General features: G+C 38.9%; 2 protein-coding genes across 4 annotated transcripts; one reads left to right on the forward strand and one right to left on the reverse strand.

The window, feature by feature from the left end:
• Positions 1-49,693: 49,693 nt before the first annotated feature.
• Positions 49,694-113,989, forward strand: TCERG1 (transcription elongation regulator 1). 3 transcript variants are annotated; one of them, XM_025387992.1, is made up of 23 exons: positions 49,694-49,983; positions 57,504-57,729; positions 59,611-59,763; positions 61,333-61,780; positions 66,016-66,258; positions 70,808-70,870; positions 71,999-72,199; positions 73,076-73,188; positions 74,250-74,338; positions 80,900-81,060; positions 82,250-82,306; positions 82,423-82,489; positions 83,547-83,597; positions 85,010-85,145; positions 85,958-86,047; positions 95,140-95,258; positions 101,106-101,256; positions 105,872-106,036; positions 106,329-106,511; positions 109,546-109,725; positions 110,394-110,477; positions 111,650-111,750; positions 112,920-113,989. In XM_025387992.1, exons 1-23 carry the CDS (start codon positions 49,925-49,927, stop codon positions 113,119-113,121), a joined length of 3,342 nt encoding a protein of 1,113 aa, XP_025243777.1. In that variant the 5' UTR covers positions 49,694-49,924; the 3' UTR covers positions 113,122-113,989. The 3 variants fall into 3 exon arrangements, with proteins under 3 accessions (XP_025243777.1, XP_025243778.1, XP_025243779.1); XM_025387993.1 differs by lacking the exon at positions 83,547-83,597 and having other exon boundaries at positions 49,886-49,983; positions 112,920-113,987; XM_025387994.1 differs by lacking the exons at positions 70,808-70,870; positions 83,547-83,597 and having other exon boundaries at positions 49,886-49,983; positions 112,920-113,987.
• A 3,336-nt stretch (positions 113,990-117,325) lies between these two features.
• GPR151 (G protein-coupled receptor 151) lies at positions 117,326-118,658 on the reverse strand. Its single transcript, XM_025387995.1, has one exon. The coding sequence runs from the start codon at positions 118,583-118,585 to the stop codon at positions 117,326-117,328; it is 1,260 nt and encodes a 419-aa protein (XP_025243780.1). The 5' UTR covers positions 118,586-118,658.
• Positions 118,659-144,179: the final 25,521 nt, after the last annotated feature.

Below are 144,179 nucleotides of genomic sequence, written 5' to 3' on the forward strand. Positions count from 1 at the left end.
TGTTGTTTGTTATTCATACACATAAAGCCTCATTTCCAATCAGATCCAGGGCTTCATAATGGCACGGGTCAGCTCTTAGCCTCTATACAAGCGTTAGCCAGGCAGTGCTGGATGGATGCTAGCCACTGGTTGACATTATCTTTGTCATGGAAGACTGCATGGTCTGGACTCTCTCCTGTGGATGTAAAAAGTATACCGTCAGGGGGAAGTACATTATAGGGAAGTAAAGTAAGGGCACATGGCTAATATCAGTGCTTAATTAAATTGTTTGATGATAAAAAATATGTTATGAGCCAGTGCATACTTTAAGTGGTTTATGTATCATCTCATTGAGTCGTCATACAACCCTATAAAGTGGACTTTATTATTTCAATTTTTTTTTTTTTTTTTTTTTTTGCTTGAGGAAATTGAGGCTTAGAGACGCTAAGTAACTTACCCACAGTCACACAAGCGTTACAGGGATGGTGATATTGAAATCCACTAACTATCACTGGACCTAAGAAGTCTACCCTTGGTGATTCCCACTTCTTATCTCCTTTATACACAATTCTAGCTACAGCTAACTTAGTGTTATACTCTTTTCTTTCCTATCATTTCGTAGGCATTTTTAGTGCAGGGACCATGCCCTCATCTTTGTGTCTTTCCAGGGCCTTGATCAGAGTGTGCACTCAATGAATCCCTGTTAAATACACTGTTGGTCAGATCTACTCCCAAAATATGTATCAAGTCTGGTCACTTCTCTCTAGCTCCACTACAGCTCCGGTGCAAACTGCTAACACCTTTTCCCTGGAGAGCTGCAGACCAGCTTCCAACTGGTATCTTTGCTTTATCCTCTTCCATTTTTGCAGTGCAATAGGAGTGATAGTTTTATACTATTTATAACAGCAATAATAATTTTAAAATATTAAACCAGTGTATCATTCTTTTCCCCATAAAGGAGGGTCTCAAACAGCCAATCTGCCCCTGTAACCTCTGTTAAGAGTGAATGGTGATGTTACTTCTGGAGGAGGGATAAAGTGAGGCAGAGAGTCCATACCAGAGGCTGAAGAAAAGGGAAAGCAACTTGTTTCACTCCAGGGGACTGGGGTTAAAATTAGGGGACATAGACGGTGAAGCATATGTGCCCCATCTCCCCTGTTAGGTAGATTAGTCAGTCTTCTGATTTGGACTCTGAAAGGAGATTGCCTTGCGATGTATCATCCAGATAAATGTGGAACAGCCACATTAGGGTAAAAGTGGTGGCATGGCAAGAGTAGGTAGAGTTAAATCACAAAACGTCTACCCTTGTTTCCCTTACAGCATGGAAAGTGTCCAGAAGTTCCCATGTGCTCTGTGGAGGGATATAATGTAGCTATTTGGAAAACTTACTGATCATGGAAAGCTGTGGGCTGCAATGCTGACCCTCAAGTCAAGAGTTGAATGAGAGCCAAGGGCAGACTGCAGAGAGCTTTGCAGCACTAGCAAGACCAAGGTTGGGGCAAGTTCATGGGGCTGGGGTGCTGGAGGTTGGGGAACACTACCAGGGCTAAAAGAGGCAGGAGAAGCATCCCTGTTTTCCTGCTCGAATGTTGCCTTTCCCAAAACCACTGATGGCTCACCCCACCTCCAATCCTGTGCCCATTAAAACCCCAGGATCAGCCAGAAGCAGAGGGAGAAGAAGCAGCCAGTAGCAGAAGGAGGAGAAGCAGAGACGATGGTAGGACATTGGAGAGAAGTGGTCTGATTTCAGAGGGACAGCCTGATGGCGTAGCTTTGGAGAGGAGTCCGGCCCGACTTCAGGGGAAGATGACTTTCTTGCTCCATCCCCTTTTCAACTCGCCTTCCCCTGAGAGCCAGTTTCATGGGCAATAAAATCCCCTGCATTTACCATCTTCAATTCATTTGTGTGACCTCATTCCTCCTGGACACCGGACAAGAACTCGGGTGGCATGAGCACAGTGCAAAAGGCTGTCACACTGACACTCCACTGAGCTGTTAACACTTAAACCATCTGCAGACAGCAAAGCTAAAAGACCACTGACTGTAACACTCCCTCTGGGTCTTCAGGGTTCACAGGCAGCCCCCTAGACACTGCTGCAGGGCCCCACACAAAGTTCACTCTGGCCGGTGCCCAAAAGTGCTCACCCAGGCTCCTGCACCTGCTCACCTGTGTGCGCCCTCCCATGAGGGGTTGAACACAGCAGTTCAAGCATGGAGTTCATGCCTGTCGGTGCCGAAGCAGCTGGCTAGTTCCAGTGTCCACACTCTAGTTCTCACCTGTGAAGGGATCAGGGAAAATCCTACTTCAGGAGGGCAAGGGCAGAGGCTAGAGGGAACTCTGAGACCCTCACAAGGACCTACACATAGGTCTAAGGCCCTTCCCTGGCCACCACAAGGACTTGTGTGTAACCTCCGCATATCCCAGGGGCCATCTTGGGGAGGAGATAGACCAAATCCTGGCATGTTCTGGAAAGGTGACTGTTTAGACCAGTAAAGACTGAGATATGAATCTTGAAAAGTCAAGTTTCTGTTTAAGTTAGGAAATGTCTAAGACTGGATCCATGTGAGGAAGTCAAGAAACCACATTTTTTTTTGCACGTATGAATGTGGTTGAGTAAAATTTCAATCCAACTGTATAATATCCAGCTGACATCACTGCCCTGCTTAAAAGTCTTCGAAAGTTTCCAGTTGCAAGTGAATTAAATCTAAGCGTCTTCCCACAGCCTATAAGGCTCAGCATTATCTGGGCCCAGCCAAATGCCCTCAACTCATCTCTGATCTTGCATCAGTCCTCAGAACACACAAACCTCTTTCCTAGGACCTGAATTTGCTGCCTGTCCTCCCTGGAATCCTCTTCACCCTAGATTCTCACCACTGAATTTTCCTCTCTCTTCACTTCAGGTCCTAGCTTGAAAGTCACCTACTCAGAGAAGCCTTCCTTGATGTCCTAAAATAAGTCTCTTTCCCCATCATCTGTTATCCTCCCCGTGGTACTCTATTTCCTTCACAATGGTCACAATTTGGAATTATTTTGTGCTCATTCATTTACATGTTCACTGCCTGCCCCCTTACTTAGACTCTAAACTCCAAGACGATTGGTTTACTAATAAATATCTGTCGAAGGAAAGAATGGGGAAGAGAGGGAGGGAGGTAGGGGAGCTCATTAAGGGATGTCACTAGCATGAATGGAACTGCTTAATCATTCCAGCACAGAGCATCCATCCCCCAGATGTTGGCTGCTAGCGGCTCACATGCTTGTTCATTTATTGAAAGCACTATCCTTGGTTACGAAGGCCTCTTGGTGGGAGGTGCCTGGGACATTTTACCCCACCCTGGGGCAGCGCGTGACATTTGGTTGACTGATGGGAGAGTGTAACAGCCCAGCCCCTTTAGCTGGGCAGGGCAGCCTCTGAGATGCAGCGGATGCCGCAGACCTCCCATTGGGACCAGGTCTAGGCTAGACTTTTCCTAAACCCCATCTTTGCCCAGCCCCTTCTCCTGCCCCATACTGCTTTTCTCCTCATCCCCACCCCCTCACTATAGGTTTCTTCTCAGGACTTTCCCTCAATTAATCATTTACACAAGAATTCCGTCTCAGCCTCTGAGTCTAGAGAACCTAAGACAAGCCCCTTTCATGGACAGTGTGCTGGGCATGGGAGATGGAGGAGGGCATCCAGAAAAGAAGAGAACAGGGCTGAAGCTAGGACAGGGACCACAGCCGTGTCGCCTTACTCTGCCCCGTCCTTCCCACCCTGATTCTACTGTGCAGATGCCATGGATGTGCCACTCAGAATGCCATCAATTATTGAAGAAGCTCCAAAAGAAGGGAATGTAAGGGAAGATGAAAGATTCCAATGGAAGACAGACAGGTCCCACTGCTTGGGGAGGACCTAAGCTATCATGTCTGGGAAAAAAGCATTTTAGTTTCCTGCTGTGAGAAAGCTCCAAATGCTTTGGAGGCTGAAGAAACAGCTCTGATGAAGACAGGAAACTGCGGGCGGGGCTGATGGGTCTTTTTCATCTCCCCTCTTTTGCTGATCAAGAGGCAGTGCTGTAAAATGACGGCAAGGCCTGAGATGGTAGCAACCGTCTTATCTCCCCTGTTGTTTTATTTTGGGGATGGGGAGGAGAGGGAAGCCAGTCTAGAAGGTGACAGCCTCCAGAGTGGGAGGGGCCAGGGCCCTGGTCCTTGACTACCGCAGGGAAGGATGGAAATGTGTGGGAGGCGGTCTATGAGATGGCAGTCCCTTCTGAACCATCCTGTGTTATGTCAGGCACTTGCAAGTGCAGGGAGAAGAAGAGCAAATGCAGATCAAGAGGAAAACCAAAGCTGAAACGCCATTAAAGGGCTATTTAAAGAAAGTGTTTTCTTCGGAAGCAACTTTTCCCCCTTTCTTTTTTGAAGGCTTAACTGTCAAACAACAACTCCAAATACCAATACCTTTAAGGGATTTACAATGATTCAGTCACCACACTAGGCATTGAAATAAATCCCAGCCCTCAACTCAGAAATGCTCAGCACTGGTTTCGAACCAGTCGAGGAATCCGGTTATATCCAAGACGTGGCCCTCCCACCACATCTGTGGGTGAAAGTCCAGGTTTGCCGTTCAGGTTCGATAGGGGTGCTGGGTAGGTAATAAGCTCTGTGAGATCCGGGAGCTTGGTCTATCTTGTTCCCCATAGTACTTCCACTGTGGGGAGCAGCAGCTGGCACCTTGAGGGGTTCAGTAGATGTTGGTGGAATGAAGGAATATTTCAGCCAAGATTAAGTGCATGACTTTGGGCTCAGTTTATAACCCAAATGACCCAACTCCTTTTCTCACTAGCAAGGTTTCTTGGGTAAGATTTTTTTTTTTTTTTTTTTGTGGTGGGGACAGAGTCTCACTCTGTCACCCAGGCTGGAGTATAATGGCATGATCATCTCAGCTCACTGCAACCTCCGCCTCCTGGATTCAAGTGATTCTCATGCCTCATCCTCCCAAGTAGCTGGGATTACAGGTGTGTGCCACCACGCCCAGCTAATTTTTGTATTTTCAGTAGAGACTGGGTTTCACCATATTGGTCAGGCTGGTCTCGAACCCCTGACCTCAGGTGATCTGCCTGCCTCGGCCTCCCAACGATTTCTTGATCTTTCTGAGTTTCAGTTTCCTCATCTTTAAAGTGAGGGGAAAAAACAATATCAGCCCTCTAGGTTTGTGATGAGTCTTGAACAAGCTGTGATGTCCATAGCACAGAGTAAGCACTGCCAAATGGCAGTTGCTCTTATGATTAAGCCTTGTATATTTCTTATGACAAATGAACAATAAAAAACAGAATTCTACAGGAATAAAAACTGAGTTCCAGGAACTGAAACAGGGCAGTGAAATCCCAATTTTCCTGACCAATCATTGAAAAAGTGCCCCCCCCCCACAAAAAATCATTCTCAGTTGTCAAGAAACTTAAAATAGCAATTTTGAAATAAAGGAAGCAGTAATGTGTTACAAAATCCACTGTGTCTATTCACATCTATTTCAAAAGATGAAAATTAAATGATCATAAAAAGGTCTTCAAGAAATACCATTAAGGGAAGAAAGCAAGTTATCTAATTATATATTGTGTGAATTACATCTAATTCAAATCCAAATTTAATATAAGTATATTCATTTATAATAAAAACCTAATGCTGATTTAAAAGCATCCCACTCAGCTTTGATTTTGAAGTGAAATTCTAATTCCCTCACACAGATTTGATATGATATGTCTAAGAGAGCCTATGAATATTCATAGCCAGCATATGAACTACATGTCCACATCCATATAGTAATACACTTCTTCCCCAAGCTGAAAGATGCACCCTGTTTCCTCTGGAAAGAAAATAATTACAGTATAGTCGAAAATAGAAAAGCCAACAGTCCTTTAAATAAAAGTTGCAGCATCCAGAGGGGCTGCCAGTCTAATAAATTGTTTGTTTAACGGATTTGGGATGATGAGGTTGACAAGCCAACATGAAGCTTAAAAAGGAAATCTGCCAAGGTGGCCGGTATGCCTGGGGCTCAGGCTGCCTCCGGTGCCCCCATCAGGCACGTTGAGATCCTCAGAAGCCCCACATGCTCTGCTGGAAGCAAAGGCACAATTCGCTGACCGGTGTCAGTCAGAGATCTCGCCTAGCCCTATTCAACCGCAGGCAATCCTGATCTTGGGGCCCAGGAGGTTCTTCTCCACTTAATGCTGCATCTGGCTGCTCCATCTCTCAGAGGATCGCCAGGTGAAGACGTCTGAGATAACAGTTCGGGGTCCTGAGCAAGGGCGTGCCCATACACAGGTACACTACCTTGTACTCACTAGCTGTGGTCTTCAAAATAACTTGTGTGTCAAAAAAGATTTTTCTAAGTTGCCTATTGTTTTCCACACACACGGGAATATAATGTTAACAGAATCCAATAGCAAATTCTGTTGTACAAGAAGGAGTGATTTTGGTCATCCTGGGCAACAATGAGAGACCCTGTCTCTATACATAATTTAAAAAATTAGCTGGGCATGGTGGTGCACACCTGTAGTTCCAGCTACTGCGAAGGGTTATTTGAGCCCAGGAGTTCAAGCTGCAGCAAGCCATGATTGTGCCACTGCACTCCTGCTGGGTGGCACAGTAAGAACCATCCGAAAAAACATTTTCTTTCTTTTTTTTTTTTAAGGAATGCTGCTGGGTACGGTGGCTCATGTCTGCAATCCCAGCACTTTGGGAGGCTGAGGTGGGCAGATCACCTGATGTCAGGAGTTCGAGACCAGCCTGGCCAACATGGTGAAACCCTGTCTCTACTAAAAATACAAAAATTAGCCAGGCATGTTAGCAGTTGCCTGTAATCCCAGCTACTTGGGAGTCTGAGAGAGGAGAATCACTTGAACCTGGGAGGGGGAGGTTGCACAGAGCTGAGACCACACCATTGCACTCCAGCCTGGCAAGAAAAGCGAAACTCCGTCTCAAAATAAATAAATACTTCTGCAATGCTACTTTCTCTTTTATAATTTTGGAGTGGGGTCTGGAGTTGGAGTCTGGCACACAGTGAGCACTCAGCAAACACTGGGGAGTGGCATAGCAGTGCAGTGCATGGGCTCTGGAGTCATACAGCCTTCATTTGAGTTCAGGTTCTACCACTGAGCTGGGTGGGGTTGTTTGTCCCTGCTAAGCCTCTGAATAGAGGAATGAGGGGGTAATTCTTCTAGTTCTCTATAAAGGAACTGAAAGAACGAAATGAGCATGGGCCTAGTGGCACAAGCAGCACGCACTCAATGTTTCGGTTGATCCTCCTTAAAGTGGGAGACACACTCATAGGAACCTCCTGAGCCAAGGCTGGGACTAAGATAGGATTGAAGAAGAGGAGGACCTCCAGGCAGATCTGACTACTCCTTTGCTAACTCCACTGCCTTTGCTTGAACCTCTATGCTCTTATTGCACTCTCCCCTTGTTTGCATGGCTGTTTTCCCATTCAAACTGCAGTTCTTTAAGGGTCTTATTAGATGCTGTATCCCTAGGATCCTGCACAGTGCCTGGCGTACACTAAGTATGGAACTGACTTAGTTCAAAGTACAGTTTTAAATATCTCCATGTGTGGCTTTGGGCATCATGAAAAGAGAAAAAGAAGACCCCATAAGTTAGGATTCTTTCTTTCTTTCTTTCTTTCTTTCTTTCTTTCTTTCTTTCTTTCTTTCTTTCTTTCTTTCTTTCTTTCTTTCTTTCTTTCTTTCTTTCTTTCTTTCTTTCTTTTTTCTTTCTTTCTTTCTTTTTTTTTCTTTCTTTCTTTCTTTTTTCTTTCTTTCTTTCTTTCTTTCTTTCTTTCTTTCTTTCTTTCTTTCTCTTTCTCTCTTTCTCTCTTTTTCTTTCTTTCTTTTCCTCTTTCTTTCTTTCTTTTCCTCCTTCCTTCCTTCCTTCCTTCCTTCCTTCCTTTCTTTCTCTCTCTTTCATTTTATTTTATTTTTTTTGAGGCAGAGTCTTGCTCTGTCGCCCAGGCTAGAGTGCAATGGCATGATCTCAGCTCACTGCAACTTTCACCTCCTGGGTTCAAGCAATTCTCCTGCCTCAGCCTCCCAAGTAGCTGGGATTACAGGCGCCCACCACTGCACCTGGCTAATTTTTTTATTTTTTAGTAAAGACGGGGTTTCACCATGTGGCCAGGCTGGTCTCGAACTCCTGACCTTGTGATCCACCTGCCTCGGCCTCCCAAAGTGCTAGGATTATAGGCATGAGTCACCGCACCCAGCCAGGAATCTTTTACATGTAAGTACAATAAACCCAATATAAATGGGCTTCAACACAGATAACTGAAAAGTCCAGGAGTAGGGTTGACTCAGATGATACCATCAGAACTTGATTTCTCTCCCTCTGTCTCTTGGCATTGCTTTTACTGGTTGGCTCCATTTCAAACAGGCTTTTTGCCTCTAGCTAGCAAAATTACTGCATAGGTGTAGACCTAACAGCTTTCCCGTTTCCAATCTAAGAGGGGGAAAAAAACACATATGAGATTTTGTCCCAGAAAAAGATTCATTGCAACTTTAGTGTGGTCACGTGTCAATTTCTGAGACAATCATGATGTCATGTGTTGATTGAGTTGTATACTTTTCCATTAAATGGAGGTGAGAGCCACTCCCTTTTAATAATAAATTGAGATTAGAGTTGGGGTGAGCCCTCAAGGTTAGTACTTATTTTAAAATGTACTAGGGATTTTGTTTTTACCCCGTTACGGTGTGGCCAACAGATCGGGGGCGATTGCCATTGACAAGAGTTTGTTATTCATAGTTCCCAAGAGGAGGAACCATGTTGCTTACCATGCCATGCAGGACCACATGGGGAGGCACCAGGGTTGGGCAGGAGGTAGGAGGGAGGGGAAAGCTCATGTGAAACCTTTATCCTTGGTTTTTAAGAGAAAGAATGGGTAAGGTAGTGTAAGCAGTTGGGCGGAATTAGGATTGCATGGTTTGAATAATTTGGGTGGTCTCTGGGTGAAAGGGTAGTCCCTTGTCTAGTACCTGACCCTTGGGTGATTTAGGGCAGAGGGATAGTATCCTGGACCGCAATAGCCTAATGAAAGGAGGTGGGTGGGGATATGGACCAGGGATTGGTTGGTTTGCATATCACAGGGGTGCTCCAAGGCAAGTTTGCTATCTCTAGGAATTAGCTACCCCCCAGCATGGGCAGTCCCTCCCCAGGTCCACCAGACCCCAAGATGTTGAAGCATCATAAAACACAGAAAATAAAAAATATGATTAATACAGTGCTGGGTGGCAAAAAACAACAGATATCTATTACGAAGACCAAGGTCTAATATTAGTATAAGAAGCAATCTCATTCATTTAGCCATTCACTAATTCATTCACTCATTCATTTTTTCATTCAACATTATTTTAGGAGTGTATCATTCACCATTTATTAAAAATTTCCCATGTGCTAGACACTGAAGTAGGTGCAAGGAACATAGAAGTGAACAAGCCAGACCTGGTTCCTGCTAATTAGAGCCATTGATCAAATAATTATATATACATATATCTATATCTATCTATTATCGATCTATCTATTGATCTATCTATCTATCTATCTATATTTTTTTTCTGTTGCCCCAGCTGGAGCACGGTGGCATGAACATGGCTCACTGCAGCCTCAACCTCCGAGATTCAAGTGATCCTCCCACCTCAGCCTTCTGAATAGATGGGACCACAAGTGCTTGCGACCACACCCAATTAACTTTTAAATTTTTTGTAGAGACTGGGTCTTGCTATGTTGCCCAGGCTAGTCTCCAACTCCTGGGCTCAAGTTGTCCTCCCACCTTGGCCTCCCAAAGTGTTGGGATTACAGGAGTGAGCCACTGCACCTAATAACTATAATTCTCAAGGACCTATTCCAAATGATACGGGATCCAGTAATTCATTTTTAAAGGCTTTATTTCATCTACTTATTTTAGGCTATAGTGATTGTTGGGCCTGTCAGTATATTCTGGGCCTTCGGAGAAAAGAGCTGATGCTCATAAATAAAAATGCTCCACAAGTAAGGATGATGTTTTCATGACTTGTATGGCATTTTAGAGATTACGAGATGCTTTCAGTATTCTCATTTATTCTTCACAATTCTTGTTAGATATAGATAATTATCATCTCATTTTACAGCTGGAGAAACTTAAGAAGTGAAGTGACTTGCCCAAAGATTTGCTATCAGCAGTGGCCAAGCAGGGCTCAAAACCAAATCCAGCTCTTTTTCCACTTTGTTGGTATTTTCAATTGCGGGACACCTACCAGTGGCTCACAGAGCATCAAAATAGTGACCTCAATTAGTGAGAAATGTATTTCCATTTCATATCTGCCTTAATCATTTCAGCTCTGTCAAGGGCAAAGTCTCATATTCGTGCTAATATATCTTTAACACTTTTCACTTGCTAACCTCTCTCTCTTTCTCTCCTTAGAAATCAAGAAAGCACAGGACTCTGGCTCAGAGCTGTTGGCAGGCACAACTGAGAAGCTAGAATCTAATATCAGTGTTTTGCTTTATTTATGACAAGCAATATTGGTTTTCCATTTATGGTTGAGATATTAAGTTTCCCTTTGAAATAAATGTATTTTTGAAGTTAAAACAGTGTTGATTGAAAACAAATACTAAATAAATAATAAGTAGCTTGTGGGTATGTGCAAGTCATGAAAACGGTACCCAAATTACTGCAATCTGGGAACACCTCATAGACCAAGCAAGCAGGAAGAGGCTCCTGGAAGGGAAAATGCGGATTCCTCTCCTTTCCTGTCTAAGGAGGAAAAGGACTGGTTTAGACCCTGCTCCAAATAAAAGACATGGTCACAATCCTCTAAGATGGTGGCTTTCAGGCCAAGGCCTAGAGACTGATGCCAATCCAAAGTGATATTTTCAAATCATTTGCGAGAAGAAAAAATAAGGACAGTGTATATGTCAGTGCAAGAAGTCCAATTGTTCTTTCTTAGGTAAGAAGGTAGTTTATTCTGAAACTTTCTTATTATTCATTTATTTTTGTATGAGCACGAGTGTGTTATAATGCCCATTCTTTAGTAATTGGTTAATGATAATAGATGGCCATTGCTGATTATGATTGTTCCGATAGCTTTCCTTGGAAAAACAAAAAGCTAGTGACCTTATCCTACCAAACCCCCCTCCTCCCTATTTTTTTCTATCAGCGAACTTCTGTTCTAGGAGACTTCAATTGCAGGAAACAGCTTGCCTTCTATTGCTAGAGGAAAAAGATATTGATAGGCCCAGCATTATAATTGTGGTTACTAGCAATGCAAAACAGCAAGCCATAAATCCTTATTGAACCCAGGCGCTGCTGTTTACCATTGAAGAGATCCTTCTTTCTCTCCAGTGTAACTAAATAAAGATGGGAGACCAGAGAAATAAGATAGCTGTTAAATTAAAGAGGAAAAACGTTCAAGTTTCAAGGAGGCTGTTACAAAAACAAACAAGCATACAAACCAACCAACCCCCAAACTCCTAGACCAATATCTACCTCTCAGTGACCTTAGACCATCTTAGTTGAGATGGACAAGCTGACAGCCCATTAAGAATGGCAGCCCTACCCCTCTTATCCTCTGATGACGGAAATATAAACTGGTATATCAGGCTAACTCTTTGACCTGGCAATTCCTTTTTCATTAATATGTCAGAGAAAATATCATAGTTGGGCACAAATAATTATTTGGTTATAAGGATCTCCATTAAAATAATCACTTACTGCATAGAAAAGCTAGACACGAATATCGAATGGCAAGGGGTTGGCCAGGTAAATCATAGCATATTTATACACTGGAATACTGTGCAAATATATGAAAATATATTGGAGAAAAATACTCAATATTATGCAAAATGGTAAGATTGTGTTGTTAAATGAGACAAGTATGGAAAAGCAAAATAATAAAATACATACAGAATATTGGATACAATATGATTTAATTTTTATTTAAAAGATGTCAGATGGAGAATGGGAGGAGGGAGATGATCAGGAAAAATAACTAATGGATACTAGGTTTAATACCTGGGTGATGGAATAATCTGTACAGCAAACCTCCATGACACAAGTTTACCTCTGTAACAAAGCTGCACCTGTACCCCTGAACTTAAAAGTTAAAAAAAGTGAGTCTTTTATAAACAGCAAAAAATAAAAAAATAAAATAAAAGATGTATAATACACAATAGGTCTGGGTGGTAAAATTATAAGTGAATTCCATTTCCCTCTTTTTGTGTGAGAGATTTTTTTTTTAATGTCTACAATGAAAACATGCTGCTTTTACTTTAAGAAAAGAGATTCCCTTTAAATTGGCCCCATTTAACCTGTTTAAAATGGATCAGCAACCCTATGCATAAGCTTAAAAGTGTGTATTTGTGGACTTGCATTTTGCAGTGCTGACGTGCTTCCCCTAGAACCGAAGGGAGACACGAAACCTCTCTGCAAACTCTTTGTAGATTCCCATCTGTGACTTGATAAATATTTGATGCAGTGGCCAGTCAACATCCCTACATTAGTGAAACTTCTGCCCAGGAGCAACTGCACAGCTCTCAGCAATGAGATCGGAGTAAGTTAAAAAGAGTGTATTCATTAGCCACTTCAAAGGGTTTGGTTTTTTTTTTTTTCAGCTGGAAATTTTGCAGGCTGTGTTATTGGCCCTGCTGTCTACCTCATGACGACCGAAAAACATACTACTGCAAGGAGGAGCCTGCTTCTTCCCTTAACAACATTTCCTTTCCTTTGTGTTCACAGCCCAGGAGGCAAACGCACCATGAATCACCCTCCTCTCTTCCCTTTGGTTAAACAGCTGCGAATATCTTAAGTGAGTTTAGGATCTGCCTGGTAACTTTAATGCCAAAAACCTGGCGTCTGGTCCCCATCGCTTGTGTAGTTTTGTACAGTGGGGATGGGCCACTTGTCCTCTCTGCATCTTCAATGACTACAATTGGTAATTAAAAGTCAGTCTTTTGTCCCTCAATATCCTGAACTGACAAGTAGAATGAATGAATAACATGTAGCAGGGCAGAGAAGGGATCTGGTGAAACCACCTGAAATTAATCCTGAAGCTAGCTGCAGTGGTTTTCAGGAGGACCTGAGTAAATTCCTCCTCATTTTTCAAATCTTGATTTAAATGTCACCTCTTCCTGGAAGGCTACCAGGATCCAAGCCTGGTGCCCCTCCACTGAGCTTCCATAACTTCTGTACTTCTGTGAGAGCCTGTAACCTGTACTTGAACTACCTGCTTGTTTATGTCTCTCCCCAGCAAACTATGAGTTTTGGGAAGACTGTCCTGCCCACCACCGCCCAGCATCTGGCACTTAGAAAAGTGCTGAATACATATTTATTGAATTGAGTATATTTTTCTTGAAACTCATGCTTCAGAGAAGTAACAAAATATCAGGATTATAGGGCATCAAATTTGAAAGTTTCCTCTATTCATTGATTGAAGCCCACTGTCCCCGCTCTCAACCCATAGATGTCAAAGCAAGCAGCTGTCTAGTCTTCTTGCACATTTCTAATGACAGACAGTTTACCTCCCTTTAAAGCAGTCAAAGGTAGGCTTTGAAATGACTAAGAAAGTTGAGTAAAATCAAAGACCAACAGGACAGGTCTTCAACCAAATTGGGAAGCAGGTAACCCCAGGCGCCTTGTCACTTCTAGTTCCTCCCCTCTCGTCATTATTGCCACTTCTTGAGGCCTTTATTCTCTTCTCCATTTTCTGCTGGGTCTTCCTCTCAGCTGAGGGTTAAGGAAACTCCACAGTGGTGGCCACTGACAGTAGTTTAAGGCTCTGCTTCACAAACCAGGAGTGTGTACGCCATGGAGTCCTTGAACTCCAAGACGAACATGGAGTCTATTGTGAAGCATCATTTTTATTTGAAGAGCTGACATTTTTATGTTAAAAATATATGTAGTATGGAAAAGCATATAGGCATGATTTTAAATAGACAGCATAAGACTTAAAAGAAATTGATCAAAATCCTTTGGGCTGAGTCCTCAGACTCCTGGGGGTTAAGAATTCACTCTTGGTTTGATGGGTTACTTTGGTGGAAAATACAGGAGAAGTAATACTGGCTTAATATGCTGTCCTCTTATATCCCCTGGGGGCATTTGCATTTCCACTGGTTTCTTTTGGAGACTGAAAAGGCTTTAAAGTCAAGAGGAATCAATGCATAATGGTGGAGTTTCAGGCTGCATGAATTGGGGTAGAGGGACAGATATTATCCAGCAGAGGCCTTGCATTTATAAAGAATATTTCCTAGTGATCTGTCAGCCTTTAACAGGCAGTCCCATCTCAGAGTAGGTATAGTAAATGTCCACTTGATTCTCATTGATGATGTTTGGGGAAGTAACTTGACCCTTCTGTGACTCAGTTTCCTTAGCTACAACATGAAATTAACTCATAGAGGTGCTGTGAGCTACTGTATAAAAAGTACTTTGCTCAGTGCCCAACATATAATAAACATTTAATAAACAGCAGTTCTTACTAGCACTAATTATAAAAATAACATATGCTCAGTCAGACCTACCCCTAAATTTGTGGGCCTAGAGTTTGTTAACTTTTTTGTTAACAAACAAACTAACAGTTTGTTAAAAAAAAATATGATGTATCCTTCTACTTTTGAAACAAAGTTGAGAACTATTTTTCATATGACTGAATATCAGCACATTTTAAAGTTGACTGATCTTTAGTTTTCTGCACATAACTGGCAGTTCTGTTGTTTGGCTGATGTTTGGATGCATAATAACAAAGGCATACATAATTCATACATGAATATATATTTGCTCTGTAAAAATTATTTTTTCTTGTCTTCATTTTAGCAAAATTACAGTTACGTTCTTACAATCAGGATTTTTACATAATTTATGTTCAAAGATAATAATGCCAAATTCAGCACCCTTTCTTAGCCATGGTATTCTTATTTTTAAATTAATTTCATCATGGAGAAAACTTGCTGTTAAGTCAATAGCAACTGAAATTGTCAAAGTTATTGTAACATTTACATTCAGAAATTAGCAATGGATTTTACATATAAAGTTCAAATACTATGATGGGGTCTTATAATAAATTATTGCTATAATAGAAAATACTATAAAAATTTTAATTTCATAATATAAATCTATCACTTACATTGCAATTTTTACCTTCTCTACAAACAATATCCAGATCCACAAAATATTTTGGTAAGTTCTTTTTTTTACTTTTAATAACCTTAAAGTGGTCTCAACAGATATTAGTTTGGGGATTATTTGTATGTGCATATTCTCTTTTATAGTGATGCAAACATTTTTGTTTACTTGTTCTGATTTTCTTATATTTTATAGAAATGTCACATTTGTTACATATTTCATATGCAGTTTATTTCAATTTAGAGTAACTATTTTCTCTAAATAAAAAAATTTAATTATAGAAAGGCGAAAGAGCCAAACTCATTATTTGGTTCAAGTTTTTGGAATTTCTGCAAGCTTTTGCTAACATCATTAAAAACAAGAGTTTCTACCAAATAGCTGTTGATAGTGCAGATTCAAAAATAATTTTCTGCCAAAGATCATGATTCCTTCCTTAGCAAACTAATGCAGGAATGGAAAACCAAATGCCACATGTTCTCACTTGTAAGTAGGAACTAACTGATGAGAACTCACAAACACAAAGAAGGAAACAATAGGCACTGGGGTCTATTTGAGGGTGGAGGCTGGGAGGAGAGGAAGTGGCAGAAGAGATAACTATTGGATACTGAGCTTAATATCTGGGTAATATAATAGTACGTACAACAAACCCCTGTGACACTTTATCTATGTAACAAACCTTCACATGTATGTCCAAACCTAAAATTAAAAATCTAAAAAACGATCATGATTTTTTTTTTTTTTTTTTTTTTTGAGAAGGAGTCTTGCTGTGTTACTCAGGTTGGAGTGCAGTGGCGCAATCTTGGCTCACTGCAACCTCTGCCTCCCAGGTTTGAGCAAGTCTCCTGCCTCAGCCTCCCGAGTAGCTGGAACTACAGGCGCCCACCACCACACCCAGCTAATTTTTGTCTTTTTAGTAGAGACGGGGTGTCACCATATTGGCCAGGCTGGTCTCAAACTCCTGACCTCGTGATCCACTCACCTCGGTCTCCCAAAGTGTTGGGATTACAGGCGTGAGCCACCGCGCCCGACCATGATTCTTTTTATTTAAGGATTATGTTTTATTTCTCATACTCTTCCAGTACATCTTGTTATCTGGTGTAAATTAAATTTTGTTGTTTTAATAGCTTTTAGTCAGCATTACCTTTGTGTGTCCAAAAGTGTTTTAGTGACAAATATAACAGCTTTTTCAAGTTGTTTCCTCTTTGGACAGATACAGAAAACATCCTATGTGATTGTTTAATTGTTCCGAAGATGCAATCACCTATTTGACACAGCTGAGAACATGTCCCTTTATAAGAAATTCAAACTATGTATCATACACGGCTCATAACAAATGCTTGCTCCTTACCAACTGCCATTATCATTAGCTTGCCATCATTATTCTTTGAAATCAATGTCTAAAATTCAGAATTGTATTTTCAATTCTACTTTTTACAATAGGTATAAAATCAACAACACACACAATTTTCACTTCAATTTTTATCATCTGATGAACTACCAGATGCAAATGTGCCTGCCCATCATCAGATGATGGTACATCAGAAGATAAATAGTAGTTGCTCAGTGTGATTTTGTCCTAACATAATTTACTTAAATTAATTTAAAAATTGTACCGATAATATCTTTTGTCACATTTAATAGTATTTTGAATTGTCCATTTAAAGAAACATGATCTTTTAAAATTCAAAAAATTTTTTTTTGAGACAGGATCTTGCTCTGTTGCCCAGGCTGGAGTGCAGTGGTGCAGTCTCAGCTCACTGCAACCTCTGCCTCCCAGGTTCAAGCGATCCTCCCTCCTCAGCCTCCGTAGTAGCTGGGACTACAGGCACATGCCACCATGCCCAGATAATTTTTCGTATTTTTGGTAGAGATGGGGTTTTGCCACGTTGGCCAGGCTGGTCTCGAACTCCTGACCTCAGGTCATCAGCTCGCCATGGCCTCCCAAAGTGCTGGGATTGCAGGCATGAGCCACTGCACCTGGCCTAAAACTCATTTTTATTTATGTTATATGTGTGGCTATTTTGGCATCAAATTTGAAAGTTATTTTTTCTCCTAGACTAGAACATTTCCATTGTTTTCTATGAATATCGCACTGTTGCTGTTCCACACAAGCTTGCCTAAGTATGGCACATCTAATACTGTTTTCTTAAGAATATCACAGCAATATTGTGTATTAGGTTTTTTTTGTTTATTTGTTGAATACTGTTGATCATTTTTGTTGTTTCAGGCTTTTTCCATTCTAGTATTTGCATGTGCATTTTTTTGGGTCGGGGTCAAATAACATTTTGTATTCTTTTTATTGAGAACCTAAATATTTCCAGTCACAGATTCTTTCACTGGACAAAGCTGTCTGTGAAGACAGACTGAAATATGTAATAATAGTATCAAAATATTTTGTCTTTAAGAATATAAAAAAAGTTTCTACAGTTTCTTTCTCCATTGGGAAAAAAAGTTTACAATAATACAAAATATTAACTTTTCTGCCAACTTTATTCAATGAAAAATTTATAACCAATAATTTAAATCAACTTATGTTTTTCTGGAAATGTTCTCAGATTTCAGAAAGCTCTGACATACTTTTCTAGGATCACCTTCCAATAAACAGTAAAGAAGCAAAAAGTTTTTAATCTTTCTCGTCAAATTTGCCAATTTCTCTGTAATTTCTTTATCATCTAATGGGCAGACCACACTTGCACTTGTTTCCTTTGAGTTGTGAATTTGACATAAAAATATCTTTTTCATTGTCTTGTTTTAATCATGAAAGAAACTTCATGTAAAGAACATGAAGTTACAGGTGTTTGATCTGATCTGTTCAAATTGTGGATTTGCTCAGAAGACTTTTATTTTCATTGTTTTGCTCAGTGACTAAATCTTCACTGAACAAGGAATTTGTAATGTTTGTGAATTGTATGTGGGTCATGCTCAGGAGTTCACAATTTAAAAAAATTACAGCTGACCACCTTGGTGAATATGTTCATTTTTCTTTTCCATCCTTATTTTTCTGAGCTTCACTTTCACATTTTGTAGGTCTAGCACAATCTTAACTTGTTCTTATTCTTGGTGAGATAAAGAATTAAGATAAAATGTAACCATATTCAAAGGGTTCCAAATTCGAATATATTTCATCAAAAATGTCATTAAAGTAAATGTTAAAATACTAAAAAATTAAAAACATTTCCTATTTAGTCAAAAAAGTTACTTTTTTCTGCTAAAATATCTAAAATCATTGATTAAAGTTTAAGGGTAAAATACAACTAGTAATTAATGAGTACTAATATTTAAATAAAATTTCAAATGAAGCTTAATTTTTACTTAGTTTTAAATTTAGTTTACTCATTACATATTTTCATAAACATTATCTGCAATTTTTGCATTCAATGTTTCATGCTTCAAGCATGCTATGTCTAGACAATGTATAAAAAATTAAAAGTAGTATTTTTTAAATTACAAAAGGTTCTTTAGCTGCTATGTGTAACTGCTGCAAACACTGCAGTAATTTGTGAGTACTTACACACCCACAAACTGGAACTTGAAGAAAGCAAGAAAATGGATGCTCGTTACCCCTGGGAAATGCTGTGTTATTTTCTAAGAATCTATAGCATTCATGACACCTGAGAAGAAAGATTTGAGGAGTATATTAATTTGTCTTTTACCTAAATGCTTCCACAGCTTAAATTCTCCTTGGACTCACATTCCTCAGCAGTGTCCTTTTGTGATGCTGGCAGCAGCACAACCTGTGATTCTTCATGACATTTGGGCGGTCGTCTTGTGTTTCCAGGACTGAGGAGCATTTTCTATGGCCTGAATGGTGCTAGTCACCAGAGTGGTTGTTTAGGGTATCTGCAATGGTCACCTGATTTCATATATTCTTTAATACATTTGCCTTTTTATGTGTCTTTTCTAAACATAAGGTCTAAGGTAGGGGTTCCTCCTTATCAGATCTAGGGCTGTCCTGAGTTCAGTAAAAAAAAAATCCAACAGTACTTATATGTACAACCCACATGTATAAAATAGAAATAGTACTTGAATAAATTACCTACAAGTACTTGAATAAATTACCATGTAACCAGTTTGTTGTTTATTTTTCTAGACTTTAAAAAGTACTAACACACACACACACACACACACACACACACGTATTTTTTTTTTTTTTTTTTGAGGCAGAGTCTCACTCTGTCACCCAGGCTGGAGTGGTGCAATCTTGGCTCACTGCAACCTCCCCATCCCGGATTCAAGCGATTCTTGTGGCTCAGCCTCCCGACTAGCTGGGATTACAGGTGTGTGTCACCACACCTGGCTAGTTTTAGTAGAGATGGGGATTCACCATATTGGCCAGGCTGGACACACACATATTTTACATAAAATTTAAAAAAATATATAAATGAGATTATAATATGAAAACTTTGGGAAGCTTCTTTCTCCATTTAACAATATGTTATGCACTGTTTTCTGTGTTGTTACATATGATTTATTAACTTTATCTCATTCATAACTATTATTCATAACTTATTCATAACTATTTTTTTTTCTGAGACAGAGTCTCACTCTGTTGCCCACGCTGGAGTGCAGTGGCACGATCTCAGCTCACTGCAACCTCTGCCTCCAGGGTTCAAGCAATTTTCCCACCTCAGCCTCCCAAGTAGCTGGGATTATAGGCACGTGCCACCATGCCTGGCTAATTTTTGTATTTTTAGTAGAGACGGGGTTTTGCCATGTTGGCAAGACTGGTCTCAAATTCCTGACCTCGGGTGATCTGCCCACCTCGGCCTCCCAAAGTGCTGGGGTTATAGGCATGAGCCATTGCTCCAGGCCTGATTACAGTATTTTTAAAAGCCAATTCCTTTCTGATTGGCATTTGGTTTTTTTTTTGTCATCATAAAAATCCTACAGCAAATATCCTTGGATAGGTTACTTGGTTTTCACTATGTTTAAATTCATGACTGCATTTGGTCAATACAGCCAAATTATTTATTTATTTATTTAATATAGCTAATTTATAAGTGTTAGAAATTAACTACACACATCTTCTATAGGATCACTTAGTCCCTGCTCCTATTTTTCATATTCTGAAAGCTTTCTTAAAGACTTTTCCGGACAATCTAGAAAAAGTTCTAGATGAAAATTTTATACTAATGTGTCTCGTCTGCAATCCAAGGCAGTTTGATACATTAGTGTGTTAAGCTTTCCTGCTCACAAATGGCAGAAAAATTAGAAACCTATATTAATTAGGAATGGCAAATGGAAACTCAAGTATATATATTTATATATTTAATTATTTTTATTTTAAAACAAATATAAAATACCTTCTTTTATATTTATTTTAATGTATTATGAGACATAAATCCCTCCTATTGTCATATATATGATCTACATGTACAGTTAAGATGGATACATACACATCTTTGTATCCTTGTGTGTGTGTGTGTGTGTGTATATACAAGCTTTGTTTGGAGCTGGAAAGTAGCAGATCCAGGATTCAAATTTGGGTGTGGGTGATAGTCTTGCCACCATATTATGCTTTGCAGTAGGTATTAGAACTTGGTGGTGGAGGGTAGGGGTGAATTCAAAGAGCATCTAGTTCTTTTCAATATAAGCAAGAATGTTTATAAACACCAAACTTATCACAGTAGTCACATTTAAGGAGTGGAGAGGGATTAAGGAGAAAAGAGAATTTTGCATTTGTGTATCGCTTGACTTTTTAAAATAATGAGAATTGGTTCGTGTTGTATTGTCAAATTTTAATAATTAATGAAAAATAGTCTTGTACATAGTTGGTGTCAATGGCAAATGATCCAGCCATGTTTGAAAACAGTTTGGAAGTTCTTTATAAAGTTAAAGAACCCATATGACGCAGCATAAGTTACCATATGACCCAGCAATTAATTTCTTAGATATTTACCCAAGAAAAATGAAAGCATAGCTTGCAAAAAGATGTGTACGCAAATATTTAAAAGTTTTATTCATAATCACTAAAAACTGGAAACAATCCATATGACCATCAATAGATGATTTGATAAATAAGTCTGGGGTACTTCTGTACAATGGAGTATGACTCAGCAATAATATGTAACTAACTGCTGATATGTGCAACAACATGGCTGAATCACAACAGCATTATGCTGAGTCTAACACAAAATATTACATGTATGATTCTATGTATATGATATTCACTAAAAGAGAAAGCTGAAGGGACAGAAATCAGATCAGTGATTGCTGGGGTTAGAAGAGGGTTGGAAGAGAGCATTGACTATAAAATGGCACTAGAGATCTTTTTGGAGTGATAGAAATAGTCTATATCTTTATTATAGTTACACAACTGTAGACAATTTTTTTTTTTTTTTTTTTTTTGAGATGGAGTCTTACTTTGTCACCCAGGTTGGAGTGCAGTGGCACAATCTCGGCTCACTGCAACCTCCACCTCCTGGGTTCAAGTGATTCTCGTGCCTCAGTCTTCTGAGTAGCTGGGATTACAGGCACTTGCCACCACACCCAGCTAATTTTTGTATTTTTAGTAGAGACGGGTTTCGTCATGTTGGCGAGGCTGGTTTCAAACTCCTGATCTCAGGTGATTCACCCACCTCAGCCTCCCAAAGTGCTGAGATTACAGGCGTGAGCCACAGCGCCAGGCCAACTGTAGACATTTGTTAAAACTCATTAAACTCTATATCTAAAAGGGATTGATTATAGCTTGTCATAAATTATAGCTTGTATTATTACTATTATATAACTTTATAATATATAGTTTTTTCTACCTAATTTTATTATATATGTATATTGTTATTATATTACATAATTATCGGTTAAATGCAGGGCATGTAGCTATTCAGTATGGCTGCACAGAGGTAGTTGAGAGGAGGGTTCTTCAACCCCACCCCCCTAAACATTGAATGATCAGCTCTAGATGGTAGAATCATACAGGTATAAATGGAATCAGTTAATTACAGTGGCAGTTGAGGCAGAATAATCAGCTGGGTTCTCAAAGTTAGTGGCGACAAGAGAATCTGAAGAGGCATATGATGTTCCAATTCAGGACTCAAAAGTATTTGTTAAATAGATGAATGAGCAAATGAATCAATGGAGGAAATTATGAAAAGATGACAGCAGCGGCAGCAAGGTTTTAAAATCTTCCCCAATCCCCCTGTCGCCATAAAAAAGAACAGATCAACTCTAATAGCAAAACCCAAGGCCCAAAGTCAACATCTTAATAAAATCTAGATGAACAAGATATTCTCATGAACCTCAAAATATAAGCAGGTGGAGAAAAACCACCAACAATAACTAAAGATCCACATTGTCTATGCAGGAGAGAGGAATGAGGCATCTGACAGACCTGAGACAGAATTCTAAAACTGGTAGTAGGTACTCACTCAAAAGCAGAGTTAGACCAATTTAGGAACAGTTACTGAAATTGGGAAGGGTCTTTGCACACTCCAATGAAGATGTGGGTGTATGGGGCCCAAGGTAAGGTCTGAAGGTGCTGACGCTTGACTTTGTGGACCTTTATAATTACAAAGCTCTACTGGAGAAGAAAGCCTCAAACCAAGAGTAGACTTCTGAGAGCAGAATCCACATGGGGAAGCACGGGGTGACAGAGATAAAGAGAAAAGAAGGCTTAGATAAAAGAGCAGAGGAACCATATGTCAAAATACATAAGGACATAAAAATACATTTTTTGACTGGGTGTAGTGGCTCATGGTTGTAATTCCAGCACTTTGGGAGGCGGAGACAGGCAGATCACTTGAGGCCAGGAGTTTGACACCAGCCTGGCCAACAAGGCAAAACCCCATCTCTACAAAAAAATAGAAAAATTAGCTGGGAATGGTGGCATGCAACTGTAGTCCCAGCTACTCGGGAGGCTGAGAGGGGAGGATCACTTGAGCCTGGGAGGTTGAGGCTGCAGTGAGCCATGACCACACTGCTCTACTCCAACCTGGTGACCAAGCCCAGGAGATTGAGGCTGCAGTGAGCCATGACTGCACCACTGCATTCCAGCCTGGGCAACAGAGTGAGACTCTGTCTCAAAAAAATAAATTTTTTATATATATATATATATGATATTAGATATTTTATATATAATATATTACATATATTATATTTATATATAATTTATAGATATTATATATAATATATATTAGATATATTTTATATATATGTAAGATTGTGTTCAAAATCAACACTAAGTTCTAAGAAAAAAAGGCAGAATAACAATAAAAGCATATCAGAAAGACATGTTTTTGAAACTGTTGAAAAGTATGACTTACTGTTTCAAAATGTGCTAAAAGGCTAACGAAACAACATTAGGTAGAAAAGAACTATACAAGTCAGAATTAGACAATCTTAGAAAGGATGTAGGAGAATTCAGAATTAGGATTATTTCAGAAATAGAAACTAAAATAGAAGGTACAGAACAGTGAATAAATTCAACAGATAATTCCTTATATAGAAGGTAAAATTAAAGTTTCAATACATTAAAGAGAAATGAAGGATTCCAAAGGAAGTGGTCGATACAGAAAATAAGCAAAGAATATTCAACATATGTATAAGAGCCACAGAGAAAAAATGAAGATGGAAATTTAAAAGTAATTTAAATTCAAAAAGCTAACACTCAAGAAAACTTTCCTAAGATCATAAAGAGATTGGGGCTAGGTGCTATGGCTCATACCTATAATCCCAGCACTTTGGGAGGCCAAGGTGGGAGGACTGCTTGAGCCCAGGAATTTGAGACCAGCCTGGGCAACATGGCAAAATGCCATCTCTACAAAAAAGAAAAAAGAAAAAAAAAATATCTGAGCATGATTGCACACGCCTGTAGTCCCAGCTACTTGGGAGGTTGAGGTGGGAGGATCGCTTGAGCTGGGAAGGTGGAGGCTGCAGTGAGCTGAGATTGAGCTGCTGCACTCCAACCTGGGTGACAGAGTGAGACCCCATCTCAAAAAAAAAAAAAAAAGAAAAAAAGAAAAAAGAGTGAGACTGACATCAGTACCTAGCAAAATAAATCTAGAATGAACAAGGTCAAGATATATTCTAAAACAACTTCTGGGCTTTATAGTAAAAGGAAAAAAATATTTGGGCAACTAGTCAAAATCTCAAGCCACTTACATAGGAAAGGAAATAAGATTGTCATTAGACATCATTCCAGAAGAAATGAATTTAACATTCCTTGAAGATACTCAAGGAAAGAAAATATGAGCCAGAGATTTTATAGGTAGCCAAATGCAACAAGTTTTTATGTACATAAAAGAACCAGAGAATACTGCTCCCATGTACCTTTCCTGAGGAATGTATTAAAGAAAGATTTTTTAAAGACAACCAAAACGGAAAGATACTGGCATAAGAATGAATGGTGAACATTAGATGTACCTTTACCCATAAAACTATGATGGTTATAAAAAAAGCAAACACCCAGGCAAAGTAGATACTGTATAATAATTAAAAGGAGAGAACGGTGAGAGAGATAAAAAATAAAATATTCTTGTTGATTGTTTTATAGTTACTGATGTGGTAAAAAGGTGTTTATTCAAATGAGATATTGATGGATAGGGATGAGGGAATAAAAAAGAAATGAACTAATTTCGATATTGCTGGAAACCAATAGATAATAATAAAAATAAGATGGGGGAACTAAGGTTATTTTAGCATAAGTATAAAAGTAACCATTAAAAACAAAACCCTTCCAAATACCAAATATATTGAGAGAACAAATAAAATAAATCACATAATGAAAAACTGGTGCTATAAAAGGCCTGCATATTTATAACAGAAAACAATATAAAGTGAAAAAAGTAATGTGCAAAGGAATATACGTAGATATTTGCTTTTAAAAAGGCTAAATAACAATATATGTGTGTGTATGTGACGCTTAATTTTATGTCAACTTGACCGTGCAATGGGGTACCCAGATTAAACATGATTCCTGTGAATGTCTCTGTAAGGGTGTTTTGGGGTGAGACTAACATTTGAATCAATGGACTCAGTTAAATAGATGGCCCTCCCCAAGTGGGTGGGCATCATCCAATTCACTGAGGGCCTGAGTAGAACAAAAAGACAGGCAGGCCAGGTGCGGTGGCTTACGCCTCTAATCCCAGCATTGTGAGAGGCCAAGGTTGGCAGATCACCTAAGGTCGGGAGTATGAGACCAGCCTGGCCAACATGGTGAAACCCTATTTCTACTAAAAGCAAAAGAAATACAAAAAAAATTAGCTGGGCGTGGTGGCAGGTGTCTGTAATCCCAGCTACTCGAGAGGCTGAGGCAGGAGAATCACTTGAATCCAGGAGGTGGAGGGAGCAGTGAGCCAAGATCGCGCCATTGCACCCCACCCTGGGTGACAGAGTGAGACTCTGTCTCAAAGAAAAAAGAAAAGAAAAGAAAAGAAAATTAAGAAGGAATTTGCTCCTTTTTTGCTTCCTGCCTGCCTGCTTGAGCTGGAATATCTGTCTTCTGCTCTCGGACTGGGATTTTCACAATTGGCTTCCCTCGTTCTTAGATCTTCAGACTTGGACTATAATTCCAGCTACTCGGAAGGCTGAGGCAGGAGAATCACTTGAACCTGGCGGATGGAGGTTGCAGTGAGCCGAGATCACACCATTGTACTCTAGCCTAGATGAAAGAGTGAAACTCCGTCTCAAAAAAAAAAAAAAAATATATATATATATATATATATATATATAAATAAAATCAATAAGGATAGGAAAACATTAATGTTGAATTTAAAAAGAAACAAATGAACCTATTTCAAGGTTTAAAGGCTTTTAAACAGACCTCTACTTTTAAGTGGGCTACATTCTAAGGAATTTTTAAAAACTGTAATCTTGAACTTTGTTAGGTTTGTTGTTGGTAGTGGTGTTGATGTAGTAAGTCTAGTGTTATTGAGTATTATAGAAGAGAGCAAAAGAGTAAATATAGTGATGTTCATGAAAACCAGCATTCTTCCTGTGAGAAAAGAGAGATAAAAATATGGGCTGGGCGCAGTGGCTCACACCTGTAACCCCAGCCCTTTGGGAGGTCAAGGTGGGATCACTTGAGTCCAGGAGTTCGAGACCAGCCTGGGCAACGAAGCAAGACCCCATCTATAAAAAAAAAAAAATAGCTGGGTGAGGTGGTATGTACCTGAAGTCCCAGCTACTTGGGAGGCTGAGGCAGGAGGATTACTGGAGTCTGAGAGGTTGAGACTGCAGTGAGTTGTGAACTTGCCATGGGACTCCAACCCGGGCAACAGAGCAAGACCTTATCTCAAAAAAATGAAAAAGATAAAAATATGTACTGGAGGACAAGAGGAAGAACTGCTGGTATTGGACTGGAGTTGGGGGATTCAGATAAATTAATGATTTTAAATAAAATATACTTTCTGGCTCTGTCTACTAAAGGGCCTAGCGGCAATGAGACTCCAATAGCAAGAGCACTCTTCCTACTCATTTTTTTTCCTAAGAACTGAAGGTTTCCACTAAAAGAAACTGAATCTCCTTGGAGAAATGGCCGATTCAATGTCTGTAGCAAAGAAAATGCAAGATGAGCCTGGGACCTCCTCTGCTACAGAATCGTGAAAGAAGTAAAGAAGTACTCAAAACCGATGGGCATAGGTTAGCAAGACACAGAGACCAACTGGAAGGGGCTCCCATTGACCTAATTTGGGACAAATTGAGAATTGAAAAGAAAACTGATGGTAATGATTGTTCTTAGCTGACAGTGATACTCAAGAATATTAAAAGGTGAGTATGAGAGAAGAGAGAGCATTTTCTTAAACAACAGAATGCCAGCTTGTAAATGTGGAAGAAATGATAGGATTAGAAAAATTGTGATTTTTGCAATCACCAACATTATAATTGATTAAGTCAAAATTTATTAATGGATGCTAGAACATGGTTAAAAGTTGTGGGGGAACAAGATATTTTCATATCCTTCACGTAGCATCCCAGAGATTACTTATTAATTATAAAGTGGGAAATATACCTTTACAGTGAAGAATTCTAGCAGACAACACCATAATCAGAGGATTAAATTTAGCATCACCTATAATAGGGCATAGTGGTATCATATGCCTCTTGCTATGAACACTGAGAGGCACCCAACATTGCTTCTGTAGAAGTTTTTGCTAAAAGTCTTTAAATCTAATTCTGAAGAAATAACCAGATAATCCAAATTGTGGAACATTCTATAAAAAGAACTGACCTGAAGGCCCTCTCCCAATTCCCTCACAAATGGCAAGAGAACTGTTTTAAAACAAAACAGACTAGAGATGTGACAGCTAAAACAGCATGTGATTCTTGATGAATCCTGGATAAAAACAAAAACAAAGGCAAAACTAAGACAAAACAAAACAAGTAAAGCTCCAAAGGGCATTACTGGGGGAAAAGCTGCATATATTTAATAAGACTTTTAAAACATTAGATAATATATCAATGTTGAGTCTATTATATTGACAATTTGGTTATATAGAAGAATGTCCTTGTTTCTTCGGAGGCAAATGCTAAAGTACTTTGGAGTGAAGCTTCATAAAGTTTTAATGTACTTTCCAATTTTCAGCCAAAAAATACCTCTATCTCTCTCTCTCTCTCTCTCTCTCTCTCTCTCTCTATCTATCTATCTATCTATGAAAAACACCCATATATGTATATGGATTTATGTACAATGAACAAGTGTAGTGAAATGTTAACAGTGGGTGATTGTAGGTGAAGGATATTTGAGAGTTCATTGTATTTTCTTTTTAAACTTTTCTGTAGGTTTCAATATTTTCCAAATAAAAGGTTGGGAGTTAGGGAGGCATAAACATGCGGACTGCCAGTGGATGCCTGGCCCCAAGGCAGTCAACCTACAGATTCACAACTAGAGACCTAGGACCTAAGCCACATGGCCTGAAAAGACGAGCTATTCTATATCGGTCAGGATCCTCTTGGCTTCAAGTAACAGAACACCCAAGTCAAAGTAGCTTAAACCTTAAGGATACCTCATGTAACAAGAAGTCTGAAGCTAAATGACTCAAGGGCTGGTCAGTTTGTCAGCTCAAGGATGTTGACGCCCTCTTCTGTCAGTTTCTCTGTCATTCTCTTGGCTTTGCCTCATGGGTGCACAATAGGTACAACGGTGTCATGCATCATGTCTTCATGTGACATATCCAAAGCAGGCAGCAGGCCGGTGGGCCAGCTCCCCCTCAGGTCTTGCCCTCTTGTATCAGGGATAACACTCTTTCCCACAATCGGCCCCCCCCCAGCCCCGCAAAATTCCCTTACCTCTCAGTGCTCTTACAAACCTATGATATATTCACCACCTGAGGTTGTTCACCTGAACAAACCTGATGAGGAGGGTGGTTGCTGAGTAGGCAGCCAGCGGTGTTGACCACATGAGCCATCCAGACTCCCTCACTCACGAAACTGAGCCTAGAAACCCAAATTGTGTGTGCTGTAAGTAGTCCAGCTGATGGGGAATGGACAAGAAGTTGAGGACATGAGCCATGTACAAGCCAAGGTTAAGACAAGAGAGAACACCATCTCTATCCCTGTAGTGATAGAGGGTGAGGAAGCCATTTGGTAGGGAAAGTGGAATAGAGCACATGGTCTGAGTCAGTGAAGCTGCCCTTAGGCTCCCCCAACTGCCTGGATCCCTGTTGTCTTCTGGTTAAGATTTCAGTTCTGGGCCACCTAGAATGGACTAGTGAGGACTCCTTATTGGCCAGTAACAGAACAAAATACTGCCCTGGCACCAAAGAGGAACTAGTTGTAAATGTTCGGGAATGTCTTACTATCCAAGGCAAGAATTGTAGGAAGTGTAGCCAGGCCTTAGAAAGTGCTAGCACCAGTTGGCTTCTCTTTGACTCTTGTCTCTGTGTTTCTCTACTGAGCATTTTATTCTTATCTCTGCAGTAGATAAACGGATACCTTTGCATCTGGTCTCCAATGTTATTATACATCCACCCACATCTCCCGAATTCTCATTTAAGTTTTGACGCTGCTAAGAGGCCATATAGTAGACAGTCCCTCAGTCCTACTTTCAAATTCCCAGAGGAGAGAAGCTGAGAGGCCTAAGTTGGGTCAGATGTCCCATCCATCAAGTCCATGGGCTTCAGGTCACAACAGATAAGTAAGGGGTAAAGAGGAGGAGTATTAGGAGAAAGGGGTCATTGACGTGAGGCCGGAAAGATATCCCAACGGCATCCACTGTGATCCCCTTTAAGTAATGGTTCTCAAGGTTGGGGGTAGGAATTCCTCCTCACCCCCACTTTTCGCAATGTCTGGAGGCATTTTTGGTTATTACAACTTGGGGGGTGGATGCTACTTGCATCTAATGGGTAGAGGCAAGGGGTGTTGCTAAACATCCTAGAGTGCTCCTATGACAGAAAATTACTTTGTCCAAAATGTCAATAGTACTGAGGTTGAGAAATCATGCTCCCCTTTTGATTCTGTAATGGGCCTTCCCACCAAATGGAGCGTCGGTATTCACAGAGCACAAACCCGTGCCTAATATGTAGGAGGACTCTTAAATATCTATTGGACAGAGGGTGAGTGAAAATACCATTCTAAAACAGGGTGGACACTGATTCTACTGCTGATTACCTGGGTTTAGGGTGTACTCTGGGTGAAGCCACCATGGGAGCTCACAAAGGCAGGGGATGGTGAAATTCTTGCCCTGGGGAGTGGAAGGTAGGGGTGTGTAAAAGAGAAGATGGAATAAGCAGAAACAGATGCAAACAGAAGACAGAACCATAAACCCACGCACAACTTGCTCTTGCAAGCGCTCATAACACACGTAGCAGCTGCTTCTCTGGTACCTGCCCCTCCCACACACCATAAGGGAGGGCTGTCAAGCCTTAAGTCCTGAACAGCTGTACGATATGATATAAGCATCTCTTTTCCCCAGTAATTCGTCGGGCAGGCAGGTACAGGCTCCAGGCCACTGGGGTTTCCTTTTTTGGTTTAGTAGATACACATGCTTTACTTTCTTTTTTTTTTTTTTTTTTTTGAGACGGAGTCTTGCTCTGTCGCTGGGGCTGGAGTACAGTGGCCGGATCTCAGCTCACTGCAAGCTCCGCCTCCCGGGTTTACGCGATTCTCCTGCCTCAGCCTCCCGAGTAGCTGGGACTACAGGCGCCCGTCACCTCGCCCGGCTAGTTTTCTGTATTTTTTTAGTAGAGACGGGGTTTCACCGTGTTAGCCAGGATGGTCTCGATCTCCTGACCTCGTGATCCGCCCGTCTCGGCCTCCCAAAGTGCTGGGATTACAGGCTTGAGCCACCGAAGGAGCATTGTCAGCCTGAAATCGTAAAAAAACAAAAATACCTGTAAATGATTCAGAGTGAAGACAACTCCAGAAATAAGGAGAAGGAAGAGTTTGTAAGGCTGAGTGTTTTCCTAAAATTCCTGACAACCAGAGTCTACTACTGGGCAAAGGAGAATAAGTTTTCTGGTAGAAACGCCAGAAAAGTTAGATAGTGCAAAGTCTTTGCTGCCCTCTACTGATTAAAATGAAGACTAACATGTGGTTTGAGAGGAGAGAGGTTTTTCAATTACCATTCCATTTCTTCATTTACTTTTCCAACACCTATTTACTCAGCTTACACTTCCTGCAGGTGATGTGCAAAGCATTAAGTAGGGTAGCAAAAAATACAGACCAGATGTTTCTTCTCGTGAAACTTACAATCTGCCAAAGGAGACCAATTTTGTATGTCAACAAACAGGAAGCATTGTAAGGTTGTCGAAAGTGCTCTGAAAGTAATTAACAGGGTAACATGGAGATGTGTGTGTGTATGTGTGTGTGTGTGTGCAATGGGGGGGTGGGTGTGGGCAGGCAATTTGAGATTGACCTGTGAGCTAAGAATGGAAGGTTGTGACAAAGCCAGATGTGCTGAGAGAGGCCAAAAGCTTTTCAGGCAGAGCGAGAAGTGGGTGTAAACTCCAGAGGCAGAAAAGTGCTCCCTGGGTCCTGGAACTCAGTGCAAGAGCAGAGGGCTGTGTGGAGGAGAGGCCAGAGAGGTGGGCAGGGGCCACTTCACAGAGAGTCCCAGTATTTTGCCCAGGAGCTTTGATTTTGTTTGCTATAAATTTTATTCAGAAGAGGAAGCTATTGAGCATTTGCTATTTTTGTCTTTCAAGGACTATTCCTTTTAATAGTACATACTCGCTACAGAGTATCAATAAAGATTTTTTTCCCAGAAATATCAGAAAGTTTAAAAAGTACATACATTAAATAACTTTATTAGCAACTAGAGAGGCCGGACGCAGTGGCTCACGCCTGAAATCCCAGCACTTTGGGAGGCTGAGGTGGGTGGATCACTTGGGGTCAGAAGTTCAAGACCAGCCCGGCCAACATGGTGAAACCCTGTCTCTACTAAAAATACAAAAACTAGCTGAGCGTGGTGCTATGCACCTGTAGTCCCAGCTGATCGGGAGGCTGAGACTCGAGGATTGCTTGCACCTGGGAGGCGGAGGTTGCAGTGAGCCAAGATCGCGCCACTGCACTCCAACCTGACTGACAGAGCGAGACTCCATCTCAAAACTAAACAAAACAAAAATTATCTAGAGAATTATTCTGTCTTCTGTGTGGATGATGGACAGTAGGGCAGCAGGGCAAGAGGAAGAGACAGAGCCAGGTGGTGCTGTGCAGGAGTCAAGCTGGGAAGATGGACAGGAATGAATGGATATGAGGTGGCTTTGGTGGTCTCACCTTCAGGAACCTCTGGTGGGTTGGATGTGGAGGACAGTGACATGGAGAGAGATGCCAAGGCTGTGAGGACAAGAAAATCAGCTATGACACACGTTTGAAGAGCAGTGGCACCTGGAGGCTCCATCCCCGGCTCCTTGCTGGTCAGTGGGTCAGGGCCATTTGCCTGTCCGCCGTGCTCTCTCCTCCTGCTCAGTCTGGGTGATTACACATCACAGGGCTCAGAGAGGCATCCCTCATAAAAATGGCCATAAAGCCATTTGCTAATACGAAGCCTCCCATAAATGTCAGGTGATGAGAATTACAGCCCCGCAGGCTCATAAAAGAGAGAGCGTGTCATGGCTTGAGGAAGCCACAGCGACAGTGAGGGCACCGGACTGTCTTTCCAAGCTGTATTTTAGTTTCGGGGAAGACATGACTGGAGGAAGTGGAGTGCTGGCTGAGGCCAAAGTGGCTCAGAACCTTAAGTGAAAGGCCCAGTTATCAAATCTGTCAGCAAAGCTTCCGTCCCCTGGCCCAGGGCTTCTTCAAGGTGAAGTGGAGTGCATTCTGGACTTGCAGAACTTAGCCAGGAGGAGTAGGGGCATTAGTGAACCTGGCCTCAGGCAGCCTCTGATTCCGGGGAATAAACAACATACTGCTTCCTACTTTTTCCAATCCTTGACCCACCTGTCAGCTAATTAGTACATAGCCCAGGTGTTCTCTCTGCCTTGAGCTGCTCCCCTGCTTACCATCTGTCTAGCAATCCTTTGATGCACCCCATATGTCTCACAGCCCTGACCCCCAACCTCTTTCTTTTTCTCCCTTTAGTTCTCTCTCTCTTTCATGTCCAGTCAACATTCAGCTAAAAATCGTTGGTATCCTATAATAAGCATGACATTGTGCTGGGATTCTGGAAACCAGGCTGGGGGCAAAGAAACATGATATGAAGACCCCATCTGGAAGAAGTTATACATCTAGCAGACAGGCAGCTAGGTGAGTAACTTCTTCTGGGAGCACATCCACACTTAAAAAGTAAAACAATAGTAAATAATTGTGGCTAATATCAATATTGAAGACTGATTGCATGCCAGGTGCCTGCCAAGGGCATTAGCTCTTGTGGTCCTCCTGATAACCTGTTGAGGTGAGTACTACGATGATTCTCATGTTGAGATCAAGAGGCTGAGGCTGGGGAGGTGGGGACCTTTACAGGGCGACATAGCCTGTGACCTTTTTAAATTCACGTTGGCACGATCCTGAAGCCTGTATGCTGCTCTGCTCTGGCACATCAACCAGGATAAACCGAGGCTCCTAATAGCATGGGCGTATCCTGCATGCTGCTCCACTTCTGGGGCCACTCTGCCTTTTGCTCTCTCTTAACTTTTCTTCCACACACACCACACATACATGTGCACACACACATCTTGATCCATAATCCCATCCTGACTCCTATCCTTTGGACCCTAATGACATTTTCACATTGAATAAGAATTATGCAAAATTATTGCCTGCTCATTGAGAGAGCAATTTCAGAAACAAACACCAATAACCCCAATAAATTCCAATAAACTCAACATAATAATCAGCCTTGATAAATAATAAACACCAATACATTTTTGAATCAATTTTTATATTACTTAACATTGTTTTAACTTTGGGGATTAATTATTTTTGGTTTCCTAAAGTGATTTTTTTTCTTTTTTTTTGAAACAGGGTCTCACTCTGTCGCCCAGGCTGTAGTGCAGTGGCATGATCACGACTCACTGCAGCCTCAACCTCCTAGGCTCAATTGATCCTCCCAACTCAGCCTCCCAAGTAGCTGGGACCCCAGGCATGTGCCACATGCCAGGCTAATTTTTGTATTTTTTATAGAGATGGGGTTTCACCATGTTGTCCTGGCTGGTCTGAAACTCCTGGGCTCAAGTGATTCACCCACCTCGGCCTCCCAAAGTGCTGGGATTACAGGCATGAACCACTGTGCTTGCCCTAAAGTTATAAAGTCCGACAGTTCTTTATTTAAATTTTAGAGTTAAAATTTAATCATCAAGAGTTCTGTCTGCATCAAATTGTACCAGTTTTAGGTATTATTTGTGTGAGGTTTCTTCAGTAACTTATTTCTACCAGATCCAATTTTCCTGGGTCAAATTTTGCAGATCTGCATTTCAAGATTTGCTCCATTTTTAGTCAATATCACATTTTTACCACATACAACCAGTCATAGCCATTTTCAGTTTTAATTTGTGTTGGTTAATTTTGCCAGAAATATCCATTATAAATTGAACAGCAGATTAATGGTTTATTTATTCATTTCTTATTCAGTGGGATGAGAAAATTGAACAACATTAGGCAACAGAGAGAGCTAGGCAAAACAGAGATGAAGACTCAGAGATAAAGATAGCAAGAGGAAATAAAATTTTAAGAGTAAAAATTACATTGATGGTAATGGTAATAGCTAATATTTATTGTGTACTTCTTATGAGCCCTGTTCTAAACACCTGAAATGGGCTTATATTCATTTAATCTTCACAACAACTCTTTTTAACTTTGATTTTGAGTTCAGGGTACAAGTGCAGATTTATTACATAGGCAAACTCGCGTCATGGAGGGTTTGTTGTTCAGATTATTTCATCACTCAGATATTAAGCCTAGTACCCATTAATTATTTTTCCTGATCCTCTCCCTCTTCCCACCCTCTACCCTCTGAACAGCCCCAGTGTATGTTGTTCCCCTCTATGTGTCCATGTGTTCTCATCATTTAGCTCCCACTTGTAAGTGAGAACATACAGTATTTGGTTTTCTGTTTCTGTGTTAGTCTGCTAAGGATAATGGCCTCCAGCTCTGTCCATGTCCCTGCAAAGGACATCATCTCCTTCTTTTTTTATGGCTGCATAGTATTCCATGGTGTATATGTACTACATTTTCTTTATCCAGTCTATCATCAATGGGCATTTAGGTGGATTCCATGTCTTTGCTATTGTGAATAGTACTTCAGTGAACATACGTGTGCATGTATCTTTATAACAGAATTATTTATATTCCTTTGGGTATATACCCAATAATGAGATTGATCAGTTGAATACTATTTCCGTGTCTAGGTCTTTGAAGAGTCGCCACACTGTCTTCCATGTCTTCCACAGTGGCTGAACTAATTTACACTACCATCAACAGTGTGTAAGCATTCCTTTTTCTCTACAACCTTGCCAGCATCTGTTTTTGTTTTTTGTTTGTTTTACCTTTTAGTAATAGCCATTCTGACTGGTGTTAGATGGTATCTTATAGTGGTTTTGATTTGCATTTCTTTAATGATCAGTGATGTTGAGCTTTTCTTCATATGATTGTTGGCCGCATACATGTCTTCTTTCAAAAAGTGTCTGTTCATTGGCCGGGCATGGTGGCTTACGCCTATAATCCCAGCATTTTGGGAGGCCGAGGCAGGCAGATCACCTGAGGTTGGGAGTTCGAGACCAGCCTGACCGACATGGAGAAACCTCGTCTCTACTGAAAAAAAATTCAAAATTAGCTGGGCGTGGTGGTTTATGCCTGTAATCCCAGCTACTCGGGAGGCTGAGGCAGGAAAATCGTTTGAACTCAGGAGGTGAAGGTTGCAGTAAGCTGAAGTGGCACCATTGTACTCCAGCCTGGGCAACAAGAGCAAAAACTCTGTCTAAAAAAAAAAAGTGTCTGTTCATGTTCTTTGCCCACTTTTTATGTTTGTTGTTGTTGTTGTTGTTGTTGTAAATTTGCACAACAACTCTTTGCGGAGATGTAATTATCATTTCTATTTTAAGATGGGGAAACTGAGGTACAAAGACTGGAAATAAATTGCCTCAAATTATACAGCTAGTAAGAGGCAGATCGGGGATTCACACCCAGGCAGCCTGTGACTGAGAAGATGCGCTGTGTTTGTATATTGATTGCTTACTTCTTGGTACTGCAGCATCCAAACGTCCCCTGGAACAAAATGTTGGGGTGAGTCAAAATGTTCTTTCATTCTATGCTTTTCTGCCACCTGAAATGCCCTCCCACACCTTCTGTGCCTAACATCATTATATGCTTCCTTAGGGGAGTCAGACTGACCTTGAGAAGGAGGGGACCATTGCCCACAAAGCTGGGTCTCCTGACCCTCTACTGGGACTCCCAGCATCTGAGCTAATTGCTGTTGGAATGCTTATCATCTGTGCCACAATTCCCTTTGCTTCTTAGTCTTTCTCATTAGAGCCTGTTTGAAATGCTTGTTTTCCGGTGCCATAAAGAAATAGTACTTGAACCATAAATTTAATTTTTTTAGCAAGGCCATTTTTATACTTTCTGCAGAAAGGGTACACTCACCAGCAGTTTTGCCACGAGAGTACACTGAACAAAGGAGACAGGGTCATTTACAACCTGACGCATCTACTGTACTGCTGTGTCCGGTTTCCATTGGCTGGAACGGGACCTCACATTCTGTATTTGTCCCGAATGGCTAGCAACTTAGAACTTTTTAAAAGAGGCAAAGGCCGAGGAGAACAAAGGAAGGAGGAAGTAACTGTGGAATGCTGAGAAAGGTAAAAATACCTTTAAATAAGGAAGAAGAACAGGCTATGGCCTAATGCTTGCTTGGACCAGTATAAGCATGCCAGGGCAAATATTTAGGCTAAATTATGAGAGCTAAGAACATAAAGTACGTTGATTTTTTATTACAGCTAGCAGATATTTAAGAATGTTAGCACAGGTTTTTGAATAAATTTTCCTTTTTAAAAGAAGTTACTATTTATTTCTAATTAGATGGGGAGGAAGGTCTTTGAAGAGGAACCTCTACTTTTTACCGGCCTAAGATTCTTAAGAAGAGGAATTGGCTCTTATTGCCAGTGTTTCAATTTCCTACTATAGGACTGGTACAAATGAGAAGAGTTATGAAAATTATTGAATAAATGCTTCTTGGCCTTTTGACTAAGATCAGATGAAAATTATTGAATAATAATTTTGAATAAACAAATGTGCAGTTTCACTAATAAGGGATTCTACTAATAGTTACTTGCTTTATTATTTACTGTTAAGTATGACTGTTTTGGCTTAACATGTTCTCCCGCATTAAAGAACTTGTGATCTTTCACAACAGTTCTGGGAACTTATTCAAAGCTCCTGAAATTTTGATGTTCTGATGCAAGTGACTGGGTTATGCATAAATCATTTGATTTCTACATTCGTCCGCTTTCTATTTTGTTCTGACCATCCCATAGTATCTGGTGATAACAGAGTTCACCAGCAAGGGTGTTTGGATATGATACTGCATAATCCAAAATCTAAAATCAGAATAAATCTATATAGAATATGTCCTGATTGGTGCAAAAGTAATTATGGTTTTCACCATTAATAACTACAGACTTGATCTATGAAGTAGGTAAGTTATCCTAATGTATTAACCCAGGCTGCTGGAGTCAGAAATCTTAAGATTGCCTAAAGCTTCCCTACTCAAATCCAATCCATCACCCAGTTTTGTTGATTCTACCTTTTAAATAGTTCCTGAATCTGTCTCCTTTTCTCCATCTTCGCTGTCATTGCCTTCGGTCAAGGTCTCATCATGGTTAATCGCAACAACGTTCTACTGTCTCCCCAGCTGCAAGCTTGCTCTGATTCATTATTCTCACTATAGTCAGAGTGATCTAAGAAGCTAATCTAATCGTCACTCCCATACTTGAAACCCTTAAATAATAACTTCGTATCATCTGCAGAATAAAATATAACCCCCATCCTCCTTTCTAGGTCCATTTCCTGCTGCTCCCCTGTACACTAGTGCATTGGTCTTGATGACGTCCTTGTAAGTTCCTAAAATTACTCCAAAAATGCTGTCCCTGATGCTTCCTTTCTTGGTTCTTGTTTACTTCCTCAGTTTCCACCCTCACAATGAAGTCTCCCTCCAAACAGTCCCTGATTCTGTGTTTCTGCCTAACTACAAAGAGTATGACACAAAGATTCAAAGCAAATGCAGTAGTATGAGCTTGCCAGACTACCCCACCTAAGTTGTATGAGTTTAGGCAACTCGCTTAAGCTTTCTAAGCCTCAATTACCTCATCTGTGAAATGGGGCTAGTTAGTAGCTGTGGTATGTAGACTGTCATGAGGAATTAAATGAGAAATTCCAGGCTTGTGTGAGCTAATCACTTAGTAATTACTAGCCATTTGTCTTGGCTAATATTTAGTTTGTTTGTTTACTTCTGCTAGACTGTGTGCTTCAAGGATAAAGACTCTTGTGTCTTTAGCAACTATGATAGTAACGGGCACGATATAAGTGTTCCTTAAATGTTTGCCAAGTGGACAAATGAATGGATGGAGGATTATCTTCTACACTCCAAATTGGAACACTTGATCTCACATGTTTGAGTAATGGAGAAGAGTTTAAGTAACTTCTAAAATAGTGAGTTATTGCTATAGCAATGAAAAAATTATTACCCTACCCCTTGTCCTGAGATTGGTGTGGTTAATGACACACTGAAGGTGTTGAGTTTAGAACATTGTAAGAGGCAAACAACACTTTCAGTCAAATTTAATTGAGGAAGCACAATATTGTAAAGATCTGGGTTCTGGTCCTGTCTCTGCCACTAACAGGAGGTGTGACCATGAAAAAGTTAAAAATTAAACTCTCAGCCTTTATTTCCTCATCTGTAGACAAACAATGATGGACAAGATGATCTCGAGGATCCTTTTACTTTGTCAATCAACTGCTTTTGTAACTTCTCAGGGTGATAAGTTACACTTTCAATTTGGGGAAATTGTATATGAAAGTATATGAAATAATTGCATTATAATAGTCTTAACTACTGCTGCTATGTAATGTTCCTGAGATTTTGTTATTGTTGTTGTTTTAACTTTGAGAAACGAAAAATTTTAATGGTAGGAATTTATAATCGGAATGAACCATGAAAGAGATAATTGTTGTTGATACAAGAGGATAAGAGAAAATCCCCACTTACTGCCCCCGACCTGGCCATGTTCAGTGAAAGAACTAGCATTGGCTTTATACAGTGGATATGATTATTTATGTTAATAAGCAAGGAGACTATAAATGTATTATTAATTACTATGGGACAAATTCAAAGTTTCTGAGAGTTAAACTAGTAAAATGCATACACAATGTACTTAGATATAGTATCTATGTTAGTAAATGAAGAGATTGCAAATGTACGGTTAATTATTCTAGGAAAAACACAAACTAGGGTAATCTTAGCAAATATGATCATTGTTTAATAAGTGGAAACTTAAATAATCATGTGGTATTTTATAGGGAAAAAATTGTGGAAACAAACATAGATGGTCAACCTAAAGCAGGGTACTCTAATCTATGGCTCACAGATTCCAGGTGGTTCGTGAAATTGCTTTAAGGATCTGCAAATTTATGAATTTACTAACCATTTTCTGTCTGTTGGCTTAACCAGCCAATGATGTTAATAATCACAACAATTCCCTCTCTTTGTTTTGTTTCCTATAAAGCACAACAGAAAAGAACACACTTCTTTTTTTTTTTTTTTTAATCCTCCTCACTGGAGAAGTAGGCTTAGCTATCTATATAAGGAAGAGGTTCTTGGATGGGACAGAGAGTTTCCCAATGCAAGGGCAGGCACAGTTGGTTCAAGTAGAAGGTGTATCTTTATTTGGAATATGAATTATCAGGCTATCATGGCCCAAAGCTATTAAAAATTCAAATTAAATAACATTCTGCCCTTGTTCTGCTTCTAATCTCGTTGAACTGCTTTCTGATTATTTTGCTTGCTATGTGTGTTTGCCCACAGGGAGGACAGGAGCAGCTGGTCCACCTGACAGTTGTAATTTCTTTCATAGATTAATACATTGGTATTCTGGTTTATGAAGATAATTTTTTTTAGGTGTTCAGTTTATAATTTGTTTTGAGACTGGGTCTCCTTATGTTGTCCAGGCTGGTCTTGAACTCCTGGGCTCAAGGGATCCTCCTGCCTTGGCCTCCCAAAGTGCTAGGATTACAGGCGTGAGCCACCACGCCCTGCTGAGTGTTCAGTTTAATGTGTGTGTTATTGACTTTGTTTCCAGGCTCATTTTGCTAAAAAAAAAAAAAAAAAATCTATTCGGGGGATTGGAAAGCTAGGAGTGCAATCCTTAACCGCATGTGTTTCTTGAGGTCAAGCGTACCTTGTGAGCTATCTTGGCACTCACACAGCTAGCTGAGTCTTTTCTGGGGACACCTCACTGGGTACTGCTTGTGCTTACCATTAGATGAGCATCTTGTCTGATCCTCTCATTTTGTAGATTGACAAACTGAGGCATACATCATAGTATACCTGTGGTTTTCACCTTTCTCAAAGGTACTTAGCACCTTTGAGAACTAGCTATCTGAACACTTAGAACAGATTTTAGAAAACTTTTTCTTCTGGGCTGGGTAGAGTGGTTCATGCCTGTAATCCCAGCACTTTGGGAGGCCAAGGAGAGAAGATCACCTGAGCCCAGGAGTTGGAGACCAGCCTAGGCAACATAGTGAGACCCTGTCTGTACAAGAAATACAAAAAGTAGCTGGGTGTGGTGGTACACACCTGTGGTCCCAGCTACTCAGGAGGCTGAGGAGGAAGGTTCGCTTGAGCCCAGGAGGTTGAGGCTGCCATGAGCCTTGATTGCACCAGTGCACTTCAGCCTGGGCAACAGAGCATAACCCTGTCTCAAAAAAACCAAAAATTTAAAAAAATAAACCTTTTATTTTGAAAGAATTTTGGATTTATAGAAGAGTTGCAAAGTTAGTACAGACATAGTCCACATTCAGCTTCCCTTAACATTAACATATTTATTTTCATTTTTATTTTCTGAAACAGTTTCACTCTTGTTGCCCAGGCTGGAGTGCAATGGCACAATCTTGGCTCACTGCAACCTCCGCCTCCTGGGTTCAAGCGATTCTCTTGCCTCAGCCTCCCAAGTAGCTGGGATTACAGGTGTGCACCACCACCACTGGCTAATTTTGTACTTTTTTAGTAGAGATGAGGTTTCACCGTGTTGGTCAGGCTGGCCTTGAACTCCTGACCTCAAGTGATCCACCTGTCTTGGCTTCCCAAAGTGCTGGGATTACAGGCATGAACCACTGTGCAACATTAACATATTATATAATCATGGTTCATTGATCAAACCACAAAGGTTTTGTGTATATATACATTTATATTATATTATATTATATTTTAATAGAGTTAGGGTCTCGCTGTGTTGCCCAGGCTGGTCTTGAACTCCTGGGCTCGGGCAATCCTCCCACCTCAGACTCCCAAAGTGCTGTGATTACCAGTGTGAGCCTGGCCCTTACAATATTAACTAAACAACAAACTTTATTTGGATTTCCTCAGTTTTCCCCACCAGTGCCCCTTTTCTGTTCCAGGATGCAATCCAGGACACCACAGTACATTTTAGTCATCATGCCTCCTTTGTTGCCTCAAACTGTGACTGTTTCTCACTCTTTATCTGTCTTTCATGATCTTGACGCTTTTGAAGAGTGTTGATCAGGTGTTGTGTAGAACGTCCCTCAATTCAGATTTGTTTAATATTTCCACAGCTTTTAGACTGAGGTTGTGGATCTTGGAGAAGAATACCATAGAGGTGAAGTGGCCTTCTCACCACATCATGTCAGGGGTGTACACTATCACTGATGATACTGATTTCTTTTTTAGTTTTAATTTTAGTAGAGACAGGGTTTCACTATGTGTGCCGGGCTGGTTGAACTCCCAACCTCAGGTGATCCACCTGCCTTGGCCTCAATCTTTTTATTTTGAAAGTTGGTAAGTAAAGAAAAAGAATTAAGCATTTATTCACTTTTAAAACAGAAACTATTTTCAGGTAACTAAATAGCCTCTGTTGTTGAAGGAAATCTCTAATTTACAGAAGACTGTCAGTGAGCAAATGTGGAAGGTAATATATAATTGGAAAAATCATTAGTTTGCCATCCGTAAGGAAAGTATTGATTCAGGAAAGGATAAAATCATTAAATCGTTAGGTTAATGGTTGACAGGTACGTTGACCATTCATCTCATTTTGCCAGAGATGGTCCTAGTTTATAACTATTGTCCAAGTGTAATTATTAATAGTGCCCCTTTTAATGTCAAATGTGGCAGTTTGGATTATAAGTGATAGGCTCACCCTGTTGACAGGGTACCAATATATATATGAAGCCAAAGTAAGTATCATGCAGATAATATTCTGATTATAATAGAATTGAGCTGTCATCACCTTTAACTCAGTGTTAATCTTACCATCACTTAGGATGGGACAACCAGATGTGTCTCCTGTTGTGATTGAAACTGGAATATACAGCATTACCTATGAAGTTCCCTTGATAAAAATGTTCAATTTAAATCTGGTCAAATATTCAGATCTATCTAAACACAAGGATTGGAGGAAGCAATCAGACAGATCCAGAGGGGAGACAGGCCTGGTCTTCAGCAAGTCCATATCATGATAAAAGGAATTGTTCTAGGTTAAAAGTGTCTTAAGAGGCATAGCAGCCAGATATACTGCTTGGTTATGAATTCGATACGTATTTGGCCAAACCAGCTGGAAGGACATCTTGGGGACAGGTGAGGAAATTTGAATATGGATTTGCTATTATGGTTAATTATGTTAGGTGTGAAAATATAATTTTTGCTATGTAGAAAACTGGGCGTTAAAAAAACAGATGCATTCCAAATATTAGGGGTGGAATATTATGATGTCTATAATTTACTTTAAAATACTTCAGGGCTGGGTGTAGAGGATCATGCTTGTAATCTCAACATTTTGTGAGGCCAAGGTGGGAGGATCTCTTGAGCCCAGGAGTTTGGGACCAGCCTGGGCAACAACGCAAAACGCTGGCTCTAAAAACAAAAACAAAAAGGAAAACGAAAACATGAAACTAAACTGAAAAAAAAAAAAAACCACACACACAAAAAAGCATGAAATAAAATAAAATAAAATAAAAACGCCTTCAGCATTAACTATAATAAAGGGAGTTGGCAGGAAAAGCAATAAGATAAAAGATAAAATATATAAAACATTTCATAAACTTACACCTGAAAGACAGTGTCATAGGTAAGGCAGCCCCCAGTGATCCCACCTCCTGATATTCAGCCCCTCCTTGAGTGTGGTCTACACTTTTCAACTTGTTTCTTCTTCCCCCCCCCTCCTTTTTTTTTTTTTAAATTGAGACAGAGTCTCACTCTGGAGCGCAGTCGTGCAATCCCGGCTCTCTGCTGGGACTACAGGCATGCACCACCATGCCTGGCTAATTTTTGTATTTTTAGTAGAGATGGGTTTTCACCATGTCGGCCAGGCTGGTCTTGCTCCTACTTCAGGTGATCCACCCGTCTCGGCCTCCCAAAGTGCTGGGATTACAGGCGTGAGCCACTGCACCCGGCCACACCTTGCTTCTAATGAATGGATATGGGCAGAAGTGATGGAAATTCACTCCCAAAATTATTGAAATATTGAACCTTACAAAAGGTTACAAGTCTGTGGCTTCCATCCTGAGCATTCTCTGTCTTTCGTAGATTGCTCGTGCTGGGAGAAGGACACTGTCATGTTGTGATCTGTTCTATGGACAGGCCCATGTGTGGCATGTCTTCTGTCTAGCAACCTATGAGGAACTTCCATGCATTAAAAACCAGGTGAGTGAACTTGGAAGAAGATCCTTCAACATCAGGTGAGTCTTCGATCTCGGCTGGCAATCTGACTGCAACCTCATGAGAGGTCTTGAGCCAGAGGCACTTAGAATGTGCTTGGATTCCTGACCCGTGGAAGCTGTGAAGTAATGTTTTGTTGCTTTAAACTGCTAAGTTTTGAGATAATTTGTTATGCAGCAATAGGTAACTAATACAGATAGGAAATAGTTATTAGGGTGAAAGAGGGCAAGAAGAACATTATAGGCAGAGAGAAAAACCCGTGAGATAAGTATTTAAGGTAAGAAGCATGAGTGTCTTTCAAAAATGGAAAGAAACCAAATTTGACTAGAACTTAGAAGGCAATAAGGAAAGATGAAGTTGTAGTGATGGGCATGATATAGGGCTACAAAGACCATGTCAAAAGTCTGTTCTTTTCCTATTGGGAATAAGAAGCCATGGAAAGGATTTAAGCAGAGGCTGTTTTAGAAGCTTAATTGTGTGTTTTGCAGAGAAGAGAGTAGAGGGAGCAAGAGTGGAAGCTAATCTGGGAGAAGCGCTGCATCATCTGGGCTGGGTATGGAAAACAGATGGCATCGCCTTTCTCAACTCAGACTCTGAAAAGGTCAGCACTGCTCTGGGCCTTACTCTGATTACACAAAATTGGCACAAGGATGGCCATACAAATCAACACCAGTTAATACACTGGCTACCCAATGACCAGTTAGATTTCTTCTTGGAAGACTTCTTACCTATAGATATCCAGAGATTTGGCAGTGATGTGTGGACACTAGACTGGGAGGTGAGTCAGATGCTGCCTTTACATCCGCATTGAATAGGATGAGTGAGAGGAGAAAGTGAGTTTACAGAAAGAGGAGACTAGAGCAAACAGGCAAAGATAACCAGACAGCAGAAGGCATGTGGCCCCTGAGAAGGAAAGGAAGAGAGTGGGAAACGCTGTAGGTCCTCAAAGCTTTCCAGCCCCTATAAAGGTCATGGCAACTAGACCTCTTGTCCACAGAATTGATTAGTTTTGTTTTCTCACCAATATTAATTTCCCTCATGCTCATTTGGCTTCTTTTCCTTACAACCAAAACATTGTCATGACTAGAATAGATTTCTGCACCATGATTGAGTAGATCATTTGACCTCTATAGATTAAAAAAAAAAAGGTGAATAGAATGATATTAACACTTGCATATTACTGACTCAATATACTCACAAAGATGCAATTATTTACTTCAGTTCAGGAATTCTCAGCCCCATCCAAGCAGCCTATATGCTGATACTACTTAATAGCTGAACATATAACAACATTTTCTGAGTTTTCTTACATCCTAGATCCAATGGAGATTAGGGGATGAGAGGTTAGAACTTGTTCTGAATTCCGTAAGTAAGTTACAGGCTGATGAAGTGACAGTTCGAAGGTAGATGCAATGCAGATGTCATCTGGAGAAGTATTACCTGCTGCCCACAGACATCCATACAGAATGGCAGAAGCCAGGGGAGACTTTATGGTCTAATTGCTGATTGGGAGTACAGCAGATTGGTTATGAATGTGGACTCTGTAGCCTGGAGGCCTAGGTTTGAATTCCAATTGTGTCATTCACTGGCTATGTGACTCAGGATGCATTACTTAATCTCTCTGTGCCTTTGTTATCTGTAAAATAGAAATAATAGCAATGCTTACCTCATAGGGTTTTTGTAAAGTTTCAAATGTGTTAGTACATTTAAAGTGCTTAAAACGGTGCCTTGCATGTAGGAAATGATTGATAAATATTACTTATTAAATGAGACGTTTATGTAACATGCTGAGCATACTACAAGCTCAGGAAATGTAAGCTACTATTATTATTTTCTGCTATAATCCTGTATGTTGATTTAGCATGACACTTCCTATTCATGGAGTAATATTGTTCATTTAGTCCTAGTTTCTTGGCTATCTCATTGTCTTCACTTACATATATGCAAAAAGGTAGACCCTACCTTGATTTTGACCTTCTCGGTAAAGCACTAGCTAGCAAAATGTCCTTTTGTAGTCCATTCTGGCTGCTGTAACAAAATACCATAGACTGAGTGGTTCATAAACAATAGAGATTTATTTGTCACATTCTAGAGACTGGGGAGTCCAAGGCCAAGGTGCCAGCAGATTTGGTGCCAGGTGAGAACTAGCTTCCTCAGACGACCTTCTCACTCTAACCTCATGTGGCAGAAGAGGGCGAGAGGTCACTCCTGGGCCTCTTTTACAAGCATGCTAGTCACATTCATAGGGTTCTGCCCCCATGACCTAGTCACCTCCCAAAGGCCTCGCATCCTAATACAATCACCTTGTGGGTAAAAATTTCAACATAGGAATTTGGGGGGGACATAAATATCCAGACCATAGCAGCCCTATAGAAACTATGGAAACAAATGTTACTTATTGATGATTTTTAGTTGCTGCCTATGCCATAGTAAATAGTTTACTTATGAAATCTCAGGGCAACTCTTTGTTTTCCAAATAAAAAGGTCGAAGCTGTGAGAAGTGACTTCCCCAAGATTATACGGCCAGTAGTTGATAGAGCCAGGACTAGAATCCTGATCTAATTTACCCCAAAGCTCATTAGCAACTGCTAGCCCTACTGCCTGTGAGGGAGCTAGCAGATGCACCCAGCCTGGGATTCTCTATTTCTGAGATCTCTTTCAATATTTCAAAGACCAATATTTCCAGTCAGGAATAACACAGCTGCACAGTTTATGGGTTAATAAGTGTGTTATTAGGAACTGGGGCTTCAGCCAGGAAAACAGTCTTTTTAAAGCATTTACAGTCTAGAAATTATACATTGTGATTTGGGTGAGACGCAGGATTTAGTGGTCTCTAACTGGCTTTGGTGTTAGACACACATGTAGTTGGTTGAATTCTAGCTTCCCCTCTTTTCAGGTATCTGAATGTCACCTTGCATCAGTCCTATCATCTATCTGAGCCTCAGTTTCCCCATTTGTAAATTGGGGACAATACATCCACCTTGCCGAAGGGATTGGATATAGTGTATGTAATGTACTTCCTATGAATTTAAGATAGGTACTCAAAAATGGCAGTTATTTTCTTAAAGCCTCAGTCTGCATTGGAACCAGTTCTCAAGAGCCAATTCTGATGAGTGTCTTCACAGCAGGACTTAAGCCCTGATGAATTAATTTGTCTGAAGCCAACATTGTCTTTTCATTTCATCTTGATAAGCTAATTTTGGGGGGTCTATAATTCAATGGTTATCAATTGAACAAGGGTGGTATTTGCTATTCTGTTCTGTATAGTTGTGTACATTGTCAGTATCCTAATAGTTATCAAGCTTTGACTACAGGAAAGTCCATTTGGTCTCTTAAAAGATGCACTGAATCTCTTCAATTCCTTTTTCATTCTGATTCAATAAAATGGTTCACTCTAGAAAAGCTGTATAGACATAGTTCAAGTCAGATATTTGCAATATGTTGTATATAACAATTGAGCTCAAACTACCTGAATTTCAAGGACATATTTATGGGGATACACTATAGCAATGAAATAATGAAATAAATGTACACATATGATTATCATATACATGTGATAGATATACATATGTATATACTTAATCTATTTAAAAGATTATACTATAATATAAATATCTTAAAGTAGATTAAAATAACATAATAAAAACTATCAGATAATAAAATTTTAATACCTGCAAGGAGTTTCTTCAGACTGACTTCAGACTGAGTTTGTTTTCATTTTTTTTTTTTTTTTTTAAATTTGAGATGAAGTATCCTTCTGTCACCCAGGCTGGAGTGCAATGGTGAGATCTCGGCTCACTGCAACCTCTGCCTCCTAGGTTTAAGCGATTCTGCCTCAACTTCCCAAGTAGCTGGGACTACAGGTGTGTGCCACCATGCCTGGCTAATTTTTGTATTTTTTTAGTAGAGACGTGGTTTTGCTATGTTGGCCAGGCTGGTCTCGAAATCCTCAGGTGATCCACCCGCCTCAGCTTCCCAAAGTGCTGGGATTACAGGTGTGAGCCACTGCACCTAGCCTGTTTTCATCTCTTATATATGCTAGTGACTTACTTTCTATAAGGTATCCATTTTGAATTTTTTTTTTTTTTGGTAGGGATTAGTTTGTAATAAGCCATCTATACCAGTATTATTTTCAGAATAATTGACCAGAACTTGGGGATACAAGCTAATGTTGAAAAAGGGATCTAACCCCCAACTTCTGGTCAAACTATAGTTTGTTCAAATGTCACACTTTTTTTTTTTTTTCCTTTTTTAAGATGGTGTCTCATTCTGCATCCCAGGCTGGAGTGCAGTGCTGCAATTATAGCTCACAGTAGCCTCCACCTGCTGGGCTCAAGTGGCCCTCCCACCTCTGCCTGTCAAGTAGCTGGGACCACAGTCATGCACCACAATGCCTGGCTAATATTTTTGATTTTTGTAGTGATGAGGTCTCCCCATTTTGCTCAGGCTGGTTTCAAACTCCTGAACTCAAGCAGTCCTCCCTCCTTGGCCTCCCAAAGTGCTGGGATTACAGGCCTGAGGCACTGCACCCAACCTCAAATGTCACATCTTTAACAAAATTTTCACCATCCTCTCTTTCTCCAATTACTCATGCTCAGAATTGTGTGAAGCCTTTATCACAATTTATCATATTTAATTGATTTTGAATATTTAACTGGAATTCAGTGTAGATGGTGTTTTTAAATTAAAATATAATTCACATACAGTAAAATTCACCTTTTAAAGTATACAATTTGGCTGTGTGCAGTGGTTCAGACCTTTAATCCCAGCACTTTGGGAGGCCAAAGTGGGCAGATCACTTGAGCTCAGGAGTTCAAGACCAGTCTGGCCAACATGGCAAAACCCCATCTTTACCAAAAATATAAAAAATTAGCTGGATGTGGTGGCAGAGGCCTGTGGTCCCAGCTCCTTGGGAGGCAGAAGTGTGAGGATAGCTTGAGCCTAGGAGGCAGAGGCTGCAGTGAGCCGATATCATGCCATTGCACTCCAGCCTGGGTGACAGAGTGACACTCCCTCTCAAAATAAGCAAATAAATAGTATAGAATTCAATGGGTTTTAGTATATTCACAAAGTTGTGCAACCATTAGTGCTAATTCCAGAACATTTTTATCATTGAAAAATAAATTCCATATCCATTAGCAGTCACTTCCAATTCCTCACTCCCCTCTACCTCCTGGAAACCACTATTCTACTTTCTGTCTGTATGGATTTGCCTGAAATGCAATGTAATTTCATCACATTTCATGTAAATGTAATCATACAACAGGTGGCCTTTTTGTATGTGGCTTTTTATGTCCGAACAATATTTCATTGTACAGTTATACCATGTTTCTTAACCATTCATCAGCTGATGGTCATTGGGTTATTACAATACTTTTTGGCTATTATGAATATTGCTGCTGTGAACATTTGTGCACACGTTTTTATGTGTATCCAATTATTTAGGCTCACAGTATTTAGGAGTGGTGTTTTGCTACTACGCTGACTGGGGTTAAGACCAGGCTCTGCTATTTAGTAGATGTGTGACCTTGGGCAAGCTACTTAACTTCTCTGTGCCTCAAGCTCATCTACAAACAGTGACTATGTTATCCACCTCTTAGTGATTTTTGAATCTTAAAAGAGTTAACGTATGGGACGTACTTAGATCCGGGTTTGCTACATGGTTAGCAAACATGGTAAGCATGCGACATGGACATGCTTACATGGTCCAAGTAAAATTTATCTATTAGTATTATTTTAATATTTTAGGACTTTAATAAAAGGGCTCATCTTCATTGTACCTTTGAAACCCCAAATCCTAAACTTTTTTTTTTTTGTTAATTAGAAAAACGAAATAAATATTCAGAATCGTCTGGTATTCTGGGTGTCCTAATTTCAGACAAGCACATTTTGAGATTGAGTGAGAGATGGTAAAGGTGTAAACTGCAAAGAGGCTTGTCTTCACCAATTTACCTTTCCTAATGCAGCAACTTATAACACCTATTCGCTTGCAACTATTTAGTATAATTTGGGAGGTATTCTTGTAATTAATAATATATTATTTAATAACATGTATATAGAGCTGAGTGGTGACTTGACTCCTGCTACTGTAAAGCTAGGGAATAGCGGCTTTTCACAGCAACTGTGCAATTGGTTTAGGCAAGACCCAGGTCGATTTTGATTGGCTTGCCCAGTGGAAATGCTCTCCGCCTGAGCTACTACTGGCCAATATGGCTCCACAATTGGCTCTCCCGGAAGCCGACAGACACGTGGCTACCGCAGGCCGACCCGAACGTGGGAGGACTTAGTTCTGCCTACCGCGAGAGGGCGCCGGCGGTTCCTCACTGCTAAAATCACATTTCCCATAAAGCCCCCGAGCCACCAATCAACTGGCTGTCTTCATACCGCTTTCAAAGTCGGCGGGCCCCTTGCCCAATAGCAAGGAAGGTACCGCCACCATCTCGAAGATTGATGGAAATATTAACCAACCACATCTCAGGCCTCTGCTATCTCCGCCTCTCTTGTTGGGGATTGACGATTTTTCTAGCCAATAAGGGACGCTGGGTCGGCGGGTGGATGAACGCGGCCCTCTGTAATGGCGGAGCGTGGCGGGGACGGGGGCGACGGTGAGCGATTCAACCCGGGGGAGCTCAGGTAAGGGACGCTGTCCTCCCTCACATCTCTGCTCACGAGAGCCCCAGGGGCTAGACCTGCCATGTGGAGATCCGGGGCGGACGGTGGGTAGCGGAGCCGCGGCCGCCCTGGGCCAGGACCGCATGGGGCTTAAGAAGGGGGAAGGGGAAGGTGGCTTGAATGAGAGCCGGGCCCGGGCTGGGCCAGGGCCTCCTGCGGGTTCTTCGCCTGCTTCCTAGTGCTTTCTTGGGGCTCCGCCGCCCCTCGCGGCCTGCGGCCAGCCGGCCGGGCCCGGTGCTCCCGCCTTTGGGCCCCGCCTCAGCCGCGTGTCGCCTCCGTCTCGGCCGACCAGTCTGTCTCCCGGCCGCGTTCCGCTGCGGGCCTGGTTTTCCCCATCGACGTCCCTGCACTTCGCAGTTACTTCCCTTGTACCGCTCGCCACTTCTGGCTAAGCCTACTCCACGCCCTCCCCGGCCATTTGGGCTGCCCACGTTTGCCCTTTCATTTCATCCCCCTCATCGCTTGCCTTTCTTAACTTTAGTGGCTTTTCTTCCTTTTTTCATCCCTTTATTCCTTATTATTCTGTAGTAGTGAGTAACAACAACAGTAGCAACCGCTTATTAGGCACTTACCGTGTGCCAGTAAACCCTTTACTTAGGTTTGTCTCGTTTAATCCTCACGACCACCTTTTGGAGTAGTTGCTATTAACATTTTGCAGTCCACAGACCAGAGGCATCTTCAGTTGTTACTCGCCCATCTTACGGGTGAGATAACAGCCTCGTGGAGGTTGAGTCAGTAGAATAAGATTGCATAGGCGGATTTGTGGCTCCAGGAAGTGGCTTGAACTCAGGCAGTCAGGTTTCAGAGCCTGCAATCCCGATTGGCATTCTATTTGTCTACTACTCGTGCCATTTCCCTGACCAGTGCAGTGACCTTTTTTCCCCTGGAACCTCAATGCCTGTGAATTTGTAATTAAAATTTGGTAAAATAAGAGTGACCTGGAGAAATCTTTTGGTCAGTGGTTTTTGAGGAAAAGAGTAATGTATTATGCTTTATGTGTATATGGTACTTTTTTTTTTTTTTCTGTATGGGAGAAATGGCATTTCGGATGTTCAGCTCCTATTCTGAATTGTGCTGTTGTCAACATTTGAAAATGAAAAAGGGCAGTGTAGATTATGAGGACTCTTGATACTGTCTAGAGCTTAAGATGAAATTGTGTAAGGAAATGGGTATTGTTATTCAAGGTTTTAGAAGAGGAAAATGCCTTTCAGGTTCTGCATGGCCACACACACAAATCCCTACCTTGGCAGAAATTAAATTTTGTCTTATTTCAGAGACGCATCTGAAATCCTTTAAACTCCTAATGTATACAGTATTAATGAGTGATCAAGGTGAATTGTCAGGATCTTCCAATATTAGCTATGCCAAGCTTATTCTTGATTTCGATCTTAAAGGGAGGTTATTTAGCTAGTTTCAGATGGATTTATTAGGGAACATTCTTTTGCATTTTAGAAAGTATCTTTCTAAAGCTTTTAAAAACATCCTTATTAATAAAGCCGTTTAGACTTTATTAATGTTGCACAACTGATTTGAATAGGGCTTTAATTTGCAAATGAATGTGCCCTGTTGCAAATATTTTATACCGTAGCCTCTTGGATTGGAACTTGCTTGCAGAGCATACTGTACAGATCTTTATTTTAGCATTTGTTATGAAATTAGGTGTGTATGTGGCCTCTTTGATGGCAGAAGTTGGGGCTTAATTTTTGCATTGTATTTGTATCCTGAATGTACTTCATGGTGTGTCTGTTATAACCTCCTGACAAATGAGATATTCTGTAGTTATGTTGTAAATAAATGAAGATAGGAGATTTAAAGATACTTCACTTACTGGGCCAACATTTATTGTGTACTACGTGACAGTTGCTGGCAGTAGTTCCCTGAACCAGACCAAAAAAAGACGTTTGTCCTGCAGGAGCTTCCAGCTTAAGTAAGAGCCATCTAAATTGTAAATGAAATCAACCACATCAGATGATTAAATCTGCCTGTAAGTGTGAAGTGACTTACACAAGGTCGCTGGTAGTTGGCAGGGTCTGGACTAAACCTCAGGTCTCCTCAATCACAGTTTATAGAATCTGCCCCTCATATGTCAGTAGCATCTTTTTATTTCTTGCCCCTCCAATTAAAGTATTGTCTTTAGCATTGGGGAGATTGCATATCTGGATAGAGTACTTCTGTTATAGAAAAATACCTTATGTTTGTATTTCTGTGATCTTGTGAAATATTTTTGTTATTTTTATTCATGCAAGTAGGCTTTTGTTATTCAGAAAGGTTGTAAGTGGTAGGAATATAAACCACAATAGATGGAAAATTTATAGACATTCCAAATGCCATTAAAGTAACTTTCAGAGTCATTTGTGTAGATCCTTTCCCTAGGGCCTTTGTTTACCTATCAATACTTAAGATACTTGCAATCTAAATTTTCTTATCTATAAAATGAGAATAAGAATATTCTGGTGTTATCACTGACTAGCTGCCTTAAGAAAATTATTTTTCTGTGCTGTCATTTCCTCTGTAAAAATGGTGCCAAACTTACCTTATTGGGCTGTAGTGAGGATTAAGAGTTAATATGGGTAATGTCTGTGTAACCATACTGGTATATAGGAACTTTACTATCATTATTAAAACAATAATGTGTTTTAATGTGTTGCAACAGTATACTAAAGGGAACTATATACTAGTGGCTAAAGATAATTCAGAAGTAAATGGGAGATTTCTTCATAGCATTTATCATAATTGAAAACTCAAATTGAGAATAATGAGCCTGAGAGGGCCTGGAGAGGCTAGAAGTGGGAAAGCAGTTTGAGCTGACATTTAAACTTGAGGCTGAATAATGAGACGGAGCTAGTTATGTGAAAATCTGGGGAAGAACATGCCAGGCAAAGAGAACAGGTGCAGAGGCTTCAAAGTAATAAACTTGAAATATTTAAAGGAAAAGACTAGAATTTGTGGAAAGGTTAATGTGGGCCAGGTAATACAGGGCCTGATAATAATTATAGTAATAATAGCTAACATTACTAATATTAATACTATTTAACACTTCCCAGTACTATTACTGTACTAATGTTACAGAAACAGTAATAATAGCTAATAACTTAGATAGCACTAAGTGCTAAGCACTATTCCAAGTACTTTATTAGCTCATTTAATCCTCACTGCAGGTTCTGGTGAGGTGGTTGTGATGAAGCAGTATGATATGAAGAGCCCAGCCCATGTTCTGTGCGTAATTAACATCAGAAAATGGCAACTTTAGGCTATTCAAAAAAGGAAATTATGTGAATTTTGTCACCATTTTAGTGGCAGACTTTTGAAAACCATCCCAAATTAATAGTGAAATGCCTTTTACAGATAAACACTGCTAGGTTTTGTGGGGGAATGAAAGTAATGATAGTTGAAGTAGTTTACTATGTACCAGGTACCACTCTAAATGTTTCACTGGGATTATCTCATTGAACAGAGATATACCTTTTCTGTTCCTCACTCATTCACATCTGAGGAAACTCAAGACTCAGAAATTACGTAACTAGCCTGACAACAAAAGATAGAGTCCTAACAGAGCTTTTTTATGGTTCTGGATCTTAAATACTTAACTTCAAGCTGTAACCAGGAAGTATGAAATTGTACAGAAATGAATACTGTAGACTTTTTGAAAAAGAGGAGAGGCAGATGGAAAGAAAATCTAAGAGTAGGGTACGTTATTAACTCTCAAGCCTGAAACAGTGTCTTTCCTTGGTGGTCAACTTTTTTTTTTGCCCTGAAAGATTGGACATTCCTTCAGTAACAGTGGCCTCTGTCTTTTGGGGATGCATATAATTTGAAAAAGACCTTTTGACTATTTTGATGCAATCCATATTCTGTCTTTTTTTTTTAGACAATGTCTTGCTCTGTCTCCCAGGCTGCAGTGCAGTAGTGTGATCTTGCCTTACTGCAACCACCACCTCTCAGGTTCCTGCTGTTCTCCTGTCTCAGCCTCCCGAGTAGCTGGGATTACAGGCAGGTGCCACCACATCCAGCTAATTTTTGTATTTTCAGTAGAGAGGGTTTCACCATGTTGGCCAGGATGGTCTCAAACTCCTAACCTCAGGTGATCCACCCACCTTGGCCTCCCAAAGTGCTAGGCGTGAGCCACCGGGTGGCATCCGGCCCACATTCCTTTTTAACTCATATTTTCTAACCTTTGGATTGTAGGATCATTTGCAAATTTGATGAAATGTACTTGGTATAGTAGTTCTGGACTTGTTTACAATCCTGGTGTAATCCTTGTTATGCCAGGATTGTAAACAAGTCCAGAAGGCAAATTAGTTTTTTTTTTTAATTTTTAAATTTTTTTTGAGACTTGATTCTTGCTCTGTTGCCCACGCTGAAATGCGGTGGTGCAATCTTGACTCACTGCAACCTCTGCCTCCCGAGTTTGAGTGATTTTCATGCCTCAACCTCTCAAGTAGCTGGGGCTGCAGGCGTGCACCACCACGCTTGGTGAATTTTTGTATTTTTAATAGAGGCAGGGTTTTGCCATGTTGGCCAGGCTGGTCTCGAACTCCTGGCTTCAAGTGATCTACCCACCTCTGCCTCCCAAAGTGCTGAGATTACAGGCATGAGCCGCTGCTCCTGGCCTAAATTGGTTCTTTATTAGGATTTTTTTGGTGTGTCTCAGAATTGAACTATGATGTGGTAAATTTAGAGAAAGTTCAAAGGGTAATCTATAAGCAGAGGGTTGAAAAATGTCAGAAAGTTGAAAGAGCCTGGTAAGGAGAGACTATAAGAATGATTTTTTTCAAATATGTAAAGAATATAAATGTTAATTCCTCTCTTGAGGACAGAAATGTAGATTTTTTATGTATAATGTAGATGTATAATAGCTACTGGGAATACCATGATAGGTAGTCAGTTTGGGTACAGTATCACCTAGGTATTCAGTGGTTCATGCAGCAAATACTGATATTAATATTTATTGAGCCCTGTTATGTACAAATCTGTGTGCTAGGGATACAAGAGTGAACAGAATTCCTACTCTGAAAGGGGCATTTGCCTGTGTTTGAATCCTCTATTTTGTTTATTTATTTATTTTTGAGACAGACCCTTGCTCTGTTGCCCAGACTGGAGTGCATTGGCACAATCTCAGCTCACTGTGACCTCCACCTCCCGGGCTCAAGCGATTCTCCTGCCTCAACCTCCCAAGTAGCTGAGATTACAGGCGTGCACTACCATGCCCAGCTATTTTTTTTGTATTTTTAGTAGAGATGGGTTTTCACCATGTTGGCCAGGTTGATCTCGAATTCCTGACTTTGAATGATCTGCCTGCCTTGGCCACCAAAGTGCTGGGTTTACAGGCACAAACCACCATGGGCCACCTGAATCCTGGCTTTAATACTGAACCAATTGTTTGGCCTTGGACAAGTGACTTCTTTGCTTTAGTTCTTTATCTGTAAACTGAGATTAATAGTATCCATCGGGTTGTTTTGATGATTAAAAGACTTAATATTTGAAAAGAGCTTAGAGTCAGCACTGCCTTGCTCATAGTAAGCACTTTTAAGAGTTAATAATTCTCTTACAAAAGCACTTGGGGGAAGAGATAGATAATACTATCTCATGTGATATTACTTATTTGCTTAAATGCTGTGGAGAAAATACATAGGGTGTTGAGAGTGAGAGGTGGTGAGGTAGTGTGCCCTACAGGGAAAGGCTTTCCCTTTAGATAGAGACTACTGATCATGTCCTAAGTTACCCCCTGCCCCCTTTAAAAGGTTTGGAAGTAATTTCAAACTTACAAAATGTCGCAAAAATAAAGCTAGAGTGTATTCAATGTTAATATTTTACCTTTTCTGCTTTATTATTTGTGTGCACACATGCCTCCTCTTTGTTATTCTGAACTGCGAGGGTAAGGTGTACCTATGGCTTTTTACCCCTCAATACTTCAGTATTTTCTAAGAATAGAGATACTATTTTACTTAACTACAGCCTAATTATCAGCTTCATAAATTTGTAATAATACTTTAATCTGTTGTACATATTCCAGTGTTGTCAGTTGATCTGGTAATGCCCTGTATGGCGTTTCCTCCTGTTATTACAGAATTCAATCTAGAGTTAAAATTGTGTTGTTATTGGCCGAGCGTGGTGGATCATGCATGCAATCTCAGTACTTTGGGAGGCCGAGATGTGCAGATCGCCTGAGGTCGGGAGTTCGAGACCAGCCTTGCCAACATGGTGAAACTCTGTCTCTTAGAGACCAGCCTTGCCAACATGGTGAAACTCTGTCTCTTATAAAAAAAAAAAAATTGTGTTATTGTATCTCTTTAAACTTCTTTAATCTGGAGCATTTCCACGCATTTCTTTGTCTTTTATGGATAACACTGACATTTCTGAAGAATACACATCCCCCTTTTAATAGAAAGAACATTCCTTCTGGCTGGGCGCTGTGGCTCATGCCTGTAATCCCAGCACTTTGGGAGGCGAAGGAGGGCAGATCAGGAGATCAAGACCATTGCCAACATGGTGAAACCCTGTCTCTACTAAAATGCAAAAAAAAAAAAAAAAATTAGGCGGGCATGGTGGCGCACGCCTGTAGTCCCATCTAGTTGGAAGAAGAATAGCTTGAACCCTGGAGGCGGAGGTTGCAGCGAGCCCAGATTGCACCACTGCACTCTAGCCTGGCAACAGAGTGAGACTTGGTCTCGAAAAAAAAAGAAAAGAAAAGAAAGAACATTCCTTATTCTTATTCTGAGTTTGTCTGATATTTTCCTCATTATTAGATTGAGGTTATACATTTTTGGCTGGAATAGGTGATGTTGTATCCCTCTCAGTCACACATTATTTGTCCTTCTTAGATGATAATTAGTTTTGATCACTGGGTCCAGGTATTACCCAATTTCCTTATTACCTAGAGTGTTTTGTTTTGTTCATCCTTTCTTGCAACTTTAAGCAGCATGTGGGTAAATACTTTAAGATCATCCAGATAACCCCCTTGTCTAAATTTTTGCCTAGACTCGGCATCCCTTGATCATTCATCCAGACTAGATCATCCATTGACGTAAGTTTTTTTTTTTTTTTTCCCTGAAATGGGGCCTTGCTCTGTGACCCAGGCTGGAGTGCAGTGGCATGATCTTGGCTCATCGCAACCTCCATCTCATGGGTTCAAGTGATTCTCCTGCCTCAGCCTCCCCAGTAGCAGGAAGTACAGGCGTGCGCCTCCATACCTGGCTAATTTTTGTGTTTTTAATAGAGATGGGGATTCACCATGTTGGCCAGGTTGGTCTTGAACTCCTGACCTCAGGTGATCCTCCCTCGGCCTCCCAAAGTGCTGGATTACAGGTATGAGCCACTGCACCCGGCCCATTGATGTAGTTTTTATCATGATGGTTGCAAAATGATGATTTTCCAACTCCAGTTAGACTTAAGAACCTTTTAAATTTGATGTAATTAGAGATCAGTAGCTACATTTTTGTAATTTTAAGAAAGAAAAATTTATTCCTTGCTCTCCCACGTAGGATGGCCCAACAGCAGGCCTTGAGGTTCCGAGGTCCGGCTCCCCCACCAAATGCAGTGATGCGAGGCCCACCACCTCTGATGCGACCTCCTCCACCTTTTGGTATGATGCGAGGCCCTCCACCACCACCACGGCCCCCCTTTGGACGTCCTCCTTTTGATCCTAATATGCCGCCAATGCCTCCTCCAGGAGGGATACCTCCACCTATGGGCCCTCCACACCTCCAGGTAAAGAATGTAGAGGTTGCCATTTCTTTGTTGGCATCATTATCAATATTATATATGGGTTTTGACTTAAAAACTTATATTCTTAAATAGTTTCAGTTTGTAGGAAAATGGGAGCTAAAGAGAAGATCCATATATTAATATGTTTCTTCCAAATTAGTGGTAGCAGTAATTACTAAGGAAATTCACAATAGAACTTTAAATGGTGATAGAGAAGTATATGTATAAAACCAGGAGTCAATAGTTTTTACTTACCTTTAGCTCTGTGAATTGGCTTTAGTAATACATCTTCTTTGTGGGAAATGAAGTTTGAAATCTTAAGATATTTTTGAGTGGAGAAAATTTGTTTTCAATGATATATGTTGCCAGCAAGACTAAAAATATATGTATATATATTCCTGAGTAGTTATTGTCCCCAGGAAAGTGACAGCAAACACATTTTATAAGCACAGTTGAATTTTTTTTTCTCCCCTGTGGGGAAAAGTAGGGTTATCTTACTATTTTTGAGAAAGATTTATTAGGGGATTTCTTTAAATAAAAACACTTGTGGTATTTTAACCTGTGGCATATATCCCTCTCCATTGTATCCAGACTTGCTGTCTGAAGTGAGGTCATGAAGGTATCAACTCTCGAATGTCTCATTTTGGGATTGTATTTTTTTTATTTGAGTATGTATCTATGTTTTCTTAGTTTAGCCTGTATAATTCTGAAACCAAATAAATATAGTGGTATCATCTGCCTTCTGTTAGCTTAGACAGTGAAGAATGAATTATACTAAAAATAGAAGAAGACAATGATGTGCCATTTAAATGATGTTAACTCTGTTTAGATAGGATTGTGGTTATGAAACAGACAGGTTTTAATACTTTGCTGAATAATTTTATGGCCTTCCAAATAACGAATAGCCTCTCCTTCCTTTAAACACATTGTTAAATGGTTTTATATTTGCTTCAAGGTTAGAATAAGAAATAGCTTTTTAACTTATTCTGGTATAATCTTTAACATGTGAATTTGTTCTAATTTGTGCCTTTAAGAGTTAAACCTACTTCTGGAGTATTATAAAATGTAATGAACTAATGTAACCCTCTCATTGAAATATATCAAATGTTGTGCTGAGATACTTTCTAATGTTGTCATGCCTTTCTCGGTCTTGAATAATTGTGTGGCTTTACTTTTTATTAAGTCCAAGTGATTTTCAGCCAAAGGCTCATGAAACATTTGGGATAGATATTTTATGTAACTTAGATCTGGTGTGCTGACGCCTGAAAGATACTCAACTGATACTGAAAGATTGGAGTATGGGAAAGAAATGTTTAGGAAAGTAAAGTACAGCTTCACATTATTAGCATAGTTTGAGTTCTATTATCCAGATTAAGGTGCTTTTGATAATTGAATTTTAATGTTACTTATAGATTATAGAGGAAATCTTTTAAATCCCTGCTCAAAATGTTTTTATAATGTCATAGTGTCAATTTTTTAATTTTGAAACTCATTTTTATGTGCAGTGAAAACTTGTTCTTGAAGGATTCTTCAAGAAGCTGTGGAGACAGTGATGTGCCTGGTATTAAAACAGTATATAAAAATCAATTTTTTAAAAAAAAGTAATCCAGCGCCGTGTGTGTGAAAAGCAGAACATATAGAAAGGGGAGAGCAAAATTCAGTGACGGTGTTATAACCCACAGTTGACCACTATTAGTAGTTTGATGTGTTTCTTTCTAGTTCGGTAATTTTTGTTGCAGACATTTTGCTTCTACGACAGGTGAATGTATTTGAATAGACTATAAAACTAGTTTCTCTTACAGTGTTTTACTTTTGAGTAGAATTCAGTAATAATTTGGAGGAAAAGTAATTAAAGTGACTGTTACTGTCCTTGTGAATTAACAGAGACCACCTTTCATGCCTCCACCCATGAGTTCCATGCCTCCTCCTCCGGGTATGATGTTTCCACCAGGAATGCCTCCTGTGACTGCTCCTGGTACTCCAGCACTACCTCCTACGGAGGAGATATGGGTTGAAAATAAAACTCCAGATGGAAAGGTAAATTATAAAATATAATTTAAGTTGTCATTTTTTTGACAGAGGAGTAAAAAAGAGTTCTGGCAGATTGAGATCAGTGATATTGTCAATTAAGAATGAGCCTTGGGTAAGCAGGGAAATGGGGTAAGACTCCAGGAGAAGCTGACTGGATTCGATTTTTGTGCAGCAGATATAAGGTTGCCTGGAGTGCTAACACACATTTACCTGTGATTCTGGAAGCTTCTGGTCACTTTGGTACCATCTGCCTAGCACATACTAAATTTCAGGCTCCTAGAAGGAAAGCAGGTGTTCAGCATATACTGCATTGTTTGCATAACTGGTTTAGGCACATCGAGCCATTCTTATCAGTAAGGGAATGTCAACCCTCCTGAAATCCAAGTTCTCAGACTACAGATAAGGGCCAGCGGGGCTTTCTACGGATAGCTGTCTCAGGTCTGTTACGTTAAATTTCTGCATATAACATGGGTTTTCCTTTGGGTGTTAAAAATACAATGTGCTCATTGTAGAAAATTGGGCTGTGGGGTGGAATTACTTATTTTGTTTTGTTTTGTTTTGTTTTTGTTTTTTGAGATGAAGTTTTACTCTGTTGCCCAGGCTAGAGTGCAGTAGTGCGATGTTGGTTCACTGCAGCCTCTACCTCCTGGGTTCAAGCAATTCTCCTGCCTCAGCCTCCTGAGTACCTGGGGTTACAGGCACCTGCCATCATGCCTGGCTAATTTTTGTAATTTTAATAGAGACAGGGTTTCACCATGTTGGCCAGGTTGGTCTCAAACTCTTAACCTCAGGTGATCCCACCCACTTCGGCCTCCCAGAGTACTGCTGGGATTACAGGCGTGAGCAACTGTGCCTGGCCCTAAGTTATTTTATTTTTTATTTTTTTATTTTTGAGATGGCTTCTTGTGCTGTCACCCAGCCTGGAGTGCAGTGGTGCGATCTTGGCTCACTGCAACCTCTGCCTCTTGGGTTCAAGCAATTCTCCTTCCTCAGTCTCCCGAGTAGCTGGGATTATAGGCGCCCACCATCACGTCTAGCTAAATTTTTGTATTTTTAGTAGAGACGAGGTTTTACCATGTTGGCTAGGTTGGTCTCGAACTCCTGACCTCAGGTAATCTGCTTGCTTCAGCCTCCCAAAGTGCTGAGATTACAGACGTGAGCCACTGCACCTGGCTATTTTTTATTTTTGAGATGGAGTCTCTGTTGCCTAGCCTGGAGTGCAGTGGTGCGATCTTGGCGCATGGCAACCTCCACCTCCTGGGTTCAAGTGATTCTTTTGCCTCAGCTTCCCGAGTAGCTGGGATTACAGGTGCCTGCCACCACACCTGGCTAATTTTTAAATATTTTTAGTAGAGACAGGGTTTCAACATGTTGGCCAGGCTGGTCTCAAACTCCTGACCTCAAGTGGTCCACCTGCCTCTGCCTCCTAAAGTGCTGGGATTACAGGCATGAGCCACCATGCCTGGCCCTATGTTATTTTTAAACAGCTTTAAAGATAAAATATGGTTCCATTATTGTTTTTAATAATAATTGACAGATTTTATGATAACCATTGATTTTTTGCTTCCACTGCAGGTTTATTATTATAATGCTCGGACACGTGAATCTGCATGGACCAAGCCAGATGGAGTTAAGGTTATTCAGCAATCAGAACTGACACCTATGCTTGCAGCCCAGGCCCAGGTTCAGGCTCAGGCCCAGGCGCAGGCCCAGGCCCAGGCACAGGCCCAGGCCCAGGCGCAGGCTCAGGCGCAGGCGCAGGCTCAGGCGCAGGCGCAGGCCCAGGCCCAGGCGCAGGCCCAGGCCCAGGCACAAGCTCAGGCTCAGGCACAAGCTCAGGCCCAGGCCCAGGCTCAGGTCCAGGCCCAGGTCCAGGCACAAGTACAAGCACAAGCAGTTGGAGCTTCCACCCCTACGACCAGTAGCCCAGCACCTGCAGTATCCACTTCAACGTCGTCATCCACCCCTTCCTCTACCACTTCTACCACAACAACTGCTACTTCAGTTGCGCAGACAGTATCAAGTGAGTACCACCCAGCATGTGTTTTTATATAGGGGCTAGAGAGGTGAACCAGTAGGGGACTACATTTCATATTGATCCCAGTGTTTCTGGTATTATCCTTTAATACCAGAATTATTTAAAGTACATTTTTGGCACTAAAACTTTTGGGTTAGAGAAAAACAGGAATTTATATTAATAGGAGAAAGTATTTGCCCAGTTGCAATTCATGAAGCTAAGTTGAGAAAGTGTAGAGTTAGCTGTTCCGCTTGGCCAATAGTAATGCCGGGCATTGTGGGCTTGCAAAATAAGTGTACGTCTTGGTCCCTACCTTACAGAGTTTCCAGTGTTCCTAATTGAGGAGGCAAGAGTAACACATGTGAAACAATTAGATATTGGTGTGCAAAACTATACAGTGAAAAAGATGTAAGAATTTGGGAAGTGGAGAAACGAGTGGGTGGACTATATGGGTATTTATCATGAAGGAAACAGAGTAGGGTTTAAGTAGGTTCACAGGTAAGGAAAGGATTTTCAGATAGGAGAAGCAACATGAATAAAGGTTAGGAAAATGATAAGTGTAGTTTATGGGGTTTTTAGGAAACTTCTGAGGTGAGAGGGTTTTATTTTGAAGGGTCTTAAGAACTAGGCAAATAGGTAAGACAGGTACCGGGGGTCTGTATAAATGCAGTATTTTGCAAGTTTTTTTGGTGTTGGTTTTTTGGGTGGTGATGAAATCAGGGAGGTTTATTAGGAACTTCTCAGTAATCTCTTTTAGAGTAGTTTCTAGACTGGGATGCGAGTAGGTAAATTGAGGAGTTGCCATAGAAGGCAGCAGTCAGAAAGGCAGGAGAATTTTCAGGTATAAACTCACAGAGGCTCAAAGAATAGATCTTTTCTGAAAAGGTGAGAGTTGATTAATAGCAGATTTCAGGGATGAAGAGAGGGACACAGCTGTTAATTGGCTTAAAAGATTGTCATTAATATGAAAATATTGCTTTCTTTTTGGGAGGTTTCTTTCTTTTTTTCTTTTTGTATTAATATACGGATATTACTCCTCACTCTGCAGGTTGAGACTAAGTCCAAAAGTACTTAAATAATGATTTTTAAAAATTGGATTATTTGTTATGAGACTTGTCTGAAGATACACAGCTGTTCCTACAGTTTGATTATAATTTGTATTATTTTACTACCAGGATAATTGATAAGAATCAAGAAAAAAATGTGGGTTTTTTTTGTGATTACTTCAGGGACTTGGGAATTATTAGTGTGTAAGAAATACGTATAAGAGAGAAATTAATTCACATTGGCTTCAAATTTGAATTTATTTTATTGATAAAAAACAACTGAAGAAGTTAAGTAAGGTACATATAATACGGGGATAGCCTTTAAAGATCCTGTCAATGGTTTTTAGATAGTTTGTGGGGGAAATGTACTGAACAGGAAAATGTGAATAGTGTTTTACAAGTCTTTGCTTTTGTAGCTAAGGTGAATTTTGATATGAAAGTATAACAGTCATACTAGCTAGTTTGTTAAGGGTCTTTACCTTTTTACAGGCTTAGTGCCTCCCAAACCTCTGGCAACGCAGGAGACTACCAGTTTTTATGGGGGACCTGTGGCAGTAATGGGAGAAGGGGATTAATAAAAGCAATGTAGTTTTATGTGGAGGGTCTGTGTTGCTTAAATTGTCTTTCCTGCGTTCTTAGAAAGGAGAAATAGTAGTACTTCATTTTGTTTTAAGAAAAGTGATTAGCTAGATAATTTAACCATACTATATGTAGTCCATTTCTGTTTTCAGAGTGGTGTGTCAGTAAGCTCATAGCTGTCTTCTGTCCTGTTTGTCAGTTTTGCTTTATTCCTCAGTGATTGGAGGACTTTATTCCCAGAAATATAAAATAGCAAAATCATATTCTTTTTACTGCTTTTAAACATCAATTTTGATGTTGTCTACGTATTCCAGTGTCTGTTTTTATTTTACTTGATTCAGTATCATAAAGCGTTGTCATACTGCAGTCTTAATATTTCTCCGTTTATTATATATAGTCACTTGTCTTTTTTAGTTAAGATCTGAGACTGGGTTAGTATATTTTGAGGCCTAGTGCTTCACTAGTCGCTTTAGCAAATGAAGTTAGTAGGAATTTACCCACTGAAGTCTTAGATACCATTCTCCCAGTTTCCCATTATTTTATTGCTTTTGTTCTTTTCCTGTCATGACTCATGGCTACTAATCAAATTCAGAAAATGCTGTGCTGGAAAGTAAGAGAAATGGGTTGAAGAAATATTTTTTTGTCATCTCCATTTGTGTTCTTTTCCACTTGAAATTTGATGCCCTTATTTATTTTCCTGACTATAGTAGTTTGGATCACAATTTTAGCAATTATCTGAATACTATAATAATATTTAAGTTTTAATTTTCTGAACTACAATATAGATCTGTGGGGTAAATGGGACTAAAAATTAAGAATATATTTTAATCCCAGTTGAGCATAAACTCAGTTTGTGCAAATTTGTGAAAAATGATGAAGAAATCCTACTTCTCAGGGAAGTTGGGAACAATGACTAGATACGTTTTCAGCCATTATAGTGGATTACAAATGCTAAATGGTATATGTATGGGACTGGGCAAATGTTGCATGTACTTTGTATTTTTCACACTGTTATAAAATTATATTAATATGATACTGTACCCTAAGGCTAGGTCTATGCTAGACCAACAATTCATTCCTGGGCCCCTGAAGATACTTGTTTGGCCCTGCTGTCTATTTAGCCAAGGTGAGTCCCTCATTAACAAGTATGAAATTGCTCACATCTTCCCAGCCTAAGTGAGTTTTTCATTATTAGAAGCTAGAAAAAAATACTGACAGATTTTGTTGTCAGTTGGATTATTGGGTGGTTTGTATTAAACAGTGTGCTTTTGTTTAGAACAAAATTGGTATAAAGATTGGGAAAGCACTGTTTTCATTTTATTTCATTTGACAAATTCATTCTTAGTCCAATACAGGTAGACATTTTTTTCTTTACATCAAAAAAAGATGAAGTATTTGTTACCAATGAATTACCAAAATGAATTTTATTTTGGAACTAGACGGGTTATGAATAAATAACAAAATTGTTTTGTAACGTGAGAATTGAAACTTTTTGGAAAGTATAAAATAAGGATTTTAGTTTTTAGTTTGATTTTAAATGCAATTGCTAGGGATGGAATGTTTTATTTTCGATATTTAAAAATAATGTGTTAGCAGACCCCAAATGATCCGGAATTTCAGATTTTCCTGGTCTCTCACAATGGAAACCTCAGTTTTTTCATTTTTTAAAAATAATGAGAGAAACCTGAGTTGTTTTTGATTCCATTCATTCATATCCAGTTAGTCATTAGTTATTTGCTTATCTTTTTCTATTCTTTTCTTCCTATGCATCTGTGAGGTTAATTCATCAAATGAAACCTGTTTATTACTCTTCCATACAGGAACCTTTAGTTTTCTATATACCCCATTTACCTTCACGAAGTCACACAAATAATGCGAATGCATTCTTATAAAAAGTTCAAAGTCTAACAAAACATATATATTAATAGTAAAATGTGAAAGAGGCATATTAATGTATTTTAGCTTGTATTCTCCTAGATCACATTAAAATGTGAAAGAGGCATATTAATAGTAAAATGTGAAAGAGGCATGTTAATGTATTTTAGCTTGTATTCTCCTAGATCATTTTCTCTATATTACTTCAGTTCTGCCCTTTTCCTACCCAGTTAAGGGCATACACCTTAGCCTTTTGTTCAAGGCTAATTTCTGCTTCTGGCCCACCTTTCCAGCCACACATGGTTTTGTTGGTATGCCTACTGTTTCACTCATTAACTGCTTGCCTTCAGTTTTCTAAACAATTCCTTTTTGTTCTTTACTCTTTGCCTTTATTCATACTTTTCTCACTAGTTTATTTTTTTCTTCTTCCCCCCTCCTGCTATTTTCCTTGTTGAAATCTTAATTTTTCAAGGCTCAGCATCCCAATATAATTTCTATACCCTCTCACAGTTAGAAATGTTCTTTGGGTCTTGATTTATACTGCTATATGTTTATCACATTTTACTTTGTAAATTTCATTTAACTATTTTCAAGCTTCTCGAAGATGAGACCTTTTGACAGATTTCTTGCAGTGCATAGAATGGTCCCTTAAATAGTTAAATTACTGAATGCGTGAATGAATGAATATAGTAAAATGATTTATGAAGGAGTGATACATGTTTTTGTTTTATCTTTTATCAGCACCCACAACACAAGATCAGACCCCAAGTTCTGCTGTTTCAGTTGCCACGCCTACAGTTAGTGTTTCAACTCCTGCTCCTACAGCTACACCTGTGCAAACTGTTCCCCAGCCGCACCCTCAGACGTTACCTCCTGCTGTTCCTCATTCAGTACCTCAGCCAACAACAGCAATACCTGCTTTTCCACCAGTAATGGTACCTCCGTTTCGTGTTCCCCTTCCTGGCATGCCAATTCCACTTCCAGGTAAACCAACAGATTATAATAGTCTTTCCAGCTATGTTTTCATATTGTCAGTTAGTTTGTTTTCATGTGTCTGTTGCGTTTGAAATTTGCCTTGAATCTCACCTGTTTGAAACGTTTTTGAAAGATTCATGGCTAACTGCAATATTTTCTCTTAAGTTTTGGTAAATGTCCTTTTTTTGTCGTTGTTTACATGTCCTAAAATTAGAGCCACATTTAAAGCTACACTTATTTTGAATAATGCCCTCAACGAGTTAAAAATGATCATCTTTTCATGTAAATAATGTTCTAAATGCAATATTTTTGAAGGGTTAAGTCTATGAAGTTGAGAAATCACGTCACAGCTTACACAAGTTGGGTGATTTATGTACAGTGCACTGTTGTAAGCACGTTACATGCATTAACTGCTTTAATTTTCACAACCATCTTATGAGATAGGTACACAGACAGGTTAAATTACTTGCCCAACATCACATAGCTAATAAGTGATGATGCTGAGATTTGAGCCTGTGCCCTCCACATCCAGAGAGTAAGCTATTAATAACTATGCTTAGTTATTAAGGAAAAGCTAAGAAATTTTAAGAATTTAAGAAAATATGAGTGACTTAACTATAAAACAATTCATGTAAAACAGGAACTAGAAGGTTCCCTTGTAACAGTTATGAAGTAAAGCATAATGTGCATAATTTAAAAGTTTAAATTGTTATGGTGAATTAATGTGTTATATTGTCTTAAGAGACGTCATTAAAACTTCTGAGAAAGAATTAAGAAATATTGTGGAGTGGAACTCTTACCACAGGGTTTAAAAATGATAGTGTTGGGCATTCCAAATTTGAATGCATTAGTTTTTGTCAAACACATTTAATCCTTGATCCATGGTTCATTCTCCTTGTGTTATAGTTGAAAGTTTTGGTACCTTAGAGAGGTCAGGTTCACAGGGCTAGTTTGTGGCAAAGGCGAATAGAACTTAGGTGCCTTATCTCTTAAGTTCACATTCCACCCACTTATTGCTACTTTTTTATACTTGTTTCTGTGTAAGAATAGAGTTGTGATACATCTGTTTCTTAGATTTGCATACATCTTAATTATCACTATTGCACTGGTTGTCTTTTTCTTTGTGACCACTCTGAAAAGGACACCTTCAGATATACCTTGTCAAGAAAGAAACTAAACATTTCAGGTATTTTTTTGATTTGGAAAACCTTTTATACATTGTTGATGTAGTGTTAGATAATTAAATGCCCATTATGTGGTGTTTAAGAAATTCAAATCGTTTACAAAGAAGAAAACAAAAGATGTTTTTTCTACTGTTAGGGATTATCCCTTTTCTAGATTAAATTTAAGACAAGCAGCTGGATACTTTTCTCTATATGTAATTTTTCTGGGAAAACTAAATGATAGATGGAGAATAGCTTGATATTTGTCACAACCTCTTTTTGTAATTTTGGTCTGCTTTAGGGTTAAGGACAGTATTAAGACCAGATCGTGGATTCTGAGTGATCCGAAGGAGCTGGGGTTGCTAATTTTGTAGAGAGAAGATTGAGAGGTAGCATGATAATGTTGTTTAAGTATTTTGAAAGGCTGTCATTTGAACAACTTTTGCTTTTCGTTAGAGGTTCTTAATTAGGACTAGTGGATGAAAGGTACACAACAGCAAAATTTATTACTATAGAAAGTAGAAGTTTCTCACAATAAAATCCCTCTGGCTCTAGCTTCATTTTGATGTCATATTTTCCCCTGTTGCTTGCTCCATCATTAAAAAAATTTGGACAGGTGGTGGTGACCATTTGAGTCACCTAATGAAGCAATACCTGTGAAGTTTGGCAGTAGAAAGCATTCAATAAACAGCAGCCATTAGTGAATTTTGGGGGTCGGTTGGAAGAGAACTTGAATTGGATAGTCTTAATATTTCTTTGGAGAGAGTGAGTGTCATATAAAGTGATATATTAGGCCAGGCACAGTGGCTCACGCTTGTAATCCCAGCACTTTGGGAGGCCGAGGCAGGCAGATCACCTGAGGTCAGGAGTTCAAGACCAGCCTCAACATGGAGAAACCCCGTCTCTACTAAAAATACAAAATTAGCTGGGCGTGGTGGTGCATGCCTGTAATCCCAGCTACTTGGGAGGCCGAGGCAGGAGAATTGATTGAACCTAGGAGGCGGAGGTTGCTGTGAACCGAGATCACACCATTGCACTCCAGCCTAGGCAACAAAAGTGAAACTCCATCGCAAAAAAAAAAAAAAAAGTGATATATTAGTATCAAATATTAGTTTGTTTATTAAGACTTTTTGGTATTAATATTTGTTCTCTTTTCTCATTTTCCCTTTTAATTCAGTCCTACAAGGTGTTTAGTAAAAAACAAGGACAAAGGAGACTTGTTTTTCTCTTCCCCAAATCTTTGGTTATACAAACAATGAGATCTGTGTCTCCTGGTTTTTCCCTTTTAATTCAATTCAGCAATAAAGTGAACGGGAAGGATTTGTATGTAATTTGTGTTGGAGGGTTAATTTCTTTTTGAAATAGCCTTGTCTGGGTTCAGTGAGGATGATTGAGGAAGGGATAGTCAAACAAGATGAAGGGAAGGAGTGGAAGAATTAGGTAACATACAAAAGTAGGGAGTGGAGTTTGGACATAAATAGGTCTAGGATTATAGGATTTCTACTTCTAAAACTATAAAATTTTATCTGGAATTTTAAGAAACTTAACTGTCAGTGACATTGGAATCATCCAGAATCCTGAATGGAATTTTCTCATTTCTTAGATGATAATTTGAGGACAGAGTTGTAGGAAAATTGAACAAATGCTCCCTTTAAAAAAAAAGGTTAAAAATTTAGATTTTTATTTTGTGAGTATTCACAATCTGCATGTAATCACCTTGAGAGAAACTTCAGTGTATCTTTTTAGCATGAGAAGAAACACAGGACCTTTCTATATGGTCTGTATGTTGATAGTCAAATAGAAGAGTTCTGCTAGCCCAACTGGTTTTCAATAATGGTGGTTAAGCCTACGTATGAATAGATTTGATTTTCTTCTGCATAAGTTGTATAGTTAAAATTATTTATTGGAAGGTGGTTTTGGAGAACAGTCTTTAAGAGTAAAGTTCATATGTTCATAAGAATTGAATTTCCTGTGCTGAGTTTAGTAGGTTCAGTGCTTCTGCAGATGGCAGTATTTATACTAATTAAACTTAATACATGCTGTAACTTCGTTACCCAAATGAATTTTTCCATTGCTTTCTTTCAAGATTAGGGAAAATAAAATTATACATATAACTTTATTCAGCATGCTTTCCTCATCCAGTGTTTTTATTTTAGTTTAAAAGTTAATAGAAAGTTTACTTTAAATATTCTTTATATAAAATAGTAATTAAGAAATAAAGGTACCTTTCAATAATTGACACTATTTTTGTTTGCGTGTGTGAACATAGTTAAATTTTATACAAACCCAGGAGTTTAATTTTACTTTTAGTCTCAGAGGTAGGAAAAATTTTTTTCCTGTCCTTTAGTGGGGAAAATAGTTTATTGTTACTATTTTTAATTTTTACAGGGTACCAAACTAAGCTTAGTTTTTTCAGCAGAAAAAAATAAAAAAGTAAAAATTACTGACCCTATACTTTTCTTCAGACTTTGGCCTTTTCCTCTAAAAGTTTTTAATTTCCTCAGTTATTCAGTCTTAGTTTTCCAGCTTTTCATTCTCTTTTTAAAAAGTCACCATTGTAATGCATCATGATGAGTCTTCATTCTTCTAAGAACTGTACATAATTTTCATTATTTAATACAATTACTACTTCTTTAGTCAGCTTAAATGATAGAAGTTTTTGCAGCTATCAGCCCATATAGTCATTAGTGGTATTAAAGGGGCTGAATGTTTCTTAATGTTTTATCCTGCTTCCACAGTGTTCCAAGCCCATGGGGTTCCATAGAGCAGGCACTAAACATGGATATTTTGGCATTAGTGAAATGCTATCTTCCTCTTCATCTTTGCCTTTCTTTTATTTAAAGTATTGTTTGCAGTGGAATATTTGGATCCATCTCATACCTTACTTTCTTCCTCTCCTCACCAACCCTAGCTTATTCCTTTTCTACTTCTGCATGGTTGTACTCCATGCCTCAGCTCCTGCATGTAGTTTCAACTTAGCAGCAGCATAGAGAAGGTGTCTTGTCGGTGTCATGCTGCATTTGCCTTTTACTGGTGTCTGAGCAATGGCAGCATGGGTTTGATGTCCTGTGGGAAAATGACCCACATGAGAATTTGTTATGTATGTGTAATGAAGGGGCTTTCTTTTGTTGAATTTAAACTCTTGAGACTCCTTCAATATATTCAGAGCTGGTTTGATAAAAAAGGTAATTGATGCTATCATTTAGAATTAGTGTCATTGGATTTGGCAGCACTTCCCACAAAATGTCAAACAAAAAGAAATTTTACTCCATTCTTGGTCTTTTTCATTGGAAATAGCATTCTAAATTGTAGTGGTAAATTATTTCCCTGAATCCCAGTGGTAGCCGACATACAATGGCAGCTTTCCAACGTATGCTTGCTTATCCATTTTACAGGTGTAGCAATGATGCAAATAGTCAGCTGCCCGTATGTAAAGACAGTCGCTACCACCAAGACCGGTAATTTTTAAAACCATCTTAGTTTGTTTTGTCTGTAAGTTGGCATGGTAGTGAATGTTGTTGTTTATCCTTTTATTTATTTTTTGCCCAAGTAAGTGGATTTTTTTATATTTTTCTTTTTAATGAGCAGTATAAATGCAGTTGTCATATTTGGCCAACACTTAATTTTCCCAATTGCCTGTAGTATTAGCTTCTTTGGTTCACAAAAACAAATAAGGTCAGATCACTTTGTATCTTAATTTATGTAATAAGTGTAAACAACTTCATTCTCATATTCATAACATTTAATTTTATTTTTGATGTGTGTTTTTAAGTTAAATATAAAAAAATCATTTCCATGTGTAAAGTGATGTGATTATGCTTGCATGCTAGTGAGTATATGTGTGTGAATACATGTGTATAGTATACATTTTAAAGTTACTGAAGTAAGATAACTACCTGAAACTTAAATTTTAGTATAGGATTTGAGGACTTTTTTTTTTCCAGTTTTGATTCACATATCCTTATTTTAATAGTATTTTACTTATATATTACCAACTTATTTAGCAGTCTTGTAAAAAGTGTAAATCTTGGTTTGTCTTCTAAAAAGTAGACGAGCTTTGCTTTCTCTTAGGAAAAGAGTAAACAAAGGGTATAAGGATATTTGAGTTAATCAGAGTTGATAAACTCAGTCATTTGCTATAAAACTGAGAATATTCATACCCTTTTAGTTACCTTAAAATTAAAAATAATTTTGCCTCAGGAAATATCTGTAGTAAATATGTTTGTTGTCTTCATTAGAATTTGATAAGTTATCTTTATAAAAATATATTTCTATTCATAAGTAGAGAATATACCATGTTTTTAAATATTTATTATGTTAAGATTTTTTCATAAGTGAGACCCAAATTTCTGACTGTTTTTAAGGGTTGAATTTCTGTGTCTAATTGAATTTAGGCATTAGAACTAAAAATCCAGGGAAATAGAATTAAGTGGTATTTATGTCACCTTTTTATATGATTTTTGTTTTGTTCCAACTGGTCCATTCATTTATTAATATTTAATAGAAAGATTTAGCTCATATTTTAGAGGTTTATTTTGTATTGCAGTTTGATGCTTGGATCTAATTTTTTATTATTCTTTTTTTAGGTGTATTGCCAGGAATGGCCCCTCCTATCGTACCCATGATACATCCCCAGGTTGCTATTGCAGCTTCACCTGCAACCTTAGCTGGAGCAACAGCAGTTTCTGAATGGACTGAATATAAAACAGCAGATGGGAAGACATATTATTATAATAATAGAACATTAGAATCTACCTGGGAAAAACCCCAAGAACTAAAGGAAAAAGGTATATAGTGGTTGTAATGACTTGGGAAATAGTATAAACTGTAATAAATAGAATGGTATTTAAAGTTCTGAGTTAATTTCTTTTTAACATATTTGAGGGATTTGCTAATTACACAGTCGTTGGATTATTTTTACTGAATTGATAAATATTTATTTAAAAAACTAGTTCTACTTACATGTTATCATTTTTTCCATCTGGAGAAATTGTTATACATATGTACATATGTATGTACATATTTTTACTGTTAGGAATTTTCTAATTATATTGCATAATTATTGTAATCGTTATTGAGATTGATAATACAGATCGGGAAGGAATGTGTTTTTTTGTGTGTTCTGAAGAAAAAAATTTAGGCCCTTAGAATCTTAGATGTAGAAGATTCATAATTTTTTATATCACAAGCTCCTGTTATTACTGTTGTTTTTAAAATTTGGGACAGAGCCTCACTTTGTTGCCCAGGCTGGTCTTGAACTCCTGGGCGTAAGCATTCCTTCTGCCTCAGCTTCCCAGGTAGCTGAGGATTATAGGTACATGTCAGTGTGCCCACCTCATCAAACCCTTTTCTATTCCTAAGTATCTTAGTATCTTATCCCTTTTAGCAAAATAAATGATTGCTACAAATGATATATGATTGACCTGAAAGATTTAATGTCCCTTCGAAATCAGTAGGTTGTCTTCAAATCAGAGTTAACCTGATTGGTGTAGCAAGGTATTTGAAGTTGAGCATTACATAAGATTCAAATCAAAGATATTATAAAGAAGGACATTTTATGTTTATGGTTAATACTTGGGAATGGAATATTTTAATTGCTTATTCTCTGAAAGTTCTTAGAAAATTACATCAAAACCTTTGACATTATCTTAATTTTTTAATAGAAAAGTTAGAAGAGAAGATTAAAGAGCCAATTAAAGAACCCTCTGAAGAGCCTCTGCCAATGGAGACGGAGGAGGAGGATCCTAAAGAAGAGCCTATAAAGGAGATAAAGGAGGTAAAGGGCCATGACCCATTAACCTGGGAGCCACATTAATTGTTTCCTACAGCTTACTTGTATGTGAGTATCTATTTGATAGATTTAAAAATAATTGTTATAAATTTGATCTCTGAAATTTTAAGTTTCTTGCAAGTTCTTAATTCAGTTTTTTCTTTGAAAGTGTCATTAAGTTACTTCTTGTACTGAACTGAGACCCATAGAAAGACAGGGCCTTGGACCAGAGCTTGGACCTGATCTCTAACCTTCTGACTTATAAACTGACTGGTATTTGCTAAAATTATTTTTTTATTTTTTTTTTTTTTTTTGAGACGGAGTCTCGCTCTGTCGCCCAGGCTGGAGTGCAGTGGCCCGATCTCAGCTCACTGCAAGCTCCGCCTCCCGGGTTCCCGCCATTCTCCTGCCTCAGCCTCCCGAGTAGCTGGGACTACAGGCGCCCGCCACCTCGCCTGGCTAGTTTTTTGTATTTTTTAGTAGAGACGGGGTTTCACCGTGTTAGCCAGGATGGTCTCGATCTCCTGACCTCGTGATCCGCCCGTCTCGGCCTCCCAAAGTGCTGGGATTACAGGCTTGAGCCACCGCGCCCGGCCATATTTGCTAAAATTATAAGTGTAACTTCTTATTTGGAGAATGTTAGATATATTTTATCTGTCCTTTCTGCTCTTGTGTTCTTGCATAGCCAGATCCATGTATAGCACTAAAGGAGTTTTTTATTCAGTGAAGGACCGTGGTAGTCAGGTTTTAGTAGTAGGAAAGTTAGCAGAAATAAGAAACAACCTTAAATGAAGAGGTCTGTACTCCATATCTGCTCCTAAGCACATGGTTAGTGAGTCTATAAGATAGGACCAGCTGCTGCTGCTGGGTTCTGCTATTGTGAAATTCAGCTCTTTCTGTGGGATGAAGATTTAGAACTTTCTTAGAAATTCCTACTCAGTCTCCTTTCCTCATTCTAGCAGCAGATTTTGTGTTGATTGCACTTTGAGCTGTTTGCCTTCATACTTTTGTGGAACATTCAGGTATAGTTAATGTGATACTAATTAGAGTAATCTCATTTCTTGTAGGAGCCCAAAGAAGAGGAGATGACTGAAGAAGAAAAGGCTGCCCAGAAGGCAAAGCCAGTTGCTACTGCTCCTATTCCTGGTACTCCGTGGTATGTATTTGGCTCAAGTAGTAATTTTTAAAAATCATACTTGATTGTTACATGGTTTCTTTTGTAGAAAGGAAAAGTACTTTAAAAAGTGTATGTTAAATATGTTTTTATCTACTGAATATTTCGGCCTTTGTTTGTTGTATTTGAGTTATTCAAAACTGAAGTTCAGTTACTACAAGTGTCTTCCTAGTACTCTCCATTAATGTGTATTCTTCATAATTATAGACATGACCACTGTGAGATCCTGAATCTACTTTTTGTTTAAAATATTTTAAATTTGTTTTTGCATGTTTACTCACTATGTAATTACATTTATAGAACTGTGAAAATTATGTCTTTCAATCTAAGTATGGCATCCCTCATTTTATAGTACTCCACTATCTTGTGCTTCATAGATACTGTGTTTTTAAAAATCTAAAGTTTTGCGGCAACCCCATCATTTTTTCAACAGCACATGCTTATTTTGTGTCTCGGTGTTACATTTTTTCTTGGGATATTTCAAACTTTTTCATTATTATTATATCTGTTACAGTGATCTGTGATCAGTGATCTTTTATGTTACTGTTGTAATTGTTTTGGGGTGCCACAAACCACACCCATGTAAGATGGTGAACCTAGTTGATAAATGTGTGTGATCTAACTGTTCCAGCGACCAGTTCCCCATCTCTCTTCCTCTCCTCGGGTGTCCATTTCCCCCAAGACACAACAATATTGAAATAAGGCCTATTAGTAGCCCTATAATGCCCTCAAAGTGTTCAAGTGAAAGGAAGAGTCAACATACCTCTCACTTTGTGTGTGTGTGTGTGTGTGTGTGTGTCTTTTTTTTTTTTTTTTAAAGACAGAGTGTTGCTCTGTTGCCCAGGCTGGAGTGCAGTGGTGCGATCTTGGCTCACTGCAACTTCTGCCTCCTGGGTTCAAGCAATTCTCCTGTCTCAGCTTCCCAAGTAACTGGAATTTTAGTTATGTGCCACCACACCCGGCTAATTTTTTGTATTTTTAGTAGAGATGGGATTTCACCGTGTTAGACAGGATGGTCTAGATCTCCTGACCTCGTGATCCGCCCGCCTCGGCCTCCCAAAGTGCTGGGATTACAGGCATGAGCCACCGCGCCCAGCCACATACCTCTCACTTTAAATCAAAAACTAAACATGATTAAGCTTAGTGAGGAAGGCATGTCAAAAGCCAAGATAGCCTGAAAGCTAGGCCTCTTGGGCTAAATAGCCAAGTTGTGAATGCAAAAGAAGGAAATGAAAAATGCTGTTCCAGTGAACATAAGAATGATAAGAAAGCCTTATTCCTGATAATGGAGAAAGTTTGAGTGGTTTGGATAGATTATCAAACCAGCTACAACATTTCATTAAGCCAAAGCCTAATCCAGAAGAGATGCCCTACCTGTCATCAGTTCTGTGAAGGCTGAGAGTGAGAAAGCTGCAGAAGAGTTGGAAGCTAGCAGAGGTTGGTTCATGTGATTTAAGTAAGAAACCATCTCCATAACATGAAAGTGCAAGAGGAAGCAGCACGTGCTGGTGTAGAAGCTGTAGCAAGTTATCCAGAAGATCAAGTTAAGGTTATTGATGACGGCAGTTGCACTAAACAACAGGTTTTCAGTGTAGATGAAACAGCCTTCTATTGGGAGAACATGCCATCCTAGGACTTTGATAGCTAGAGAGAAGTCACCCCCTGGCTTCAAAGGATGGACTAACTCTCACCATCTCTCTGGTGACTTTAAGTTGAAGCCACTGCTCGTTTACCATTTTGAAAATCCTAGGGCCCTTAAGAATGATGCTAAATCTATTCTGCTTGTGCTTTATAAATGGAACAGCAAAGCCTGGATAACAGTGTATCTGTTTATAGTGTGTTTTACTGAGTTAAGCCCACTGTTGAGACTTAATGCTCAGAAAGAAGTTTGTTTTTTTTTGTTTTTTTTCCTCAAAATATTACTGTTCATTGACAAAGCACCTCTTCATCCAAGAGCTGTGATGGAAATGTACAAGGAGATGAATGGTGTTTTCATGCCTGCTGACAACATCCAATCTGCAGCCCATGGATCAAGGAGTCATTTTGACTTTCAAGTCTTATTACTGAGGAAATACATTTCATCAGGCTATAGCTGCCACAGATTGTGATTCCTGTGGTGGATCTCGCAAAGTCAATAGAACACCTTCTGGAAACAATTCACCATTGTAGATGCCATTAATAACACTGGTGATTCATGGGACGAGGTCCAGATATTAACCTTGACAGGAGTTTGGAGGAAGTTGATTCCAACTCTCATGGATGATTTTGAGGAAGTGAAGACTTCAGTGAAGGAAGTCACTGCAGATGTGGTAGAAATAGCAAGAGAACTAGTATTAGAAATGAGCCTGAAGATGAGCCAGAATTGCTGCAATTTTATGAGAGAACTGTAATGGGTCAGGAGTTGCTTCTTATGTATGAGCAAAGAAAGTGGGTTCTTGAGATAGAATCTACTGGTGAAGATGCCATGAACATTGTCGAAATAATAAGGGATTTAGAATATTACATAAACTTGGTGGATAAAGCAGCAACAGGGGGCTTCCGTTCTGATTAATGCCAAACTTTAAGGAAGCTCTACTGTGGGTAAAATGCTATCAAACAGCATTGCATGCTACAGAGAAATCTTTTGTGAAAGGGGGAGTCAATTGATGTAGAAAACTTCATATTTGTCTTATTTTAAGAAATTGCCACAGCTACCCCAGTTACCAGCAACCACCAGCCTCATGAGTCATTAGCCATCAAGAGATTGAGGCAAGACCCTCCACCAGCAAAAACATTATGATGCGCTGAAAGCTTAGATGATTGTTAGCATTTTTTTAGCAATAAAATATTTTTAAATTATGGTATGTACATTGGTTCTTTTGGACATAATGTTATTGCACACTAAGTAGACTACAGCATGATGTAAATATAACTTTTGTATATGGTGGAATACAAAAATTTTGAGATTTACTTTATTGCAATATTTGCTGTATTTCGGTGGTCTGGAGCCGAACCCACAATATCTAAGGTATGCCTGTCTACTTCTTATTTTCCTCTTATCTTGTTTTTCCCTTTTCTTTCTTTTGCCACATCAGTGCTTCCTTTCCTGTTCCTGCTCCAACTTATTTAATCTATATGCAATCCACACTTTGCAATGATTTGGCTTGTTTCAGAAGTCTTGTAATGTATAGGTTCCCTTCTAACTTCTTTTCCTTGTTTTTGTTATTGAAGAAATAAATGTTTTTCCTATAGTGTTCCCAAATCTAGATTTGTCCCCATGGTACTGTCTAATAAGGTCCTCCATGGTACTGTTTAATACAGGGTCCTCCATTCCTGAATTTCCTACAGACAAGCAAGCAGGTCTAGAAGTGTGATCAGATTCGGATTTAATCTTTTTGGCAAGCCTAGTTCATAAGTGATGATGATTATTGCATAGATCAGAGGTTTTCAACTAGGAGTAATTTTGCCCCTAGTGGATATTTGGCAATGCCTGGAGACATTTTTGGTTGTCGAGACTTGGAGGGTGTTAATAACATCTAGCAGATAGATGCCAGGGATGCTCTAAATATCCTGTATGCACAGGACTGCTCCCAACAAGAATTGCTTCTCTAGCCCAATATGTCAGCAGTGTGAGATTGAAAACTCTGGCCAAGATCAGTTAAATCAGTAACCCATTTATGCTGAAGGTTGTGCAAATTTTTTGTATGAAAAAGCAATAGGATATAAATCCCACAAGCTTAGCATTCCAATAATGGAACACTAGGCATAACCGCATGAAGGGTTGAAACTAATGGTAATGTATTTCTTTTATTCCCTTTTCATTTATTAACTGGGATGCTTATAGAGAGATACTTCCCCTTATCACTGTTGGTCACTTAGAGGTACAAATTGTATAGGAAGGGAAGGGCTTAGCAGTTTTCAGAATAATGAGTTGGTTTGAGTGTTATTAATTCATAGATTTAAATATATTTTCTATGTTTTTAATCTATTACAGTTTTTATCCTTATTGATGTTTAAAATTGTCTCCTCTTTGGTCAGGAGAAGACTCTTGCAGCTGACTCTTTAGGTTTTTTTTGTTACAATCCTCTATAGCTTCCCTGCTTTCCTCTATGACAAGACATTCTAGGCTTATCTTGTATATTTCCTATCTCAGACCTAGATTCAGCCATTTCTCCAGGGGGCCCTTGCCATTTTTGTGGGAATTGGATAGTTCGCAACTGTATTAGTCATTATTTTTAGACTTCTTTGGTAGACACAGCTGGAAGGTACCCACATTCAAAGATACAGCATGAGTTCATAGCATTACTTCCCATTTAGATCTACCTCAAGATTTTTATTGAACCTCATCATCTATCTTCAGTATCTCATTTCTTGCTGAAAATACTATTTCTCAATGATAGTGACCTAATTACTCGTTTGCTTTTCTCACACATGTCGCTGAGTAACAATACCAAAACTATCACAATATGATTACTGAAGATAGTTTTTGTTGTTGTTATGTTTAGGGCATATTGCTGTAGGAATGCATAATCAAATTACTGTGTTTTAAAGGCACTTGGAATAATTGTTTTCTGTATAATTTCTATATAATTATTCCACTGACTGTTACACAGGCTCATTAAAAAAAATAATTATGGAAAATATTACCTGGTTTCAAAGTTATGAAAACAGTCTGTATTCCAAGAATATATTCCTGGGTTGTGGTTTCTCTGTTTGAGTATTGTACGTGAAAAGCTGGTAACCAACTCCAAACCCCCTCAATTTGGAGCTTCATGGTCCTCACTAATTTTCAGACTTGGGGTCTGTTCCCACTTCCTCTGTTCTTCAGATGAGATAGTTAATTATTGATTTTTTATTTTTATTTTTTAAGTGACAGGGTCTTGCTCTGTCACCCAGGCTGGAGTACAGTGGCACGATCATAGCTCACTGCCTCAGCCTCCTGCCTCCTGAATAGGTGGGACTATAGGTGCACACCATCACACCTGGATAATTTAAAATTTTTTATTTTTTGTAGAGATGGAGGGTCTCACTTTGTTGCCCAGGCAGGTTTCAAACTGCTGGCCTCAAGTGATCCTCCCACTTCAGCATCTCAAAGGGCAGGTGCAAGGAGTATGGGTGTGAGCCGCCTTGCCCAACTGATCCATCTTCTAATTCACTGATTGTTTCCTGATGTCTCCATTCTGCTCTTGAGCCAATCCAGTGACATTTAATTTCAGTTATTTTTAATTTCTAAATTTTCCTTTTGGTTGTTTTTTTGTAGTTTATGTTTCATTACTGAACTCTTTTCATTTATTTTAAGTGTGTTTTTCTTTATCTCAGGGAGGTCTGGTTATTGTTGCTTTAGAGTTTTTGACTATCAACATAGGAGGCTTAGTGTGATCATTTCAACTTGTAAGTTACCTTGGACTTGACAACTGTTGAATAACTTGATAATCAGGTCATATAGACTTAGTTTCTATTGGAGTTTTAGCTGCCATGCTATTGCAACCATGCCACTCTGCAACCAGGGATTATGCTCAGGGCAGAGCTACGAGGTGGGTGAAATGGGAGATTTACTCTCTTGCAGTTGTTTCTCTAAATTTTGACTGTCCTCCCTATTGCTTTGTGTTTGTCCATCAAGACAGTACAGAGTCTGAATGTAGTTGTGTTTTGTTTTTTTTCCTTTTTTTTTCTTTGAGTTTTCTAATTGTAATTAACAGGACCAGTGGGTTGTAGTAGGTAGTGTACGATGCCCTAGTGCAATTGATACTTTACTACCTTTTTTTTTTTTTTTTGCTGAAACTGGGTCTCACTTTGTTGCTCAGGCTGGAGTACAGTGGTGTGATCACAGCTCACTGCAGCCTTGACCTCCCGGGCTCAGGTGATCCTCCCTCCTCAGCCCTAAGTAGCTGGTGCAACCACATCCAAGCTCGTGCAACCACATCCAGCTAATTTTTTTAATTAATATTTTTTGTAGAGATGTGGTTTCACCATGTTGCCCAGGCTGGTCTCAAACTCCTGAGCTCAAGTGATCCTCCTGCTTTGGTCTCCCAAAGTGTTAGAATTATAGGCCTGAGCCACCGTGCTGGGCCTTCCCTTTACTTTTTATTTTAGATATAATTAGATCTTAAAGTCTTCATAGAATGTTGCATTTGAGTTTGTAGTTTTGGTTTGTTAAGAAATATTAAGAACTATAGTAGGTAGGATGCTATATCTGTTCTTTAGCTTTAGAACTGCTTAATAGCATTATTGTTGCCATTAAACTCCTTCTTTTTGATAGTTTAAAATTTAGTACTCTCAAATTGAGTGTGCAAAACCAAATTCCTAAGCATTCTAATCCCTGATCACAAATTGCTTTGCATTTCTTGGTTTTCTCAATTAATATGTTGATCAGTTATTTTTACTTGAGTCATTCAGTTATCTTGTAAAAACCACATTTGGTTCTATGTAAATAACTATTGGTAATAAGAACAAGTTGTTCTTCAGTACCCTCATCTCCCCACTTGTAACAGGCTGAAAGTAGAAGTCCTAGCTATAAAATATGTTCCATAACATAAGAGAATGATATTTTGAATCAATTCTTAGGTGTGTTGTTTGGACCGGTGATGAGCGGGTCTTCTTTTATAATCCCACCACTCGTCTTTCTATGTGGGACCGGCCTGATGATCTGATTGGCAGAGCAGATGTTGACAAAATTATTCAGGAGCCCCCTCATAAAAAAGGAATGGAAGAATTGAAGAAACTAAGTAAGTTTTATATTAGGAACTTATCCACTGATTTTAACGTTCTTTTATATTTTGATAGAAAATGTGGAGGTCACTTAGCAACCCTTTATTTTTCAAAGAATATAAGCAGTGTTAGAAAAAATAGACTGCTATCCTAGTTTGAGTGAAATAATAGAGATTAAAAATATGGAGAGAATTTGGATAAGACTGTGCTTTGTAAAATATGTGTGTCTTTAATTTATTGTCCTACTCAAGATTTTCAGTTAGTCCAAGATATGGTTGGTAGTGTTGCTACTTGCTTAGTGCTTATCAGTACTACTAAAATGCTCCTCAGTGGGCCTTTTAGCACCTTTTGTGACTAGTAATATATTTCTTGAAATAATACAGTACAAATTTTTAAAAAATAAAAAATCTCAGTCTTTTGAATTAGATAGTAAGCCCCTTATATTCCTGAGACTAGATACCTAAACCTTACTAAGAGATTATCTTTTAATCTACCTCATATTCAGAGGGCATTCCAATATATCGAGTACAATTATTTGTACGTAATTTTTGTTGTATATTTCTTATTGGTAATTTCCCATTGTATTGATATGATTGTGTTTTTATAGAACTGTGGCCCCCAAGTGGTATAGAAGCAAGATAAATGAATTATTACTACTTCTAATGAAATAAATCCTAATGTGTATCATTTATAGTCATTGAGACATTTTCATGCATTATATGTATGCTGAATTATAAGTGATTTCTGAATCAGTGCAGCTTTGCCTGTCTGGTGCTGAAGGTACTAGGCTCACCTTCAGCAATACTTGTTTTATAGGTATGATAATAATACTTTATGGTATTGAATGATGTTGGAACAATATGTGATTTGCTTTTGTTTTTCATGAATTTGTTTTTAAATATTTGATTCATTCATTTGATAAATACATTAACATGCATCGTTAAAAGGTACTATAAATCCTGAATCAAGAAAGCTTTATTTTATATATATGTAAATTTAAGGTTTAGGCAAGAAGCATTTCAAAATGAATTGAATTTAATGTAAAGGGAGGATAGGGGAAGTATAGAATTATGCTTTAATGGTTTATAAAGGGATGAATATTAAGAGGTGATTAAGAGGTGTTATATAAATAGTAATTTTTAAAAAGAAATGTTTGTGGAATATATGTATATGACTTTGTAACAATATTTGAAATGTTTCTGCCAGGGCACCCAACTCCGACAATGCTGTCGATCCAAAAGTGGCAATTCTCTATGAGTGCAAGTGAGTGAACTGACTATAAATTGCAGCTTCTTTTTAATACTATTAAAGTAAGTGTTCTGGTAGTGATTAGCAGAAGAATTCATGCCTAAATATTTTAATTAAATTTTGTCTTATAGTTAAAGAGGAACAAGAATTAATGGAAGAAATTAATGAAGATGAGCCTGTTAAAGCAAAAAAACGGAAGTAAGTAATATATACAATTTGATTGAGGTAGATTATATCTTTTAAAAGTTGATTTGGTAATAATTTGTGATTGGAAGGGACAGGTAATGTGAATGTTGTTAGGAGGCATGATTGCTCTCTCAGGCCTGATAGTAAATAGCTTTGTTTTTCATTGTAGAAAGAAAATGTGTCCCTTTTTTTGCTAGATTTATAAAAGATTTGGGTATTCACATATGTATTATGAAGTCAAATGATAGTTTTGGAATTAATTCTTTTTGGAAATTTATTAGTTCTCAATTTTATAAAAAGTTCGTTTCCTCCCTTATTTAGACCCCAGTAGATACCATTCCAGAGATCTCATAAAAACAGACACAGAATTCTCCCTCTGTATATGATTATCTTGTAACTTTACCTAGTCCTTGAGTCTGGTCATTACTACTTGGTGAGGAGTGAACCCATAAGCTTAGGAAGTGCTCTGCGAGAAAGAGACTGCTAAGAAGTAGTGGCATTAGCTTGGCCAGTGCTCTAGAGTTGGGTAAAATGTAAATGTTATGGTGGGGGGAAGGATGGGGTAGAGGGTATGCATGTATGGGGAATGGGACCATTATTTAGCAGCAAAAAGGAAAGTTTGAAGACATTAACAGGAACTGGTTAATCGTAGTCCTTATCTGAAAAGGACAGATTGAATGCAGCCAAATTATGGCAAATAAATCAGTAAGACAACCCCTATAAAGGGTAGTTCTTTTTAAAAAAATTTCTTTATTGGAAACAACATAAAAGATATGAAAGAATCACTCATAATTTATCAGCGTAACATAGCTATTCTGATTTTTGCAATTGACTTTTTAGTTCTTGACCAAATGTAATTTTTATTAGTTGTAATTAACTGATTTTGTGCTTTTTTAAAACAAAAAATACCTAGAATAAGACATTTGTTTTGTTAATTATTATAAATGACTGTATTCATTCTGTTTATGTACCATTATTTTGGATGTTCCTACGATGTTAAACTTTTAGGTTGTTTTTAATTGTTTGTTCTTATAGACAACTCTGTAAGGTTTTTAACTGCTTTTATCAGGAGAATGTCAAAGAAGTCCTTTATGTGGATTGCCCGAGCTTCTCTATTTAGGTACAAAGCTAAAAGCCTATTTTTCCTGGCTTAGTTTTTCTTTTATTTCCTTTATTGAGATAGATAGTGATAGTTTGTATTGTGACATTTTCATTTAGTATAGTTCTATAAAGGTTATTTGTTTTCATTAGTTATTATATTTCTTGGATGTCTTAACTCTTTTAACTATTTAAATAGTTTTAAAATTATTATTATAAGAGGGTATATTGTTTGGCAAATTGCTTTTACCTGTTTGTTTTGTGCATATCTTAGGTCACAGACTATCTCGCTAAGTTCCTGCAGGTCACGGACTATGTCTTCTATTTCTTTTGATTCATTCCCTAAGTTGCTAAGTACCTCTCACTTGCATTTGTGGGTTAGCCTTAGTTCCATTTAAATCTCTGGGGCTACCTACAGTTCCCTGTATAGCATGCGTTTGAATTTCCACATGTTCTGTTGTCCTGATTCCATTAAGTTTGTATAGGGAATAAGAGCCAATTTTAAAAATATGCTTAGCAGATCATATTTAAGAAGGAAGATCTGCTGAAATATACACCCAGATATTATTGAATTACATACTTTTTTGGATTATTTACATGAATGGGCCTTTTTCGTAGTGCATATGTTTGAGAGGTGCCATGATTCCATGTTTACAATTTCACTTGAGTACCACACAGAAACAGGGTTGCCCTTACCCCTGAGGTGCATTTTTGGAGGAACAAGAAGTAGTTTAGTCATTGATGAACAGTTCTAATTCCACCTAACTACTCCTGGGCCCATGTTGCTCTCTGGGACCTGTCCTTCAACTTAAATCTCAACTTATCACCCAGAAAGTGAGTAATAAAAAGTCAGGTAGGTAAGGTATATATCTTACATATTCACTTGGCCAAGATTGCAGATATTTTAGTTTTATTTTTAAAATAAATGTTTGAGATTACTAAAACATAATACCAGTTAATACCAATTTTTATTAGATTTTACAAAATATTTTATGTATTTATAATGTAAAACATTTTGGAAAATACTGTTTTTTCTATATTTCAAGAACTAAAAAAATTATATTCTGTGCTGTTTGATTCTGACACATAAAGTTTTGCTGCAGTGTTAAACTTTTTTTTTTTTTTTTTTTTTTTTAAGTAAGATTGCTCCCTTTTTATGTTATTAACCAGTGTCAGGGAGAGACAGCACATTAAAGGTGTATTTTTTTTCCTAATAATGTAGCCATTGTAAATCATTAGAAGCCCATTTTAATTTTGTTATTATGAAAGTTGTTTATTCCTTAGAGTTCATTTGAAATCCTCAATATAATTTGTTTTTGCCAAAAATATGCTGCTCAGTAGTGAGTCTTGAAAATTCCTTTGATTTTAAGATTTCTGATAAGATCTGAGAATTAATATTTTGTCAGTTGATGTCTTATATTTTATTTTTTATAGGAGAGATGATAATAAAGACATTGACTCAGAGAAAGAAGCTGCCATGGAAGCTGAAATTAAAGCTGCCCGAGAAAGGGCCATTGTCCCTCTGGAGGCTCGAATGAAGCAGTTCAAGGACATGCTGCTAGAGAGAGGGGTCAGAAAACAATCTTTGGGGGAGATATTTCTGTTTTGTATAAGTAATATAAATATGTCTTGCTAAAAGGTCAAATCTAAGGTTAGTGCTCATGTTATGGGGGGGGATAAGGGGATTTTTAAAATTACTGTACATTTTTTGCAACAGCCTTTTTCTTGGCTAATCTTATCATATTTAACTAAATGCCATTTTACTGTCCTTTTAAGTACAAATAACACTTAACATTTATTGGGTCATTAAATTGTGGTGAGTAATATAAGACGAGTATTAACATTACAGAATGGCGGACTACTTGGGATAGGTAAGGTATATATGATTATTCTTCCTTTAATATCTTCAGAATGGCTTTTGTTAGAGGAGAACTGATACTTTGTGATATTATTATCTGCAATTTAATTGAGAAGGGATTTCAACTATTTGATTATATTCACAGATTGATTTGAATAAGTAAAATTGTTCAATTTTAAATCAGAACATTGTTCACAAGATTGGAGCAAGCATGACAAATCAAAATACAAATCTTCAAGGCTTTTTCTGATGTACTGATTTTTTAAATGTCACACAGTAGTGGTTATTTTAATGAGCAATTAAGTGTGTGTTACTTCTATATAATATAGGAATGTTCAGAGCCAATTAGTGTAGAAATTTGCTGTTGCTAGCCTCCCACTGCTTGTCATTTATTAGTGATGGAAACTTCAGTATGGTTTTATGTCTCCTTTATAAACAGATATCCTGTAGATTTCAAGCAAAATTATGACCTTTATATTTATAGAGCAAACTTAATTATGAGGCAATACATTTTTATTTTAAAGGTGTCTGCTTTTTCAACATGGGAGAAGGAGTTGCACAAGATAGTTTTTGATCCCCGGTACTTACTTCTCAATCCTAAAGAGAGAAAACAGGTAAAAGGAAAATGGCATTAACTAAGAATGTATATCTCTTGCCAACATAGTTTTTAAATTATGAAGAATAAAGTACCATCCCTTTTTTTTCTGATACAGCATTCAAAAACATAGTCTTGCATCTTAGAACATACTGTGTGTCTATGTGTGGCCATTTCTACCTCAAAATTCTTGGATATTTTTGTCCTTATGCCTCAAACACCTAGGTTATGTGTAGTATGGTTTTAAAATTGATTTCAAATGCTTTTACTAATTTGCTTTTTTGGGCCAATGATGCAAATTTAGAGTAGAAAAATAGCAAAATACAGATGAGTATAAAGGAGAAAAAAGGCCACTGTAATCCCATCCAGTAGATATGACTACCATTGAACACTGGTTTATTGAATACCGAACAGCCTTCTTGACCGTTATATGTTAGTATTTACATATATATGTGTGTGTGTGTGTCCTGTAGATTGTACTGGAACATAAGTTTATGTCTTATACACAACTACACATACAAAGTTCACATCTAAGTAGCATCTGTTAAAATATCTGTTTTCATCATAAACTCAGAAAAACAGGGTCCCTGTTGAATTAGTGCTGCTTTTTATTCCCATAATGATTCAGTGACATATCATTTCATGGTTGCCTCTTCTAAAGCATTGCACACTTCCAACTTACTTAATTTCTGAATTACCTGAACTATCCTGACACTGATCTCCATAAAATGGTGAGTATATGGAACCATTTGCTATAGTGCTGTTAAGCTGTAAGATTTCATTTGGTAACAGTAGTGCCCATCTTTGATATTTTTACTATAACAATTAGAATAATTCTTCACACGGTGTGTGCCATTATGCATGTAGGTCTAATCATGGACTTGATTGAAGGGAGAAAATTTACAGTGTGCCAGATAAGTATTTTAGTACTTGGAATAGAAAGACATAACTTCCTTAATGTATTTGCATCTGCATTTTAAGCTTTATGTCTTTTTTAAAAAACAAAAAAACTCTGTCTGCATTTTTTATTCTCATTTCAGTTTATGGCCCTATCAAAATTTATAAATTAGCTTTGATTCCTTACTTTTCCCACTGCTCCTTTACAGTCTTATCAGCAAATCTATAATCTACCTTCAAAAAATTTTCAAAATCTCACCTTTTATTAATCATTTCCCCCATTAACACCCTAATCCAAGCCACCATAAGCAACCCTTATCATCTGTGTAGCCTGTTGTTGATCTTCATTCCATCTGTTCTTGTTCCTCTTTAGTCAAGTTCTTTTTCCACACGGCAGCCAGACTAATTTTAAAGTTTAAGTGATATTAAGTTAAGTCACTGCTCCCTTGCTTAAAACTGTCTAGTGCTTTCCATTTCATTGAGGATAAAATTGAAGTTATTTTCATGGTCTCTAATATTCTACATATACTTATCCCTGTATACCTCTTGAAGGTCTTTTTTAGTGTTTGTTGATTATAGCCACACTGGCCCTGATATTACTTGAACAAGCCAGTCATTCTGGTATTTTGCTATTCCTTCTGCCTGAAATGTTTTTCCTCTAGGTGTTAGCATAGCCAGCTTCATTTCATTAAGGTACTTGTCCAGGTGCCTTCTAATCAATCTAAGTATTATCTCTTTGCCTTTTCTAATTTCTTTATAGTGCTCACGGCTCTAATTATATAAAATTGTGTTTTTATTATCTGTCTCCTCCTCCTGCAAAATATAAATTGTATGAGGATAGAAACTTTGTCTTCATTGCTTTATTTGTGGTGCCTGGAACAATGCCTAATCTAAATATCTCTGAAGACTTTAAAACTTTTATGACATATTCCTCCTGGTACTGAGTGTTATAGTGAAATTCTAAGTAACATATTGAGAACTGTAGTTCTTTCCCAATTTTTGAAGCATTCTATGAGCTGATGGTGCTATCTCCTTAATAGAAGTACATTTGAAAAGAGAAAATATTCTTCTAGTGTTCTGTTTTCAATAAAATCTGTAGTTAAAAGTTCTCATGCCATTTATTTATTTATTTATTTATTTTATGTATTTATTTATTTAGAGATGGAATCTTGCTCTGTTGCCCAGACTGGAGTGCAGTGGCGCCATCTCATCTTACTGCAACCTCTGCCTCTTGGGGTTCAAGTGATCCTCCCACCTTAGCCTCCCAAGTAGCTGGGATTACAAGCGTGCACCACCATGGCCGGCTAATTTTTGTATCTTTAGTAGAGACAGAGTTTCACCATGTTGGCCAGGCTAGTCTCAAACACCTGACCTCAAGTAATCCACCTGCCTTGGCCTCACGTGCCTTTTAAATAGAATTCTTCTCTCAACAATCAGAATGTAAGAACTGAGAAGAAGTAGTAGTTAACATTTGGTGTTTAAAAATAAACACGTTTTTTGAATACTTGGTTTTATTATTTGCGTAAGAGTATAAAGTGAACAACCAGAAAGGTGCTAGGTTACACATTACACATTTGCACTTTGTAATTTCATGTTTGCAGTTTGTGCTTTGATTTAGAAAACACTAGTAACTTCACTGGAAATGCCTCGTAATATAAAATCATATTTCAGTTTTCCTTTTCTAGTTATTTGTAGATTTATGCACATTCTATATCATTATAAAAGATATATTTTATATAATTGTAACCATAAATTTTAACTTAGAATTTTCCTTTGATAAAGGTCACTTAAGGGGTCTGAAATGTTTTTGTTTGTTATGACAAATTTTAATTGAAAACCATTTTTCACAAAAACTAGACCATTGCCATATAGGATGCTACTAGGTTCTGACATAGATAGTAGTTATGCTAATAACACTTTAAAATAAGTTCTCTCTTATTTCAAAATAAACGTTTTAAAAGCTTTTCCTCTAAGAACTGGAAAGAGACAAGACAGGATACCCACTCTCACCACTCTTGCTCAACATAGTACTGGAAGTCTTAGCCAGAGCAATTAGGCAAGATAAAGAAATAGAGGGTATCCAAATTGGAAAGGAAGAAGTCAACTTGTTTCTTTTTGCAGATGACAGGATCTTACCTATAGAAAAACCTAAAGATGCTACCAAAAATCTCTTAGAACTGATAAATTCAGTCTGGGCGTGGAGGCTCATGCCTGTAATCCCAGCACTTAGGAGGCCAAGGCAGGTGGATCACATGAGGTCAGGAGTTCAAGACCAGCCTGGCCAACATGGCGAAACCTCATCTCTACTAAAAATATCTCTACTAAAAATGGAAAAATTAGCCAGGCATGGTGGCGCATGCCTTTCATCCCAGCTACTTAGGTGGCTGAGGCACGAGAATTGCTTGAGTCAGGAAATGGAGGTTGCAGTGAACCGAGATTGTGCCATTGCACTCCACCCTGGGTGACAGCAAGACTCTCTCGAAAAAAAAAAAAACTGCTAAACTGATTCAGTAAAATTACGGGATACTAAATATCCAATACAATAGTGTTTCTGTACACAGTGAACTAGCTGAAAAATCAGGAAAGCAATCCCATTTACAGTAGTACCAAATAAATAAGATAACTAAGAATAAATTTAACCAAACAGGTGAAAGACCCCCATAAGGAAAACTTTACGACCCTGATGAAAGAAACTGAACAGGATACAAAGGGAAAGACATCCCAAGCTCATGGATCAGAGTAATTAATATTGTTAAAGTGGCAGTACTCCCCAAAGCAATCTACAGATTCAGTGCAGTCTCTATCAAAATACGAGTGACATTCTAAACAATGTCACTGGAAGAAAAAATCTGGCTAGGCAAGGTGGCTCACGCCTGTAATCCCACCACTTTAGAAAACCAAGGCAGGAGATCACTTGAGGCCAGGAGTTTGAGACTGTCATAGCGAGATTTCTCTACAGAAAAATACAAGCACTAGCCGGGTGTGGTATTGTGCACCTGTAGTCCAAGCTGCTTGGGAGACTAAGGCGTGAGGATCACTTGATCCAGGAATTTGAGGTTACAGGGAGCTATGACTGCTACTGCACTCCAGCCAGGGCAACAGAATGAGACCCTGTTTCAAAAAAAAAAAAATTCCTAAAATTTTTGTGAAACCAAAAAAGACAAAATAGCCAAAGCAATCCCAAGCAAAAAGAACAAAGCTGGAGATATCGTAGTACCAGACTTCAGAATGTGCTAGAAAGCTGTAGTAACTAAAACAGTATGGTACTGTCATAAAAACACACAGACCAAAGGAACAGAATAGGGAACTCAGAAATTAATCCATATATTTATAACCAACTTATTTTGACAAAGGTGCCAAGAACACTCACTGTGGAAAAAACAGTCTCTTCAATAAGTGATACTGGGAAAACTGGAAATCTATATGCAGAAGAAATGAAATTAGAACCCCACCTCTTACCGTATTTGAAGATCAACTCAAAATAGATCAAAGACCTAATTGTATGAACTGAAATGAGAAAACTACTAGAAAAAACCATCGAGGAAATGATTCCAGACATTGGTTGGGAAAAGATTTTACAAATAAGACCTTAAAAGCACAAGCAAGAATAAACAAATGGGGTTATATCAAAACAATTCTCCATAGCAAGGGAAACAACAGTGAAGACATCCTACAGAATGGGAGAAAATATTTGCTAACTACTTATCTGACAGGGAATTGAATGTCCAAAATGTACGAGGAACTCAGTCATCTCAACAGAAAAAAAAAATCTTAACAAATGGGCAGATGATCTGAACAGACATTTCTCAAAACATACAAATGGCCAATAAATATATGAAAAAATACTCAACATCACTAATCATTGGGGAAATGCAAATCAAAAGAGCAGTGAGGTGTCTCACTCCAGTTAGGAAGGCTTATATAAAAGAGGAAAAAATAACAAATACTGGCAAGGATACTCAGAAAAGGGAACTCTTTATATACTGTTGGTTAGAATTTAAACTAGTATATCCATTATGGAAAACAGTATGGAGGTTCCTTGAAAAACTACAAACAGAGCATTGATATGATCCAGCAATCCCCCTACCAGGTATGTATTGAAAGGAAAAGAAATAATTGTATTGAAGAGATATCAGTACCCACATGTTTATTGTAGCACTGTTCACAGTAGCCAAGATACAGAATCAACCTGGGTGTCCAATAACAGATGACTGGAAAGAGAAAATGGGGTTTCAGCCACAAAAAAGAATGAAATCCTGTCATTTGCAGCAACATAGATGGAACTGGAAGTCATGTTAAATGAAATAAGCCAAGAACAGGAAGATAAACATCCTATGTTTTCACTCGTGGAAACAAAGTTGATGTAGTAGAAGTAAAAAGTAGAACAGAGGCTACTGGAGGCTGAGAAGGGTAGGGAGAACTCGGAGGATAGGAAGAGATTTGTTAAAGCATATATAATTAAAACTAGATAGGAAGAATAAGTCCTGGGGTTCTGTAGCACTGTAGGATGACTGATTAACAGTAATAAGTAGTTTTGAAGAGCCAGAAGGAGGATATTGAACGTTTTTCCAACACAAATGATAAATGTTTGAGATGGATATGCTAATTATCTTGATCTCATCACTCCACATGATATGTATTTAAACACGTTTCGATTGTACATGTATTGAAACACAGTAACCCCATGCATATGTACAATTATTATTTGTCAGTTAAAAAAAAATAAAGCCCTGCCCTTGAACTCCAAGAGAAAACACCAAAATAAACTTTTTGATACCTCGTTTGTTATTCAGAGCTTTTTAATATTGACAGTATTACAGTATGGTACTGTGTTACCCACACAATTACTCGGAATTGTCAACCATCTAGGCCACTGTTACTGAATAATTTGTCATTGAATCATTGTGAAATTAAAAATATGAGAATCAAATAATGGAGACATTTTTAGTAAACGTATTTTGAAACATACAGAAAAGATAAAACCATAAGTGAAATTTCACAAAATGAATATATCATGTTCAAAAAAATGGAACATTGCAAGCACTCCAGAGCTCCAGAGCTGCCTTGAAGGCTTAAAGGGCATAGCCCTTTAATATACATTTTTGTTCATGCCTATAAAAGTGAACTTAACAGAATCATTTTTAAAATTTACTCATTTTCATTGTATTTATTATGAAATTTTGCTCATGAGTTGAGGTTATGAGAAAATAACCACTTAACATGGGGAACATAAGGCCAAGTGTATTGGGAAGCATGACACAAATAATTAGGAGCAACTTGGAAGCATAACACAACCCCTAATTTTTTATGAGATTTTTGTCTTAGAGAGTGATTCCTAACCTTGGTCTAGGGTAGCACAGCAGAGGGAATATGAAGTTCCTTCTAGATTCTCAAAGGAAAGTGAATATAAATTCCCTTGAATTTTATGTGTCATTTAATACTTTTATTTAAAAGTAAGTATATACTGAGAAAAGAGTTGGAAACAACTTTCTCCCTCTCTTCAGCATGCAAGTACTTTCAAAAGGTTTTCTGCAATGCTATACTTAGAGGAAATTGAAGATGACTTATATGTCTAGCAGGGGACTGGTCAGGTAATCATAGATACAGTAATCTGTGGAGGATATGTTCCAAGTCCCCCCTCATCTGTGGAGGATATGTTCCAAGACCCCCAGTAGATGAAGATTGGTAGACATACATGGATTGACTTGGGAAGATGTCGAAGGTATTTTGGAACATTTTGTTGTACTTGTTACAAAGATGTTCATAGACCTGTTCCCTACATAGTAAGTCTTTTCCTTTTTGTAGCTTCTTGAGAGAATGTGCAGGGAAAATTCATTTGAGGCCTAACGTACTTGGAAAAACCTTTGTTGTACCCTTATTTGGAATTGTTTGGCCAGCTAAAGGCATTGCTCTGCTTCTAGTGTTCATTGTTTTTGAAGCCATTCATGTTCCTTTATATGTGAATCTGGTTTTTTTTTTCCTCTAAGTATGTAGCTCTCTTAGTCCTTAGTATTCTGAAATGCCATAGTGGTGTTTTTCCTAGAGGAAGGGTCTGTTGTGCTGGGCACTTGGCTGACCTTTTCAATGGGAAACACAACTCTTTTAGTTATGGGAAATTCTCTTGTGTTAATTTTTCTCTGTTTTTTCATTCTGGGACAGAATTTGAATTTGCTTTTGTGGATTGGTCCTTAAGTTTTTTCGCTTTCCTGTTAATTACCTTTATCTTTTTATTTAACTTTTTAAATAATTTCCTCGCCTTTATCAACCAAGTATTTAGATTTTTAAAATTTATTGTGTCTTTTAATTTCTCGGAGTTCTTTTATGTTTTTTGAGGTTTTTCTTACCTTATGGGTGCATTATCTTAGCTCTGTGAGGTTGTTTAGGAACATTTTTTTCTTTTAAGTTTTTATTTTTCTGTATAGTTTCTGATTCCACTAAGTTTGTTCTCTTTAGATGGGATTTTGCCATGTTGCCCAGGCTGGTCTTGAACTCCTGAGCGAGAACGATCCTCCTGCCTTGCCCTCCCAGAGTGCTGGGACTTACAGGTGTGAGCCACCGCCCGGCCTGTTTGGGTGTTCTTAGTGTCTAGGTGGGCCCTCGTGCTTTGGGGCTATGCTGCAGAGTGGTGGTTCTCAACCACAAGCAGTTTTGCCCCCAGGAGACATTTTTGTCACAATTGAAGGGAGTGCTGCTGGGATCTAGTGGCTAGAGGCCAGGGATGCTGGTATACCTCTTGCTGAAAACATCAGTGTGCCAAGGTTGAGAAACATGCTGTAGGGTGAGTTAGGCTGGTTTGTTGAGAACCCCTGGAGTCCATTGTTTTAGGCTGGTCAGATTCCCAATGAAGACCTACTCTCCTGGCTGGAGGGCACAGATCTCTCTGCTTTGGATCTGAGAAAACTATTTCTTAGTATTTGGTATGTGTTTGGTTGATCTCCATGTTTTTAGTTTGGTTTGCCTTATTCGCTCCCAATTCAGGTTCCTCCAGTTCAAAGACACTCTCTTTTATTTTCTAGAGCAGGCGGTCAGCAAATTTTTAAGTCAGATAATTTGTATTTTAGGCTTTGTGGGTCATATGGTCTCTGTTGTAACTTTGTAACTGCTGTTTAAGTGTCAGGTACCTATAGACATATGTAAGGGTCTAAGCATTGCTGTTCAGTTAAAGCTTTATTTATGGATACTGTCGTTTGAATTTTATTTAGTTTTCATGTGTCATGAAATTTTCTATTTTTCCCCTCAAACCTTTAAAAAATGTAAAAACTATTCTTGCGCTGTATAAAAACAACCCATAGGCCATAGTTTGCTAATTGTTTGCTTTAGAATAGTCACTTGCCTTTTACATTCAGAAGTGGTAGTGCCCAGAAACATTAAGTTGGTGAGGGAATCTAGCAATTTAACAACTTACTAAATAGCTTTTCATCCTTAAAATACTCCTTATTTTAGCTATACCCCATCCTCACCTCCATAGATATTTGATGCTATGTATTCTTGAGTTGTTTGACGAGATTCTGGTTTCAGAAAAAAAAACTTGAGTTGCCTTTTTGTTTTTCTTGACTGCTAGGTTATGTTGAGTGCTCTCATATATGTCACGTGTCCTTTTCCGCTTGTCCCATCAGCTTTGCAAGTTGCTGGGTTTTTTTTTTTCTCAATTCCTTATTATTGTTGGTTTGTTACTTAAAAAAGAAGTTCTGTCATTTTATAGGGTGTGAAGTAGGTGGTAAATAGATGATCAGTTCATTATCTTGACTATTATTAAGTGGGGGAAATATAGAATAGATGAAAAGCATGATTACATTGTAGTGAAAATACTTAGGTCTTAAGAGAAGCACAGAAATAAAATATACTACAGATTCCATACCATTGGTATTTCTTTCTAAAAGGGATTTGGGAAGACTGTGATTTCTCTTACGCATTTCTGAATTTCTTGAAATGTTTATAATAATCATGTATTTAATTTATAATCTGGAAAAAAATTAAAGAGGGTTTTTGCTATTTTCTTTCGTTCTTGAAGCCCTTTAAGTAGAGAGCTGTATGCTTGTGTAATATTTCAATGAAGCTTTACAGTGAAACTTGGTATAGATTATCTGTGTATAATTATCTACAGTTAATATATTTTTCCTGGTATAGTTTGGACAAAGACATTGTCCAATAATTTGGTAGTTAAATTACCTATATGAAAGATTGACTTGTCAAATTTGTTGATTTTTGTAATAGGTGTTTGATCAGTATGTAAAGACCAGGGCAGAGGAAGAACGCAGGGAAAAGAAAAATAAAATAATGCAAGCCAAGGAAGATTTCAAAAAAATGATGGAAGAAGCAAAATTTAATCCAAGGTATGTGGTTTGTTTCTCTTAAATATCAAAGTGTATTTATTTTCTCCTAAGATCAGTTTTTAAAAATTAAAAAAATACATATTTTTTGGCTATTTGGGCACGAAAAGCTCCTTATTTGATTATCGGTTTTTGCCAAAATTTCTAATCTTTATTTCTTACTTGTTTCCTTTAGAGGAATCCTAAATGCTCTAAGAAAGATACCTTTGATTTAAGTGCTTCCCTGGGGGAATAAGTTCTTTAGAAACTAGTATATGATAGAAAATCTGTGCCCCATCTTTGTAAAGATTTATACATACTAAGTTGCAGAGGAAGAACATTATTTTGATTAAATTGAAGTGGTAAAGGACCTTTTACCACTTCAGTTTCAAAATTTTCTAAGTGTCTAGAAATGGTTGTGTCTGACATTTTCAGTTAATTGATAATATGTATTAAATACATATAATGGGCTAAAGACAGTGAGACATTTTAAATTTATTTGCCTAACTTTATAATAATAGTTACTGGGTATCTTATGTGCTTATTTGCACTTTAAAACATGTATGTCTGCATTTATACATACATGTAAACATGACTGAAAGCATACAGTTTTTTATATATGCATACAGATATTCAGTCTTCAGCACAGGTAGTTTGATTTAGGTATTTATGTGATACCTGTTTTACATGAGATAAGCAAATTAGGTAGCTCACCCGAGTGAAGCTGGGATTTCAACTAGATTTCAGTGTTGCACAGAATTGTATAGGCAGGGAGAATTGCTCTTATTTATGACTTAGACGTAAGAGTAATGGTGTTAGGTTACTGTGAATACTTCAGTATTCTAAAACTGTCGAGTAGAATCATGGAGTCTGGTTAAATGGCACTTATTATAAAGGTTCATCTTATATAAATAGTTACTTTTGTCTGTGGAGGTAGGAGTGATGTTGTTTAAGAAGGTATGTTTAGTATTACAGTTTTATATTTGAAATATGATATTTAAGTTTTAGAAATAAAAGCTAATAGAGTGTTTGTGATGTGAAGAATGTAATATTCTTCAGGGGTAATAGAGGTTCAGACTTTCCAGGGAGTCCCTGAGTTATTTCTGAGTCAAAAGAATGAGTGAAATCATGGGTCAAAATAGTTGAGTCTGTGTTATAAAAGACTTTTGGTGGGGTGGGGGGGGGCAATTGAGGACACTTGGTAAGAATTGGATATTCGATGTTATTAGAGAAATAGTAATGTTCTTGGGTATTGTGATTATGGAGGAAAAAGACTTTACTCTCAGGAGTTGCATGTTGAAATATTTCTAAGTGAAGTCTTAAGATGTCTGCAGCTTATTTCCAAATCATTCAGCAGAATATATTTATTAAAACTCCATGTGGGTCTATGAATAATTGAAACTCCAAAGAGGTTTCCCTTTGGTAGATCTGACTAAGTCTTACCATATCATAGTACTCTACTGGTGTTCTTTTCAGGCAGGTAGAATTGTTGAAGTGATCTGTAGTACGCAGGTTACTTCATAAAATGAAACGATCAGGCACTAAGGGCATTGTCCTGTATTGTTATATTGATATATCCAACTCTGGCATATAAATTAAGACCATTTTTAGTCCTAGAAGAATGCAGGGAGGAAAAACTTTAATATGAGAAAATATTGTCTGTTGGCCTAATTTTTTTTTTAAGTGGGAGAAATATTGCAGAACCTTTTAGTAGAGCTAGTAAATATAGAGCACCAGAGTTTGTTCCAACGGGAAAGAAAGGGGGAAATTACTGAACTGTGCGTGTGTCTTGTATGTCTTTTTTCTTTTTAATGAAAATTTAAATCATACCTCCCGTGGTCGGTTTCTTGTCACTACTATCTCCCTGTCACCCACCACTAACCGTTACCAACTTCCCTCCAAAATATTTTTTATCCTGTTTATTTTAAAGTAGTTTTTCACAATTAAGAAACAAGTCATAAGAAAATGTCTCCATGGGAATCTAATGCTAAAGGTTCACTTTACTCTTTTCTCATAAAAAGTGTCAGGTATTTTACCTGTTACCTATAAGTGATAGAAGTAAGTCTAAAATAATTCAGTTATCACTTTACATATTGATTTTCCACTTTTTGAAAGGTTTTTTTCTTTAATCATAGTTTATTCTTTAATCATAGCAATGCAGGTTGATTATCCCTTATCCCAAATGCTTTAGACCAGAAGTCTTTTGGATTTCTGATTTTTTTTTTTTTTTTAAACTTTGGAATATTTGTATTATACTTACTGGCTGAGCATCCCAAATTCAAAAATCAGAATTGAATGTCTTGTTGGCACTAAGTAAGTTTCGGATTTTGGAGCATTTGGATTTCAAATTTGGGATGCCCAACCTATACTTGCTTTTTCTATCTTAAAATTATAAAGTGAAGTGCTTAATTTATCATGAAAATAAAACATTTAATGGACTACATATGATCCCTTTTCTGGAATATACATTTTTATTTTACCATGCCATTTTATTATTGTTATGTATCTATTGTTCAAACCAGATTTGCAATATATTCTTTGTTAAAAATGTTGAATTAACGTTAGATATTATGATTAGTATTGGTTGCATACAAAAGATTGTTAGAATCTAGCCTTGGTCAGCAAAGCTTAAAAATAATAAATGCTGGTTGGGTGTGGTGACTCACACCTGTAATCCCAGCACTTTGGGAGGCCGAGGCGGGTGGATCATGGGGTCGGGAGATCGAGACCACCCTGACTAAGATGGTGAAACCCAATCTCTACAAAAAATACAAAAAAATTAGCCGGGCGTGGTGGCACCTGTAGTCCCAGCTACTCAGGAGGCTGAGGCAGGAGAATGACATGAACCTGGGAGGCGGAGCTTGCAGTGAACCAAGATCACGCCACTGCACTCCAGCCTGAGGGACAGAGCTAGACTCCATCTCAAACTCAAAATATATGTACATATATGTATATATATAAAATAAATAATAAATGTTAGCTGTGAGTGATACTTTTAACCTTCAGTTGATGTTTTCAGTTCAAAATTGAGATTAACTGGCCAGTTTTTTGTTTATAATTAAAAATATAATCTTTGTTGTAACACATAAGAGAATGTTTTATTTTTGCATTTAAATAGCTAACTAGTTTTTGAATGGGCTAATCTTTATTTTTTTCTTCTAAAACCATGCTAAGTATAGGCTTGTTAATTATAAGAGTAAATTCTTGACTGGGCACAGTGGCTCACACCTGTAATCCCAGCACTTTGGGAGTCTGAGGTGGGCGGATCACAAGGTCAGGGGTTTGAGACCAGCCTGGCCAGTATGGTGAAACCCCATCTCTACTAAAAATACAAAAATTAGCCGGGCGTAGTGGTGGGCACCTGTAGTCCCAGCTACTTGGGAGGCTGAGGCAGAAGAATTGCTTGAACCTGGAGGCAGAGGTTGCAGTGAGCCAAGATCGTGCCACTTGTGAAAGCTTCAAATATTTAAAATATATACCAAATATATGAAAGCTTTATAATGCCTTTTATTTATGGAGAAACTTCTTTTTTAAAACGTAGGGTTATTAGCCCTCATAAGCCTCATCCTTTTATTTAACCTGTTTGGAGTTTGCTGAGCTTTTTGAATTTATAAATTGATGTTTTCCATCAAATTTGGGAAGTTTTTGGCTAGTACTTTTTCTGCCCTCCTTCATTCTTTCCTCTTTTGGGATTCTAATCACACATATATTAGTGTTTGATATTATCTCACATGTCCCTGAGACTGTTTCCCCTACCTCAGTCTTTTTTCTGTCTCCTCTTTGGATTAGATAATTGTTAGTGATCTAACTTCATATAATTGACTCTTTATTCTATTGTCAACTCTCATGTTAATCCTATCCAGTTAATTTTTTTCATTAGTTTTAGGTTCTTTTTATTATTTTCTGCATCTGTGCTGAAACTCCTTATTCATTCATTTTTAGATCATGTTTTCAGTTCTTTGAACCTGTTTTTCTTTGATTCTTTCAGGGTAATAATAACAGTTTTGTTTATTTAGTTATTTTTTTTAAGAGGCAGAGTCTTGCTCTGTTGTTCAGGCTGGTATGCAGTGGCTCAGTCACAGCTCACTGTAGCCTCGGACTCCTGGGCTTAAGCAGTCATCCTGAGTAGCTGAGACTATATGCGTGTGCCACCATGCCCAACCAATTTTTAAATTTTTTGTAGGGACAGAGCCTCACTGTGGTGTTTTTTTGTTTTGTTTTGTTTTGTTTCAGACAGAGTCTTGCTCTGACACCCAGGCTGGAGTGCAGTGGCGTGATCTCAGCTCACTGCAGCCTCTGCCTCCTAGGTTTTTCTACTGCTTCAGCCTCCTGAGTAGCTGGGATTACAGGCGCCCACCATTACTCCCCGCTAATTTTTTTTGTGTTTTTAGTAGAGACAGGGTTTCACCTTGTTGGCCATGCTGGTATTGGGACTCCTGACCTCAAGTGATCCACCTGCCTTGGCCTCCCAAAGTGGTGAGATTACAGCCATGAGCCACCATGCCTGGCCACACTATGTTTTTTTGTTTTTGTTTTCTTGATAAAAGGCCTTGCTCTGTCATCTGGGCTGGAGTGCAGTGGCACGATCTCGGCTCACTGCAGCCTTTGACTCCCAGGTTCAAAAGATTATTTTGCCTCAGCTTCTCACGTAGCTGGGATTACAGGCATGAGCCACCATGCCCAGCCGGAGTCTCACTCTGTTGCCTAGGCTTGTCTGAAACTCCTGGCCTCAAATGATCCTCCTACCTTGCCCCCGCTGAAGTGCTGGGATTGCAAGCATGAGCCACTGCACCTGGCCAGTAATAGTTATTTTAAAGTTATTGTCTACTTATAGCAACATCTGGACATCCTGGGTTCAGTTTCTATTGACTTCAAAACAATTTTTCTGTGGATCACATTTCTTTGTATATTTAGTGATTTTTGATTGAATATTGGACTTTGTGGCTAATATGTTGAGACCGTGGAGTCTGTTACCTGTCATTGAAAAGTGGATGTTTTTGTTTCAGTAGGCAGTTCATTTACTGGTTGCCACCTTTAGGCTTGACTTTATGTTAGTGTGAATCTCTGAAAGTGTAATGTGTTTCTTTTAGCCTTCCAGCTCTGTTTTCTTTGTGGATCTTTTGTGGACTTTGTTGACCTGTTCCTATTCTCCCTTTAATACTACTGACTCTGTCTATTATCTCTTCTATGTTCTTAATCCTGTAGTAGCCTGATGTAGAGAGTGATCTTTCCCTGCTGTTACACAGCTTGGCCTTAGCTGTGGACTCATGGGTAATCGCTAAGTCGGATTTTTCTTGGGTACCTTCTCTTTACAGATTCCTCTTCACCCAAGCTCTAATCTTTGCTTCCTCCAGTTCATTAAGCCTACGGTACTCTATTTGGACTTGAGCTCTCTCTGCACCTCATAAATTTCCCTTTCAGGCATTTCAGTCTTACTCTTTCTGTTGTCTACTCCTTGAAGTCAGTTGTCTCATATGCTTCTGTCCAGTTTTATAGTTGTGTATGGAAAGACAGCTAATCCAATAAAAATTTTTCTCTTATGGCTGGAGGCAGGACTCAGCTTCATCTTAGAGTAGAAATTGATGAGCTCTTGTCTCTTGAGGCATGCAAATTCTTTACTCTGTGATCTCTCTTTTTTTTTTTATAATAAATATTCTAATTCTATGCTGATAGCATACAAATCCCTTAACCACATTTTTGCTCTTTACCTCTTTTTACTCCTTTCTGAAACCTACTGTTCACTGTTAGGTAGATGTTGAGTCCCAGTGTCTCTTTGTCATATACTCTTGTTGGAAAAATGGTATCTTCTGCTATGCCTTTATACAAGCAGAAGTAACTGCCAAAGTTAGCACACTTGTAATTTTGTTACAGAGCAACTTTTAGTGAATTTGCAGCCAAGCATGCTAAAGATTCAAGATTCAAAGCAATTGAAAAGATGAAAGACCGAGAAGCCTTGTTTAATGAGTTTGTGGCCGCTGCTAGGAAGAAAGAGAAAGAAGATTCGAAGACCAGAGGTGAGAAGGTAAGATGGTTTTAGTTCCAGTGGTGTGATTGATGGGAGTGTGAATGGGAAAGGACTGTGCTGGTGTTAATGTGTCTAACCTTATCCATCAGCATAAATAATAGGACCTACATGGACTGTTCTTTTAGCTTTTATAATTATGTATGTATGTATTCTATCACTTTACTTACGTAATGCTTATTTTAGTAGCTTCACTAAACTATATACTTTTGCTTTAAATTATATTAATATTAAGATGCCTGGTAAACTCAGAATGGGTTGTTAGGACTGCCTGCTCGGTGGTGCCTTCTAAGATTTCAGGATTCTTTATAGGTGGTAATATTTGAATTTCAAAGAGCTTCTTTATCTTTTTTGCCCTCTAAAAGACAGCATTTTAGTGACTTTCTAATCTTTCAGTAAACATATCTTACATATAAATTACTGCTTATCAGAATTAAAGGTCAGCTATTAAAGATGAATGAATTCCAAATGTCATTTGATAGCAGCGTCAGGAGTGGAGAGGAGCTTACCACTGGGGAGGCAAAGTAGTAGGGAGATGACCCCAGTGGTGTGTGAACCATCAAAACATGCAAGCCACTCTCCTTAGTGTCCTGGTATGCTTTGTGAATGTAGAAAAATAACCTCTGGAGCCTAATCATTCTTGACATTTACAATTACCTCTTATTCTAGAAAGTTATAATATTACAAGTTCTATTAAGGAATGTTGTTTGAAAGTAATGCTACTCCTGGGAAGAAGTCTCTTTCATTCAAAATAGTAACAGTACTAGCTAAAACAGCTTTTATCAGAAATATCTGAAACTTCTTAATTATCCAACTTATTTGGCTTCCAAGTGAGTTTTCCAGAATTGTTTCACTGTTTACTTAAAAAATGATTATGCTTCTCAGAGGAAATGTGTAAAATCAAATTCTACTACATAATTTTATATGTTGAATTAGAGTCATGTTAATGAATTATTTGCTACTTTTGACTTTTAGAATAACCTATTTAAGAAAACCAAGTAAATAAGTGATTGTTTGATTTTGTATGATTGCTTTTATACAAATTAAATGTATTTATCTTTGCATTTGTAACTGATTTTCTTTTTCTAAACACTTTTTTTTATAACTATTTTATGTATTCTGTTTTATAACAAGTGGATAGACTTTACAGTTTTGTGCTGTGCGGCCTGTCAATCAGTTCAGTGACAGCTGTCAATCACTGACACGCAAAGTGTTATGGGATTCCCTAGTGAGGAAAGAATTGGTATCTCTGTGTGGTGACTTTAGCCTCCCGCAGTTCCGGTACTTTACATTTTTTTAGTCTTTTTTCCTTATGAAGTGATGAGAATTGTGCCCAGAATGTGTTAATTAAAAAAAAGAAATTAAATAGATATGACATCTAAATTAAATAAATCTAATATTTAATATATTCAGCTTTATTTTATTTTGACTATAAAAATCTTAATTCTCTAAATTACAGGTTTGGCTTTATACCATTACTAGATTAAAGAAAAAAAGGCAGGAAATTGCTAAAGTGAAGCTTTCTCAGCCAATTTAAAGAATGCAAAATCAATGACTAACTAGGCCATCAAAGCAGAAATCTTTAAAGTAAGGGTTTAAATATAGTGGATTTTATATTCACATTTTGAGCACATTTGGTTTATGGGGTTTTATCATTTTTCTTTCATGACTTCCACTGTATTGTTTATACTGTTCTTAAGTATATTGTGTATACTTAAAAAAAACATCACATTGGAACTGTGTAATTAGATAGCAAGAGCAGTACCAGTAGCATGGTATTAGAATTTATTTCCTTGTTCTTGTAATTCTCCAGCTGGTCTTTGTAGCATTATGATAGTTAGAATACTGAAGGTTTAAAACTAATTTTAAAACCATTGACTTCTGGTGAAATTCTTGTTTTTCTTAAGTAACATTTTCAAGGTAAAGTCATTCTCACAGTAAGAGCATCATTTTCATGTAGTTTTAACTACTAGATTTCCATTTTATTAAAAAATGCCTTTAAAAGTCTAATTATCAGCCAGGCGTGGTGATTCATGCCTGTAATCCCAGCACTCTGGGAGGCCGAGGCAGGAGGATTGCTTGAGACCAGCCTAGACAATATAGCAAGACCCCCATCTCTACAACAAAACAAAAAAATAGCTGGTAGTAGTGATGTGCTTCTGTAGTTCCAGTTACTCTGGAATCTGAAGTGGGGGAATCGCTTGAAGCCAAACGGTCAAGGCTGCAGTGAGTTTTGATGGTTCCACTGCACTCCAGCCTGGACAACAGAGTGGGATTAAAAAAAAAATTATTTTGTTTGCCAAAGTAGCTATTCTTAAGCTATTTTATTGTAATATTATAACCAATTTTTATAGAATTGTGGTTCAAATACTTTACCTTTTATGTAGCACATTTGAGGTTGTACGTAATTGGAGTTAATCCACTGTTACGAAATTGACATATTTTTCTCTTCCCTCTCTTTTAAATTTCCTGTGAATAAATTATTTTCATTATAGTAAGGAATGGGGAGAATAATAAGGCCTTGAATTGCAGCTAATGGTAAATGACATTTTTTGACATTTATGCAGCTGTCAGGCAATTGTTCTCATACTGATAGCCTTAGTAAGCCATTTATAACCTGTCATGGTAATGTCCACAATGAAAGGAAGTTAAAGTTTAATTTTATTTAAAGTTCACTTGTTTATACATCACACATTTAAAAACCTATATGATAATCCTTACTTTATAGGTTTCATGTCTAACATATGAAAATTGTTTTAAGCTAATACAAATTCCTGTGGCTTAGAAAGATTCCTATTTGATATAACTTGCATGTTTTATTTAACATAAATTTTGTAAATTTTGCCTTCCAGTTGTCAAATGCATCTAGGAATTTGGTATTCATCATGTCAGATAAAAAATAGACAAGATGAACAGAAAAATTTAAGTTACATCACTACATCAGGTGGTTTCTTAATCACTGTCTGGAAATACTGGGTTTATGAGTATTTCTTACTAGTTCAAAGTGAAAGGCCAAGTTGAGTAGTGGAGAAATCCACAGCTGATTAGCTCTTGTCTTTAGAAACATTTGAGATGCAGATATTCTCTTTCTTATAACCTTAAAAGTATTTTCCAGAAAGGACATCAACGTCACTTTTTTTTTTTTTTTTTTTGAGATGGAGTTTCACTCTTGTTGCCCAGGCTGGAGTGCAGTGGTGTAGTCTCGGCTCACTGCAACCTCTGCCTCCCAGGTTCAGGCGATTCTCCTGCCTCAGCCTCCCGAGTAGCTGGGATTACAGGCACCTGCCACCACACCCAGCTAACTTGTAATTTTAGTAGAGATGGGGTTTCACCATGTTTTTCAGGCTGGTTTCCAACTCGTGACCTCAGGTGATCCACCCACCTCACCCTCCCAAAGTGCTGGGATTACAGGCATGAGCCACCGTGCCTGGCCTCAGTCTCACTTTTAATCCTCCAGTAGGAGAAATGAAGTTGTAAGGGGAAATGATAGTGTTAGACTAGGCAGAAGGACTGATTCATATATTTTTGTGCACACACATTTTAAATCCTGATTCCCCTGATCAGGTGGGAAGGTCCATATTCAATTCCTACTGGAAGGGAGGGGTTCTTAATATGGTCAGAATCCTTTGTTGAAATGACCTTGGTTATCTTGGGTATCTTCTGTGGTAGAAGTACAAAGTAGTATATATGGGATTAAATTTTAAAACAATTAGGCCCTCAGACGTACATAAAAATAACTATCTCATTTACTCCTTTCCTCACCTATTTAAATAAATAAGAAATACAGTTTTGGAGAGGGGTTTTAAGTAGTTGTATATGTTGATACTGAAGGATTAATGTTTAATACCTTTGATACAATGTTATTAACTTGGTATTTCAGTTGAGTATAATACTGGATAAACACTTACATTCTGAGTTTATAATGGTATAGGCATACATGTTTAATGCTAAAAAGTATAGAAGATCTGAATGCAATTTTTTAGTAATGGTTAATTATGAACATAGAAATTCTATAACTTTCTCACATATCAAGGTGTATAACTGCCTTTTTTCACCAAAATACAAATTTTTACCCCATTTTGATTTTAGACATTTGACAGTGTAAGTTTGTAATGACTTGCAGTGATTTTTAAATGTCTTATTAATTTCAATGGCCAAAATTTTTATCCATATAGTTTTTTAAATAAATCATTTTTACCATGTTGATATTAAAGTATTATCAGCTCATAAGCCTGACTCTTAGCTAAAAATAAATGCAGCTCGATGTAAATTTATATTCCCTATGAATACATGGCAGTTCTGAGATCTGAAGTTATCAACAATCTGAAAAAGCCTTTTTCTATATTTGAATAATTTCTTTATAAAGTATTATTTATCTTGAATTTGGCAAATTTTAGATGAAAGCTTATATGCTTGTTGATGTTTACATTTCTAGTAAAAGAACACTTCTGATCTTTTACTGTAATTCATTCTACTCTAAATGCCTGTATTTTAAAAGCTATTCTCATATTTAAGGTAAGTGATTTTTTTTTCTAGTTGTAAATATTTAAGATATGATGAATTTCTCATGGTACATTATTTTCCCTCCCATCCCACTACCTGTTTCAAAATACAGATTAAATCGGATTTCTTTGAACTATTATCTAATCATCACTTGGACAGTCAGTCTCGATGGAGCAAAGTAAAAGACAAAGTAGAAAGTGATCCACGTTACAAAGCAGTAGATAGTTCATCAATGAGAGAAGATCTTTTCAAACAGTACATTGAAAAAATAGCCAAGGTAACTGTTGTGTTTACTTGTATTGCTTTCATTGAATAATACAATTCTAACTTGTGTTTAAGGGTATATGTTGTTGGGGATTTTTCTATTGGGGGTTTGGAATTTTTCTTGTTAGTATTCTTAACATGAGAGTCTAGTTGATTTGGAGATGAGAGTGTTTAAACACACAGTGTTTAGGTATATTCTGGGCAAAAACTAGATTTGGAATTTTTTATTTGGCAAGCTGGTTATTCTGTAAAAACATACTTTGATGGAGTTGGTAAGAAGGATAATGTAATTTTTACTTTTACAGAATTTAGACTCAGAAAAAGAAAAGGAGCTTGAAAGGCAAGCCCGCATTGAGGCAAGCCTTCGAGAACGAGAAAGGGAGGTTCAAAAGGCTCGTTCAGAACAAACAAAAGAAATAGATCGAGAGAGAGAGCAGCACAAACGAGAAGAAGCTATCCAGAATTTCAAAGCTCTTCTGTCTGATATGGTATATGTTAATATTTTACTTTTTTTCTCTAACATACTGGATATTGGAAATTTATTATATTACTGTTATGAATATTTTAATGTTACTCAATTCTGAGGGAGATAATTTGCTAAATTATAAAGCATTTAAAAATTGAATACTTGGTATTAGTACTGTTACTATAGGAAAAACCCTAGTTATTTAACAAATTCAGAAGTTAGGCATTTTGCATATATGGAAAGTCATAATCATTTAGTCTCACAACTTTATAATTTATCATTCTTGATGAAAGTCGACATACCACACACTTACCTGCCATAGTGAGAAACAAAATGTGCTGAACACAATTTAACCTTCTTGTTGATGATTTAGGGCCATCATTGTGATGATCAGTTATACTTGTAGATGGTATGACATTGAGGACTGGAGGTGTAACTGACCCCAGGAGATACCCTGAAACTTTGTTGTAAATCTTTCTCCCTTACCCCTCCGGGTTGTTGAGGTATGTAGGGTTTTTTGTCCCTACAGTGAATGCCCCCAGACTACTGTCCTGCTTGCTAATATTTTTTGGAGTTGGGGGTGGCTTCTCTTTGTCACATCTCTCCTATGCTATTTCTTTTCTCTTTTTCAGTGGAACTTTTTACTCTTGTCACTTCTGATTTCTTCCCTTGCATCTGTTTCTTACTCTACCCAGGGGTATCCAATCTTTTGGCTTCCCTGGGCCACATTGGAAGAAGGAGAATTGTCTTGGGCCACACATAAAGTTCACTAACATGGCTGAGCACGGTGGCTCACGCCTGTAATCCCAGCACTTTGAGAGGCTAAGGCGGGCAGATCACTTGGGGTCAGGAGTTCAAGACTAGGCTGGCCAACATGGCGAAACCCCGTCTCTAGTAAAAATACAAAAATTAGCCGGGTGTGGTGGTGCGTGCCTGTAGTCTCAGCTACGTGGGAGGCTGAGGCAGGGGCATCACTTGAACCTGGGAGGCGGAGGCTGCAGTGAGCCGAGATTGTGCCACTGCACTCCAGCCTGGTGACAGAGGGAGACTCCGTCTCAAAAAGAAAAATGTACGTTAACACTAATGATAGCTGATGAGCTAAAAAAAAAAAAAAAAAAAAAAAAAAAAGACAAAAACATCTCATAATGTTTTAAGAAAGTTTATGAATTTGTGTTGGGGCACATTCAGAGCCATCCTGGGCTGCATGTGGCCTGTGGGCCACGGGTTGGACAACCTTGTCCTACACCCTAGACAATTATAGTAGTTTCCTAATTTCTGTCTAACATTCCCTCAAATTTATCTATTCTATTGCAGTCACAGAAATCTTCATAAAAAACGAATCTAATTTTGTCACTCTCCTGGTTACTTGCAGGGGCTGAAGGTTCTCTGTACTCCCAGCAGTTTCCTGCAGGTCACATTCAGCCTCCTTAGCATAATATAAAAGATGGTTCATTTCTTACCTCCCACCTTCATATTTCCTAAACACCTTTGCTTTCTTCACTTGCTCCTTGAACTGTAGCCTTGCTGAACATGCTTAATGAACCATACCATCCTTCCATTGCTCATGGCAGTCCCTCTACCTGAAATGATTTGGAAGTGTTCCTGTTGCAGTGACACACTTTCTCGTTCTTCAAGGGTACACTCAAATATCTCTCCTGTGAGGCTACTCCTGACCCATCTAGGCAGATTCGATCTCACTGTTCCTTAGACCACCCTTCTGCTCAGCATATGACTCTGCAGCACTTATTACCTGTACTTGCAGTTATTTGTTTACATGTTTATCCTTTTTGGTTTTTTTGTTTGTTTGTTTGTTTGTTTTGAGATGGAGTCTCTGTCACCCAGCTGGAGTGCAGTGGCATGATCTTGGCTCACTGCAACGTCTGCCTCCTGGGTTCAAGTGATTCTCTTGCCGCAGTCTCCTGAGTAGGTGGGACTATAGGCACGTGCCACCACACCCAGCTAATTTTTGTATTTTTAGTAGAAATGGGGTTTAGCCATGTTGGCCAGGCTGGTCTCAAACTCCTGACCTCAGGTGATCCACCCGCCTCCCAAAGTGCTGGGATTACAGGCGTGAGCCACCGCGCCTGGCCTTTTTATCCTTGTTTTTCTTCAAGTGAGCTCTTTGAAAGAAGGGATAGCGTCTTACTTATTTTGTAATCTTACTGTGAAGCATGGTATTTATCTGACTTGTATTTAGATGCTTGGTAAGTGTTGGTTAAATAAATGTTTTTATCTTTTTCTTTTCTTACCTTTCTGTCATTTTAGTCTGTGTTTCTTCACATTGGCAGTAGTGTGGCTTAACTTTTAATGCCATTACCACCAATGAAGCATATCTTTTTGCTGGTTGGTGAGCCAGCGTGACCTGTTATGCCTTCTATTATGCTGTCTTCTTTTTAAAAATTGTTTTGAGAAATCATAATTGTATATACTTACGGGGTACAGTTGCTGTTTCCATATAGGTAGATAATGTGGAATGATTAAACCAAAGCTGTTTAACATATTCATCACTTTGTTTGCTTGTAATTTTTTGTGATGAGACATTTGGAATTTGCTGTCAGTTATTTTGAATATAGAATACATTATTGACTTTAGTTAACCCTGGTGTACAGTAGATCTCAAAACTTATTCCTGCTGTCTCTCTGAAACTTCCTTATCTTTGACAAGTAACTCCTCATTCTCTCCCTTGTCCTGTCTCCTACCCCCTAGACTTTGGTGACCGTCTATCTACTTTCTATTTCTATGAGTTCAACTTTTTCGGATTCCACAAATGTGAGACTATGCAGTATTTGTGTTTCTGTGCTTGGCTTATTTCACTTATATTATCCTCTAGGTTTGTCCATGCCACAGATGAATAGAATTTTCCTCTTTTTTTTAAGGCTGAGTAGTACTCCATTGTGTATATTTATTACATTTTCTTTATCCATTTATCTGTTGATAGACACTTAGGTTGATTCCGTATCTTGGCTATTGTGAATAATGCTGCAGTGGACATGGAAGTGCAAACAGACATTCAGATAAGTCTCTTTGGTGATATATATATAATTTTTTCTCTTCAGGTACGTTCTTCAGATGTGTCATGGTCTGATACTCGTAGGACCCTCCGAAAAGATCACCGCTGGGAATCTGGATCCTTATTGGAAAGAGAGGAGAAAGAGAAACTTTTTAATGAACACATTGAAGCACTTACCAAAAAAAAGAGGGAGCACTTTAGGCAACTTCTGGATGAAACTTCTGCGGTAAGAGTCTCTTATTTTTCTCATTTTAATCTGGATGAATCTTTGTTAGTAATTTCTTAAAGCAAAGCATTGATATGATTTTTAGTGTCATGGTCTTTAGATTCATTACTGGAATTCGTTATATGACAATTCTCTGATTTAAAAAAATTATGGTATTCTTAATTATTTAGAAATTCCTATTCTTTCTAGTTTTCACATTCATAACTGCTCCTATAGTAATTCAAAATGTCCTTAGCTGTGTGGTCAGTGATCCCTCCTGATAATAGATTTAGCAATTTCTTCTTTTGATCCATTTTCAATTTGGTACTGTGGCCTCTTGTTCGGCAGTTTGTACGCTTTGTTATCCAGGTTTTGTTCCTTTTTATCTGCTCTCTTTTTGGTGATGGTTTCTTCAGAAGTTACGATGTTTGCCCATGTAAATACAGGGTTTGCAGGTGATTGTCTTAGGCCACCTTGAAAGTATGGCCATGAAAATAACTCTTGTGGCAAGCCAACAAAAAGAAATTGCATTAACGCTGCTTCCCTGTCCCTAACTAGTCCAGTTACGCTTGGGCATTACAAGAGATCGCAGGTCAGTGTGTAATATTATGTACCATATGTGCTGCAGTTTGACCCCCTAAGTAAAAGTGAGTTGTATTTATGTTTTTTATTCACATGTCTTTTCAAAGATTACCTTAACATCCACGTGGAAAGAAGTAAAAAAAATCATTAAGGAAGATCCTCGGTGTATTAAGTTCTCCTCCAGTGACAGGGTAAGAGGATTTTGTGTCAAGATTTACTATCAATTTATAAATACTTAAATATGAAGTTGATTGTTTTAAGTGAATTACTTTTAAGCGTATGAGAAATGAATCTGATTTTTAAGTTCATGTTTTGTTTCTTGCATGATAAATTAGCAAGAGAGCACAATAGAAAGTTTAACATTTTAATGCTTGGGGTGAAGCTTGTATTTTAGGATCTTAGAGGTTTAATGAAGCTGCAGTTTTATTTTAGTCAGGTACCACTAGACAGACATATATTTAGATTTAGGCTGGCAATTGGTACCAAACTATGAAAGCACTTGACTCTTAAGCCTGACTAACAGAACCCTGTAACGAGATCGCTAGTTCTCATATGCTTCAAGGTCTGAAACAGTGAATGATGTTAAGAAAAGTGTTGTTTACTATAGTTCATTTTATCCCTAGGCCTTTTATTTGTTTTCTTTTACGTCATTCCCCTTTCCTGGTTGGTTTCTCTAGGTCTGGGCATCTTTTATAAAAACTCATAAATCTAATATTCTTCCCCCTCAAAGTCTATTGGATTGTAGATGTTTGGACCATAAAATATGCATGACTGGGAAAGAGGGGTAGACCCAGTCTCAGTTTCCAACTTTTCTGACTGTTTAGAATTGATAATAAAGTATTTTTTAAGTCCAAAGAGTTTATTCATCTTATGACTTTTGGCTTGCCAGAAAGCTAAATGCTCAGTACTGTGTAAGTTAAGTTTTGAGTGTTAACCTACAGTTGCTGTATCCACAAATTACTGTTTTTGTTCTTGAAGTTAAAAATACAGTGTGCAGGAAGTGAACACTTAATCCTTAATATCCTTATTTTTAAGTGTCCACTTCATGAGGTTATTATGAAGATTGAAGTAGATGATCCTCATAAAATGCTCAGCAGTGTAGCGCATAGGAAGTTCTCAAGTTTCAGCCACTACTAATTTATGATTCCTCATTCTTTCTATATGCCACAAAAATGAGCATTGCAGATTATGTGATTTAATGAATTTTATATATGAACAAAATGTACCCTGTTGCCTTTTTCTTTTGAAATTTGAATTTTATTATGTGACTTAAACATTACTGTTTAATAAATAATTGATGTTTATTTTGGAATTAGTGGGCTTTATTTCCATAATCTTAACTTTTTTTTTTTTTTTTTAACAGAAAAAACAAAGAGAATTTGAAGAATATATCAGAGACAAATATATCACAGCCAAAGCTGACTTCAGGACGCTTTTGAAAGAGACCAAATTTATAACATATAGGTGTGTGCAATGAAATGTTTCATATTGGCAGTCATTCTCTTTACTAGTCTTTACTCTAATGGTCAGAGCATTCTTTGCATTCACACACATTATTAATTTTTAGGGATAAGAAGATGCCAACTTCTGTCCAAAGTCAGATACAGCCCATATCTACCATACTTTTTTTTTTTTAAAGAAAGGGCCCAGATGTCAATTCTTATTTTGTGTTACCCACCCATCCAGTTTTTAATACATACCTTTTTTTTTTTTTTTTTTACTTCACTGCTTTTTTTAGGAATACCCTCAACTATATAAGAATTGTATTTCATGAAAAATCTTTTAAAATAATCTTTCACTATCAGTTCTTTGCCTCCTCTGAAGACTATTCAGTGTGGTTAGATCATTCTAAAGCATGAAATCATCTATGTAAGCTCAGCATAAACATTTTTTTTCCCCTCAAAGGAAAGCCTTTTGCTGGGTACATTTAAATGCAAATTGTAAATTATGAAATTAGAGCCTATAAAAAAGATTTCTCTGTAGCAAACCCACCCCTAACAATTTATCATCAGGAAAACAATTTTGCATTGCTTAACCAGTCAGTATGCAGGAAACCATTTTTGTTTCATGCTCCAGCTTTTCTTCTTTAAGAGAGAAATTTGAAACATCTTAATAAAGGGTATGTGCACGGGAGGCTAGATAGTGCTGAGGGTGTGGTTTTTAGATATTTTGTCATTTGGATTTTTTGGTCAGGATCCTTAATGTTTTGCATCAGCTTGGGCTTTTAAATTAGATGTGAAGTAAGACTTCTTTCTACATTTTTATAGTTAATTTAGTGAAAGATGTGAAAGTGAAAGCTTGTGAAAGATGCTGGGATTGGCAGCCCCGCAGACTGAAGTCCTCTGTTCATCCACAGAACAGGTACAGCACGGGCAAGATTTACCCACCCACCCTCAGCCCTGATCTGGAGGGACCACCACTAGGGGTGGGAGGGTAATTCAGCTTCTGAGGCCCTTTCACTCCTTGGAGTCTTTGCTGAGGCGACTTACAAAGGTGACCACTGCAGTGAAATTTTTCTTAAAAAAAAAAAAAAGTGGAAACACAATTAGGAACTAGATGGACATTTCCAGCTCATTTCTGAAAGACCTGTGAACAGCAGTCAGTAATTCTTGGACTTCTTTTTCTTATTTCAGATCCAAAAAATTAATCCAAGAATCTGATCAGCACCTGAAAGATGTAGAAAAAATTTTACAGAATGACAAACGGTATTTAGTACTGGACTGTGTGCCAGAGGAGAGGCGTAAACTGATTGTGGCATATGTTGATGATCTGGATCGCCGGGGTCCACCCCCACCACCTACAGCATCAGAGCCCACGAGACGATCAACAAAATAATTCTAAATACTCTTCCACAGGGGTATCTATTCAAAATGCTTGCATGAGCCAATTTTCAGGTTTTTACATATATGTGCATTAGTCAACCTATTGCAAAACCATCTGACAAACAGAAGGAGAAGCATTTGTGAACAGTTTCTGAACAGAATACTTTGGAAATATTTATGCTTTTCTTTGTGTGGCATGACTGACATACATACTCAAATATAGGCTGTCTCTAGTAAATCTTAAAATCTTGAAGCTAAAATTCATCCTTTTATGAGGTGTGGAAGTCAGTGACTTGGTGACGTTCTTCCTAGCAGTGTTAATACATGCAAGAAGTAAGAGCATTTGTGGCTTGAACTTGCCAGATGCAAATACCACAGACTCCAAGAAAACCTGAGTTGGGGTTTGTTTTGTTTTGATTTTTTTTTTTTTTAAAGCGGGTAAAAGAGAAGACACTGAAAATTGAATTCTTATCTTCCAGAGGCTACGATTATTATAATGGACAATACTTTTACCTTTGTCTCTAAAGATCAGATTAGTTTTATTTGTTCACTTACGTGCTTTGATTATCCCCTCTGAATTATAGACCAAGTCTTGTTGTTTAGCCTAAGAGAAGATTTATGTAGTAATTTCTTCTCAGGTATGGAACCACGGTCATAACTAACATGTTGGCCAGAATAGAACCACTGGTTAAACATATTTTATTCACCATTAAGTGATCTTTATCAATATTCTGGATTAGACAACAAATTACCTTTCTGGGTGTTTCTTGTAAACTATACTCCTGTTTGAATGTTAAACTTTGTTGCTAAAGTTTAATTTTAAGATGTTTGAATGTTCAGTTTATGTATTTGAACTACAATAAACCAACCCTTTTTATATATCTGTATTGTATATGATTATTGTTACTTAATTTTTAAGAGCTTATTTTAACCTGATTTTTAAAAAAGCAGCAAATAGAATTTCGCACAAAGTAAGTTGACTCTAAATCTTAAGTATTACCTAGTTTTTAAAGGTTTGAATATAATTAGTATTTGCAGTATAAAAAGGAAAGAATTTGTAGAGAATCATTTTGGTGCTCAAGTCTTTTTAGCAGTGCCTTATTGCCTCAAAGCAAGAAGATGCTGGGGTTTTTTTTGTTTTTGTCCTTTGTACTGTATGATGGTTTGCACCTTTTTGGCATTCTTTCAACATGCGTGCGTCACACCATGAATCGGTTCCAAATTGATATATCTAGCTTTACCTCCCGAGTTGAAAACAAATCTTTTTATTTTATCCCCTCATAGATTGCTCGCTTCAGAGTGCCACATAAATAAATGTTTAAGAAAATATATATATTAATAGAATAATTTATTTTCCATTATCTTTTACCCACTATGATTGTAACAAATCCTAGAAAGAAGGAATACCAACAGATCTGTTTGTATGTTGTGTGTATAGTCACAGACACATGCATTCACATTCATGTTATATAGTTCTTAGCTTAAATCTATTAAGTGTCATAGAAATTTTGTGAACTCTGTATGTAGGAACCTGGCATTGATCAGACTAAGGTCTTCAGCTATAAAGTTGATAAACAGGATATGTTTTTTCTTTTAATTCGTACAAAGGATCTCACTGTCTCCTAGGCTGGAGTGTAGTGGTGCCATCATAGCTCACTGTAATGTTGAACTCCTGGTTTCAGTGATCCTTCTGAGTAGCTGAGACTGCAGGAATGCATTACCGCATTACCATGTCTGGCTTTTTTTTTTTTTTTTTTAGAAATGGTTTCACTTTGTTGCCCAGGCTGGTCTCAAACTCCCGGCCTCAAGCCATTCTCCCACCTCAGCCACCCAAAGTGCTAGGATTACAGGCGTCAACCACCACACCTGGCCTTCTTTTGTTTCCTTTTTTCTCTTTCTTTGAAGTTCATTTTATAAGTTCATTGAGTGATATTTTAAGTACTCTGAGGAATGAAACTGAAGTGCTTGCCAAGAGGAGCACAACTATAATGTAGTATGTAGAAATATGACTGTCTCACAAGGGTAAAGTTTCCAGAATGTCTTATTTTGTTATTCTGAATTCCACATAGTATTGTTTGTCCACTTACTACATTGTTTCTCATAGTAGAGAAGTGAGAAGAAAACAGTTTGATGATATCTGTTCTAATTTCCTACTTTTATCTTAAAAGTATCCGGGATTGAGCAGATAAGACACAAATCAAACTTCTCTGAGCAGATTTTTTAAGGGATCTAGTCAGGACTGACTTTGTGTATCAGGTTCTTAATGAAAGGTTCATTGTGATTACTCTTTGTTCCAGTGTCTGCATCTTGATTTGGTGCTTGTTAGCAAACTCTGAAAATAAGTTCACTCTGAGACATGTTCCAGTGTTAAGGTCAAACAGCCCCATAAAGCTCCATTGTTCCTAATAATGATTTTGGAATGATAATTCAAGACAAAGACAGCTTGAAATCTCCAGAAACGATCTGAAGTAAAACGTAATTATTTTTATTTCTTTACAAGTTTAAAGTGTCAAACCCTGGAAGCTTACATCCTAAGTTTACTACATATAATGAACATAAAAACTATTAATTCAAATAATCACAGACAATGATAATCCTTTCTGTAACTACCATATCACAAAACAATATTTTGGATTCTTGGGTTAAATTTTACTGTATTTGAATACATGAGCTTTACATAAAATTTGTAATGAAGGAAGTAAAAAGAATATAGCCCTACCTCCTGTGTTAAAAAGCAAACTATGACCACTTATGAAAAAGCAAAGAATCCGGAAACCCATACACAACATAAAAAACAACATCTTTTTTTTTTCCATAACATAATTCTTTATATTTCAGATTCTGCATTGCTTGGTTTGCCCTAAAGGCATTTTTCTGTTCTGAGGGAACCTTTCAGTGAAAATACCCGAGTTCTATAACAAAGTAATCAAGCATCATGGACGAATATCATTACACTTAAAAGGGGAAGAAATGTATCATAATCATGTTTTACTGGGTATGTTTTACCTTGCCATAAAATGAATGGTTATTGCCTATTACTCAAATTGTACCATATGTCTGGGTACACAGTTTTACTGCTTTTCTTTCTGCATTGCCCTTATGCTTTTTATTTTGTATTCTTAACCAAATTCTGTCTTGTGTTTGTTGGATTTTCTCTTTTTGACATCAATCTCTCAGGTTGCTCGATTATTTTTATAACTTAGAAATCCTATAGTATTTTAAAAGTTGAGTAGGGTTCAAGTTCAGCATTATGGGTGAGGGTAAGTTTAGTACCATTAACAAGAAAGATCACCATCTCCATCTTTATATTTGAGGAGTAATCTATACCTATATCATTAACCATGGTTTATCTTGGGAGAAAGGAGATATTAAGAGGAACACATTTCTGCTTATAGAAAAATAACTGTCCCACATTCTGGAAGTGAAGAGAGGGCATTTTTAAAGTACTGTTTTCCCCCATATCAGACTATTGAAAGTCATTGGAAAGCTGCTAAAATTCTCAGAAACTGAAGACTCATTCAGGTAGCTTTAAAAAGTTCACTGAAGCAGGCTTTAGTATAAGTTGGAATTTATTTAAACTTAGCCAGAACCAGCCATGGGTTGAAATTAGTCCAGAATTGGAATCAGGTGCTGTTTCTTTTTCTTTGACCTTCAGTCATGAACATTATGATACGGACTTTTCATCAAGTAAATTAACATTTATTAAGTAAATGAAGATAACTAAAATTTATCATTAATGTGTTAAAAATCTCAAGTGAAAGTAGATTTTGAGCTTTGGTTATGTGAAATACAATTTGGTAGGTAAAATTAGGACTAGCAGGTCCAGGATGAAACTGAAGGTAGAGGGGCTCAGCTTTGACAGAACCTCTACTCCAGGCTCCAGCCGGTCCACTACAGGGCTGGTCCTAGGGGGTACCCAGTGAAACCATTGTGAACAAATGACAGAATAGCTGGGCTATCTAATCACTTTGATAGCAACATCTTTACACAACACTTAAATTGTTTGGGAAGCCAGGTTCTAATTCTGAAACATAATTATCTATTCTAACATGGTTCTCTACTTACCACATTGCACATTTGGAAAGTGTAGATTGTGAAATATTTTTGTAATTCCTAATGGTAATAATTGTATTACAGTTTGTAAAGTCAGCAATATTGATAAGCAGCAGTACAAGTAAATACAATAATCACAATTTGTTTTGCTTTGAAACTTAAATCTATTTAACACCTTCCCCTGTCTCTTGATCTTCATGTTCCCAGGGGATAGGGTCATTGTCCTGTACAGAAGGGACTGTGTCCCTCTCATGCCAAAACTGCTCTACATCAGGAAGGACGGGAATCTCTGCCTTCTCAGTTTTCCCTTTGCCAGAGGAAGGAGAGCTGGGTTTCTCTTTTTCTGGTATGGATGCTGGGGATTCTGGAGATGGAACCTTGTCAGGAAGACCCTCTGAGTTGCCAGCTGGTATGTCCTGCGACTCTGAGATAGCTGGAGGTTTTTTGGTTATCATCCATTTCCATACACCTTTCAAGCCTTCCCTGAACTCCTCTGACATCACAAGAAAAATAAGAGGATTTGCTGAAGAGATGGAAAACATCAGGACTTGAGACAGGGCTATGAACCCTTGTGGTGGGGCCGGGCCTGCAGCCTTCAGATGCCATACCCACAGCCAAGCTACCCACTCGGGGAGCCACAGGAGAGCAGAGGTGATGGCGATGCTCAGCAGCATCACTGTGACTTGCTTTGAGCGTATCTGGTTTCTAAGATTTTGAGTCTTAGTTCCTCGTTTTTTACATTGGTCATAAGCTCTCCAGAAATAAAAGCTTGCAAAAAGTAATGGAAGGCCAAATGCCAGGAGTGGGTAGAGCTTACCGAACATTGACATAAACTTTTCAGCCACAGCTGGTACATCCACGAGGCACATTTCCACACCTTCATGATGCCTGATGGTGCTAAAGAACCATTCTGGCAGGGGTAACAGGCTGGCCACAGTCCAGATGGCCACCAGCACGGACCAGATGGTGTAGTTGTGGATACTCACTTGCTTGGCCGGGTCACTTGCATACATGAAGCATATTTTGGCCACCACAACGATTGTCAGGCTCTTGGCTGCCATGCATGTGTGGATAAACCAGTCAGAGGACTTGCAGACAAACCAGCCTAGATCCCAAACACTTTTGGAGTATGCTGTAGCTCGGACAGGTGCAGAAAACAGCAGGAGAGAGAGATCAGCCAGGCTGAGATTCAGAATCAGGGAGTGGATCATGGATGGCTTTCCTTTCCAAGCATTGTGAAGGAGGATGCCAATCACACACAGGTTTCCCACGAAGCCCACCAGGCAGACAGCCACCAAGAGAGCCGGGATGATGGTTCTCCAGTCCTGGGAATCAGAGGGCATGTACCCTCCGGCAAAGTGGAGATGAGCAAAGGACACATTCATGCTGCTGGAGTTAGAGTCTGCAAAGGCAGCTGCCAGCATCACTCTTTTCACAGCTTCTTACAGAAGTTAGCTTCTTATTTAGGTTTGTCTTCCTGCCTGGGCTCTTTTGCATAGGAAATAAGTACTGCGTCGTCAGTGTCAAATGACACCTCTGGATCCTCCCCTTGCTTATTTCCTGAGAGCAGAATGTGGAAGGAGGCTGGCTGTTAAGCTCTTCCCTGCTGCATACAATATACTTGTGACTGTACTGACTGTCAGATAGCAGGACCACATGGCTGCTGCTCATTAGCAAGTCTAATACCAAATCGTCAGCCCTGTGGAGTAATACAAATATACCCATAAATGATGAATGAAGAGAACATACATGTAAGTGGCGTATGTTCCTTGGGGGTCACTAGAGCCAGTGAAGGCAATTATTTTCAACCAGCTGTTCCTAAAATCTTGACTGCAGTCTGTAATTTAGTGAACACTACATCTGAACCAAGTTCTTTGAACTTCACCTGATGGCCTGATCCAGTGGGTCTGGAGTAGGACCCACGAAATCATTTCTAACAAGTTCCCATGAGACTCTGATGCTGCAGGGTGGGAGACCACACTTTGAGAACCAGTGTTTTAAACAGAACTAAAGCTTCCCCCACCCACTCTGCAGAGATGAGCTTCCTCTTCTTTTCCCCAACCCTTACAACCACCTCAGTCCCATCAACAGCTGGCTGAGATCAAACACAGCTGGATAATGAAAAGAAGTTAGAAGTCCTATTAAAAAAAATCTAATTATGGATGACTCTCAGTTTATTATGAGTTTTTAGAGGTAATTTTAGAGCTCCAAATTAGAACTGCTTTACATACTAACAAGACTTTTCAACAAGTGATGGTGATGAAGGCAACTGCATGATGAATTAAGCTGCTTTTCAGAGAGCATTCCTAGAGGATTTACCATGACAAGAGAAATGAAAGAAAAATCAACAATATCTATGTGGAAGGTATTTAAGATTTTTTAAAAGATTGTATTTTAAAGTTGGTAAAAATAATTTTGGGCTGGAGACACTGGCTCATGCCTGTAATCCCAGAATTTGGGGAGGTGGAGGCAGGAGGATTGCTTAAGGCCAGAAGTTCGAGACCAGCCTGGGCAACAAAGTGAGACCCCTGCCCCCACCTCTAACAAACAAACAAATAAGCCAGGCGTGATGGCGTACACACTCTATCTAGAGACACAGTGATCCTCTGTCTCTAGAAATAAAAAATTCTCAGATAAGATGATTTGGTAGAACTAGCCCTGAAATTTTACAATAAGCAATGGATACTCTGGGGGGATTAGAGGAGCTCGAAATGTTCAGAGAACGGTGTTTCGGGATTGATATGAAGATACATGCTACATTGAGTGTGGCTAGTCAGAAAAGCTAAACATGATATACAGGAGAGTATGCTGCTGTACTCAGACCTCTGGATTCTGGTACTGTGCTTTCATCAGTTTTTCCCAACTAAGGAAGGGTCTAACGTTTTAAAATTCTTCAGTGTCCTAGAACTCAATAAATAAGTGCTGATCAATATAGCTATTGGGACAGTGGTCAGTGGTGCTGGATTTCTTTGTTCAAATTTCTATTTCCGTTTGCTTTCCTTCCTTTTACCTCTGGGAAGTAGTTGTTCCTATAGAACAGTAAATTGGGGCAACACTTTATTCCAGCAAGGCACAGTAACTCCCAGTAACTATTTAAGGATGAAATATCCTTAAGTCTCAACAAGCATCACTTTTGGATGTGAAGAGGCCCACACTGTCTTACAGGGAAGAAAATGGGGGAGGGAGCAGAGTAACGTTTTGCAGATTAAAGACTATGAGGAAGGTAGTTCCACTTGATGTATGTGGAAGAGATTCATTCAGAACCAAGAAACAAATATACTACTTCACATTGTGGCTTATATATTCAAGATGATGATATTCAAGGCTTCCGAAGCTGTATAAGACAAAAAGCTAAATGGGTTCAAGCCACCTTTAATACCATGGAAATTTGATTCTTAATAGACAATTGAGGGAAACTAAAGACTGTCATGTGGTACTTCCCAAATCTATTGGTACTGACTCAGGGAAGCATCTCCTGGTGCTCCAGCTAGAGACAAACTGGACTGAATGAGAATGAACTTTCTCCACTCTTTTGAGGGAAATTTATTTTAACTTTTTATTTAAAAATAATTGCTGCTGGGCACGGTGGCTCACACGTATAATCCCAGCACTTTGGAAGGCCAAGGCGGGTGGATCACCTGAGGTCAGGAGTTCGAGACCAGCCTGGCCAACATAGTGAAACCCCGTCTCTACTAAAAAATACAAAAATTAGCCAGGTGCGGTGGCGCACATGTCTGTAGTCTCAGCTACTTGGGAGGCTGAGGCGGGAGAATCACTTGAACCTGGGAGGCGGAGGTTGCAGTGAGCCAAGATGGTCCCACTGCATTCCAGGCTGGGTGACAGACAGAGACTCTCTCAAAAAATAGAAAAATAATAATTGCAAATGTAGAGAAAAAAATGCAAGAAGAGCACAAAGAATTGCCCTATATACTTCATCTGAGTTCACCGATTAATTATTTATTGAGACAGAGTCTTACTTTGTCGCCCAGGCTGGAGTGCAGTAGCGCAATCTTGGCTCACTGCAGCCTTTGCCTCATGGGTTCAAGCGATCCTCCTGCCTCAGCCCCCTTAGTAGCTGGGACTAGAAGTGTGCAACACACCATGCCTGGCTTTTTTTTTTTTTTTTTTTTTTGTATTTTTAGTAGAGACAGGGTTTCATCATGTTGGCCAGGCTGGTCTCAAATTCCTGACCTCAAGTGATCTGCCTGCCTCAGACTACCAAAATGCTGGGATTACAGGCATGAGCCACTGCACCGGCCCAGGTTCAACAATTATTAATATTTTGCCACATTTGCTTTTTTTCCCCTCTCTCTTTGTATATACACATATAAATGTACATACACACATATATAAATATGTATTATAATTTTCTGAATGATTTGAGAATTACAAATAAGTTTTCTTCCTAGATTATCATTAACCACAATAATCAAAGTGAGATTATGTGCTTGTAGCAAAAAGGAATTCTCGCCCTCAGCAATCCTCATTACTCCATTTGTCTTAGTCCATGCAGGATGCTATAACAAAATCCTATAAACTGGTGGCTTAAACAACAGAAGCTTATTTCTCACAGTTCTGGAGCCTGGGAAGTTCAAGATCAAGGCACTGGCAGATTTGTTGTCTGCTACTTCCTGGTTCATAGATGGCCATGTTTTCCTTGTGTCTTTACAGGGTAGAAGGGGTGGAGGGGTGTTCTCTTGCGTTTCTTTTATAAGAGCACTAGTCCTAATTAATGAACGCTCTGTCCTTATGACCTAATTACCTGCCAAGGGTCCCACCTCCTGATACCATCACCCTTGGGCTGAAAATTTCAACATGTGATTTTGGAGGGCACATAAAGATTCAGACCATACTATTCAAGTTTCACATTTTACTTTGAATATTAGCACTTGTACATCTGAGTATCTGATGGATGTTATATGTGGCTTGTATCTACATTTTCTGCATTTTAAAATTATTTCTATATAAAGGATAAATGTAACTAGCAAACATAAAAGAAGTCTTTATTTGCATTATAAGTGGAAGTTATTTGAATCTTTGTTTATAGCATATCCACTTAAAATATAGAATTCAGTTGTAGGTGTGGTGAACATTTGTCAGGTTTTCTTATTTTTATTTATTTTGGGGAAGTGCCTAGTATCTGAACCTCTCCTGTTGGATAGAAGGGATTCTAAGGAGAAATGATATGGACGGGGTGGATAGAGCAGAACAATTAAAAACAATTGAGAGTATTTGAAATGGAAACTGGAAACAACCTCATCCCCCCAAAATGCTGGAAACAACCCAAATGTTTATCAGCTGGTGAATGGATAAACAAGTGGCTACCTTCATACCGTGGAATGTTATTCAGCAATAAAAAGGAATGATAAATTCTACAATATGGATTAACAAAGGCACTATGCTAAATAAAAACACCCAGACAAAAACAACAACAACAACAACAACAACAAAATACGGTAAGATTCCATTAACAGGAAATGTCCAGAAAAGGCAAATCTATAAAAACAGGAAGTAGAATAGTGGTTCCCTGGGTCCCGAGGTTGGAAAGGGGAGTGACTGCAAATTGGAACAGAGGATATGTTTGGGGTGATGAAAATGTATGATTGCATTTTATGGTATGCAAATTATACCTCAATAAAGCTGTTTCCAAGAAAGGAGTTATTTGGGATGGAGAAAAGGTAAAGAGCAGATTTCCCTGCTCTTGAAATGCTGAGTAGCCTCCAGCCGAATGGATATTCTATTCTGAGACTTTTTAATTTATTTTTATTTTTTCTGAGGGCTTTGTTGCCCAGGCTGGAGGGCAGTGGCACGATCTCAGCTCACTGCAACCTCAGCCTCTTGAGTAGCTGGGTCTACAGGTGCCCGCCACTATGGCTGGGTAAATTTTTTTTGTATTTTTAATAGAGATGGGGTTTCACCATGTTAACCAGGCTGGTCTCAAACTCTGGCCAAAAGCAATCTGCCCACCTCGGCCTCCCAAAGTGCTGGGATTACAGGTATGAGCTACAGCAGCCTATTCTGACTGATTAAAAAAAATAGTTTATGAAGAAAGAGACTGTGGTCTAGAGGGACCAAGTGAAAGGACAGTGCTGGGTGAGAAAGGGTACGAGGGGAGCAGGAGAAAGGGAGACTCAGAATGTTGAGACACAAAATTTGCTAGGTCCCTCTGATGCCTAGTGTCCCTGGCTTGAAATGGTCTTTCAGACGAGCCTTCTCTAATTCCACACTTAAGCTAAGGCTGTAGCCACAAAGCAGCTGCCAACCCCAAATGTTCCAGCTGTATCCCTTTCCTGACACACATACCACTCATAGTGATGTTGCCAGGAGGTAGGCTTTGGATATTGAGAAGTAGTCATCAAACAACTGAACATCTGAGCTGTAGGCATACACACACACACACACACACAATTCTGCTTTATATGCAAGTTACAGGGGACCTCAGCCAGCTTGATCTTCAAAAGAACCCAGAAAAAGCAAGTTTGTGACCAGACTTTTAAGTGGTTTCTGGTCAAAGCAGGGCTAAGAATGACCTCTTACTAGGGCTGGGCAAAGTTTACCCTGTAGCTTATTTCCAGAGAAGGGATAATAACAATGGCAGTCATTTACTGAGTGAGTCATAAGCTCCACCTTCTGAGCTGAGCATTCCAGGCACTTGGACCTTCATGACAACTCCTGGAGATGGGTACGACGACCCTTATTTACAGATGATGACATGGAAGCATAGAGAAATGCAGTATCTTGCCTGTGGGTCTGTAGATCACACAGGTACTAGATGATAGAGTTGGGATGGAAACTTCCGGAAGTCTCACCCCAGAGCTGTTCTCCCAGGGGTTTCCATCCCAACTCTGTCATTTACTACCTGTGTGATCTCTTCCATGATCCTGCCGCACCAAAGAAGCTGTGGGCAGTACTGTTCTTTAAGAAGTGCAGTTCTCAAGTTAGTATAGTTTAGTTCAACAAGCATTTATTGAGCCTTTGACACTGAGAATATAAAGTGTATGTACCTCCTTTCTTAACGTGAATGCTTCCTGAGCTATTTTCTCTGTGCCAGGCACGATGCTAAACTCTGGGAGCCCAGGATCATAAAGGGTCCCTTTATTTGAGGAGCTACCATCTAGTAGGAGAGATGAATAAACAAATAAGACATTTCAATGACAGTTAAATTGTCATTGAAGAGTACTGGCTGCTGTGGATGCCTGGAAGAGGGATGTCTGGTCTAAATCAGGAGCTGGGTCTGGTGGGAGGGTCAGGCAAGGGCTCCCTGTTAGAAAAGATACCTAAGCTGAGACCTTAGTCATGCACCCACTTACTCATCTCTGTGAGAGCCTTTTGAAGCTTATTGTGGTGTACTCAGTACCCCTGTATTAGACGCACCAGAAAACAGCTATTGCTTATCAGAGAAGTTAGCGTTGTTTATTTCAGGGCTTTGAGAGTTAACATCTTTTTCTACCCATAAGTTTTCAGACTCTGAACATGGCAGGTGAAGCGCCTGGTGAAATAGAGTGGATTCAGCTGAGCTTCACCAACCAGCTGCAGTTGGCTAGCAGGCCTAAGTGTTTGAAGAGCGTACCTCAGTTCCCTCTGTGGACGCTGCACGAGTGAGCCCTCAACTTTGCAGTTCTGCACCAGTTTTACTCCTACACGCAATGTTGAAAAGGCCATAATATACAGTTAGTGTTGCTTTCTTTTCAGACTGCTTTGCTTTGCTGAGCCTTCCTTTCTCTAGTCCCCAGGTTGTGCTCCTTTTCGGACTACAGTTATTTTGTTTTTGTGGAGTATCTTTGGCTGTGGGACCTTCCTGAGTGACATGTCCAGGATTTAGTGTCTGGTGTCCTGGAGTGCCGTTCCAGAATACAGGTGCAAGCCAAGTGATATTCATCTCTAAGGTAAGTGTCTGCATAGGTATGGCTGGGTCTGAGTGGCTACTGCTACAAGAGACCCCCTTCCTACTTTTGCTGTTGGTTATGTAGCCCTGAAGTCCTGCTGTAGGAAAGATGACGGAAGAAGATTGATTGTGCTGTTAGTTACACGGTGGTCAAGTCTGGAGATGTAGATTATAATTTTATCATGTTATTTAATTGATAAGCCATTTATTATTGATTTGCTTATGTTTTCAGACTTGATGGTTACCCTGTAAATTCTAAATTCCACAGAACTGGGTTTGTGAGAGCCAGGTACTTGGAGTTGGGAGATCTGAACCCTATTTCCAAGCAATGAGACTGTTAAATCAGAAAGAGTCTCTTTTGAATGATCTGGGTCAAACTTTTATATTCCACACGTGGAGACAGATGCTCTGAATGTGAGAGTGACTTGTCCTATGTCAGCAAGGCCCAAACTGGCATCCAGGAATCTCAGCTGCCAGGTGGATGCATCTTCCTCTCCACCCTGTCTTGCACTTTTTTCTGCCAGGTATTTTTTTGTTTTTTTTTTGTTTTTTTTTTGGAGGGAGGGAGTCTATGTTAATAACTGCTCATTTAAACTTTATGGAGAACAAAATTTGGACATAGATGCGATGGCTCTTTGGAAAGCAAAAGGTTAGTAAGAACATAAGGAGATGACTGTATTGTGATAGCTTAGGTAGAACTTTATTTTCTTAAAAAAATCCTTCATAGTCATATCCAAACACAACTGTGGTTGATATTTTGATGCACTGCATTCTTTTAGCTGCCCCTTTTCATCCCAAGAGTTTTTAAAGTTGTTGTAATAAAATAATAATTGCAGTTATGATTTTTGTTACAATACAACGAGGGGCCCTCATTGGCTCTAGGGTCAGCCAAAAAGACCCTAGAGAGCTGGTGGGGATTGATTTTCTCCACCATGAAGATGACATGGTTCCCTAAAAAGGAGTACATTGTTTTAAAAGAACAGATATTTCAGCAAGTAAAGTGCTAAGATAGGGGCCCAGGCTGGCTAAAATCTAGTTTAGACATAATAAGCTCATCCCCGGCTACAGGTGTTTTGTTTTTGTAGAGTATTGCCTGCTTTAAGTTCTTACTAAATGATGGGTTCTATTATTTAGGGAAAAACCTAGTTGTTTAAAAAAAAAATCAAAATTCCATTGTCATGACAACCTTGTACATTGAATTTTGTCATGTTCTTTTGTTTGAGAAAACAGCTTTATTGTGATATAATTCATATACCACACAATTAACCCATTTAAAGTGTACAATTCAAGGTTTTTGGTATATTACTCTTTTCGTACCTTGCCCACCTTGAGGGGCCAGTGTGCTTGTGATGCTCTCTTCAGCACCAACGAGAGCGGTTTCCATGACTACAGAATCCAGCAGGTGGAATGGCCTCTTCACACATGTTGCAGACATCCTAGGGCCAGATGAGTTGGGGAAGGAATGCGCAGTATTCCAGTTCCAACTCTAACTTCATAGCTTGGCGGCATGTTAAGAAAGGAGCTCCATTGCCTTCCTTGGGCCCCCAGATTTGCCTGCCTTAAGTGCAAAAATGCTTCTGAAAAGAGAGCATCTCTGTGAAGGGGAATAATAGTAAAACAGGATTTTAGGTGTCATGTGAGGAGCCGATGAGAATTGGTAGACCAGTGAGTCTTAGTCTTTGGTAGAAATATCTGGAGTGTTGGTTAGTCTGACAGTCTCCTCTAAAGATAAATGTCCAAACTGAAGAACTCTTCAATCATTCAACAAGAATCTATGAAGCCATTCTAGAAGTTATGGGAAAATCAAAGATGTGGGACTGAGGTCCTGTCAAGTCTTCAAAGCCACTCTGGGGAGAGAGGATGGGCTTTGGTGAAATTGTCATCTGTCATGTTGCATAGGAGGATATGATTAGAAATGTAGTAAAGCAAGTACCAAATTCATGTCATGGGCCAGAGGTGTTCTTTCTTTAATTGTGAAAAAAATATTTTCAGATCACATCTCAGGCAAAAGTCCAGTGTCTGCAATATATAAAAGGAGAGCTATATAGTTTGAAGCAAGCGTTGGAGTGGAATCATGATCCCATTTTTCAAAGCTTCCTCACTTACTGTTGTGGCCCTTGAGGAACCTCCCTGAAATGAATTAATATTAGCATATATGAATCACTGATAGACTCTAGAAAGAGGTTTAAAAGCTCAGAAGCAGGAGTTTATCAATTGGTCAGGGAAGGCTATATGGGAAAGGTGAGATGTGATACCTCCCAAATATCTCTCTGCGTATTTTCAAATACATTTTATATACACAACATAATTTTGAAAAGATCCTATTAGATGTCATTGAAAATTTGATTTTCTTCTTATTATGTCATAATTAACTTTCTGTGTTATCAATACAGATCTACATCTTTCAAATGGCTGTTGAGAATTCTTTTTTATGAGAGACAGAGTATAGGCTGGGGAAGAAGGGGCATGCTTTAGGATCTCATGTCTGCTCAGAACCAGCCTCAGCAATTATTTTTTCAAAAGAACTATCCTTGCAGGTAAACACCAAATGACACTGGAGATCATTCAACTTGCTTTAAAACTTGCTGTAGCTTTTGCATTTTCTACGTATGTGGACACAGGAGCTACATGGAGAGTTGAAACATGTTCAGGCTTTATTTGCATAATCTAGTTCAAGCTCTTTTCTTACCCAGTCTTGAGCAAGTGATAAATATGACAGCATCTACTTTTGGGCAAGGAACTGTCAGTAGGTCTTCAGCAGTCTCTTAGAATTATTGTTCCTGGCTTTTTTTTCTTTGTGTTGAGAATACAAAAAAAAAAAAAAAAAAAAGTATGTGAATGGATATGTTAATTAGTTTGATAGTGGTAACCATCTCACAATGTATAATATATGTATAGTCTGGTTTCTGTATCCATGGGTTCCTTGTATGTAGATTCAACTAACCACGGGTTGAAAATATAAAAAAGAAAACTTGTCTGTACTGAACATGTACAGACTTTTTGTCAGTATTCCCTAAATAATACAGCATAACAACTATTTACATAGTATTTACATTGCATTGGTTATTACAAGTAATCTATAGATGCTTTAAAGTATATGGGAGGATGTGCATAAGTTGTATATAAATACTATTAGGTTGGCACTTTTGCAGCAACCTAATATATACCATTTTATATCAGGGACTTGAGCATGCTTGGATTTTGGTATCTGAGGGAGGTCCTGGAACCAATCCCCAGCAGACACTTAGGGATGGATGTATATTAAAACATTATTTTGTACACTTTGAATAGATATAATTTTTGTCAATTACACCTTCATAGAACTAAAAGCAAAGGTTTAAAAATTATTATTAATGTAGTTCAAATAGTGATCATAAATATCCTGCCCTTACGGAGGGCTTACTAAGTACCAGGTCCTTTGTATACCATTCACACAAACTCTAGGATTTAAACACTTTCACTGTGTCCATCTTCCAGATGAAAAGAAGTAAATGCAGTAACTGATTCTAAGTCATGAGGCCTGCAGGTGATAGGCCTGGAATTTAATCCCAGGCAGTCTAGTTTTGGCATTTAAAGCACTAACTTGTCTCTAAAATAGGATTTCTTTCTGATATGTGTAATACTACCAAATGAATTATCCAAGGGAGGTATGAGATCAGCTGCTGCTGAGTGGTAGAAATGTATATAAGAGGATGCTGTCAGCATTTCTCATACAGAGTGGTTATTTCACTGGTTGTACCGACTAAAACCCAGACAACTCATTTGAGTCTTCTCTCATCCGCAGCCTTATTTACTGTAAAAATAGTAGTTTGGGGCCAGGTGCTGTGGCTCACGCCTATAATCCCAGCACTTTGGGAGGCCAAGGCAGGTGGATCATGAGATCAGGAGATCAAGACCATCCTGGCCAACATGGTGAAACCCTGTCCCTAATAAAAATACAAAAATTAGTCGGGCATGGTGGCATGTGCCTGTAATCCCAGCTACTCGGGAGCCTGAGGCAGGAGAATCACTTGAACCTGGGAGTCGGAGGTTGCACTAAGCCAAGATTGCACCACTGCACTCCAGCCTGGCGACAGAGCAAGACTCTGTCTCAAAAACCAAAAACAAAACAAAAATAGTAGTTTGGTAAAGAATCTTCCATAGATGTCTTTTTAAGAAAACTTTTTTTTGAGATGGAATCTCACTCTGTTGCCTAGGCTGGAGTGCAGTGGCATGATCTCGGCTCACTGCAATCTCCACCTTCTGGGTTCAAGTGATTCTCATGCCTCAGCCTCCAAGTAGCAGGGATAACAGGCATGTGCCACCACACAGCTAATTTTTGTATTTTTGGTAGAGGCAGGGTTTTGGCATGTTAGCCAGGCTGGTCTGGAACTCCTGGGCTCAACTGTCCTCTTTGGCTTCCCTAAGTGCTGGGATTACAAGGGTGAGCTACCACACCTGGCCTAGATAACTTTCTGCATGCTTATAAATACATTATTATATACACGTATATAATTTTGGAATGAGAGTCTACTAAATTTCATTGTAAATTTGTTTTTACAAGCAGCCTTGCTTCTTTTCATTAAGTTCCACCCTTCCTTGCTTGGGATAAATGGACCAAGGAAGCTATTTTAATCAACTTTTAAGCGATTCAGTGAAAAAATTTGGTGTTCAAGCTTGTTGTAAAATTTTTATATATTTAGTTCTTCAACTGTTTATAGTGGAATTACAGCAAAATCTGAATTTAATTAAGATGTAAAGAGATAGGGCAGTGTGAAAAGCATTTTGCTTCTTCTTTTGATCTAAAAAAAATTTTCAAAATGCCCTAGTTCACTTTACTTAGTTATCTTTCTTTAAACTATTGAATACCCCCTGCTGTGGGGTCATCATTCTGAAGATGATGGTCACCTTACGGGTTATGCAGGGGAGCTTCGATGCCCGTTCATGCCTGTAACTTGTGTGTAGTAGTTGTGTAAGTTGCGTACAGTAGCTATGGCTACCATAACAAAGTGACACAAATTGGGTGGCTTAGGAAACAAACACATCGTCTCACAGTTCTGGAGGCTAAAGTTCAAGATGAAGGTGTCACAAGTTCGGTTCTCTCGGAGAGCTGTGGGGGTATGCCTGCTCCATGCCTCCCGTCTAGCTTCTGGGTGTTGCTGGCAATCTTTGGTGCTCCCTGGCTTGTAGATGCATCACCCCAGTCTCCACTCTCATCTTTACATGAAAGCAAGATTTTACTTTACACGGCATTCTCGCTGTTTCCAAATTTCCCATTTTTATAAGAATACCAATTATATGGGACTAGGATCCACCTAGTGACCTCATTTTAACTTGATCACCTCTGTAAACACCGTATCTTCAAATAAGGTCACATTCTGAGATATTGGGAGTTAGGACTTCAACATAGGAATTTTTAGGGGAATGTAATTTGATCTATAACATTGTGTTTTAGAATGAAGCTGAGTCACTTAGTGATGTCCCTGCTTCTCGTAAAAGGCAAGTCAAGGCAGGGAGAGAGGGAAGATATTTGATAAATCAGATAAATCAAGGTTTTAGATTTTTCTATTATTAACATAGTGGAAGCAATGGAAGTCTGAGGTATGGCTCACAAAGAGTACATAATCTATACAGGTAAAAGGAAGCCATTGATTGTATGAGGTAGTGTAGTTGAAGATGTGTGCAAACTTTCAAGTGTCAGACACACGCATGATTAATGACTGCCAATGTGTTTGTGCATTTGCAAGGAATATGACAAAAATATGAATGAAACCAGGGGTCCATTCAGCCCGAAATCCTCATCAGTGCTCATACAGTATGTATAACTTTGCATTCTTATTTTTATTTTCCTCGTTTCTATTCATTTAAAAGAATATGTTTATGTAATTGTACAATTCCACAACTCTACTGAGATACTGCTGCCGAGTCTGAACTGTTGTAGTGGGCACTGCCCCCTTGTGGTAACTGAAAATAATGATTGTTCAGCGATGGAGAAAACCTGAATTTGGTGTTCAGAGGGCAGTTTGTGGTCTCAGTGAGTAGCATATAAAAGTAGAGGTTGAAAGCTAGGGACTATTGTTGAATGGGACATAGATGGAGCTATTGAAAAATATTTTTAATTAGCATAAGCATATTTGAGTGTTATAGGCAGAGGAAAATGAACACATAGATAAAAAATGGTTCAGGATGCCTGTGAGAGAGGAGGTGTACAACCCTCTACTAAATTGTGGTTTCAGTACCAATGGCGTCGGCACAGCTTGGGCACTTGTTAGAAATGCAGAATCCCAGGCCCCACCCGAGACCTCCTGAATCAGAATCTGAATTAAACTTCAGATGAGTCATCTCCATGGTGACGTGTGAGATTCCCTGGTGTACAGCATAGCAGAAGTGTTTGGCACATGGACCTTAGACTTACTGGGTTGGAATCCCAGCTCTGCCACTAACTAGAGTGTGAATTTGGGAAGTTATATTTTTGGGCCTCAGTTTCCTCAACTACAAGTGAGGAATGATATTAATACATTTCTCATGGGATTCTTGTAAGGTCACCACCACCACTACCGTCACCATCATCGCTAATGTTTCATGAGGGTTTACCACATTTCAGGCAATGTTGAAGCACCTTTCATGAATTCATTAGTGAGACTGTGAAGGATAAACACCTGTCAGATGGTACGTGCTCATCAAATGTTAAAAACGGATGTTTTTGAACAGACAGGAGACAGGGAAATACTGGGTAGAAGAGGGCGGTTCTCTGGAAAATGCCCCACTCTCAAGCCTAGAAACCTGCAGCCTTAGTGGGAACAGGCATTCCTGCTTTTTGTGCCCAAAAGTTGCCTTTTGGCCTGCCAAGACCCACCGCATCCTGTACCCATATAAACCCCAAACCCCAGGCTCCACAAGCAGCTGAGGAGAGGAACAGGAGAATGGCAGAACACCGTGGCAGAGAGAAGAGAAGGAATGTCTGAACACTGAGAGGAGTTTGGCTGGGGATGGTCAGAGAGGAGATCAGCCGCTGGATGGCCAAACTCCAGGGGAAGATCATCTTCCCACCCCATACCCCTTCTAGTTCCCCATCCATCCCACTGAGAGCCACCTCCACCATTCAGTAAAACCCCCACATTCATCCTGCAAGTCCCTGTGTGACTTGATTCTTCCTGGGTGCCAGACAAAGACCTGGGTACCGAGAGAGCACTGAGCGGTTTAACACTTAAGCTGTCCATGGATGGCGAGGCTAAACTTTAACAAATGCCAGGCCCACTTGGGCTTTGGGAGTTGCAGTCACCCACCCTTAGATGCTACCAAGGGGCCAGAGCCCAGGGGCACTCACTCTGGCTCCTGCACCTGCATATCTGTGTGCTTCCCCTCCTGTAAGGGGTTTGAGCCCACAAGCCACATCCCTGTCCCACGTCCTGTGAGAGGGGTCGGGGAGCTCTCCTGTTTCACTTTTGGTTATTATAATCGCTATAAAGCATGGTCTTTGAACAAGTAAATTGGAATGGACTATCTCAACTGAGGAACTAAAGACTGTGGCTTTGGCAAGTGGAGGTGGGATGTTGAGGCCTGTTGGGAGTAGTAGTTTTGAGGGCTGAATTCTGAACCCTGGACCCACTCTTTGGATTACTGATTATTGCAGAAAGGATGCTTTCTAATGAAATCAGTTTTCAGCTTGCTTAATCTAGTAAAGAATAAGAAAACTGTTTAAAGTTGTGGTTCTCACATATTTTGGCCTTTGGACCCCTTTACACTCCTTTTTTTTTTTTTTTTTTGAGACGGAGTCTCGCTCTGTCGCCCAGGCTGGAGTGCAGTGGCCAGATCTCAGCTCACTGCAAGCTCCGCCTCCCGGGTTCACGCCATTCTCCTGCCTCAGCCTCCCGAGTAACTGGGACTACAGGCGCCCGCCACTTTGCCTGGCTAGTTTTTTGTATTTTTTAGTAGAGATGGGGTTTCACCGGGTTAGCCAGGATGGTCTCGATCTTCTGACCTTGTGATCCGCCCGTCTCGGCCTCCCAAAGTGCTGGGATTACAGGCTTGAGCCACCGTGCCCGGCCCCCCTTTACACTCTTAAAAATTATTGAGGATCCCAAAGAACTTTTGTTGATGTGGGTTGTATCTATTAATATTTACCTTATTAGAACCTAAAGTTGAGAAAAATTTAAAATATTAATTGATTTTAAAACAATAGTAATGAATCCATTATGTGTTAATATAGGTAATATTTTCATTAAAAACAACCACACTTCCTAAAACAAAAACATTTAGTAAGAAGAGTGATATTGTTTTATGTTTTTGCAGATCTCGTTAACATCTGGCTTGATAGAATGGAGCTGGATTCTCTTATCTGCTTTTGCATTCAATCTGTTGCAATATCACATATCCTGTAGCCTCTAGAAAACTCTACTGTACTCTCATGAGAATGAAAAAGGCAAATAACATTTTAGTATTATTAGAAAATGGTTTTGGCCAGGAGCAGTGGCTCATGCCTGTAATCCCAGCACTTTGGGAGGCTGAGGCGGGCAGATCACCTGAGGTCAGGAGTTTGAGATAAGCCTGGCCAAACCTCATCTCTACTAAAATATATAAAAATTAGCCAGGCATGATGGCGTGTGTCTGTAATCCCAGCTACTCAGGAAGCTGAGGCAGGAGAATCGCTTGAGCCCGGGAGGCGGAGGTTGCAGTGAGCTGAGATTGGGCCACTGCACTCCAGGCTGGAGACAGAGCGAGACTCTGTCTCAAAAAAAAAAAAAAAAAAAAAAAAGAAAAGAAAATGGTTTTGATTTTGTGGTCTCCTGAAATGGTCTCAGGGACTCCCAGAAAACTAGGAGTTTAAAAGATTAAAGCACCCTCATTGTAAGCAAACATATGTGTATTCTCAGTTTTCGTGAATTCAGATTGTTCTTCCCCACTGTGGGGTTTACCGTGCCACCACAGGAGTCTTTGATTAGGGTGCACTTGACAATTGCCTTTCGATTTCCAGTTCAGCTGCAGAAAATCTGCTTGACTCTTTGGTTTCTTTGGCTGTTCCTGCTGCTGGTTGGGAATGTGGTGATTAGCTTGCAGGGTGAGATCAAAGCATTGATTAACTTTCATGTCATGTTTTATCTTCTAGACAGAAGACAATGGTAGTGAAAAATAGACCAGAAATCTCTCTAATTGAGTATTTGTCTCTCAAAATACAGCTTTCAAAGAGTATTAAGGTGGAGTGGGCTGTAAAATATTTGCATGCAGATTGGGAATGCCCTCTGAGGTGGTGATTTCTCCCTGCTTGGAGAGTTGTACTTCGCAGTAACTCAGTGACAAAGGGCCTCCTGTTTTGTTTTGGCTCCTGCGATGACTATTGTGTGCACCGTGCGGCAACAAGAAGTTTAAAGCCACAATCTTTGGGACAGCTAAATGCAGTGCAGCTCATGAAAACTCTGGGACCAAATTAATATGCTTTAATTTGGAAAATATGTATTGGGAAATTATTTAATACATAAAATATTTTTGGGAAAGATTAAAGCGTTGTTACGTAAATAAAGCCATCCTGAATTCTCCTCAGAAATTTAAAGTATAACCTGGGGGTGGTGGTTTGTGCCTGTAATCTCAGCTACTCTGGAGGCCAAAGCAGGAAAATTATTTAAAGGCAGGAGTTTGATACTAGCCTGGGCAATATAGTGAGACCCCACCTTAAAAAATTATTTAGATATATAGAGATATATATAAATAAATTTATGTCTATTATATATAGATAGATATAAATTAGCTTGACGTGATGGCGCACACTTGTAGTCCCAGCTACTTGGGAGGCCTAGATGGAAGGATTGCTCGAGCCCAGAAGTTTCAGGCTGCAGTGAACTATGATCATGCCACTGAATTCCAGCCTGGGCAACAGAGATTGAGACCCCCTCTGCCCCAGCCCCCTCAGAAAATCCAAAGTGTAACAAGAGAGAAATTTTTATTTGATGTTTAGTGTCCCCATTAACTTTTTTTTTTTTTTTTTTTTGAGACAGAGTCTCACATTGTTGCCTGGGCTGGAGTGCAGTGGTGTGCTCTTGGCTCACTGCAACCGCCACCTCCCAGGTTCAAGTGATTCTCCTTGCCTCAGCCTCCCAAGTATCTGGGATTACAGGCACTTACCACCACACCCAGCTAATTTTTTTTTTTTTTTTTATTTTTAGTAGAGACGGGGTTTCACTATGTTGGCCCCACTGGTCTTGAACTCCTAACCTCGTGATCTGCCCGCCTTGGCCTCCCAAAGTGCTGGAATTACATGCATGAGCCACTGTACCCGACCTCCCCATTCACTTTTAAGTGGTATCCTGTTAAGGTCAAATTTTGTCTTGTCTTGTCTTCTTTCTTTTTTCTTCTCTTCTCTTCTCTTCTCCTTTCCCTTCCCTTCCCTTCCCTTCCCTTCCCTTCCCTTCCCTTCCCTTCCCTTCCCTTCCCTTCCCTCCCCTCCCCTCTCCTCCCCTCCCCTCCCCCCTCTTTTTTTCTCTCTGTCTCCCTTTCTCTCTCTCTTTCACTTTCTCTTTCTCTCTCTCTCTCCCCCTTTCTCTCCCTTTCTCTCTCTCTCTCTCTCTCTCTCTCTCTTTCTTTCTGACAGTCTCGCTCTGTCACCCAGGCTAGAGTACAGTGGCATGATCTCAGCTCACTGCATCCTCTGCCTCCCGGGTTCACGTGATTCCTGCCTCAGCCTCCTGATGACCTAGAATTACAGGCACCCACCACTATGCCTGACTAATTTTTGTATTTTTAGTAGAGATGGGGTTTTGCCATGTTGGCCAGGCTGGTCTCCAACTCCTGACCTCAAGTGATCCGCCTGCCTCCGCCTCCCAAAGTGCTGGGATTACAGGCGTGAACCACCGTATCCAGCCTAGTTTACGTTTCTTGAATACATATCATCTGATGCTGGAAGGTCAGGAATATGGATAAAGAGAACTTTGGTTTTTAGTGGCTGATCTATTTGCAAGTGGTAACAGGCCTGAATAACTTGGTAGTTTTCTACAGTTGCACAGATTTGGCCAAGAGAGGGCGGCAGAGTCCAGTAACTTGAGAGCACAAATGCTGTGTAACCTGCGTGACTTCGTGCTTAGCTGGTGTGGGTGGTGGAGACCTTAGTGAACTGGAGAGGGGATCCAGGTCTTGAAAGGACTGGCTTGCACTTGGTTCTAGCTGATAGTTGCCTGTGGAGAGAAAACCCTAGTGTTGCAGGGTCGGGGCTTATGATTTTTCAAGAGATGAAAATATTCCAGAGTTCTTAGTGAAATTTTCTGATTTAAAAATGTTGCTCAGGGAGAGAGAACATTAGGACAAATACCTAATGCATGCAGGGACTAAAATGTAGATGACGGGTTGATAGGTACAACAACCAACCATGCCACATGTATACCTATGTAACAAACCTGCACGTTCTGCACGTGTGTCCCAGAACTTAAAATGAAAAAAAAAAAAAAAAAAAGAAATATATGCATTAAAGAAGGTAGATTATTTAAAAGCTTGGGGAAAAGAAAAACAGAAGCTGTTAGTGGGCTGAATTTGACCTATGGTCTGCCAAGCCCTACAGTATCCTAGGAATATTATCGTTGGCCCAGACTTATTTGTCTCTTTGTATAAAAGGACATTTCCATAGCATTTCTTTAAAAGGGAGGAGAGGGGAATACTATAGAAAACAGAGGTAGAGCTGCTTTAACATTTCAGGGGAAATTCCTGCAGTCTCCATTGGGAGGAAAATTTCAAGGTGTTAAGAAATTTGCAGTTTGGGCCAGGCGCGGTGGCTCAAGCCTGTAATCCCAGCACTTTGGGAGGCCGAGACGGGCGGATCACGAGGTCAGGAGATCGAGACCATCCTGGCTAACACGGTGAAACCCCATTTCTACTAAAAAATACAAAAAAACTAGCCGGGCGAGGTGGCGGGCGCCTGTAGTCTCAGCGACTCGGGAGGCTGAGGCAGGAGAATGGCGTAAACCCGGGAGGCGGAGCTTGCAGTGAGCTGAGATCCGGCCACTGCACTCCAGCCTGGGCGACAGAGCGAGACTCCGTCTCAAAAAAAAAAAGAAATTTGCAGTTTGGAATCCTGAAGTATAATAGAGGTTGACCTGTTAGACAAGAATTTTCCTCCATGCAATAAATTACTTTTTGAGCATTTATTACAAATCCATCACTTTGCCTACTGCTGTGGGCAGGATCACACACTGCAGGTTTTGGGGGATTGGTTGACTTTTAAATATTCTGTCATGTTTCCCTGTAACCACTTCCACACTTGTCAGTATGGTTTCTTGACTTTTGATTTGGGTACTGTAGTGACCCTCTGGCTATACCCAGGATTTGCTTTCAATTCCTGCTGCAGCTGCCTCTTAATAGGCCTATCTGCCTGGATGCTGGTCTCCCTCAGGATTGTCCTTTCCCAGCACACAGAATCCACAGTCATCTTTTCAAAACCCAGATCGGATCAAGTCTTTCCTACTTTGGTGTTCCTCTCTTTTACTCTTAAATCCTTCAGTGGCTTCTTATCACACATTAGGTTAAAGATACATAGCTTGGGCTGGGCGTGGTGGCTCACGCCTATAATCCCAGCACTTTGGGAGGTTTAGGTGGGTGGATCACGAGGTCAAGAGATCAAGACCAGCCTGGCTTTCATAGTGAAACCCCATCTCTACTAAAAATACAAAAATTAGCTGGGCGTGGTGGTGTGCCTGTAGTCCCAGCTACTTGGGACGCTGAGGCAGGAGAATTGCTTGAACCTGGGAGGCGGAGGTTGCAGTGAGTTGAGATTGTGCCACTGCACTCCAGCCTGGTACCAGAGTGAGACTCTGTCTCAAAAAAAAAAAAAAGAAGGTACCTGGGAGGCTGAGTGAATGGATCACGAGGTCAGTAGATTGAGACAAGCCTGGCCAACACAATGAAACCCCGTCTCTACTAAAAATAAAAAAATTAGTTGGGTGCAGTGGCGAGTGCCTATAATCCCAGCTACTTGGGAGTCTGAGGCAGGAGGATCATTCGAACCCAGGAGGCAGAGGTTGCAGCAAGCTGAGATCGCACCACTGCACCCCAGCTTGGGCGACAGAGCTGGACTCTGTCTCAAAAAAAAAAAAGATACCGAGGTTGGCCCATGCCTTTTCTTCCTGATTTTTTCATCTTTCACTCCAGCCACCTTGACCTTGTGTTTACCATGTTTTCTTCCACCTGGGAGCTTTGGAGCAAAACTATTTTAGGTACCGTCCTCCTCCCAATAGTGCTTTGATTAGTGTTATACAGGCAAAAAGTTTTGAAGGTACATGACAAGAAAATTGAGTGAAGATGATGTTGACAAAGGTGTTTCTGAGTTAGGATTATTCTTTATCATTTATTTAGAGCCATGAGGGAAAAGGTAGAGAATATTGACAAACCAGGCACTATAAAATTGGAGTTAAATCTGTACTGATTATCTTATCAACATAAAGTTGACTTTTTTTTTTTTTTTTTTTGAGACAGGCTCTCGCTCTGTTGCCCAAGCTGCAGTGCAGTGGTGCAATCATGGCTCACAGCAGCCTCGACTTCCTGGGCTCAAGTGAACCTCCCACTTCAGCCTTCTGAGTAGCTGGTAGTACAGGCATGCACCACCAGGCCTGACTAATTTTTTAATATTTTGTAGAGATGGAGGTCTCCCTATGTTGCCCAGGCTGGTCTCAAACACTTGGGCTCAAGTAGTCATCATGCCTTGGCCTCTCAAATTGTTGGGATTACAAAGATGAGCCACCATGCCCAACCTAAAGTCAAATTTCTAAGTGCTCTCTTAAAAAGAGCAAAAAAACTTTCCTGTATCTTCAGTGGTTGGTTTTGATAGTTACCTTCCAAGGATTGTGGGCCTACAACTTTGAAACTACTAATATACAAGGAAAACATCATTTGTTAACGTGTTTGTTGAAGAAAATTGCTAAAGTTGTGATATTAATCACAGATCTGACATATTAGCTTACTGATTCTTTCTGTAATAACCCAAATAATAAATTTAAAAATAAATTGGAACAAAACCCCAACTTCTCATGAATCTCATATGCACCTTCCTGCTCCTAGTGGTTTAGGTGAACACTGTCCTAGATTACTTTCTGTGATGACGGAAGTGTCCTATATTTCCACTGTCTGATTTGAAGTGTGGCTAGTGCAACTGAGGAACTGAATATTTAATTTTATTTAGTTTTGTTTTAAAGCTATTGGCTACCCTATGGAATAGTACAGGTACAGATTGCCTGGTTGTTAAGAAAGTATCTGAGGCCAGGCATAGTGGCTCACACCTAATCCCCAGCACTTTCAGAGGCCAAGGAGGGCAAATCACCTGAGGTCAGGAGTTTGAGACCAGCCTGGCCAGTGAAAACCCATCTCTACTAAAAATAAAAAAATTAGCCGGGTATGGCCGTGCACGCCTGTAGTCCCAGCTACTCCCGGAGGCTGAGGCATGAGAATCACTTGAACCTGGAAGGTGGAGGATTGCAGTGAGCCAAGATCGTGCCACTGCACTCCAGCCTGGGCAACAGAGCAAGATTCCATCTCAAAAAAAAAAAGTATCTGAAAGACTTTCCTTCTTTGGAATTTATGTTTGCAAGTCAAAATGCAGGGGAGACTGTAACAGATTAGTTTCAAAGCACCTTATTTCATCACAGGGTGCGTTTACATGCAGGCCTCACAGCCTGGAATATGATTCTTTCCATTCTTCCTCAGAGTAACTCCTCCTCATCCTGCAGATCTTTGTTCAGGCATTGATGCCTCTGGAAAACTTTCCCTGATATTTCACATAAGATCAAATCTCCTATTAACAGCACCATGCCTATCTCCTTCACTAGAGCAAATTCATATGTTGGAGGGAATGACGCAATGGAGAAGGAAAGGCGGATACGTATGCTGGGGTCTTGGCCCCCTAGTGGAGTGGGGAAGTACAGAGGGCAGGGGATCCAGATCCCGTGGGTGGGAAAAAGACTTCAATGGGGAGGGTGGTCCTCTCTTGTCATGAGAAAGCAGAGGCAGCAGAAGGTGTAGGTGTAGGGGAGGGTTTTGCATTTGGAGGTGGTGACGGTGGCAGTTGCTGTCTGGCTCCCATTTTCTTGATTGAGTTGGGGAATAGAGGTGTAGGGGGATGGTGGCAGTGAGGCCCTCAATTAAAAAGGGGGTTGAGGGTGGAAGATTTGAGGAATTGGGACAGATTAAGACCTGGTTGCTCTGAAATAGCAGAACGGCATTTGAGAGTGGGGATGCTGACTTAAAATGACACTAGCCTGCCTGCTCATGTAGCGCGTCTGGCAAGGTGTGGCTTTGTAGGTGTGGGCATAAAGCAAGGTGACAATTGGGCTATTTAGGGTTGCGGTTTTGCCAAATCTGGGAACGAATGAGGACAGACACGTTGAGAGCGGGAAAATTTCCTCCTCATTTTTATCCCACTGTCGATATAGCCAAGGCTTCTTCCTGATCTGAAGTTGGTGAACATGAGTTGAATGTGGAGTTAAAATTTTAGTGACACACCCCACATCCTTCTACCACTGCTCCATTCACTTCCCATGTCACTGTTATTTGAGGAAATACCCCGAGCAGCGGAATGTGAAGTGTGCTTTCTTCCTGGGCTCGTGGATGCCATAAGATGGAATTGTACCACATCCCTCGTGACACACAGGGCTACCGAGCATCCTGCTCACCTCTGTCACTTCCGTACCTCTCCCTCCCAACTTAGAAATACTGATCATGAAAGAGAGAATAGTTCTTTGACGGGAAGGTGATTGAACCTCACCTTTGCCTTCTGGGGCCTCATGATTCGATGACTACAAAGCCCTGCACATAGCTCCGCCGAGGTTCTTTTTTATCAGGAAGGAACCAAGTTTATTGCTTGTGGGATGGTTTTGGTGGTCAGTCCACAGGTGAAGCGTCTCTGATGCGAGTACCCAGCTGACAGTCGGGGTAAGAGTCCCCTGGGGAGGTGGTGGCTAAAATGGCCCATCCAGTCGTTTGTGGCTTCTACAAGGTGCAGTGAGGAGCGGCACTGGAGTCCCTGAGGTCCTGAGCCCCTTCAGTGGCTGCTTTGCCAGCTGTCTCTTTAATTTAAATGGAGATTTCTTTTATTTTAAAATCAGTTTTTAGTTGTGCAAATGCATGAATGAATTCTCCTAAAAACTGAAACATGAAGATGGAGCTAGAGCTCGATTTTCCTTGGACTGCTCCGTATAATTGCAGTCCTATCCTCTTGTCCTGAAAGGTAACAACTGATGTTAGTTTTGTGAGCGTATTTGCAAACTGTTGGATTTGCCTACTGTATGATTTAGAATTACCTTCAGCTGCATATGATAGGAAATCTCGAATAACACTAGCTGAAGCCAGTTAGAAGTTTTTTTCTCAGATAAAGTCTGGAGACAGGCAGTCCAGGGCTGATATGGTGACTCCACGATATTACCAGCGATCTGGGCATCACTCTGCTACCCTTTGTTCACGATCTCCACCCTCAAGGTTGCCTCCTGGCTCAAAATGGTGATGAAAGCTCCAGTCATTCTATCTGCATCCCAGGCCAGATGTAGAAAGAAGGGAGGGAGCCTTGTTTGCATTCACTTCTAATTACATCTCACTGACCAGGGTTCAGACATACAGCTGCAGTGGCTGCAAGAGATGCTGGGAGCTGTTGTCTTTCAGCTGAATTCATTGCTACAACAAATAAAATTGTAATTCTATTATTAAATAGCAGAGAGAAGGCAACTAGCAATCTCTGCCATGCAAACGTGTGCACAAAAGTAATAGCATGAATTTTACACCACACATATAATTTGGTAGCTTGTTCTTTCCAGCACAATGTGTTTTAGAGATCTCGGACTATTAATACACATAGTTCTACATTTCCTTCAGTGTTGCATAGTATTTTGATTATGAAAATATAATTTGTTTAGCTATTTCCTCATGAGCTAATCATTTATTTCCAACTTTTCCCTGTTAGAAAATGGTACTGTAATGAACACCCTTAAATATTATTTCTTGTGCACACATGGGTGTCATATTCCAGAACAGATATTAAGTGAAATTGGGCTGGGCACGGTGACTCACGCCTGTAATCCCAGCACTTTGGGAGGCCAAGGTGGGCGGATCATGAGGTCAGGAGATCGAGACCATCCTGGCCAACATGATGAAACCCCATCTCTACCAAAAATACAAAAAATTAGCTGTGTATGGTGGTGGGCACCTGTAGTCCCAGCTACTCAGGAGGCTGAGGCAGGAGAATCGTTTGAACCTGGAGGTGGAGGTTGCAGTGAGCCGAGATTGTGCCACTGTACTCCAGACTGGGTGACAGTGAGGCTCCGTCTCAAAATAAATAAATAAATAAATAAATAAATAAATAAATAAAATTAAAAAAAAAAAGAAGTGAAATTGGTAGATTGAAGTTCATGCACATTTAAAAGATGTATTAAAAATGCCTCTTGGCTGGGTGAGGTGACTCACACCTGTAATTCCAGCACTTTAGGAGACTGAGGCAGGTAGATCACCTGAAGTCAGGAGTTCAAGACCAGCCTGACCAATATGGTGAAATCCCATCTCTACTAAAAATACAAAAATTAGTCGGGCATGGTGGCATGCCTTCTGTAATCCCAGCTACTTGGGAGGCTGAGACAGGAGATTTGCTTGAACCCAGGTGGCGGAGGTTGCAGTGAGCCAAGATTGCACCACTGCACTCCAGCCCGGGCGACAGAGACTCCTTCTCAAAAAAAACAAAAACAAAAACAAAGAAAAAACCCCTCTCAACTGGCTATAGCATTTTACACCCTCTCTCTCCCTATCAGCGTGACAGCTCTGTCTTACTAACTTTGCCTGTACTTAATTACATTACTATGAAGTTTTATTTATTTATTTATTTATTTTTTAAATTATACTTTAAGTTCTAGGGTACATGTGCACAATGTGCAGGTTTGTTACATATGTATACTTGTGCCATGTTGGTGTGCTGCACCCATCAACTCATCAGCACCCATCAACTCATCATTTACATCAGGTATAACTCCCAATGCCATCCCTCCCCCCTCCCCCATCCCCCGTCCCCATAATAGGCCCCAGTGTGTGATGTTCCCCTTTCAGAGTCCAAGTGATCTCATTGTTCAATTCCCACCTATGAATGAGAACATGCGGTGTTTGGTTTTCTGTTCTTGCTATAGTTTGCTGAGAATGATCGTTTCCAGCTGCATCCACGTCCCTACAAAGGACACGAACTCATCCTTTTTTATGGCTGCATAGTATTCCATGGTATATATGTGCCACATTTTCTTAATCCAGTCTGTCACTGATGGACATTTGGGTTGATTCCAAGTCTTTGCTATTGTGAATAGTGCCACAATAAACATATGTGTGCATGTGTCTTTATAGCAGCATGACTCATAATCCTTTAGGTATATACCCAGTAATGGGATGGCTGGGTCATATGGTATTTCTAGTTCTAGATCCTTGAGGAATCGCCATACTGTTTTCCACAATGGTTGAACCAGTTTACAATCCCACCAATGGTGTAAAAGTGTTCATATTTCTCCACATCCTCTCCAGCACCTGTTGTTTCCTGACTTTTTAATGATTGCCATTCTAACTGGTGTGAGATGGTATCTCATTGTGGTTTTGATTTGCATTTCTCTGATGGCCGGTGATGACGAGCATTTTTTCATATGTCTGTTGGCTGTATGCATGTCTTCTTTTGAGAATGTCTGTTCATATCCTTTGCCCACTTTTTGATGGGGTTGTTTGTTTTTTTCTCGTAAATTTGATTGAGTTCTTTATAGGTTCTGGATATTAGCCCTTTGTCAGATGAGTAGATTGCAAAAATTTTCTCCCATTCTGTAGGTTGCCTGTTCACTCTGATGGTAGTTTCTTTTGCTGTGCAGAAGCTCTTTAATTTAATTAGATCCCATTTGTCAGTTTTGGCTTTTGTTGCCATTGCTTTTGGTGTTTTAGACATGAAGTCCTTGCCCATGCCTATGTCCGGAATGATATTAGCTAGGTTTTCTTCTAGGGTTTTTATGGTTTTAGGTCTAACATTTAAGTCTCTAATCCATCTTAAATTAATTTTCGTATAAGGAGTAAGGAAAGGATCCAGTTTCAGCTTTCTACTTATGGCTAGCCAATTTTCCCAGCACCATTTATTAAATAGGGAATCCTTTCCCCATTTCTTGTTTTTGTCAGGTTTGTCAAAGATCAGA

Source organism: Theropithecus gelada, chromosome 6, assembly GCF_003255815.1.
Source record: "Theropithecus gelada isolate Dixy chromosome 6, Tgel_1.0, whole genome shotgun sequence".
Classification (NCBI taxonomy): Eukaryota; Metazoa; Chordata; class Mammalia; order Primates; family Cercopithecidae; genus Theropithecus; species Theropithecus gelada.

Bases quoted from the DNA above. Each gene is read 5' to 3' on its own strand.
- GPR151 (XM_025387995.1), bottom strand. From the start codon at position 118,585: ATGCTGGCAGCTGCCTTTGCAGACTCTAACTCCAGCAGCATGAATGTG.
- TCERG1 (XM_025387992.1), top strand. From the start codon at position 49,925: ATGGCGGAGCGTGGCGGGGACGGGGGCGACGGTGAGCGATTCAACCCG. The intron at 106,512-109,545 runs GTATATGTTAAT...TTTTCTCTTCAG, and splicing joins AAGCTCTTCTGTCTGATATG to GTACGTTCTTCAGATGTGTC. The intron at 110,478-111,649 runs GTAAGAGGATTT...TTTTTTTAACAG, and splicing joins AGTTCTCCTCCAGTGACAGG to AAAAAACAAAGAGAATTTGA.